The sequence below is a fragment of the Hetaerina americana genome, unplaced genomic scaffold (genome assembly GCF_022747635.1).
Source record: "Hetaerina americana unplaced genomic scaffold, ioHetAmer1.1.p SCAF_42, whole genome shotgun sequence".
NCBI classification, from domain to species: Eukaryota; Metazoa; Arthropoda; class Insecta; order Odonata; family Calopterygidae; genus Hetaerina; species Hetaerina americana.
Window position 1 is genome coordinate 54,311 of NW_027287008.1, and position 123,387 is coordinate 177,697.

General features: G+C 35.7%; 2 protein-coding genes across 16 annotated transcripts; one reads left to right on the forward strand and one right to left on the reverse strand.

Annotated features, from left to right (window-relative positions):
• Positions 1 to 32,110: 32,110 nt before the first annotated feature.
• Positions 32,111 to 108,379, reverse strand: l(1)G0196 (inositol hexakisphosphate and diphosphoinositol-pentakisphosphate kinase). Of its 15 annotated transcripts, XM_071591116.1 has the most exons (29): positions 107,877 to 108,379; positions 91,753 to 92,016; positions 89,306 to 89,446; positions 88,238 to 88,328; positions 84,856 to 85,010; positions 83,475 to 83,576; positions 80,877 to 81,070; positions 78,631 to 78,825; positions 76,577 to 76,663; positions 76,306 to 76,494; positions 75,957 to 76,054; positions 73,736 to 73,885; positions 70,902 to 71,136; positions 69,670 to 69,878; positions 68,877 to 69,106; positions 67,411 to 67,547; positions 66,552 to 66,666; positions 65,773 to 65,900; positions 64,727 to 64,844; positions 62,336 to 62,362; positions 51,073 to 51,294; positions 50,261 to 50,304; positions 49,766 to 49,883; positions 46,471 to 46,576; positions 37,963 to 40,050; positions 37,088 to 37,417; positions 36,894 to 36,915; positions 33,939 to 33,970; positions 33,489 to 33,556 (listed from the first exon to the last, which is right to left on the reverse strand). In XM_071591116.1, the coding sequence occupies exons 1-28, from the start codon at positions 107,988 to 107,990 to the stop codon at positions 33,967 to 33,969; spliced, it is 5,913 nt and encodes a 1,970-aa protein (XP_071447217.1). In that variant the 5' UTR covers positions 107,991 to 108,379; the 3' UTR covers positions 33,489 to 33,556; positions 33,939 to 33,966. The 15 variants fall into 15 exon arrangements, with proteins under 15 accessions (XP_071447220.1, XP_071447219.1, XP_071447215.1 ...); XM_071591119.1 differs by lacking the exons at positions 33,939 to 33,970; positions 36,894 to 36,915 and adding an exon at positions 42,164 to 42,205 and having other exon boundaries at positions 32,111 to 33,556; positions 37,963 to 38,283; XM_071591118.1 differs by lacking the exons at positions 33,939 to 33,970; positions 36,894 to 36,915 and adding an exon at positions 42,164 to 42,208 and having other exon boundaries at positions 32,111 to 33,556; positions 37,963 to 38,283.
• Positions 108,380 to 109,480: 1,101 nt separating this feature from the next.
• Positions 109,481 to 120,476, forward strand: trsn (translin). The gene is made up of 5 exons (XM_071591128.1): positions 109,481 to 110,232; positions 110,319 to 110,412; positions 110,482 to 110,694; positions 110,785 to 110,864; positions 119,796 to 120,476. The coding sequence occupies exons 1-5, from the start codon at positions 110,158 to 110,160 to the stop codon at positions 120,072 to 120,074; spliced, it is 741 nt and encodes a 246-aa protein (XP_071447229.1). The 5' UTR covers positions 109,481 to 110,157; the 3' UTR covers positions 120,075 to 120,476.
• Positions 120,477 to 123,387: the final 2,911 nt, after the last annotated feature.

Sequence of the window (123,387 nt, forward strand, 5' to 3'; positions counted from 1 at the left end):
ATATATATATATATATATATATATATAGGAGGAGAGAATCCGCCGCCGGGAGTCCTCGCTTGTACATTCCAGAAATAAGCCGGGATTGTGGAATGCGGACCCGTGAAAAAATATGAGAGTTGATTCGCTCAAAGCAAGAAGAAAGTAATGATTTCAGAGCACATCAATCGAGCTAAAATACATTATTTCCCATTATTACCAATGAAAATACCAACATTAAACAGCCTGAAAATAAACAATGAGAGTATGACACATTCATCATATCACAAGGGATATTTTCAATGGCAAAACACTTGATGGATCCACAATGGCTTTTGAATGGATTCGTAGGGAAACGATCCCAGAATGCTATTGTGTTTTACGAAGGTTTCGTAAATTCATACGAGAACAATGCTAATGGAGTTTCCAAAGGAGTCAAGTGAATATGCGAAAAAAATGCGCCCCGACATTGCGAACTGGCATTCTTGTAAGTACGTATTTCAAAATAAGAGAAAACAGTGCATGAGTTGGTACCATTTAGAACCGACTTCAAAGTTCACTTGAAATTCCAAAGCATTTCATCAAGGGGAAAAGGGTTTTACATTGCAATAAATGCTTCCATTTCATCTACTGATGTGGATTGGACGCATATTATACAGATTTCAAGTCATTATATGATTCAAGAAATTAATATAAGCCATATGAACCGCGATAGTCGTAGATGTTACTTGCACACCGAATTATAAACCACTGCCACTATTCCCTTAATAAATATTGCTCATAAAAAATAATATCGAGTAACTTGGACCTTAATGTCGATATTAACTTTTTCACATGCACAGAGAGCGTGAACCTGAAGCGGGGTGCAACCACACGGCCATTAACTCGAGCCATGTAGTCTTCCTTGCGCCGTCGCATTTGAGTTGCAATCTGGATTTCCCCCTTTCCACTTCCGACATACACTGAATGCGACTGGCTTAGTTGGCAATTTAACCTCGTTTAATTTAATCGGTAGGTAGCTCACTAAGCCTGAAACCAAACCCCAAGCTGCGTTAGAGATTTGGATGTGCATGTACGCAAGTGTAGTATTACTAAGTAGTAGCTAGATGCGAATGAAACTAATGCCTGGTGAGTTACGTGCCTTCTAGGGAATCAGGGCGATGTAAAGGGATACGAAGGCTTTTAGGGAAACCAGGAAGGTTGGAGAGCAACCCTCCGTCAGCACTGGCATAATCTTAACCAAATATACAACCTGGCAGACGGGAGAAAACGAGGAAAATAACTGGAGGAATACCCACCCTTACACCAAAGGAAAAAAATCTTTCCGGTACCAGGAGGTTGGGTCTTGTTATACGACGTCCTCTGTACACTAAATATATAATCCTCTGCCAAAAATGAAGCCAATATTATTAACTAGATGGTAAATAAAAAACTTCCATAATGCACTTATTATGACTGAAAATATTGTTCACTAGCACCATTAACCAAACGATGAAGATGAAGATACAATGAAATCACATCTTAGGAACCATGATTTTAGTATCCGAAATCGAAATATATTTTCAATGGAAGATATATGCTTTTCACAACCCAAGTATTAACACATTACAAACTAGCTTTACCGAACTCAATATGCACGAGCTCGAATGAGATTTCATTTGATACCATAACGTTTTGGAAGTCAGCTTCCAATGAATTCTTTCTAAGATTGTAAGTATTATTTTACAATTCGGTTTCCGACAAATTTCTGATGACAAGAAAATCACATCGTCTGAATTCAAGTTGGGATCATCCAAAGGCAACAACCTGGGTTTGAACCTGAAAGATTTCGATCACCAGTGGAACGACCAACCCGCTAGGCTACCATGCCACCTCCTTTCCAATCAGTGCCGCCCAAAAATTTTAATTTCGCCTTGAAATTCCAGTCAGTAAGTTGTCGAATCGTCGATCGATTTCCCGAAAAGGCGCGATCGGACCTATAAAAAAGGATATGAACACACCGAAATGAGTTGACTCTAATCCATGACCTCGGGCGAACGTCAGTGAAGGATAAATTCGTGTTTTGAAGTTTAAGGGAAGTGAACCCTTCCGGTGCTCCTGGGTGTGCCCGTGAGAGAAAACAAGTTTATCTGGCCTTGACTTTTACGAATGGGCAATGGTTATGCTAATCTTAACGAGCGGTATCAAAGGACTCTCGGTTTCTGGCCATTCATTCGAAGGAGGAGCCCGAGCATCTGAATCATATATGTCCGCTATTTCAACATACACACGCACATATATATCGGGTACGGCGCTTAAAACTTCCTTTTTTATAAAGCAAAACCCATTTAAAAAAGGAAGTTATGCTGTCGCATCCTGTGTGTAAATGTGTATCTCGTACATATATATCACTAAATCATTCTCACACTTCCGCTGAAAAGAGTAGAAGAACTTCGGAGGAAAAGAAGCGAGCGCCCTATTTTTTGCTTGCCTATACATTTAGTGTTTTAGGGCGATTGACCTGTCTTGTAGGTTATTGAAAAACTCTGTATCCCTGAACGCTTTTCATCCGAAAATCTGCCTTGTAAGCCGGACGGCAAATAAATTTCCACTTACCCTAAAATTTAAGAATCCCATGGAAACGGCCGAAGAGTATAAGACCATCCGCTGATAGACGGGAGACTTGACTTGTAGACGGAAGATGAAAACTTGAAAAGAGGAGGATAGGGGTAGCAAGTGGGTGAGCACGCGCGGGAGGAGGGCGATGGATATAAAAGGGCGACAGGCGGAAGGGACCTGGAAAAGCGTGGAGGAGCGACTCTGCAGTGGGCCCAGAGGGTGGGAAGGGTCAGGGAGTGTTCTCTCTCGGAGCAGGGGGAGGGTTGAAGCGCTGGGGGTACTGGAAGGAAGCTCGAAGAAGAAATGGGTGGGACAGAAGGGAAGAGGGCGAAGGTAACAAACGACGCGAAGGCTAGCCACGGCAATAAAGGAGATAAGGAACCAACCGGGAGTATGGGCGATAGAGACACTGACGTCAGGAGCTGTAGCTATAAAGATCAAACATAGGGTTGGCGAACCCTCCAAAGAAAACGGAGGGAAAGGGAATGAAGTACGGTAAAAATATTGAGAACTAAAACAAAAATAAGACGGCCCACATAAATCAAGAGCGATAGACATAATGGATCTTAGAATTCATAGACTGCGAAACTAGGAAAATATATACAATTATTTTATAATACAAAGTGAACAATGATTTCATTTATACCACACAACATCAGGACCGGATGGCAATCTTCAGGCAGGGTATTTTACAAGTTCTTTTCGTCCAAAAGTCATACCGAAATTGGATTTAATCTTTTAAAGCAAAATAATGCCACTCGTTTTTCAACAATAAAACTCGCTAATGAAATAAAGAAATGTCAAGCATAAATACAACAGTGAGACATTCGACGGTGTTAACGACTGTTTTTTTTTAAATTGAAGGACAGCCAAGACCTAATGCTGCCATTAGGGTACACATTGCTTTTACGCAAATCGGGTCCCGCGCACACTAAACTGTAAACACACAGCTTTATGAGATGATTCGAAAGAGTTATGTAAAAAAGTGAAGCGAAGAATAGACATTAAAATTAAACCTCGGCAAACGCACCATGGCGAACTCTGGAAATAATTTATGTGGGAATCACGGCATTATATATGTAATAGTTGAGAAAGGCATGACTCGGAAGGTGTCATGTGCTCCGGAGTTATTACCACCCCTATCCTTTTATAGTTAATACTCATGAAGAACGTGTCTATCTGCTTTCAAGAAGCGGTTGGTAACAAAGGTAATGAGAAGGTAAAACGACAGGGCAATATTCACAGGGATGAACAGTAAAAGTAACATAAGGGCAATTAGGGCAAATACCATAAAGAATGGAACGTGCTCAATCGATATAAGTACGAGAGAAAAAGCAAGGGAAAATGACTGTGATTGGAGGAAAAGGAATGAGCATCCGCAATGCCATCTAGACAAGCAAATGTGAACAATGTGTAATGCTTGCAACATAGAACTCTCTCCTCCGAAGTCGCCAGGCTAAGGCAAATAACGCATTTCGAAGTTTTTTCGAATTGAATAAACTCAGAAAAAAGATAATTTACCCCTTTTTATGTACATATTTTAAGGATTCCATGATCCACTCCTACATGCTATATCTTTATCTACTTCTTCATGTATTCTGAAGTACTTAATATTGCAGTTCAAGCCAAGTCAGTCAATTCAATTATATCACTTAAATCTCGTATTAAACTAAAGCTAGGATTCAGATTTAACAGATAACGACATTAAAACACAATTCAACAAAATGAAAACTGAAAATTTCAAATTATGGGGAGAGGTTTATGCACCAATGGTTTATTTAGTCTGTACGTACACATTTATATGAGTGAACAATATTCCGCCACAAAAGGTATCACATAATGATAGTATAATCATTAACCGTGCAAAGTTAACGGAAGTGAATGGGGAAAGGAATGCGATGTATGATTAATCGCTTCCAGATATTCCAATCATCAACCTATATTCTCATTAATCTTCAAAGAATGCATGGCGGAATGTTCTCGAGGATGATACTGCGGGGAGTCACGTGATCTTTCGGGCCGGCGAGAAGGGCGTACACCCCGACAAGAAAAGATCCCGAGCAGAGCGGACCTATTAAGGGAACAAGTCGAGCATCCCGGAATGAAATTTGGCATGATTTCAGACGAAGGCGAGCGTCCGAGCACGCTCACCCGTCCCACCAAATCGAAGACCACTCACTGCGACAACAGCCAAGGCTTGCGGAAATTTCTCTATTGAGGAACAAATTGGAAAATAGTGCAGTCCAGAGGATGAAGTTAATGAGCAACAAAAAACGGACGTTAAAAAGTTACAGGGGTGGATAATTTATTCAAGATACTAAAAATACTAAACGAAACACATAATCTAACAGTCTGATTCGCCACACGTCTCGATACCTAAAACACATCGGGAATGATATTATTTCATATTTTAAAGTCCCGTACTCTGCATTTCTTTGAAAACCTTCCGAAAATGTTCGGCATGCTGTTTTAACGACATTGCTAAGGGATTGCAATCCCTTCTCTAGGGCCAAAAAGTCTGCATTCATGGCTCAGTTTTCAGAAAGTGAATTTTTAAATGATAGAAATAATCGACTGAACGAAACTCGAAAATGGTCTCTGGCACATAACGCAACTAATTCTGAAATTATCTAATTTCGTATTGGCTGCAACGAGGAAGTGCATAAGTATGGTGAAAGGGGAGGTGATGGGATTGTCGGGAAAAATCCAAAGGAGGCAGGAAAGATGGAGCCAGAGCATTTTGATTGGCAATGGGATGTTGAAGGGATTGGATAGGAATGTTGGACGGTACGAAGGGGGAAAGGAAGGGGCTGAATCGAAGAGGGGCTTATAAGAGTTTAAATGCCAGGTTTTGTTTTGCTAGGAGAGGCAAGGGGATCATCGATTCACCATTGGGTAGCCTTGTGTCCGCACAAAACCTACCCCTAATCGGGATAATACCAATAATAATAATAATCGGCCGCAGGTTCCGTGGAATTCAAGCAAGTGAAAAACTAAACAAATGATCATAATACGGAATATTGCTTTTTAAAGAAGACTCCACTTGTAACTTGTGAAATTAAACATCCAAGGAAGGTAAAGTAGTATATTCAATCAACTGTGCCGCTTAGGATTTACCAAATAAATTGCTCATTCAGAAAAATCATTCAGCATTAATCTATGGGCTTGAAACCACACTGAAAGCCAATGCTCCTTCTCTCCTAAGGCCACTCTGAGAAAAACTGGAGATATTTTTCGCTCAGAGTATGAAAATTTTCAACAAGAGGCAACATTACGAACTCTAGCTCTAAACCACTAAATGAAACCTTTGTTGGGATACTAATAACATCCCAAATGAAGTTTCTCCGAGGATCTAAATTGCAAATAACAACTACAACAAGGCAAGTTAAGTCATACTGGTATGCTAAATGTTTTCACCCACTTTGAAAACTCCCCAGAAAGAGTAAGAGGTAGGGTCCTTATTAAAAGAATTACTAACTAAATCTCAATGTAAAATCCAGTGATGCGCTCAACAATAATTGCAATCCCTCCAATGATAGGTTTACTTAAAATGCATCATTCCCAAATCAAAATTATTTAGCTCACAGTCGACTTCCTTTCACTTGTCCTTTTCATACATCTCCAAAAATTTCCCCGGTATAGAAGTTTAATGGCACGGGTGACAATGGGCGCCTGGGCCATACTCCCGTGCCTAGACACCATCCAATCCGATTCTCCAATCTCTTTATGAAGGCCCTTAAGGTGTTTAAGCAGATTCACGACATACTATATTAGGCACTAATTATTAGTAGTCTTATTGATGCGCAAGTGGGAAATAAGACGTACGTCACTCCGATACTTCATATACACAGCAATATTTTCATTAATATCGACGCTCTACAAAGTAGGACACCGTTTAAAAAACTAGGAATGGAAGCAAAGATTTGTTAGGTTCTAATTCCCTTATTCTAATGTTCTAATTACATCTACAGTATCACACTTTGCCTTTCCCTTCCTAATAATCTTGCATTTTACGACAAAATTCTTTAATTTATTCTTTCCTCCTAGCATAAATATTTCTTTTTCTCCAACACCACTGTCGCTTTATTGGATTTTGTCCGTAACCTGCATAAAATTTATAATGCATTCTTCTCTCTTATTGCCCACCTTCCATTCCCTTCCTTCATCTCTGTCAAATCTTAATAATCATTTTTCCCCTAAGCCAGCGTATTCAATCGTTGCTCTATTGATTCCTTTTCAGATCTTGTACTTCCTTTAATTTTAAGATCAAAGAGGGCCACCACGTTAAGTCAAATTTGGGTGAAATAGATTTATCTCCGTTATCTGGTCGAACACAGGGAAGCTACGAAGTCATGCAAACACGCGAATCACACTCATGGTAGATCGGATCACCATTTCAAAATGGCCCCGAAGGTATTATTTCAAACTACACCGTGAATGCATTAACGGATTAATGGATTACATCCACACCGAAGTGTTCAAAAAATTAATTTCGTGCCTTGAAAAATGATCTACATATTTCAGGAAGAAGAATCATTTTTTCGGCAACCCCTAAATTTTAAACAATTTTAAAAATTGAAAAACACGGAGTAAGTTTTTGGGTACATTTCTTAATGCACTAACGAGAACAACAACAAATTTGTAAAATATTGAGTTACGATATAGGATTTTTCTTGGCGAAAGAAGGACGAGGATTGTTCAATGATTTCAATTACTAATAATTCTATAATTTTTGATAATTTGAAGTGATACGGACACTTATCCACACCACTTCATCGGACTAACAGGAAGGATAACGCTATCGATTCAGCTCCAGTCTCGTAAACGCGTGACTCACGGCAAGTGCAGTGTATTAAAAAAAACAAATGTCACATTTTGAAGTAAAAGAAAATTGAATGCGATCTTATCTTTAGTGAACCACTCCTCCGTGTACAAACATTTTATGGAATACATTGAGTCATGCGTCGAAAAGATAACTCTTGAAATTGCTCATACCTTCTCTTAAATTTGTGCGAGCTTAACCAAGGAATTCAGGTGCAATCTTTCAAGCCTTTAGATTAAACTGAAATGGAGTACACCATTTTAACAACTCCTCCTATAATGTAGGTGCCGAAGAAAAAAAGTAACCAGGAATCCATCCAATTTAAACATGGATACTGCTTCATTTGTCATAGAACGGAAATTACTCGAATCGCTTTCGTTGAGTCATCGCATTTTTCTAGCTGAAGGTAATTGGGTTCATTGACGCCATGATTTTGCTCACAACCTCCCGAACAAATTGGTTCCTATTTTGAGCATTCCACAACACTTTAATTTGAGCTTAAATGTTTTCCACCATTCGCTTTTCTTGCTTTGAACTAGGTGATGCAGAAGAAATTTCGCTTCAAATTGTTAATGTGCGCTATGAAGTGGAAGTGAGTTCTAAAATTAAACAAACATACATCGTGCATATGAAATGAGAGAGGCGATTTTGATTAAAGGCTAAGTTCAATCAGATCCCTGTTTTGAAGTTCAAAAGAAATAAAATGCAAGTAATACAAAATCAAATCGAGAATCAGAACTTAAATAAAGAGTTCATTTAAAGTGTAAAAACAACATGAAATAATCTAACTGAGGGCGACTCATCAATATTTCACTCTTTTATCGAGTTTTTAAATAACGACGTTTTGGACCAGCAGCAATGACGGATGCTCTGTAAAACACCTAGAAATGGAATGGCTTGAGACGTCACTTTGTGGAAGCGATCATATGGGAAGAGAAAATACTTTGTTCTTCAACATATATTTTATTATCTACGACGAACGCTTCGACTTACCAAGTCATCATCAGACGATTATGACTTTGTAAGTCACAACCCAGGTCGTGCATAATAAAATATATGTGGAAGAAAAAAGTATTTTCTTTTCCGACCTAGAAATGCCCATGTTTCCAACCTTTGCGCACATCTTTTCCCAGATATATCACAAATTTCCGGGTCCATATGCAAGGATTACGGATGATCATCTAGGACGCTCAATCTCTCAAAACTTCATTTCACGTCGTTATCTTCTCCTGTTTCAGAAAATATCATTTTCATTTGCAGACGAACAGAGAGAGAGAGAGAGAGACTGGGAAACCAAAGCCCAAAGGGTATTGCATGAAGTTGAAAAATGCCCGAAGCAAACAACACGGCCCTCGCATCATGATGAAATACTAAACAAGATTAACAATAAAAGTATTTCATTTAAATAACAACATATTTGTGAAAACAACTTTGATATTCAAACTGAACAAGGAAAAAGAATGAAAAAAATTCGTTCAATAGTCGGCGATCACGGGCAACGAAGTATGCTGCCATAAAAAGGCTAACTTGTTTTCTTATAACTGAGAGTAGCGAACTTTTTAAAAATTGCTCACGGGAGAAAGGGAACCTTGCTTAAATAAGCAATCTGTTACTAGGCCGGAGAAATAGAACTGTTTAGCAGATATTTCGATGCATGATAAAACATTAGATTTGACGAAGCCTTGCGAATGGCTCGGAGAAAGTGCTTCGGAAGACCCGACAGTTTTATAGAACGCAAATCACCCAGCTCTTCATTCCCACCTATATGGGAGCTATTAAAAGTCAGATCGCAATAGTCCTGGAAAATCTGGGGCAACACCATAAATAATAATGCGCTATATTTCCACATATTGGATAATTACGGAGTGTCAAGGGGGAGGCATTGACATTTAAAAAATTACATTCCACTACGTTCCGAGAAAATTATAGGATTGATATATATATTGCAAGTTCAAAAATCCATTATCGTGACAGAAGAAATTCACTGACGACTGCTTATACTAGTTCGTTGAACTAGTATAAGCGGTCGTCGGTGACCAGCCATTAATTTGAGCAGCAGTTATAATGTATTTGCTAACAGATAATTACTGAGCCAAATTAAAACAATTTAGACACGTCAAAATTAAGGAAGAGCTCGAAGTGGCATGGTAGTGGAAACGGAAATTAATCGTACCGAAGAACCATTGCATCAGTCGGAGATATTGTCTGACTAACCACTCTTTATTTGTACCCAAAGAATCACGTCCCAGGCAGCCTAAGGTAAAGGATGTGGAATCGGAAGGTTGTGAAAGAGGTGAAAATGGAAAATGAGTAGGTGGATGGGCAGTGAGAGTGAGACTTAAATGGAGGAGAGAAGAGGAACGAAGGATGGAAAATGAAATACGGCTGAGAGTGGGTGGGGGAGCGATAGGGGGAGAGGGGAAGGGGACGTCGACGCAAGAAACTGCGGAGAAGCAGTGAATGGGCAAGGCGAGGAGGGAGGGGGGCGGAGACGGCGGCGGCGGCAGGGTGGGGCTCGTCTGGTGGGCGAGGAGGGACATATGGGGAAGAAATATATAATAAGCGAGGAGGGAAAGCGATAAGTGCGACAGAGGTTAGGTTTTTGCCGTCGGCAGATGGAGGTGGCAAATGTTCCCTGCGAGAAAGACGAAACGGGCAGTGACACAAACTTATGCCTTGTCCTCGGCGACATGAATTCGTCGACGGTTTCTTCTGCGTTTTCATAGTTGTTTAAAAATGAAAAGTTTAGACTTCTGTTACATGAGAGAACTTCTACACGATTTCGCACGGAAGAATCACTTATTGAAACGAGATTCCGCGAGCGCACCAGATTAAATCGTCGTAAGGGTGATTTTTGATCAAACTTGACCGTTGCCACCAGGAAAATCGCCTAATTGCTACGTAATTCTTAAATAAAAATATTTAAAAAATGCATGTCGAAACCAATGTCTAATTCTAACTTTTGTAAAACCCCTCATACTGTAGATCAGTGACTCGGACTCAGATTTAAACCTCTTCCATCAATAATTCTATAAAAAAGACTTCCAAATATAGATCTTCAACCTCCGGCCACTAACCCTCTCATTAAGTTTCGCGACAGTGAATTTCCGTCAATGTCGAAGGGCTTATACTCGTATATTAGAATACATGCAGCTCTTACATTTTTTTCAAAAAGCGTGAAAACGAGAGTCGATGGAATGACCGAAGTCAGCAGCACATTGCCATTTATCCTTATTCTTGAACAAGTGGGTCACATTATCTGGACCTATTTTTGTGAGACCACTTGATCGAGAGTTACATCATTTTCGATATTGAAGATTTGGTAGAGGGAGAAACACAATTGGCATTACGGATGAAATTAATTGAGGTAGGAAATATTCAGAGATGTAGAACGCGTAGTTTGAATATGTAATGTGGATTCGTGGTGGGGTCAAGGATAGTTTAGCATTATTCACAGCGCAATGCGCAATGTCTTGGTCCATCGAAAAATTCCTCTAACCCAGTGGACTACTACTAATAAAATAATCTTTCTATAATCAATCTATATCTTTAGCACGTGTGCGACAATATGCAACAATTATTCACAACATCTAATCATAAACTACTCATGTAAAGAATGGAAAAGCTGTGGAACAATAATAAGGAAAAAATCAGATATTTTCCAAAGAAGAAGGCTAACTCTAGATCAATTAAGAACTTGACCGGTCAATAAACAACTCAAATCGTAGTTCACCTTTTTAGGTGGCCTCGGGATGTTCGGATCACAACAATATAACCACTACGGTAACTTTAAACAACAACTTTCAACATAACTTTTAACGAGTTCATTTAATCATGGGACATGATTCGCCCTTGCCAACAAGAGCGATCACCAGCATGAACGACAATTTACATGGCAACATATCTGCAATCGATATAAGGACAGGAATGTTTGATGAAGAGAAAAATAAAACGGATGTAGAACATATAAAGTTGATATTTTTATTACACTGTTTATCCACCCATATGCCAATTCTTATTAGTGCTTTCTTTCGAATAAAGCACAATCTTTAATTGAAACGACATGGTTGCCCATCTCCTCCAAAGTCGATAAGTCGAAATTATTGATATCCTCTCGATAAAATGTGCAGAATCACTTCCTTTAGCAAAAAGTAGCGAAATCATTTCTACTTGTGTATATAATGCCGGCGACTACGGTTGATTGCACCTCAAATCAAGGTTGCTGACGCCTCCCATGTCACCAACCTAGTATGCGCGCCCTGACGACCGACGTCCTGGAGAAGAAGCAACGACACCCAGAGTGGATAAGAAAGCTAGCACAGGTGCCACTACATCTTCACCAGAAAGCAGAGAACCTTCTCGGAGTTCGTCGTCTTAAAGCCTTGGGTGCCGAACATTCGTGCACTATTGATGTCCACGTCCTCAGGTTTCACATCCCACTCGCCCTTCACCCTCGGCACTATTCTCGAGATGAAACATTCACGTTGAGCCCCAGGTAAAGCAGCACGTTCTCTCCTTCTCGGACTTTTTTGAAGGTTTATCAATCAAAATAATTGCTATCCATCACAACACTGCGTCAATCATTTCCCCGAGCTAAGTGTTTTGCGCTTACATCCCAGAACGAGTTTTTCTACATTCAATACCATTAATGAATAACTAATCGTAGCACTTTTCCGCTTGATAATTTATCAAGCATTATCAAATGTATTAAGTTATCAAGTGGAAAAGTGCTACGATCAGTTATTCATTATGTTCGACTTCCACCACATCACGCCTGAAGACACTCAATACGTTCAATATTTAAGCTGAAATCTTGTGCATCAAAAGAAGAGGAACAGGACTTGGACATCCACAATGAAGAGGGATTTAGGGCGAAACAGCAAATGATTATAAATGCACACACTTGCTGTCCCAAAAAATTAAGATAACTCGTCAATCACTGTTCCCTTTCATAACGTTCTTAACCCTTCAAAGGACCAACACCAAGGTCAAAAGTATCGATTCCACTCCAGTTCGATCCCCTTCATTATTATTATATGTCGCTCTGGGGCTGCAAAAGTTCTAAAACTACTGAATCATGCCAAATGTGACGTATTCAAAAGCCATATTACGGAATTCAAATACAGTGAAGACGAACCTATCTTAAATGAACAACTCCTACCACATACATATTTACGTAGCAATAACGTGGAACCACGTCGAGAAGGAAGTTCCACATGTGCGCAAATTTCTTTGGTTTATCTTTCCACTGAAAATGGTGGTTGCGCCACCGAAAACTTTAATCATCCCTCTGGTGAGTTTCTTTTGTTCCAAAAATGTACTGGGAGGACAGAAACCTAATAGCAGACTTCGTAAAAAACAAAAGAACACGAAACAAACTATGATGCGATTGCTATCGAAAAACTCCTTATTCCGCGGCGATTTTAGGTAATATTACAGTAAGGATACAAATAAGCACAACTTCTTACGTATTGCTTCGAGAAAAACTAAGAAAATTTTGTTTTTAATAACGCCTATTCAATTTTACTTAGAGAGATTAAACTTGCCTGCATTGATGAGAGTCGTCACTCTCATCTATTCAAGCAAACATGTCAGTCAAATTCTCAGATACCGAGCACCAGGCAAGGGATACTTCAAAAAGCTTCCCAGGCTATTATTCCCGAGCTAAATACCGACTTATTTTCCAATATCATACGGTATGTTTTGCGATCTGAAGCATAAGACTATCTATTTGAATAATTGATGTTTCTATTCATTTCCATTCAATTTTGTAATTTTGTGATACATACTAATTTCATCTCACTCGCTCACTTGCGTAATTGGAGGCAGTGAATTTTATACATTTCATTTGGCCAAAATACAAATTCAGTCGATAATATCGAATTTCGCTTGAAGAATATGTACATTCGCCGAAAAATGTGTACATTTTATTGACCAAAATTTGAATTAAATTACGGAAAATGGTAAAATAGGCATGGAAAAATAATTATTTTCGAGGAAAATCGAAGACCTCATAAGAAAATACATTTTACAAGTTAAATATAAACAATATTATAACACTAAATCAACTCTGCTACATTTATACCTCTGTTAAAATGGTTCTCCATATTTTATCGAAAAAGATAATCTTATCACTCAGATTTTACGAAAAGCGGCCCCTTAGTGGGGAGAGTGATTTAGGATTGGTAAGATACAACCTACTCTCCAACAAAATGCTTAGAAAGACAATCATTTTTTTCCGATTTTCCACGGACGAAAATCAAAACCGTAAAAGAATAACTGCTTTAATAATACTTATAAGATGTATTCAGGCTTACGACATTTTTAATGTATTAACACTGAAAATAATTGAACATGGATATTATATTTTCTTAAAAATTCAAACCAACAAGTATATTTTCTGTTTATTATACGTTAAACGATATTACAGCACGAAAGAGTGAGCACCATGATAGATAAAGTAACTGTTTAATGATTACGATGCGCTAAGAAACAAAACTTGGGGAAAAAACATGTTCACTATCTACGTGAAAGATCTTCAAATAATTTTCGGCGGCCGCTACGCGAGCCTCATTTCCTCCCTAAAACCTTATTATTGTGTTGGCAAAAGGAGTGGAAAATATGTCGGGCCCCTTAGTAATAGATTTCGGGGAATTTCTTTATTTGAAGAAGATATTCTGCCCGCGGGAGAAATCTCAATCTTTTTCAAGGTTATTAAGCCTCAAAATGAACTCATTAAATTAGAATAGTACCGTGAGGCTTAATCATATTTGTATTCCAATAAATGCCAGACAGTTGCTTGATTACAGATCCCATAGCATTTTCTCAGGTTTCGGCTGTACCGAGATGATGGTGAGAACCACGGAGTAAGGCCTCAATAAGGAAATTTTCATTAAAATAAATATATTAACCTTTTAAAGGGCATTGAGTCGAAATAAAGTACGTAATTGACTTGAAGTTGAAGAAAAAAGATGCGTGCGAGAGTTAACAGAACTTTTGAAATGTTAACATATTTCGGAAGAATTCTAAAGGAATCCGAATCGGGGTTGTATACGCACCATCCCCCTAGTTTCCCATGCGAACGCTAACCTATCGATCAAACTAAAAGCTTGCAAGCCACCCTGAATGGTGACAACTACCTAACCACAACTGATTAAATACCCTCCTACTGCGAACCACGCGAACAATTTCCGCAATTAATGTGTCTCAAAGTAACTACCAACTACTGAAATGGGCTTATGCGACCTTAAGGCACATAAATGACGATTATCAATAAACTGTACATCATATTTGCAACAACCACTGATTTTGCTAATATACTAGTCAATGTTAAAATTCATTCATCCACTGCATTTCCATAGAAGTCACAAATTTCACCCTAAAAGCCGCAATTATTGGTCATCACGACAACGTAACCGAGTATCCCAGGATGTGCTGTTTAAAATAGAAAACCAAACTTCTCTCATTTGGCCGAAACCTCAGAGATTTCATACCGCGAAGGTGCCAATACGAATGACAAAATCATTGGAATGTAACGAAATGTCCTGCTTGTCTCGCCTAACTAGGTTTCAACGGGGGAAAGTGATTCCAAAGCAAGGCGCAAGTCGATGGTCGAAGCGAGGAAGCACAGACGCAACGAAAGTCCCCAGCATCGGGTCGGTCGAGGAAGCGTTGTGCACGGGAGAAAGGCACTGGGGAGGGGGGAGGCGGGGGAAAGAAGGGGTGCATTCGCGGGTGAACTTGGATTCTGGATAGAGATAGGGGGGGCTGCGAAGGGGAGGTGAGGGGAGAACAGCATCGGCGTCCGTAGGCGTGACGATTGTCACGCTTGGGTGCGGCGGGCGCCGGAAGATGCCCTCCACGCCTTGACGTCCCTCTCCTTCCTTCCTCGCCGCCGCGCCGTTCCCTCGAGAACGGCGATACGCTCTGACTCACACGAGGGTCCACCCCGCCCGCCCTCTCCCCCGCAATCACTCCCCCCCCCACTTCATACCTATCCGCCGCCAGGAGTGGGTCGTTTGGATTCACACCCATTTTCGGGACGAGGGAGGGATGCACCGCCGTCGTAACATAATGCCCACTTATGAACCGAAATTAGTCCGCCACCGGCGATACGGAACATAACCTCCGAATGAGGGAGGGGTTAGGGACGACATCAAAGCTATTCCCGAAATTCTAATTAAGTGCAACAGCTATTCTACCCACGTTGGCCATGGTAGGGCTGCCTTTGATTGTCCGCTTAACGTGAAGCATAGTTAACTCTATTCAAGTGATACGAGAAATATTTATTTACGATTGTTGATGACTCACTACGCCTTTTGAAAAATTCAGAGATAGAATGGAAATTAGTTTCACTGTAAGCATCTAGTATTCAGTTCGAATATTGTCTCAGAAATAGATATAAAGATTCACTTTTAAAAGAATCCAACACACAAAATCCCCTCGGAAGGAACAGTGTATCATAAATAAAAAACAGGAGTTCTTGAACATAAAATCAAAAGTAGAATCATACTCAAGGGAATGAGACGAAATTAGCAAAGTTTATAAGAGATGAGAAAACGCACGACATTGCACCCAAAGGTGAGGCTAATTAAGAGCCATTTGATCACAACCCTAAAACATTTCACGCACGACTCCAAGCAACAATTCATACTAATATGGAGAAAGTTTTATACTTCCGATTGGAACGTGAACGACACGAAAGATCACCTGGGCATCGCCAGAACCATCTCGGAGCACTGGGGCGAAAACTTCGGGACGCACCCACAACGGGGACCGGACGAGCACTTGCGGGAGGGTTACCCCCTTCAAAAAATCGTCGATTTATAAAAACTGTGGACGCCTCTGTTTTTCACGAATTAAAATAAGCCGCGCATCACTGACCTATGCAACCAGAGTTTCCGTAATATTTTCTTATGATAATGAGGCCGCCACAGGCGCATGTGGTCAAGTTTCCAAAATAATTAAGTAGGCTTAATCGCATTTTTATTGTCTTGGGAGCTACTTTTGATCACATAAAAAGTCAAAAATTGACGGGAAATACTGAGATATCTTCAGCATCGCACTGTTAAATGATGTCATTATAAGGACGCCACAGTGTGAATGTTTTTGCATAAGTTCTCCTAAAAAATTCCTTGCCATCACTGATTTTCCCATAAAAATACTGTCACCCCGACGCTTCGTTGTGGAAGGCCCTGCATTCCTCATGAGTCAACTTCCATCCCCGTGAATTTCGTGCTATTTTCAACAGCCCATATACCGTTCCCACTTGTATATCTATACCCGATTTCTCCACAAGAAACTGCTAGAGAAGTCCCCTCGGCGGTCTGTTCCTGTTTTGGCATACGCTGTAGCAGTTGTAGTCACATATTATTCCTTTTTTTAAAGAATTAGGACTTCTGGTGACAATACTTTCGATACCCTTTCCTAAAAAATAATGTGTTAACAAATGTATCACATAACAACTACTCTCGAGATAAGATAAGAGTTGAGAGAATAAGTATGGTGAGAACACTGACCATCCCCGTCACTCAAGTCTACCGTTCCTATTATGTATCAGTATTAGACCGAAATAATCTCTTCTAATTGGTCCCAAATCCGCTCTTGCCTGTCCCGCTTACTACACCATACTTTGACTGACGACTGGATCCCTCCTTTAAATTAAATACTAAAGCACAGTCTACCGTTCACCAGGGGACTTCAACGTTTAATTCCACTGCAGCAGAGGGCCCCGCATAGGTCGACAAGGTGAGCTAAGGAATCCTCTCGCTCAGCAACGCGAGTCGAGTGACAAGTAAACAAGGATTTGAGACACGTGCAAGAGTTTTTCCTCCTCGCCTGAATTGAAAAAATAAAACTTTCCTTCGTTGTATGAACCTTCCCTGACGTCTCCAATGTAAAAAAAAATTCGGTGCGTGTTCTCAAGAGATGAATTCCCCTTTTGAAGATAGCATTCCAAAAATTCAAAGGTGAAATGGGAAAAACACTTGCATCGCCATTCTCTGTTATCGTATAATTTCTTCTCAACGAATAAGTTCTAACACTAACAAATAAGTTTAGAAATCATGACCCATTTAAATCAAATTAAAAATATTCGCTATCCGATTATCTCGAAATCTGCCATCTGGTAAGTAAAATGCGGTGAAATGATTTATCGCTGGCTGAAACATAATTTTCTCCTGCAACGCTCTTTAATCCAAACTGTTTACAATACTCGAGAGAAGTTCTTTCTCCGCGTATTTGTCCCTTCAGGTCTTCCCTAAAATCACAATTAAGTTGACTTCTGTTTAGGCAGACCAAAACGGTAGCAGTCGACTTGATGATAAATATAAGCTTATGGCAAGCTTTTTCTCTCACATGGAATAAAACTCGACACCGTGAAGTGTTTTCATTTTAATCTTCGTTCGCAAATTAGATTAAATTAACTATATTCACAGATTCGGATTAAGATTCAGCTATTTTTATATCTAGCATTTACAAGAAGTGACTAATCCCGGGGAAAATACAAAACCCACACGCACGGCAGAATTGGACCCTGCCACTTTTGGGCGGAAAGGCCAGAGTGTTTGTTACCGCACAGACTACCGCAGTCACCTCAACCGCCATAAATACAGCTCGCGTCAGATTAAACACACAGGACATGGAGACAATTACACGCGGCTGCAAAACTCTACGTGGGCTACTCCGTCCCAGCTCTTCATGTTCGGTAGCTTCTCGCGAAAATTAAATCTAACTCGAAGCAAAATTCAATTGAACCCACGAATACAGACGTGTCACATTGAAAAAAAGAATGCTGTCAACGCTCAACGCGATACATCGATGCAATACGCACGTACACAATTCGTTTTGAAACCACTTGAATGAATAGCACGGGAAAATTAAAGACCATTATGGGTACCGCGGGTGTGCTTTTTGAAATTAGAGACTTTTGCAAACGTGCATATTTTTAACAAAATTATAACAATCTGGAATACTTCAAGTGACGCTTCATTTAAATTATCGCCGACAATACCAGATCCTTTACGTTCCGTAGCCCTTAAAAACTCATTAGCGATTTAATGAACATACTACAGAAAAACTTAAACCAAAGACATAGGCAAGTATTGGCTTAGTTGCCAATGGAAAAGTTGTTCCGGTGAGCTAGAGCTAGAGCTTTCATTATTGAATATTAATATGGATTGAACATTCTATAGTAATATATTTAGATAAATCTGTAACCACCGACGAGGGAGGGAAATGGTCGATTAGCTTCGTTTTCCTAGATCGCGGAAAACCTGCAAAATACGAACATCCATCATTGCACTGACAAATTAAGTGGTAGGGGTAGTCACGCAATCGCTTCTAATGGAGGGAGCGGGCAAAGGAATCATCCAATTAGCATGTAATGCGGCGGAAGAGGATTAGGAAGGTGTAAAAGCGACATCAAAACGGGAAACTCATCGGCGGCGTGTGCACTTGGAAAAACCTGTCCCAAGTGGCAAGAGTGTCCTGCATCGACAAAACAGCAATGTACGCTATCATAAAACTTGAACATTTGAATAACTTATTTCCTTGAATAGGAAAAATCACGCAAAAACGTAGCTGCCATTGAGAACCGGCGTTCGGGCCAGTAATGGACAAATAATTGTCTAATACTGACTGAAATCACTGCGCTTCGTCATTAACTTACTATACCGAGTCTTATATTAGGACAGTCTTAATCTTAACACTATTTTTTCGTAACCTGTACGCTTACGTAAACTATTTGAGTAAATGAATCAGCAGCATTTTGAATGATAAATTAGTAGACAAAAAGTAAATACATGGCAACAAGAAATATGCTTGACCTCAACGGCCGGATCAGAAAAACACCGCCACGCGGCTTTTCATGTTTTAAGAACACGAGGCTCAAATCCTTCCTTCGAAAACATGCTATTCAATTCGCACGGTGCACCGTTCCTAACAATGCGTGCCCTAGACGTATGCGCCGTGACGAAACGCCTCACCACCGCCAACGTTTTTGGATCGGGGACGACAATTTCATCGTCAACGGCATGGCGTGCATGCAGCGAAAACAATGGGAATAGCAGGCAGTCTAGGCAAGACTATTCAGCGACCGCCAACGTTAAGTAGCATCTACCAAGATATAGGTAGGCTAATAATTTCTCGCTAACGTCACTACAGCTACTGCTAAAGTGGCTTCTCTACTGGGACCTCTTCCATTCCGCGGGCTGTAAAGTTATTAAAACCGATACCAATTGTATACAACCTACCAGAATAAATATTTTCATAAAAACCGTTTACTCATCACCGAAAATAAGCATGATATTTTCTCACTGTGTTTATCATTGAGTCCTAATAATTAATTTACGTTAAGTCTTGAGTAAATGGTATCAACGATAAAAAATGAGCCAGTAAAAAATGATTTCGATTAAATACCGCTATCAAATTATATGTATTATTTTAATTCGAAATTTTTGCAGACAATTTCGAAAAATGAAACGATCAAGGAGATTATAAAGGCAATCCACAACCCATTCAATATTCAATAAAAGAGCCAAATAAAATGTCTAATGATGAAAAAGTCGTTTTCTGTCCACCTACTTCTTACAATTAGTACGTCAGCATATGAAACCCCTTCTATACTTACCTTTTTTTGGGTTACAATTCCTTGTTATTAGAGAAAATAATTATGATGCTCGTCCAACTCAGTTCAAGGGATTATATATTACTATCCCTGATTCTACGCAATTTTTAGATGCTACAATTCTCCGGTTTTCATGCACAAGCAACATCCTAGCCTGCAATATACAAGCAACTTGATTTTTCGGACGAGCACCTATCCTAAAATCAAAAATTACACTGAAGGTATTTCGAAGTAAAAAAAAGAAATTTCACTCTGATTTTATACTTTAATTTACCATGCGATATCTGCCAGAGCGATGCACTCTTTTACAAAAAGTTTTAACAAAACTTAAGACCATTAGACAAAACCACTTTTCTCCCATTCCTTCGATGAACGGGGTTGAGAGGCTGGGATGAATCCGGTGAAGAAACCGCCCAGTTTCACCGAGGGTGGTTTATTCGCCCGGATTAAAACGAATAAATATAATCAGGGCAAATAAAACCAGAAGTGAACCGAAAACATTTATTCAATAAATCTGGAATCTCATTTTTTTAAATTAGCCTCACAGTTAAATCGAACTGGAATCGCCGATGAAACGAAAAATAATTTTAAAAACGACTAGTGCAATAGGGCATTCGATTGCTCAATATTTTGTATGTAACAGTACTAGTGGCGTCGCCAAGATTCATGTCATCTAAAATCTACTTTAAGGGTCGTTCACGCAGGAGTACAACCACCCACTATAATATATTGAATAAGCGATAGAAGAAGGAGGAAAGACTTGTTCACTAAATCGAAAGCATACAACATTTTTTGGTTTTAGCGTATGGCGTCCTCTTTTTCAGTTGACTTGAAAATGAAAGATAGGTAAATTTGTGGGATTTCATATCAACATCATTACATCATGTACCATGTAGAAACGTACCAAATACTCCAAGTTTTAAGTTTTTACAATTAAATTGAGTAGTCAACAGATTGAAATATGGAAGCTGTGTTTGCTTCTTATCGCAAATCCAATTCATTAATACACATTTTTCCAAACCATCTCTGGATGAATCCTAAGATTGGATTCCTATTCCGAATGCGACGAACATTGTAACTCAACAAAGATTAAAGCGTATATGATATTTATTTCTAAATTTAAAAAAAGCATTTGAATAAAAATACTGGCCGCAATTGCATTCTCGATTAGCATAAAAAAACATTGAAGACGTCATTCCTAACGCCGGCTGTCGGCATTAGCCTTCCCTTGACGAAAGACGCCAAGGGGTCCACAGTTTAACGATCCATCAGACAGACGGCATCTGTGAACGATTTTGTATATCAACGTCCTGCAATCGAGGTAAATATAATAAGCAAGCGAAATAGGTCCAGCCATTTTTTTAATTTTTCTGATTGACAATACACTTTTATTATTCTTGACGGGTCTCGGCTAGTGCACAAAATATTTATCCACTGATGCTCAAATCAAAACAACGGTGAAGGGCCGGCCACCAAACGTTTCCGGCCCTCTAACGACGAAACAAGAGTTCGGCGCCTGCCCCTGGCGATCACTCCGTCTGAATTGTCCGGCTCACGCCCCTCCGCACTCTGGCGTCCCCCTTTCAGTTATGTCGCCGCAGTCGGACCAACGCAATGCGGGAAGCACACACACGCCCCCGGCTCACATGTATCACAATACCAATGGGCACATTATTACTCCTGCAACTGATATTTTAAACACATTATGTCACCTTTTCCCCCTATTCAATAGGCATGTGACCAAAAATTGTCTGCAAGGTTGGAAAACTGTATGTTGAACAATAAACAGATTAATAATGGAAATAAAAAAACTAAAATAGAGAAACCACTTCACTTGCTTTTTGTCATAAAAGTTGTACTTGGTATTCAGCTATTCTGCCATTAGTTTTATTGAAATATTAGCGAGGGATATGAATGGACAAGTAATCTTCAGAAACCAGCATCAAACAAATAAACCAATGCTGCAGATTTTAAGATCAATTTTTTTTTTCAAAGTTAAAAAAATGCGATCATTCCTACAATCATATAAGAGAAATATTCACTAGGGGTACAGGAAAAATCTATAAAAGACTCGAAATCATCAACTGGAGCTCAACCTCTTCCTATTCAACAAACTATGAAGTTTTCAATAGAGTTTTTACATAACAATCGGCATACATACCGATCAACTGCATAAATCGCTGTCCCACTCAATAAATTTATAAATGTAGCCTCAGAGTAATGGGTTCGGCTTCGAGCTGTGACAATATACGAAGGATGGGTGGCAAGCCATGTAACTTGCACTCGGTCGTTCCAGTCTAAAATAACAGTACGACTAACAAGTATGCTGTAGCTGTACTAACTACGATAAGGCGTTCATAAAAAACCATCTGAAACACAAAGGTGAACTAATCCGACAATAGATCTCCAAATAATTTGGGTGTGGCAACAGTTGTCATATAATCACTGTTTCTACGAGGTCAAATGCATTAAAAATACATAAAAATCGTTTTTTAAGGTAATTCATCTTCAGGAAGGAAACAAAGCGATTTTTTTTTAACTTTGGGCAACCCGAACAAAGAAACCCACCAGCAATCTTAGATTATACTATTCGTGGCTATCAGCTATGCCTATCACGAAGAGTTACAGCCCTGTGATGTTGCTATATTCGCACTGAACTTTTAACTTTGTAAGTGAAACTAACTGACAACAAAAAAGATTCTGAAAGAAGGGGGAGGATACAAACAAGGTACTTCATCTTACGGAGAAATGAACGCCAACAGTCCGTCAAAATATTATGCATGTGTGTGTGTATATATATATATGTATGTGTGTATATATATATTAACTAATGATTTGTAGCTTTAACTTAAAGGCGGATGTAAATAATTATTTTACCATATGCAGATCCCGACGGCAAAAAATATTTTTCCTTAAGCGGTTGAATCAATTACGATTTTTAGTTAAGAAAATACTGTAACAAATAAAAATCACCCTTCGTTTCGGGACAAAGACAAGAATGATATATCGGGAAAACACTCACCTTAATGATAAAACCTCCACACTTAACATTCTTCTAAGAAGGGTTATATCCGCAAGATCACTGCCCCTGAAAAAATAAGTTATACTCCACTAACTGACATTTAAAGAATTAATTACAAATAAAATCATTTTATTTTGCGTCCTTGAATCGAAAAACTTGACAAATGTTTCAGAAACATATTATATTACTGCGCCTTAACCAAGATTTCGAAGCGGAGGAGAAAAATATAAGAAGATACCAATACAATGAAACAAATATTTTTTATCATACTCTTTTCCTGGTCACTCTCCGCCACTGCCTGTTTTTTGACAATTGCTCTGCATTATAAAACAGTAGTAAGCAATAACATTTTTTTTCAACTACTTGCACCTAGACAAAGACTTCAGCCTCAATACCCTTCCACCTAATAGCTGCATTCCTTCAAACATAATGCCGAAGTACAAATAACTATGGCATTACCAAAAATATTATACTATGGATGACTTAGGCACTTTCGAGGGTCTTACCCCAACTATTTTTAATCAAAAGATACCCACAGTATGTTCACTCAAATTCGGATTTTTACCCGAGAAGAAGTGACCCACTACGGAACCGAAGTTAATGAAATCCGTCAGTGGTTAGCTATTTGGTAGTGAGATAAGCGATTTTAATCATTTGATCACTAGAAATGTCCCTAATGAGGTTAACAGCGTCAAACGCGAAAGGCGGGTTTTAAATGGAATTTTGAAGAAGCACTTTCGTAAAAACTAAGATATCTTGTAAATAATCAAGACTTACGATAATTATACTTTATGCGTTATATGTATAGGCTCTCGAGATTTTTGCACCAACTGGTATGAGAGCGCCCAGCAAGTAAATAGAGTATTCTAATCACCCGAAGTGAAACATCTTCTCAATTTTGGATTGCAATTGAAAACAGACATTATCCCGACTATTTTGCATTGAAAAACAGTTCTTTTTTCCACAGTTGTCGTAATACCAAAGGAATAATCGTCTGCTTTACAGTAGAGCAAAAAGATAGCATCAGTACATTTAAGACAACGTATCTTATTTCTGTAAATCTATGGCTTTCGATCTTGTCGAACACTTAAGCAAAACGTTACAAGCCTCATAGTTATGAATGAGAAGCACGTTTTTCTATTTGGTGTACAAACAGAGAACATGAAAACAATTCAGTGAATCACTCACCAACAATTGAGCTTCTTAATCGATGCAAGGTCCGAGGCACGAGATCGAGCGATCACCATTTCTTCCGTTAACCTAGCCATTTTGCAAACGATTAACTACAATATGCAAATATAATATTGATGCACGAAGCAACAGATGGAAGCCTAGACTGAGGCTTCGCACAACCATTCAATTTCGAGGTACATGCCAAACTAACCGGTTGCCACTTCGTACGCTAGGGAGCAGCACTGAAGTTATTATGTGCATGGGAAATTTGCGCATGCGCATATCTTATAACCGCTCATTTAAACGAGAAAATAAGTGACATGTCAATAGATGCCATTAAGGGAGTTTATGTATAAAGTTACACAATATGGCGAAGAATGCCATTTACAAAAATTATTTTAATAAATAATTGCGAAATGAATGTCTGATGGACACAAAAATTATTTTAACTAATAGCCAAACTTCGTGGTGATGAATTAAATATTATACAAAGCTCAGTAATACAACACTTCCATTCTACGGCCAATTGCCCTTGGCGTACAAGTTCCCATCTGCACTAAATGAAGTAAAATGTTGACGTTTTAACCAATCCCAACAATTGTGAACAAATTCCTTTCAACAATTAAAAATTTAGTGAAAACCATCCTGAAGGAATAGTGGTTCAGATTATTAAAATCTTAGAATAACGGCAGGCGCAATAACATTATTCTTTGGTTTAAGCTTAGCTAAACTCTTCATTTGATCAAACTGTATTCTAAGCAACATAGCAATATCACTACTAAATCCTTTTATGCACATGTTATGCACCACCTAGCAAATATACTTGTACAGCCTATTTAAAATCTAAAAAATGTCTTGAAGCTTAATGGCTTTCAGCCATTTACATTAAACATGAAAATTATTATCAACAAAATGAGATGGGTAAAATAGGAGAGCAAACACTAGAGCTGGTAAAAAAGTTTATGTATCTTGGAAGTGTTTTGGACAAACACCGTCAAAGTGGTAGGGACGTAATGAGAAAACTGTGCTGGGAAAAGAGCCTTTCACAAGGGGGGAGTTGGTGACAGGGACTTTGGGTAAGGATGCTAAGAAAAGACTCATCAACACATTGATACACAGCATAGTTATATACGGAACAGAAACGTGGTCAGTGAAGCAGGATGATAGAAGTGGATTGGAGGCTTTTGAAATGTGGGTGTGGAGAAGAATGGAGGTGCAATGGACCGAAAGGAAAACAAGGGAGGAAGTACTAGGTATGGTGGGCTAAAAGAGGTTTGTTGGTAGAAATCCTAAGGAGGCAGGAAAAATATATGAATGGCATATTAATTGGTAGTGGGATATTAAAGACTGTAATTAAGAGGAGAATGTTGGGCAAATGAGGAAAGGGCAGGCAGGATGTTGGATGGGATAAAGGAAATACACAAAGATGAAGAGGGACTTGATGTAAAGTAGGTTGCTGGATTGTGTTTTGCAAGGAGTCACAAAATATTTATTTATTTGGTAGTTGTGTCCATTGAAAACCTACCTGAACCGGTAGATAACTTAATAAATGGAAATCAAAAATGTGACAGGCAGCAATTTATATTTTGAATGTTTTTTTGTTATTTCACCCATTAAAGTTTTGACAACTAGAAGACAATTATACTCCTTACAACCCTTGAAAATGAAAAATCACTTTTACATTATATAACACAGGAATCACTACTCGTAAAAACTCTCCACTCTGGTGTTTCAATGGCTGCTCAACTGAAATAGTTCCCCGTAGCCTTCAAATTGAAATAAGCCCTGCCTTGTTAAATTTATACCAATGTATTTGATCTTTGTAAAAGAAGCTAATCAGCTATGTTGTAGCTCAGCATAGATTTCAAATGGCAAAGCAACATCCTGGCCTTGAAATTAAATCTAGAGCCAGGCAATAGGGAATGATGTGAAAATGAGATTTAATATTTCATTAATATAGGAAAAATATTAAATGTTACCCAGATTCATAATTTCAAAACAGTAGTACCATAGTTTCAATCACTGGAATGCATACTTTCACTGATTGATTATCTCAGAACTGAATAACAAAGAAGGTCCCACAAAATGATATTTGCACACAAAATTGACAAATGCTTTTCTGAATATACCATAGGAAAGAAATGGAAATAGTTTGTGGAATAGCTTTAGAATTTTCATCTTGATTTTACTTTTCCATACTTAGTACTAGGCATTAATTCATGCGCAACTCACTGACTCTTTCATATGCTCAGCTTCCCTATACAATTTTTTTCTCATTATTTTTCAAAGCATAGAAAGAAGGTAGTTCAAAGTTTTATATCAATTATGTAAAGGACTTAGTTTAATATTCCACATCCAATTTATCTGGGAATGGTTATGGGACAGACAATAATATGTGGTCATTGTGGTGATCATTATATGTTCTTTTCTTATAAATAGTATTCTAATCCTCAAGAGAGTTGAAATATCTGACTTACTTGAGAAACAAAATCAATGATACTTTGTAAAGATATCACAATCAAAACTACTTAAGGGTTTATAGAACAATGTTGCATTTTTCCAAGGCCCTCCAACAAATGAAAATACTGTCTTAACTAGATATATCCATTTCAAGACAACAAAATGACTGCTCCATAGGTATGAAACAATTCAAATACATAGTTAACTGTTTTTCAGACAGTTTATGAATACAAAATGTCAATGCATAAGGAAATATACAGGTAGGTAAGTAATTATTCAAAGAAGCCAAAATAAATATGCCAAAATGTCACAAGTATTTCTGGAAAGATTTACACACAAAAGAGATTGATATATTGAGTATATTTTGATGCATGATAAAACAAATACCACTCATGATTATAATACAGCATAGGAAATTCAATAATTTGTTCAGTAATATAATATCAGGTCTGTATTTGAAACAAAAGAAATCTGCACTGAAATATTTGTACTCCTTCCTTAGGAATCATTTCAACTTTTGCTGCATGTACTGAGTGGGCAAGAAGCAGGGCAAGAAATGGCAAGTGCAATATGCTCTGTGTATCTTGAACTCAAAAAGTATTTTTAATCTAGATATCAATTTCATGAGCTTGTTTTAAAGTACACTTACATCCAAAGTTGGGGAACCATCGACTACAACCTTGAAGGGCTTGTGTGTTCCAATGACCCCTAGAGCTGTGCTGGTGGAAGCAATGCTAATTGCTCCTGGTAGGGTCACCCATGGGTTGAAGGTTAGGAGCCAGATGAAAAGTAGTCCACGCAGCATCTGTTCCTCAGTGAGGAGACTGCAAAGGCGTCTGACCCAAGTGGGGCTGCCATTGAGTGATTGTGTCACGTTAAAAACACTATTGAGGAAGGCAATGTAAAACCACCGCGATTATCATTCCCAAAAATTAATGATGGTCACCATAGAGAATATGAGTCCTGAGACCAAATTAAAATAAAACAGTTTCTGGTGTCACTTGGTGGACAATCTTCATATTGATATTAAACCACTTGGCTTTTCTACGTGGGAAAAATTTTTATTTACTACCTAGATTTCATTACGGCATAACATCACGAGGTAAAAATACAAGTCAAACACAGCATTTATATCTCTGGACGGAGGGGAAGAGGAGGGAGGGAGGAAAGCAAGAATTGGTTGAGGTATGAAGAGGGGGCGAATACCCTTTGCTGGTATAGATATGTAGATGATGTTTCTTGCATCTGGATGGGTTCTGACAGACAATTAGAGTTTTTTGAATTTCCTCAATTCCAGAGATAAATATATTAAATTTACCAAGGAATAAGAAGCAGATGGATCCCTCAACTTTCAAGACTTAACTTTTACAATTAAAAACAATAGGTTTGATTTTTCCATTTTCAGGAAGAAGTGTTACACAGACGAAGTCATTCACCATAATTCTAGGCCATACTTCTCGCAAAAATTATCGGCCTTCCATGCCATGTTACACAGAGCATGTTCTATCCCCATGTCAAAAGCGAACACTCTTAAGTAACTCAGCATATTAAAATGGATTGCAGTGAACAATGGGTATAGGGAAGTGTTAATTGATAAACTTTAAAACAAGAAACTATCCTGTTTAGTCAAGTTAGCCTTGTATAGTTCTCCCACATCTACAGAAAACCAGCCAGTGGCAGAGATTCCCTTTTCTTGGCCACTTGTAATTAAAAGTGCAAAGAATCCTCAAAAAAGAAAATGTGGGACCGGCCTTCTACAATAAAACAAAATCAAGCAATCTGTTGTGTCACACGAAGGACCAAGTTAAACCCATACACAAGAGTGGGGTGCACAAACTTCGCTGAAAGACTGCTACCGGATATACATATGCCAGACGGGAGGGAGATTTGAGATGAGAATAAAGGAGCACCGAGTATGCATTAGAAACAACATCTCCACGTCACTCTTTGCCAAAAAAAATTTTTTTATTGATGGCTATCCTTGCCAATGACTTCTCATGCAGCAATTAGACGTATATTAAATTTAGATAAAATGGCAATAACTTCATTATTGTGGATAGCTCCAAGCGAAAAAAGAAAATTTTTAGCTTTTTCATTGTAGTCTAAAATACCAATGCCATAAATTGCTGAGGATTTAAGAGATCACTGCATACTATTTCATGGTTTTGTACAATACAGCAACTCAACGTGAAAGGCAGTGTTCCCAGATGTTGTAAGGAGCTTGCCCTCTCCTGCCGTGTACACTAGATGTGAATGTTCGACTTCCCAAAAATTTTACTTACCTTTATTAAAATTTCCAATTTCTGCTTCATTTTCAAAATCTTACTATTTTATTTCAGCCCTTTAAAAATGTATACACGTGTATCAGTATGAATGAATCTGAAATCTTGTCTTAAGAGGCTTTAGGTTAAGCATAGATGGAGGCTTTTGAGATGTGGGTGAGACAAATTATTAGGAAAATAAGCTGGGTAGAGTGAAAGACAAAATACAAAGTTTTAAATGAACAAAAGAAAATTAGACAAATAGACAACAAACCTCTATAATGTGACCTTGTTACGCTCTGTCATCAACCGGTAATTGGAATAGCGCTACGCCATCAAATTTTGCGTGAAACTAGGCAAAACAGAAAAGAGACTCATGACATGCTCAAGGCAGTTAATGGTGATAACACCATGGGTAGATCGGGTGTTTATGAGTGGTACAAGTTGTTTTGGGAGGGTAGACAAGATGTTGAAGATGCTAAACATCCAGGATTACCTTCAACCTCAATAATTGACAAATCCTGCAAGAGTGAAGGTTTTGTTGGACAAGGATTGCAGAGTAAGTGTTCGCATGGTTTCTAATGAACTTGGATTGCCTGAAAGTGATGTACATCCACTTGGGACTGAAAATATGGGCATGAGAAAGGTGTGTGCGAAGTTGGTGACCCAAGTACTCTTGGATGAACAAAAGGAAACTTGCATGCGGATCTGCCATGAGCTTCTCAACCGTACCTCAGCTACCCTGCCACCCTTACGTTGCCCCAACAGACTTCTACCTCTTCCCCTACCTAAAATCCATGCTGAAAGAAAATCACCACGACTCTGTGGAAACATTACAACAGGTGGTGATGAGGGAGCTTTGCAGCATTCCAGGAGCCACCTTCCAGAAGGTGAACAAGGCACGGATAACCGGCTGGCAGTGGTGCTACTTCAAAGACTTTTGAGTGAATGTACTAATTCTTGCAATAATTTTTTTTAAATTTACTCAGTCCTACTAATAGGGACATATCTTGTATGGCTTAAAACTCAACACATTAGAAAAATATAAATTAAACAAATCAATAAACATAATAAAAATATGAAGCTGACAATTAAGAATAAAAATTTAAGAATAAGTGAGAGATTTCATGTTATTTATGGGTTCAGAAATATAAAATCAAGTTTCTTACTGAATTAATTTACATGAATGAGGCTGTCTGGTCTGGACAGTATGAAAATCAAGTAAATTCAAAATGATGAAAAATGGGGTACATGCATTCGAGGTTTTCCTGCATTATATGCTAACTTCACTCTTTCTTCTGCCCAATTCTTTAGATCCATAATATGTGTCCCCCACCGTTAGTTACTAAATCTCTTAAAATGGGACCTGTTCTAGTGGGAGACTAGTATTCTATGGCCTAAATCAGATCCATAGTTTCAAATAGTTTCAGAGGATACTAATTAATATTCTCTATAGATGTACAGTTATTGGAATCATATTGCAATAATTACAGAGGTATGAAACTAATCAACATTTTAAAGCTTGGCAATCCATCCCTGAAACAAACATTGCCAAACCACATTTTGGAGACTAGCGGTCAAAATACCATTCTTGATTTAGTAAAAATCATTAATGAAATTATTACAGTGAGATGTCATGAATAATTACTCATGCTTACATTAGATTTTTTTTAAAGCAATAACAGTAGCAGGAAAAAACTTACATAAGTTTTTCTCAAATTTATCATCGACCAGGTTAGGAATGTCAATCCCTTCCATTGAATACAGTCACTTCATAATTATTTGGAACTTATTACTGGTAAATATTTTCCTAAACCAAGGGATACAGAGAGATTAGTTGACCAAAGTCAGAACTATTGATTCCTTGAAAAAATCACGAGGACTCATTACTGGCTAAATCTGAACAAACTGGTGAGAGAATGAAAAGAATAAATTTTAAAAATCACAAGTATTTTAATTAAAACATGGTAAGATAAAAAATAATTCCTTAAAGTTTTACCATGAAAAAGTAAATGGAAAAATGTAACAAAAAAATTCATGTTCATCTCCTTCGCTCACAGGAAAGATAAGTATGTACTTTGCTCCAAAACGTTCTGTTAAAAACCAGTAACATTAATTGCCTCTGACTTTAAATTCCAAAGCCTGAACTTAATTTCAAATCTAGCTCTCTGTGGTGAGCTATCGTAAGATGCAAGCTAGATATGCTTGGGGCAATAACATCAATTGTCTACCAACAAGTAAAAATGTGTTTACATCACACTGCAAATATGAAACCCAGCACAGAAACTTAATTTTTGAATGAATTAGTTAGTATTACATTAATATTAAGATTGAATGTGATTATAATTCTGGGTCAGCATGAATTACTTAACCTATGTGAGACTTGAACCGTAATTTCTAGAAAGGATGAAAGTGGCATTGATGAATTCTTCACAAGACCTTTGCAAGTAACATTATATTGTTTTAGCCAACCACCAAATGCAACTATATATCATCCAATTTGTTGATATTCTTGGCAAAAGTAGCAAATAATTATGTCCTGTTACATGGCAATGAAAGGGTTAAGTAAGAGTTATCTTTAAATTCATATCTGAAATTAATTCCAAACAATTAAAGTTGCTCTTTTAAAAATAGCAACAATAAATTTTAATTTTGATTTAAAAGCATGGCAAAATATATAAAAATAAATTAAAAGTTGAACTCCAAAATACTTCTCATGCTCTAACACTTTCTATTGCAATGTGGGACACAAAAAAAAATTTCATTGTTACTTCCTAAAAAATAACAAAAAAATAATTACATACATATATCTTCGGATGAAATAAAAACAATTTATCACTATTTACATAGCAAACTACTGAGTTAAATAAATACTCTTTTACAGCATTTTAATGAGGGAAGGACTAAAATCAACTATTGCAACAAGAAAAAGGTATGCATTACAAGGGACAAACAGGGCTAGGAAATCTTTTAGCTTTTGCTGAAAAAATTCAGAAAAATTTAAGCAAAAAATCGATTTGATTAATTTTAAATGTTTCTATTCTTACTATCCCAGCAAATTCTCTAATAAATATTTTAAAACGTAGAAAGATTAAAATTTAGCATTTAACTCTCACATCACTTCAAATTTTCAGGAGACCAGAGTAATTTCTTACTGGGAAATAAAACAATTTTATGTTTTATAAAAATTCATGAGCCATTTTAATGCATACATATAATACTGTACAGATGACATTCCAATTATTACACAGTAATATTTTTCCATCACAGTCAGCTAAGACACATATATTGAGCCCATCACTGGAGCTGATTCACTATGCCATTTGATTAGGTCGGTAAAATAATCGCTCATCTTCTTATTCAATTTTGAAAAACCAAGAGCAGAAATAATTTCATCGAGAGAATGGTCAAAATTCTTAAAATTATTGTTTTAAAGACAGTTACTGGGTTGCAGGATGACCATCAGTCAGTTAAGAGGATATAATTGACTACTTTAACAGAAAACAAAAGAACACATGATAGAAGTTAATATCACATTGCACACCTTGTATCACATGGCAATAGCTACTATTGGTTGGCAAAGAATTTCACTGATTCTTCAACACAAACATCATCAAACTCAGATTTTCAAGTTCAAGTCGAGTTCCCTACCACCAAAATTCTCTCCTGGTCATAAAATACAATTCTTGTTAGGAAATAAGGTAATTCAACTAATCCTTCCCAGTTACATCACCATTGCTACTGAGTTGATTCTTCTTTGCCATTATTATTGGATGGTGAAATTCCTGATAGAACATCCTCTTGAGAGAGTATAGCCTCACTGACTTCCTCCACAACAGTTATATCCAAATCTTCAGCCTCTTCTGCTTCCCCAAAGTCCTCATCCTCTAATAATAATTCAGCTGGACCTGATGGAGGCGTGGATGACCCTTCCGGAGAAATGAGTTCACTGTCACCGCCTGCATCAAGCAAAATCCCTGCACTACCCAGATCTTGGCCATCTATTTCCATGGAAAACCTGCTTGAGAAGGGAGCTCTGGTTGCAACCCCAGCTGCTGGAGCAGTGCCAGTATCTGCTGAACTATGCTTAATTGATGAATGGCAGGATGTATGTGAAGAAGAATAAGTGGTAGTTGTTTGAGATGGAGAAGCAGCACCTTGCTGATAAACTGGTTTACTTGAGGAAACACATCCAGCCACATAAGAAGGGGTACTAGGGGTAGTTGTAGAAGAGTGATATGCAGATGGAGTGTAAGCACTAAAATTGCTCCCACTAATGATTAACGAAGATATAGATGTCTCCAGGGTTGGGGTAGTAGAGAGTGATCGTGGATACATTACCCTTTCAGAATTTCCTGTACTAGAAGATCCTAAACCAGATGATGAAGCTAATCCAGAGCCAGCCTGCTGAGTCAGTGGCTGAGTCTCCACCAAAGGCTGTTGTGGTATGTACTCGGGAGATGGCCGCCTACCATGGGTAGATGATGAGGTAGCACTACTTCTTGCTGATGCAGAGAAAAGGTAAAGGTCAAGGGATGACGAGGAGGAACATCCATTGGGAGAAGAAGGACCTGAACTGCTTGATACAAAAGATGGGGGACCACTCCAACCAATGCCTTAGCAATTCAAGTAAATGGGAGTAGGGAGGGGAAGGTTTAGGAATAAAAATAATTTTAGTTTTAGAGAGTTGCGTGTTACCTCAATATTACTCATATACACTAATTTGATAATTATAAGTCATAACTGAATCACTAATGAATTAAAAGTTAAAACAAACAATATGAAAAGTATGATACAGCTACATGACATGTAGAGAAGATTACTTTAGTTAAAACAGTCAAAATCTTAACTATATTCATTGCCATTACAAGTATTTTAATGCAATACATTTTATGTAGTCTGTTTACATTATGGTTTCCATATCATATAATGGGACTATTTTCACCAAATTTACCCTTTAAAATTGAAAAACAGAAGAATTAATAGCAGTTATGTTACCTTAGCTCATTGAAGCTCCCTTCTCATGTCACCTTAAGGAACATGCAGGATATTCATGCAATAATAATTGTAGTATTAGGTTAACAGTTGAAAAAAAGGGGAACAATGAGTAAAAGCTAAAAAAATCTATTTCAAGCAGGCATGAAATTATTACCAAATATAGATTTCCACACAAAGATTACAGAATAATTTAATTATTGCATGTTTTTAGCCAGTTAAAAAAAAAAACTACATTACATGTACTAATGGCGACCATATTGATGGTTAGAAGCAACTTTCTACTGCAACTATAGGATTAGTTTATTTTTGTTTGAATTTGGAAAAGGTTTTCAGGAACAATTTTAATGTTTTCTTGCTTGGGATTTCTAGGAGGAACTTTGGTTTGGTTTAAGTCTACTATCAGTAATGTTTTTTTTAAAGAATATGTGCATTTAAGTGAAATCTAGGAAGTAGATCATTGAAATTTAGGCTATCACAAGTTCAAATTCATGCAATAGTTCCCTGGATAATTTAAATACATGCAATGTCCATCACATAAATTACACAAGCTCAATTTGTAGGCATAATGTGAAAGTAAAAGTTGGAAGTGGATTTTGATAATAACATATAATAATATGTTAGTTCTAATCACCATTTCACAATTCCCTTAAATTTGATGTTGATTTCATTAAGATAAATTGATTTAATACATGAAAAATTGCAGAATTTTGATTTAACAGCAAAAGATTGGTATAGAGAACTTAGTTATTAGCCCCTGGAAGTTACTTGCCATCTCATTTCACAATAACCATTAAATATGAAGGCATATGCTGAAGTTCATTTGCACGAAGTCCCCTAGTGTTTCTTGAAATTTTCACAATCACCTTTAAACTAAAGAGGATCCCAAGTTACATTGATCCTTGGTTACATGGATCACCAGTGAGTTACAATTATTAAACTTTTATGCTGTAGTATGACCTTCCCAAGCAGGGCCCACCATTACTCAGTAGATTGGGTACTGCTAGCCAATTACAATTACCAGTAAGACTGACTCCTTAGTAAGTTATTATTTAAATTCATTTTTCACAGATTTATCACTGTACTATTTAAAATGAACACCAGACTTAAGGAAACTGTAATAAATGGACTTGAAATGGGCAAGATATTGGAAATTAATGCTAAAGAAAATTATTGTTTATAATTATTTCATATGGCACAAAAGAATAGAGACATGAACAACTGATGGGGCTGAGGACCGATATTAGAAAGGTTAATTTGCTATAACAGAAAATGACACCAAGGGTCCCAAAATCCCAAATGCATTCTCGATCAATAAGGTGGTGGAATACTTTCACATGATAGAGGAAAAACTAGCAGGTTTTGAGGCAAAGGACCCAAATTCTAAAAGTTTTATGAAGGTATTCGTGACAGCCAAATAAGCAATTTTAGGCTATTAAATAATTTCCATTAAGGAAAAAGGTTATTGTACAAATGTCTCTGAATGAATACATTCACATACGTAATATAGAAACTAGTGTTATGCCAGTGTCTCCAGCAGAATCAAAAAAATATTTAAATGCACTATCTGCTTATGAATCAGCTTTTTCTTATGTATTTATTATTCAGAAAGTACAATGCTTTGAATGAGTTAATTTTTATTTCTTCATTTTACTGCTCGAGTTCTACCTTTGCTTGCCTTAATTATCAAATGAAGAGACGAGGCACTATTAATACAATGTTTTCCTTCCTGTTGATGAAAACTGACTTTAAAAAGTCCCGTGAAATGCTCAGGTGATATACAGTTAATACTAAAAGTAGATTTTATATGTTTATTGAGTTTATTTATTTTCCATGTTTTATTGAATAATACTGATAAGTAGGGGTGATGTTTTTGGATTCCAGGTGACTGTTGCGTTACCATGCAGCACAAAACAGTATATCTAAGTTGATATATGATTATAGCCTAAGAGCGCTACCACTACTTCTAGCACACTGATGCAATGGGTCGGCAGCATTTGCTGAAGGATGAAGGGTCCAATTGATAACAAGGATTACAAACAGGATAATGGAATTGGAGATTTACATGGAGGGCAGCTTATCAGAGAAGGCATATGACATTTCAATGCTCTAATTAGTAGATTACTTGTGCTATTATTACTGTGCACTCACACTGCAGACGTTAAAGATGACCTAAAATTAGATATTTTCAAATTCCAGGAATTGAAGTGCAAAATAATTGCTAATAATGGACATGGTACTTGTTTTTCCAGGTGAATATAAATAAGTACCTTCAAAAATATGAGACTGTTTCTAAATCAAATTGATTCCTAGACTAATAGTTATGTTACACGGAATGGTCAAAGAGTCTATGTGCTTTGTATGAAGACCAATATAGAGTATGACCCAACTAAATGGAGATTTCCATAAGAACAAGAAGAAGTGAAATATTATTTAGCAGCATTTCCATTTACTTTTCCTTATTTCAGCAGCAAAAATTATAAGCTTTCTGCAATCATGGGTTTTATCTCTTATCCATGGTTTCTCAGTTTATTATCTGATTTATGACCACAAGAATTCATTGATCACTATCCTCTCAAAACTAAGTTGCGATGGGTACCATCAAATGTACATATATTTTTGAATATTTTATTGCCAATAGATATTCTAATGAATTTCCTTGATGCTCAAGACTGATGGATACAGTTTAAATATTTTTTTTTACATTTTCACTCCTTTTCAAGTATATAACAATTATATAAAATTAAATATTTACTAAAGTGAAACTTCTAACCACTTAATGAAATCTTTGGACCTATCAATATTATCCTAACTATGAACAACTTAGCTTCAAAGAATTTAACACTGTAACTTCTACTTAAGAATCAGTGACATTTAAAACTAACAAGATCAGAGAGTTTGCTTGCTTGGTTTTCATATTGTTAGTTATTAACAAATTCTGTGATGGGTTCCACTCACTTGAACATGGATAGCCTCAATGCTTTCACCAAAAGAAAGAAAAAACAAAAGTTTACACATAAAGAAATAAAATTTATGGTAACAGGGCAATATTAGTAAACTTGAAGAAGGAAATAAGACTTCAATTTTTGCCACAAAAATCAACCAATGAGCATGCAGATCAAATTATTACCCAAGAATCAAAATGCACTCACTGTTGCTGGGTGATTGTAGACGAAGAGGTGGAGGATGACCTCCAGGAAGGATTTCTCGAGATTCCTTCGAATGATGTCCCCCAGATGATGCAGTTGATGATGTCTGTGAGGAAGACATTGAAGTGGATGTGCCTTGTGTCGAAGGGGTGCCATGCGTTCCGGGTGGGCCAGGGGGTGGGGGATCATGAGGAGGGGAGGAGAGGGGTGTTGTGCGGCATAGGGGAGCCATTGTCATTGCCTGCAGGAATGCATCCAACTGGCGCAGGGACAGAGCATTGTGCAAAGTTTCCAGGGGCCTTATTGGAGGTACACCTCCACAACCTTCTATTGCTGAAACAGTAATGTCAATAAGGAATTAATTTCAATATATTGCACAAGTTCAAAAAAATGTATGCATTATCAGTTAATGACACTGGAATGGGTTTTTGGTTATCACAAACTGTATTTTCCCCTCATTTGCATTTGTTTTGTCAAACTTAGCTATTAGTATGTTATGATGATTTTCATGTAACTCACAAAGCATTATCCATTGTTAACATAAGTCTGAATCAATACTTGTGCAGTTATTGTTACAATTTGATTAATTTCTTAATCATATCAACTTGATTTTCAGATAAATATATAATCAAAACATACATAACACCCTTCTTATTATTTATTAAACTGTTTAAAAACACCAAATAGTAAAAAATAAATATGCAACTAAATATACTAAAAACCACTTTAAAATGAACATTTCACCTTAGTATTGTATCAAGGGGCCATTTAAATGAACTACCTCCTAAGTGCAGGGTTGACCTTGACAATAGCGTTTGTCCAATGCATGCTTTGAAGTGCCAAGGGTGGGCAGAGTGAAACTGCCAATTTCAACTTACCAGAAACAGACCCACCAACATTTGGGATCATATCACTGAGATTAGGTGCACTGGATGAGCCACTTATCACTGCAGTGCTGAAAAGTCTGCCAGCTCCTCCAGCTCCAGGCGCTCCAAAAGCAGTTCCGCGGAAGTGGTGGTGAAGGAATTGAAAGGCGCCGCCCACCCCCCCAAGGGGCAGGAGGCGAAAGTAGCTCAACTGCCCAGACACACTGTGGCGGTGGTGGTGGTGGTGGTGATGGTGGTGTTTGGAATGGGAGGCCTCTCCAGGGGTTGCCGTGGACGATGAGGACGGGAGCTGCCGGGAGGAGGATGTGGGACCTGCTCCCATGGGGGGCACGATGGGTGCATCAGGTGAGGAATTATCAGGGCAGGAGGGTGGAACAGACCCAGGGTCCAGGGCCACCTCTCCTTTTCTCCCTACTTCCCCCTCCTTCCCAGATACCTTGAAGGGACTTTCCTCCCCGTCACTGGCATCATCTGGGGAGGCTGGGGAAGCAGGGGATGAATGGTAATGGAGAGGAGGAAGGTTCAAGGTGAGCCAATGCTTGTGGGCAAGTTGGTGGCCTCCATAGTAGGATCGATTCAGGGGATCAAATAGGAATAGAACTTGGCAACGGCAACAAATAGGGTGTAAACGGCAATCAGATATAGGGATGTGTGAGGAGAGACGACGGGCAGGGCTATAGCATGGATTAACAAATGAACTCAAATTTGACATAACTGTTGATGAGAGACCATGAGCAGGGGGCATCTTCATGCTTGTTACTGGCTTTGTTTTAGGATTGGTGACATCATTGGAAGAAGAAACAACAGGAGAAGAGACAGAATCCGATAGATCTTCTGAGCCCACATCCAAATATTTATCTTCTGATAGAGGGAGGCTACCAAGACGTGGAATGGCCATCTCTGATGACAGATCTAAATCTTCTGATGATTGTGGACACTTGGAGGTTTGTGTAATTGATACATCTCCTTCACCTTCCCTTGAACAGCCTAAATTTAAGGCAGACTGAGGAATTTGACTTTCTTCACCAGTATGAAAACCAGAAAGAAAGTCCTCATTAGATGAAAGAGATTTGGGTGGAAATAGAGTTGATGATGAGAGAGGTGAGCTATGAAGCACAGTAAAAGGCACAAGATTAGTTTTCAAAACTGAATGGCAAGTACTGCTTCCACTATTTATGCTGGCTCTTGAACCAGACTGTGAGGAGACATTCCCACTGTCTAAAATATCAGGTTTGTGTTTTCCACTGATGGAGCTAGGTCTTGTGGGTAAGTTAACCACTTGCATTTCACAGTTAACATCACTGGAAAAGGATTGATTAAGAGTACAATCACTAGGTTTCACATTGGAATTAGGTGACTCATTTGATGGGCTATTGCTGAAACTGAAATTCAAAATTGGTTGGAAAAGACTTAAGAAATTCTTTGGTTTGCCACATGATGAATTTGATTTTCTATCATCATCTGAATGAAATGGAGGAGGACCTTTAGAGCATGAAAGTTGTTCGGAATCAACACTGTTAATATTTTTCAATAATTTGGAATTATTACTGCATATCGATGGAGCTTTTGACTCCTGTAGGTGTTCGTTGGGAATCTGACTTAAATACTGGATACCGGCACTCAAGTTCTCTTCCTGGCAAGAATGACCACCATTTGTGCTCTCGACTAGCCTTCCTTTGACGGCAGAATCACAAGACATTGAATTATAAGAAAGAGGGGGGACTCTGTGGGCCACAGGAAGTGAAGCATTTGCTGAAGATATTGAACCAGGGGATGGAGCATCTGGAAAGACTGGTGGTGGTACTAGACCATCAGTGCATTTGCTGGGAGGAGAAGATGCCAATGAAGAAGTGGTTAAGCAAAAACAGGAACAACAGCACTTATGGTAACAGCCACAACAGCAATTCCCATACAAATAAGAAGGGCACTGATGCTCAGGTGGAGAGACACTATTTGGTTTGGAGTATGAAAGAGGTGGGCAGCAGAGATATGATGTCATTGGAGAACTTTCGGTAGGAGAAGTTCCTACTGAAGGGAAGGTAAAGGGAGTAGACTGGGTTTGCAGGGGGGATTCAGAATCTAGAAGCCATCACCGACAAAATTATTATGCGACATTTTAAGGTTCAATAAAAGTGGGATTTGCTCAGGGTCACACATGGAATTGATTGGCGCCCATCAAAATTTTTAATCATAAAAGTTTCATGTAGAAATGTTGGAATTTTATAAATTCAAAGGAAGTCATCAAGAACATATTAGTGAGAATAGCATGTGGATATGCAAGTTATCAATAAAAATTATAATGTGATTTCATTAAGAATGCAAAAAAATCAACAAGAAAAAAATTTTTTAATTATTAACGGTGATTAATATAAAAATAAATCCATTCATAAGCCAAAAGAATGGATGTTAAAAATAATATGTATAAAAACATTTAAAACAATAGGGCATTAGTAGGAAGAGATTTTGTTATATAAGGATAGGTGGATTTATAGCAAACAAATTCCAACAAGATGTGTTGACCAAGAGAAAGAGAGAGTACAAAGGTCAATGGTTTGGATTGATGGAGGAGGGAGAAAAGGAAAAGAAAAGATAGCAGATGACAGATATGAGTTGTGCAATAAGAAGCTAGGAAGAAAACAAAATTAAGAATGGAGCTAATAATGAGAAAAATTAAGAACTGGAAACTAGGTTGAGATGAAAGTATGGATATGACAATACCTTTACCATAATTTGACAATAAATTTTGAAAAACTTTCTTTCGATAATAAACACAGCTTCATCTTTTAGTTTAAGAGATAGCATATCATTGCAAGGAGAACAAAATTCATTTACATACAATTAATGATTTCTAGTCAACAGAATTAAAACAATCTTAACATGGAAGTTATATACTTTACTGATTACTTAACATATAAAAGTGAGAAGTTATTTTGTTGCCACACAGTTATTTGAATCAATCATGCATACATTATATGATAAAACGTGATTGGTGTTAAAAATGAACACAAAATTAAGATAAATATTGAAAATTTTAACAAGATGCACTAGCTAGGTGAATATAAATATAAGGGCATTGTCAATCCAAAACTTTGGGTAAAGAACAAAACTATGTTAGATAAATGTTACAAAATTTGAAATGCTGTATGAGAATGTAATATGTAGAGAAATAGTTTATAAATTCAGGAAAAAGGGACAAATATGTAGAAAGAATATATTTTAAGGAAAAATATGATGAGAAAAAATACAAAACTTCATAAGACCAGCAAGCCATGAATAACAGCACAAAGGAGCTGAAAATTGGTTTTTCAGGTATTAGGGAAAGAGGATTTCCAGTAGCAAGGAGAAAATAAGTCTCAGGGAAGCCTGAAAATCAACGCTAGCCACCAATGTGACCAACCAATTGGACCACCAAGGTCACGGGATGTCTGGACAGATAAGCTACCTTGTTAATCCATTATCAATTGCTTCAAACTCATAGCAATCCATTCCAAGAGGTAGGCTTCAGTTTAGGTGGTAAATATCAAACAACATTTTAGAAAATAAAACTCATGCAAGCATAATCAACCCGAATCATCCTGAATAATAACTTATAATCGCTTTTCAATAGGAATGTCTCCAAAACATTAAATTTAGTAATTTGTACTACAAAAATTTAATTAGACAACTTTGTAAATCAGGGGATTTATAGTGAGATAACTTTTTTAAATATAACATCATAAATTGAGATAAATTTTGGGCCAAGTAATTTCTCAATTTAGTTCAACCCAAAAGAATTAGTTGGAGAGATAATCAGATTGATTCAAATATTTTAAATTGTCAAACATTTATGCATATTATAACATACAAAATTACCACTATCAACTTCAATTGACCATTTTAACTTAAATTTTTTGTTTGCAGCCACAGAGAGAATGTTTGTAAAACATACAAAATAGATTTTTGAACAATCATAAAACAACCATGATTTTTACATCTAAGCACTCATGGTAGTTTTGAAAAAAGAGATCTGCATGAACTTTCACGGAAATAATTACGCCACTTGAGGAAATTTCTACAATAATCGAATGCCATGCATATGAGCCACAACGTTCTACAGAATAATTTTATAAAAATCACCAAGAAAAAAGTGGCTAATAAATCAGTGTGCACTTAAATACAATAAATTTGTTACAGAAATAGGTCATGCACATACCGTCACTGTTAACAGCTTCCAGACTTTGACACTGCAATTCAGCTACTGATTATACAAGAGATGAGAAGACAAATAGATGCATTAACTACTAGAATTGTATCTTTCATGCTTGAATAATGTTAAATTATAATTTTTGACATCAATTTTTTTTCAATTTTAGCCCTTCAAACTAACCTGTATTATAATGCATTGGAACTTAACTCTCAACTCAAAGACAAATATGTTACATTAAAAACAACCAAATGTTGCGTTCACATTATATGTATGAAGGACAAAATTGTAAAGTAGCAAGGTCCTGAAATGATTATGCTTCAGAAAGTAACATTTGGTACATCAACTTCACCACAATCAACTACTTTCTGGTGACAATTGTTAAACTAAGAATAAGCTATTCGGTGGAACAATCTTCAGAAAATACTGTTGTTTGGAAAAATAGCACAAGCAGCAGTATGTTGAATTTATCAATTATTTAAAGAAAAAAATATTTTCATTTATGTCAGCTATTCATTTCAGAACACATGGAACTAATAGCACTAAGAAGAAATAAAACCTTGAGTTTAAGGTAGTTTAAGCCATTGATGGCAGGGTTAAGATTCTACAAAATACTCGTAAAGCAAACTGAGATTAAATCAATCAAGCACAATTTACACACTGTAAACATACATTCTGTTCCTAATTCTAAAAGGTAACAATGCAGGCCTTCACTTAAATATGCACTGGTGAGTAAATACACATATCTTTTTAAATCAAACAATCTTGCATTGTGGAAATTAAGCTTTTCTTATTCTATAGCATGTTTAACTAATGATTCTGTAGAGTACCCTGAGTGAGTCTTGCAAAAATACCAATAAATACCTAACCCACACCCAAAAGAGCTTACCCAATCAAAACTGAAAATCCAAATTATAAGATAAAATATGAAGTCTTTTACTTAGTCACTGGGAAAAGCTCCTTCAGATGCAATTGTCATTTCCATGACATGGCAAGCTGCAAGGTGCTGGTGCCCAGTAGGAGTGCAGCATATATGAGTTAAGTTATAGGTACTTGTGTTTTGCATCCCATGAAAAACAAGTGTTCATCAGAAATAGGCAAAAAGTGGCGAAGCAGACTTTGGTTTCAGAGAAAATTTAAATTCTTGAACAGGTGAACAGAAATATATACTTAAGTTTGGCGGAACTTGTGCAATGATTTTACATTCCTGAAACAACGCTAAAAAAGAGTGCTGGTCATGAAAATATTGCAGGTGAATTCAGCAATATCACGAAGAAAAAGTGTGTTCATAATGTGAAATTTCCTCAAATTCAAGTGCCAACTTATAAGGCTGAATGTCAAAATGAAGCTCCTGACGAAAATGTAAAAACTTGACTAATAATAAAAAAAACAAGGCCAATTTTTTCATTACTGATGCCCCATAAAAATCAAAACTAATCCAAGTTTTTATCTGAAAGATTGTAAGTGATATTGATTACAATAGTTACAAAAGGGTATGGACCATCTGAAATTCTCATACTTTTAAAGTAAACTTTACTTTCACTCAAACTTTCCACTAAGTAGAGAAAACTTATGAAGATGAAAGGGTATCTATTTTAGTATTTATCATACAAATGCCTATGAAATTTATTCATAACTAAAATGCACTGTGCATTTTTAAACTATGTTTGATGTGTGTGGTTACATGTCAAGTTATATGATGATGTTGACACTATCATTAACGTATTAACCATGCTCCATCATAAAATATTAGCCATGAACTAATAGGTAATAAGCAATTATCTTTATGTATCACATACTGAGCATGATAGCTAAATCATAATCACATTTTAATGAAATAGAAAGGTTGAAAAATGACAATTACAGTCAACAACAGTCACTGAGGTTGTACAACCAGATATTGAAAGAGTATAGGATAATTATTGAGTTAGAGCATGCCATGGATGCCAAAATTCTATCTTAGTTTATATAAGATCTGGAAGACCAATGATACTCCAAAAAACCCCAACATCAGATTAAATTATTTGCATTCTGCAGAGACAATTATAAACCAAGCATAAGAACGTTACTTAATGGTTTTAATATTTCTCCCGATCAAGATCTATCCTTTTTTCCAGGATTATTTTTAGGTATTGGATGAACACAAAACATGATAATAAAAAATAATAAAAGGACATGTATTCAGAGCCATATGAGAAGCAACCAAACTTTCTGATTCCACCATGTAAGAAAAATGGCACTAGAAAGTGCTCTATACTTCTTATATCAGGAAGGAGTAACACTAAGTCATCCCATAGACCATGTCCTAAACCAGACACAATGCACGTTTCTGTGGAATAGCAGCTGGCACTTAGCCACTTGATATTTTAAAAAAAAACAGGGGTTTTCTTTTATTTTTCAAGTTTCCATGTGTATACGCATCACTGTCAAGGCCAGTATCCTTTAGTCTTGGCAACAGAGAAAGTCCATGTCATGCAGCCCTATACAGTTTTGGTATACTAAAACAACTAAATGTAATGATCCAAGGAAATGTCTTATTTTACACACGAAAACATAAGTAATGTCATTCTTCTAATGATTTTTTCTGTTTATGGATCATATATTCAAGAATGACTTTTAAGTTGATTATTTCTAGGCATTTTGAGGCGGTAACATTGCAGATTCATCCCATTGACGTCCACTTCCACACTACTTATCAAGATCAAAGTAAAGAAATAGACTTAGTACGTAGAACAGATTTCCATGGACAATCTAGTAGGTGTGAATATGTTTTAAGTGATGTAAGTGAAGTGAGTAACATTTTGAAAATAAATTGTATTTAACAATCCAATCGAGCTATTTGGTAGGCTCACTTCTATTCAAGATGGCACTAGCATTGGCAAAACTCTTTCGAGAGGAAATGAAGATGGTGTGAACTGTTGGCTGTTAATATGTAAGGTGTCAATCCTATAGCCAATACTGAACATTTAAGAAAAATTCTATACAGACTATTTTGGTCAACTAGGTGACCTTCAATTGGAGTGGAAGAGTTGACCAAAATATCAACATTGAATTTTTCTTAAATATTCGATATTGGAGATAGGATTGACACCTTACATAATTATCTTCTCGGAGGGTCTCTAGAAAGCTGATTATATATTACGATATACAGGAAAAGCAAATCAATAAAGAAATCAATTAATGACATCAATGCTATCTAAATTATTTGATCATAATTCAATTTTCCTGCAATTTCCATGACAATAAGTATATTGATGGTGTGGAAACTTTCTCCCTCTCCATCATGAGAAAATAGGCTACCACTATTTTTAACACTTTTATTCACATTACATGAATAATAGTAAAATGTTACCGCCAATTTGCAAAGATTTCAAAAATGCATACATAATTTATATGCAATTTTGCATTAAATATATTACTATTGTTATTTTGTTTCTAAATATTTCATTGATTGGCATTTAAAATTTACTATTTAACCTTGTTAAGATAAATTCTTCACTGGAATTTTTCATCATGGCACCTTCTCCCAATAAATACCTTTCTACTAATCATATACACAAATTGAATGAAATCTTGAAGAATGACAGTAGTATGGGCATGCTCTATTTTGTGGAAATTAAACACATTGAAAAATAATAAAATTGTAATTTTTTCAGTGAATTATCGCATACAGCATGTTTTAATGCCAATGAATCATCTTCAGGCAGATAATATAACTACAATAACTATGTACTCGATGAGGATTCCTTGGAATTGTAATGTGTTGCATGCCATAAATTTATGCGAAAAATTAAAATTTTATTATTTTGCAACAAATTGAAAAATAAATGATTGCCCATTGAATTGAATACCTAAATTATCCTTCTCACATGGAAAATCTACCTTGAAATAACCTCAGTTCACATTTCACAATATTCTAGCTGGAGATTAAACTGCTGAAGGAATAGGTGAGCCCAGCCAGATAAGGATTTAATCCTCCACGGAGCAATCATTTACGAAAAATTTCTGTTACAGTGTACAACAGTCAATGAAATTAATCATGTATCATCCAAATATGTAATTAGAGACTTTTGAAGTTCATTCAATGCAGATATAGCAAGAGGACTCTCATTCAGAAGTAACTTGTTAGAAGGATTAAGAATTAATTGGGGATTAGATCACAAGTTAGATATAAATTAGTTTACACCAATCTCTTAAAGCCAATATTCATGCAACAACACAAACATTCAATTAAATTACACTATGCACTATGAATTATAATAACGTTTGTCATCCAGTTTGAATGTAAAAACGTTTGTCATCCAGCAGTAAGATACCTTTGGAATGCGAACTTGTTGATTCTCGTGCATGCTCAAAGCTTCTAGATCTCATCTCTGAATCTGGACTAAGGGGGTTCACACTTCGTGGTAGGCTACCCTGGCTCTGCAATTAGATGGCATTGAATAGTTGACAAAGAGGAAAAAAATAATATTAAAATATTTAATCTGAAGATTTTCATAAGATGGAACAAAGAGTAAATGAATTATCCAGAGCCGAATTAAACATCAAAACAAGGTAAGTTGTTTGGAAGATGCAGCAGAAAACGACATTTATAATTTTCTATTTAAAGGAGCAGATACAAAATTGCACGAAAACCTACACACTTCATTAAAGAAAAACGTAAGTACTGTGATTGGTAAAAAACATATTTTCCATTTTTTCTAGTTCTTCAATAAACTTTTCATTCTATCATAATTTTTCATAGATGCCTTCCAATTTTTTTTCTTCTCTATCCTTCCTCTAAACTTTTACCCTCCCACTATTCTTCCCCTAAATGATAAGTTTACGAGACTAGTTCCTAGATATTACATAAATGCCAGGTTTTTTGTACAACAAGCTATAAATAAGCTGAACACTGTACTCTTATAGCAAGGTTATCTCCAAATAAATAGCACTATTAATTGTTTTTTTTTGGGTTCAATTGGAGTTGATTTCTCTTCTCTATAAGAACCATAACTGAATTTTATAAAAGCTATCCACAAAAATAGTAAGGCAAGTAAGTTAAATAATAGCAAGTAAGAGTGAATGGAACCTCAAGTGACTGATTTGACACAAATCATGGTGTATAATGCAAGGATGGGCAATGTCACCATGGTTGTTCAAAGATCTCATGGCTGTGTGAGATGGACACTTGGTAAAGACAGATAAATGTTAATATTTCCATCCTTCCATAAGATGATGATCCATGATTTCCGGCTGAGGTTCAGGGGATCTATAGGGAGCCCTGGCAGATATAGTGAGGCAACACAGGGAATGAAATTAAAAATGAAAGGTAAATGCATCCAAAATCTAAATTGGGGTAAATGCATTTAAAATGAAAGCAGTTGTCATTCTCATAAGGAGAATGGGAAGAATGATTACATAGTGAGTATAAATTGTGAAGTAATTGAATTGCTGAATTCTTTTATCAGGGCAGAATATTTGTGAAAGTTGGTGGAAGAGATGAACAGACCAAAAGGCATGCAGATCCAAGCAGAGAAGTTGTTGAAATTATGTGGAGTACATATAAAACAATTAATGCTTGTCAAAGACAGCAAAAATGACAGGGTATTTAAAACTGTATACCTTCCCACATTGTGCTATGGAAGTAAAACTTGGTTATGCCAAGATGAAGCATACCACTAAATAAATGTGACTGGTTCCAAGAAATTGCAGGAGATGCCCGCAACAGTAACTTCTAATGGAGTCATCCACTAATGTGCATTATAATGCAACAATTTCAAAGTGTAAAAATCATTTATCATGGCGGTCAAGGAAAATGATTTAGTTATATTGAAACTGTAAAACTTGACTGTGGTGTGCATGGGATACTTAAGACAAGGCATTTATGGTAAATATAGGAGAGAGAGGACGAACAATGAGTGAGTAATGACAGGATGTAGATTGGATGCACTGGAAATAGGTATGAGAGAGCTTCACTTTCATAGTTTGGCTAAACAAGAGAAAAGAATCACTGAAAATATATTTGAGAATAGATAAATGATTTGAGATGAATATGTTGAGCAAGAAACCCATACCTTAATGCGATTGAAGAGATTCTTAAGACAAGGAATATTACAGAAGAGCAAATTATTAATGTGACCAAGATAAACAGCATACAATGACAGGGAAAATCTGGAAGAAATTAGTACAAGGGAGAGAATCTCCAAAGGCAAATGATTTTTACACTGAAATGTTGCATTGTAATGCACATTTAGCAGATGACCCCATTAAATGTTAATGTCATGGTATCTCCTGCAGTTTCTAGGAATTTCTCCTGAAATAACTAAGAAGCAGGCTTTTTTAACTTCGTCTATCCCACAAATGAAGTGTGAAAGGTATTAGTGTATTAGAAGTCAAGGGGAAATCCTCTCAATTTCTCTTTCCTCATTAAATTTTGAATAGTGACCTAAATATTCCTCTGCTTTCAGCTCATTACTCAGTAGATTTTTATGCATAAAAAGACAAGATTCTAAGGCTGCCACATAACTTGTTTTGATTGACAGAATCTTCCAGCTCAGTTAGGCATCTTGCAATGACCAGTAGTCATTCTGTTTTATCCATGTTATATGTATATTTAAGTTGTAGAGAGAAATTAAACTACAAGAAATTTGAATCCTTAAGAAAGATGATACTTGTATTACTCAAGAATTTAGACACAAAATACAGCTAAGAAATACTGTCTATGAAATCCAAGGAGTTATGATTTGGCAAGAAACTTCTTGATTCTAATCCTAGGGAGGTTGATTGTTCCAAATTTTTATCTCGGATGGCATTACTTTCTACACAATTTTCATGATTAACAGAGTGGTGAACCTATCAGTTTTGCACATGAGTCAAAATTTCATCGTACTATGTTGTCTTACACTAAAGAGCCCATATGCATTATTATCCCATCTTCCACCCAGATCATGAAATTTTCTTCCCTTCATACATTGATCAATTTTTGTACTGAGTATTGTGGTTCAAATTATCCTATCCAGCTCTGAATTAAATTCCCTACTGAATAGAAAATTTAGTCCGAAATCCTGAGTAATATTTTTTTAGAAATAATTTTTTTACGTAGTTCATTAGGTCTTGAATTCAGGATCAATAAAGCATAAATCATAGGCTGCAATCACAGTTGATACCTCTCTTTAGCACATTTGACAACGCTCAATACATTTTCAATTTCTGCTTCACAAAAAATTAGCCAATTTTATATCTTCTAATATCTCCTTAGGCCTTCAATGGGAACTAGTACAAAGTAATCATCCAACAATTAATTCATCAAAACTTTTTCACATTAAATAAAATATATTTACAGCCATTCCATTTTTGCTTACCTATCCAAAGTCATTTTCCACATATTTTCAAATTATTTTCCCTTAGGATCTTTACAGACACCTGCATTCCCAGAATATATTAGCATGTGAGATGAAAAACATTATTGATGTATCACAAAGAACTATATTAATTTGAGCGGGTATACGTGGAGAGGCAACTATTTTATCAATTGCTATCAATGCAAAGGCTGATTAACAGTGGTGAATTTCAAGTTATATGCAGCACAGATATTAAATGACATTAATATATACAAAACTGATATATTACCGGTCTGCCAAGGTGATATGAGAGACGAGGAGCATCACCATCCACATTATCTATAGGGTCACAGGAAGCCCGGGCAGCTTTAATTTCCGAATCATAATCTCTAAGGGAAAGTGATGATCTGAAAAGAAGTTTTAAAGGGTTAGTAGATAAGATGCAATAGAGCACCAACACCTGATTAATTGATGGGTAGATGAGTGAACCCATTCATCCAACAAAAAGACATTGTCTCCTTCTAATGAATATATGAAGACAATGTTCATATAATAGATATAGTCTTTACAATAGTTCTCTTCTCATCCTCCAAAAACCTTACTTTTTCACCATCATTACTACAATAGCACTGATCTATTTGAACTACAAGAATGCTATATTAAAATATGTATACATTTACTTTTAAAATTAATTTAATCAAGCCTTAAATTTAGAATATATCTCACTTGAGGATTAAGCCATAAACAATGCACTAAAAATAAATGGTCTTGAAACACTTCTTACCTAATAGGAATTGGTTCAGAGGCTGCACGCAAATCATTTGAGAACTGTAAATAAAGGAAAGAAAATGTAAAAACTACAATTTAAATCCAGGACAAACATTTCAGGGTAATAAAAATTGTAATATTGAAGATTATCATTACTTTTTTTAGAAAATTACCAACTTTTCCATAACTATCTATGCTAATAATTAGATTAAGAATGTTCTCCCCAAGTGGTACCTGGAGACTTAAGCTTTGCTTGGAAAAGGGGGTTAGAGTGTTGCATTTCTGCAGCACTCTACATTTCTGAGTTTTGTAGATCTGTATAAATTTGTATATTTCCTATGAGTGAAATAATAAATCATCTAGATGTCATCATCAACGTTGAAACAAAGATGATGATCAGTTTTGCATCTGAGTAAGAAACTTTGAGAATTCTTTTTCTTCTCTAACCATTTAAAAATAACCACCAAATAATGACAAAAAATAGTTAATTCATTTGCCGAACAAAAACGAAATGCAGTGATTAATTCAAAACTTTTTTACACATCTTCAATCATTTTTCCAAAAATTGAGCTAAACCACTTTCTCACAAATGAGAACAGCAGATTCACCACATTTCATCAAAATCCATAGGCTCATTTTCAAAACAGCATTTGCTAGAATTGCTTGCTTAATAGTGTAGGATAAATACATCATGGGAGAGTTTAAACGACAATGATAATGTGATTAAAAGGCGATGACATAAAGAATGTAATTTCAGTTAAAAAAGGTGTACTTACATTACTCCATTAGTATCATAGAGTTTAATTTTTACAAATCATCCTTAATCACCTGTGCATTATCAACTTCTTCTGCAACCTCTTCCGGATTCTCTTCCTCTACAGCAGGTTCACTGACTTGCAATTCTTCTTCCAGTGTAAGATCTTCCTCTTCATCTTCTGCCTTCTTATTTTCGGCTGTTTCCACCTCTTTCTCCTTCATTTCTGTTTTCACGGTGGATGCCTCTTCATCTTCCTCTTCCTCATCAGCAAACTCCATTGAGCTGAGCTTTTGCTGTAGCAGAAAATCAAAGTTATACATTTTTTGAGAAAATTTGAGCCAGTCCAAAAAACTAGAGAGGGCTCCCCAAGCCAAAAAGTCTAAAATCAAATAAAGGAAACAAAATAAAAGCTCAAAATCAAGGAGAGCAGGCAATACCATGCACGTTAACAATGCATTAAAAATGTTGACACAGTAAAAATTCAGAAAAGGATATTGAAAATTCAAAGTAATATGAAAAGGGATGTACCTAATTATTTATAGAGTTAAAGAGCATTGATTGCAATTTTTACCATTCAGGAAAGATAGAATAAGATAATATACCATCTTAAATTGGTGCTCAGTTGAGTATGATCATTTGGTTTATAAAAAAACAAAACAGTGGTGATAGTAGAACTAAATGAGTTGCTTAATTAAACGCCACTTTCATGACAAAAGAGATCTTGCATAGACCATATTTATCTAATTCAAAATTCATCTTTTTCTCAGGATTTTCAGGAAATAAAAAGGAATATTTAGCTCATACCTCTCTCATCTCATTCTCTTCGTAATGCTCAAAAGCTTCACTACCATAAAAAAGTATGCATTTTTTTACTTTTTTCTTTAACGAAAATATGAAAACCTAAAAAAATTATGCAGCTCACAGTGAAAACAAAAACATGATACAATATTTTTTCAATCACTAGAGACAACTGTAATTCATTCTCAAGACATTTATTAATTTGCGGTAGTTTGAAAGCTCTCTGAAAGTTGATGTGTCATGCAATTCCCTGATTTGGTGAGAAAAAATAAAGAAGCAACAATTAAATCTGGTGTAGGAAAAAAATGATTAAGAGCAGCATAATAAAGCATGCTAGAACAAATGATATATTATGAGGCCAATTCTAGTCCTAACAACAAGCAAAAACAAGTAGTTTCAATTGCAGAAACTGAAATAATGTGTAGCCCACACTCATGCATTCTCCAAAATATGTTCTTAATGAATGAAATAAAAATGAAATGTAATCTGATACACTATTTGAACATAAGAAACCATCTGCATAAAAACCAGTAGATACATCTTTAAAGTGCAGCATGTGCATAATTTTCATTCATTTCAATGTTTTTATTAAATATCAAGGAAAAAGAGGGTTCTGGAGTGGAATAAAGGAGGAGTAAAAGGCAGAAAAGTAGAATCAAAGCTAACAGACATCAGGTTAGAGAGAAGATTTCACTCTTCAACACTGGGTTAGAAAATTTCACTTAATTCAAAATTTGTTGCATAATTATTTTTAATTGTAGTTTTAGTTAATTTTTAAACAAAACATAATTTAAAGAATGGATATTTTTCATAAAAATATATTTTTGCGGAAATGTTTTAAAACAGCTGTCATTCTTATTGTTCCTGTATTAAGTAGTTAGAAAAAACAATGTTATAACCAGGTTACTTAACAATTAAGTCTTTAATAATTCACTTAAAAGCCATAGATAGTTATAGGATCGCATGCAACTTGAAGACAAATTGGTGGACATAACTGATACCCAATAAGGAAATGCAATACAAGCACAAAATAAGCAATTTTATATTTATGACGAGGAACATAGAATGGACTTGAGTAAAATCAAAATGCATTTGGCTACTTCAATATATGTACTAAATGCTTTTCAAAGGTGGACTGGTGATATGAATAAACTGCTATCTTGTAAAAGTAGTTATTAGGGAAGGTGACTGACAGCAAAGATTATTTATGCTGGAAGGGATAGGAGGGTAATATGGTAATGGTAGGATATTCAGTGAATGGATAAAGATTGGAGAGAATTGGGAAGTCGACATTAGCCTACTCTTAATGAAAGGTGCCAAGGGGCCCACTATTAAACATCCCATCCAATGGTGGCACATTCATAATGCTCTCCACATAGCACCTTGAGCAGGGATCGTAATATCACTGAAACATCTAGCCACCACCAGGATTTGAACCCAGGCCCACGGGGTGGGAAGCTGATACCTCAGCCATTGCACCGTCTCGATCCTTGATCTGCTTTCTTGCCTATATCAATGTCTTCCAATAATGATCACTCATGAAATCTAGGTTAGTGGACAAATTCAAAATATGAATGAATATCTCCATATAATTGAAAGTTTCCAAAATGTAGTGCTTTGGTACCTATTGAGCTGATTCAGGTATACGTATGGAATTGATTTTGCGGGGTCATACCCATACACCCATGACAACTCCAGCACAGGACCTGCTTGACACTAACAACACTGTTCCTGAGTTCTGAACGTGATAACTGACATGACACTGTATAACCTAACAAAATTAATTCATTCATTAGTCTTGAGAGAAATTGAAAAATGATGACCAGGTATGACAGCACCTCACTCTGGTGGTCAGCAGGCAGAGACTGGCTCACTCAAAGCGGGAGAAAAAATGTACTCTCTACTCCAGCATCACTACTGTGCGCTGGTAAACTCAAGGTTAGATACTTTTTCAACAGACCTCGTACATGCATATTCCATTCAACCAGCATAAAATATAAACATTTAAATATAAAAATCGAGATATTAGAATTAAATATGAGTCTTTAGTGCAACAACCAAAAAAACAGCATTTCTACTGAATCTGTGATCTGAGCAAATCTCCAAATTAGGTCTACCTTTTTTATTCTGCAAGAAATGCACTGGTACCAACAACTAACTAATTTAATTTACTTACTAAGTTTCTAACTGTAATTAGAAACTGTGGAAAGATGACATTTTCAATGTTAAAAAATATCATGAGCACAGAAATATGAAATTAGGATGTTCATGATAAATGAAAAGAGGTTAGACATAAGTGATCAAGTACCTAATTATAATTTTTTTCTGAGATTTCAAAATGTGAATTACCATCTAGACATAAGATAAACTATTCTGGGGGACTTTCTTAATCACCCAAGTAAATATGCTAGCCCTGGCAAATTGTTGATTTTGAAGATGCTAATAATGACAGATATGAGATCAAAAATCTAAAGACTCAACCTTTAAAAAATTCCTTTCTGTTGATTCTGTTGAAATTTCAAAATTGTTTGTTAACTGAGTGACTAGTTTTTATGAATAAGTGACATCATCAAGGGCTGAAATTGAAAAGCAGGGAAATGATTGTGCAAATGTAATACATTATATTTAAAAATGAGAGCAGGAGGAAAGAGAGGCACTGGAAGAGACACTATGCATATAGTATATTCATGGTGGCAAGATTGCAGGAATACACATGCAGGTATTACTCATCACTCTACATCAAGTCAATGCCAATTTGTACGCTTGATAGAAATTTTCAAGTCTTTTCAAAGGACTTGTAAAGTGGTCAGTTCTTTTGGGATTCGGACCTCATGAATCTTATGATAATGAAGCATAGTAGCTGAAAAAGTTGTCTGCACTACAATATTTCAGAGCATAAAAATCACACCGTGATTCAGGTTCAATTCCCAGTCAATACGAATGATTTTTACACTCTGAAATTGTTGCATTGTAATGCACATTCAGCAGAAGAATATATTAAAAGTTACTGTTGTGGTATCTCCTGCAGTTTCTTGAAATGTGAAAAAGTGGTAATTCCTAGTGTAAACACTGGGCTTCACATTATGAGCTGGTCTCATCTCATACTCCCTAGCTCACATTTTGACCATTTTGATTTTTCAGATGCATAAACTATTTTTTTTGGAAGGTGGACATGATAGAAACTGAGAGAAGAAATCTCCTGCTACTAAAAATATTTCATGTATTTCATTTCAAGAACTTAACTGATGATTTGGAATAGCCCCATGAGATTAAAACTTTAATAATAAAACTATCACCAAATTAAAAAGCCTACACTTAAATTGTACCATGCACGGCATATCAAGCACAAATACATCTCTCCACATCTAAATACCGAGTTGACTTCGCAAATATTAGAAAGCTATATCTTTCAATGAACACTATTCCATTTTAAATTAAAGCAAGACAAAGTATATGGTTGATTGACGATTTAAGTCACAAAAAAAAAGAATTTTTTGAAAGAATTTTATCCCTGAGTTCACTTAAAAGTGTGATGGAATAAACAATTTGAAAAAAATTACTACTCTGGGATCAAGTTTGTCATGCAAGGAATAACAATGCCCATTATACACCACTTCAAATAGCAACAACTAAAAATTAAAGTATTGCAAGTTAAAATATATATAAGTTCTAAAAGATAACTTGCACACTCAATACAGAAAACTCAAAGAGGATATACTCTAAAATCACAATTAGCAAACTTCAGACGAACAGATGAAGGGTCACAAGGGAAAGACTTTCATCATTTGGCACTTACAAATCTGCATATGTCAAAGTTACATTCAATGATGATTAACATCACCAAAACAGAATTAAAAAGCGAAAGAAATTTTCTCAAATCAAGACACTTCTACTAATCCATAAGCAAGTATGCAGTATATTAATACAGTAAAAACTCATCCCTAAACTCATATTTAGGAAGTAAATTCTTACAAAGTTAAATTATACCAAAAATGTATATGATGCTAAAAAATAAAAAACATAAGTAATGATACCCACTGGATGAAAAATATCTGATGAAAACAAGCAAACAAACAGTGGCTATCATACATTACTTAACCTGTTTCACCTTCAGAGGATTCTTTATGATTGCAACCAGATCCTTGAGAAGTTTAACAACCTCTTCCCCTCATTCATTGAAATAGCACTGGTATAGGATTATTACTACTGAGAACAAGAAATACAAGAGTGAAAAGAGTTTCTGGTTTTGTTAGCAATTTCATTGCTTCTCAATGCCGCTAAAATCTTGCTTACTGTGCAACCAGTAAATATGTTAGTACTACACATTCACAAAGGGTGATAAAAAATTCTACCATGACTTTTCAATATCTATAACTCAATGATTTTCACAAATTTATTGTTGAGGATTAGTGCCTCATTCAGCAGCATCATTCTTTTGAGAACATGCAGGGTGGCCACTTTGAAGTTTGAATCGGGAAAATAAAATGCCATGTGAGAAAGACTGTTAGAATTCTGTAATGAGAAAAACAAGAGTATTGACAAACAAACTCTTCAAGAAACATCACAAAAGAAGGTACATAATGAAGATGCCAGGGGAGAAGGAAATATGCTTAATTGACAGCATCCTTGCCAGAACAAGATGCAAGAACCAAGTTACCAATGTAAAAGCTATACTGGAGTATTTATAAATAGGGATTGCAACCTGTTGGCCATGGACAGCCGAATGTGATACAAGGAGATGAAGACAGTTCCATAGGAATTCAGATGGAACTTAAAGATACTGGAAGAAAATCAATCAAAAGAAAGGTTCTCCATGACCATGTGCATATCCAAGAAATGAAACTAAGGCAACCCTTTAAAAGAAGTTATAGAGCCAAGTCACATGAGAGTGAAAGAAGGCCAAGGAAGGGTGGATAGAAAACTGGTGCCAGGAAATAAATGGTGGCATGAGGGAAACAGCAAAATGGCCTATTAATTGGTGAAGAGGCAATTCGGAGAAAAAAACAAAATACCATAATGTACAAGATGCTAATAGAAAGATAGGAGGATGATAGGATGATGGAGAGATGACAACATTCGGAAGAGATGGAAGGAGTACTTGGAAATACTCAACCAAGTACTCACGTTAGCTCACTAGAAGGTGACTTCATTAATGAAGAAATCATGACAGATGAAGATGAATATTGGCCTGGAAATATATAACTGAATTTGACAGAGCTGTGACAAACCTGAGGAACAATAAAATATCAGGAGTTGATAAAAAAACAGAAAAACATAAAAGGCATTCAGGGTAAAAGTAAAGGATACCAGCCTTTCAGTCTACACCATCCATACCATTGTAACAGAGAATCTTGCGATAATGAAAGTGTGCACAAAGCTAGTGCTGAAAGTCTTGAGCGAGGAAGAAAAACTGTCGTGGGTGGAAGTTTTGCAAGTAATTTTGGACTGCATCCAGGAAGATGAAGATTTTCTCGACAATGTTATTATCTCAAAGGATAGCTCAAAAGGAGCTCAAAGGATATCTGTTCGACTCCACCGAGGCTGTTCAAGTGGCGACGACATTAGCTCTCAACAGTATTCTAGAAACAGACTTCCGGTGGGCTTTTGATGAGTGGCAGACATGCCGAACTAAGTGCATTGATGCAGGAGGAATGTATTTTGTAGATTATTAAGTAATTGTAATGATAACTGCAACAAGTTATGATTTTTGGAACCAGTCCCGATACTTTTTGTACGAACTCTCTTTGTCAGCGGCAGAGGCATGATAGCTTTTTTCTTATTAGAAATCATTTTGTAACACAAAACTGCTTCATTGATTTCCACAGATACCTTCATAAATCTTTTAGAATTTGGGTCCTGTGCCTCAAAACCTGCCAGTTTTTCCTCAATCATGTAAAAGCATTCCAACATCTGTTAGACCATGATCCTTATGGGGTTTTTGGACCCTTGGCCTCATGTTCTGTTTTGGGATTTTCACCTTTCTAACATCGGTCATCAACTCCATCATAATTAATCATCAAAATAACTCAACAAAATCATAGAGAACTTCTCAATATTCTACACTCAATGGAGAATCTAAATGGGATATTGAAAAAACAGCTGAATTAATATCTCACCTCTAGGCCACTGAAAAGTTTATCAAATTACTATCAATGACATGAAATATGATTGTCCAGACAGAAGTCAAGATCTTCCTTGAAGTGAAAGCACTAAATTATGATTCATGTGATTACAATGTCTTATGTTTCTATTTCCATCATATGACAACAATGCTAAGCAGAGAAAGATTCAAATAACTTAAAAACATTTCTTTAATTTCTGAATACAAGAACCTCTTGAGATAAAAATTAAGACACCAACACTCAACATGCAATGATATAAATAAAATTACCAAAAACTTGGCAACAAAATACAATAAAAAGAATGCAACTAGGTCAGATTTCCATAAATAAATATGAAATTAATGTTTAACATTTACAGTATTTATATGGTCATCTTGGTTTAAGTTATCAGTGGCTGAGGTTACAGCTTAAGTACTAAGAATTTATTTAATATTCCAAAACATATGTTTAAAAGTTTATCCTAGAAGGCACACATATATAGATTAAAAGTGAAGTTTGCATGATTTTGTAATTAAAAATGCAACTTCACTAATTTTATCCTTTTATTCACTGTGATAATTAAAAAAATATGGTACCATCTGATTATAGCCTTTTTGATATGTTCTGCCATGTATATGTATATGTTTACAGACACAACACAGAGGGGAATTTAAGCAAACTGCTTTTATGGAAAATCATTTCCAAAGGTCTGTAACCAGCCAATGATGCACTGAGAATTGGGGAAAGGTGCAATTTATGTTATGTTGATACATATTCAATAGTTGGCAGGCACACCAACCCCTCTGATAAAGGTAAAACCATCACAAAACAAGCATCTCCCAGTCGCTCAATGTCAATACGATGAAAATTTTCAAATTTACAAATTTTCGGTACATCAATGACTGCATACCAACTTAAGGGAAAAATTGAACTAACTTGGTAGGGCACATACTTTGATAATGAATATTTATGAATTGGAAAATACAAACTTATGAATGGATCAATTTCAAGTGAATTAGATTAGTATCTGGATTGATGAAAGTTAACCCAGGGTTTTCTTGGCAAGTATTTTTATACCAGGAGAACAGGCAGATGGAAAATAATAAATTTTTATGGGCAGGATGGCTAATAAAATAAAAGCACTGTGCATGCCGTCCAAAAATTCAAGTGATTCTCCATTGCCTTGTGGTCTATTTGTGCGCAGCTCAAATGGCCCTTAATCAATTCCCAATCACATAATTACACTAGTTAATTATTAATACTAGGTAATTAAATTTCACCTTTTTCATTAAGGAAAGCCTATCAGTTTAGGACACCAAATGAAGCATTTTTTTCTGGACAAGTAATTGAACAAAAAAACAGCAAATATGCATGCTTTCCCTCCGACCACAGGCTATCTAAAGGAATTGCTAGAACATTTCTATTTTTTTAACTGCAACCGTAATTAACTATAGTGACCAATAAATGCTACATTTTTACATTATAGTTTAAATAAATGCTATAGTTTTATAATAATTTTCAGTTTATAAGAATTTCAAAAACTTAGGAGGATGTTGATTTTGGGTTTATGCAAGCTATGTAATAACTCAATTTTATGCAGTCTAACTTGCTTAAGGCTATATCATTCAAAAGATTAGTTTCTATTTTGATATTTAAAGTTTAAAAAAATGAATGTCCAACTTTATACATGCATACACGTGTAGCTTTATTTACTAATTTTCGCTGAAAATTAAAACTAACTTTAGCTTAGAATGATCTGGTACTTTCCCGGCGAATAATGTTTTCCAAGATTATTCGGGTCTCCCACCGGGTCCACGTTCGTAGGTTTGCCGACGTTTCGATGGCCGAGTCGTCCATCGTCTTCAGGGCATGTCGTTACTCAGGTAATTGGCCGCCTTATATAGTTTGGTCAGGAGGTCAGGTCACGTCTGATTGGTCGGATGCTTTCCGCCTCTTGTTTTCCTTGATGTTCCTCAAAATGGGTTTCCACGCGTTACCGAGGGAGTATCCGCTGTCTCGGTTAATGGATTTGTTTTCGAGCCGGATCGCTATTGCTTCCTTAGTCAATCTTTCCCAAAATTTCTCTTCTCGGCACAGGATCCTTGTCTCCTCCCACCGAATGCTATGGTCGGAGATGATGCTGTGCTCTGCAATGGCCGGCTTCTCAGGTTGGCACAGTCTGAGATGTCTCCGGTGTTCTTTTAACCTTGTAGCAATGACCTTGTAACATTGCTACAAGGTTAAAAGAACACCGGAGACATCTCAGACTGTGCCAACCTGAGAAGTCGGCCATTGCAGAGCACAGCATCATCTCCGACCATAGCATTCGGTGGGAGGAGACAAGGATCCTGTGCCGAGAAGAGAAATTTTGGGAAAGATTGACTAAGGAAGCAATAGCGATCCGGCTCGAAAACAAATCCATTAACCGAGACAGCGGATACTCCCTCGGTAACGCGTGGAAACCCATTTTGAGGAACATCAAGGAAAACAAGAGGCGGAAAGCGTCCGACCAATCAGACGTGACCTGACCTCCTGACCAAACTATATAAGGCGGCCAAATACCTGAGTAACGACATGCCCTGAAGACAATGGACGACTCGGCCATCGAAACGTCGGCAAACCTACGAATGTGGACCCGGTGGGAGACCCGAATAATCTTGGATAACTTTAGCTTGTTTTCTTGTCATAGGCTTTTAATTTAATTAAGAATTTCATTCTGTATCTAACTTTAAAAAGCACACTGTGACTTATACTTTAAAGGTTTATGATACATATTCTTGATTCAACAGGCATAGAGATGAGCTTCAACTTGACAGTTCAATCATGTGTTTTCGTGCATATGTATTGGTGCAACAAAAACAATGGTCAATTCCAGAAATTATTAAGCATTATTTGTTGCTGATCACACTCAGCTTGAAATTGGCATTATGAGACCTACAGGATCCACTGGCACAGAAACAGTTGACAGAATTTACATCTATGCCTATTGCATGTGTTCATCAGCTGGATTTTGAAATTTAGAAATGCTGCAGGTTGCCTGTAGCTCATCTAACTGTAAAAGCAGGTTGATATTAACCCACACAAATAATAAAAAGAACTGGCAGCACATGAAGTAAGCTAGAATTTAAGGTTGACTTTTGATTTTTTTTAATTACCTAATATTGGTGCAAAAAGGGTTTACTCTTCCAATGTAGAAAAATTAAATACAGGAATAAATCAATTTGTAATAATTTACACTAATATTTCATACGCCACAAAACAAGGACTAAATAAAAGACAAATGGAAACAGTAAAGAAGCAAGTTGTGAGATTTCAATAAAAGTGAGAAGCTTATTCTGAAGAATGTTAAAAAGCTTAATAAGAAGAAAAACATGGGAAAGCATGGGAATAATTTGGATTTGTGTTACAATTGTAGGGTTAAGCAGAGACACAAGAAATTCAAAGGCACACTTCTAGAGACATTAGTGATTATCAATATTAATAGTGTGCAAGCTATACTTAGAAGTCAAGGAAAACAGTAAATATTGATTATTTTTTTTGATTTCACAAAGCCAGTTGAAGGAGAGTTGCCCCTGGAAAATCAGGAACCAACTTCCATATAAAATTCCACTATGGTACTTAAACATCTATAGGTGAATCTTACAATATGCATAGCAACTAATAAGCAATTGGGAGGGAGCTGCCTAACCCAAAACTGACTCACTATAAGTGATGAGCTTGAGATTCAACATTTTTGAATGGCGTTTTGAATTCAAAAAAAGTAGAGCAGATCAATCAACTTAATAAATGGCAGGAGGGACATAACTGTATATTCAAGATTGCTTGATTATTAGCTGTTAAGTCTCAAAAAAACTTTATATACTGACTGTATTTCAAATGTTCCTGAAGGACCACCATCATATTGTCACAATAAAACTTGGCCCACTGATATCAGAGGAATTTAGTCACCTTGTTTAGTTAAGCACTCACTGTCACTCATCACAACAGCTAGGCAAATCCTTAATATGCATTTTGAATTTTAAGTACTTTTTGTTATTTAATTAATTTTTAATATCATTATCAATTCATGGAACTATAACAGAAAATATTATGACTATTTTAATGTAAAACTTTAATGGGAGGTACATTAAAAAAAATCCAATCCAAGCGGTATTGGTTTTCATTTAGCTATACAAATTAACAATGGAAGGTGAAAAGGGAACTCACTTGTTCACAAAGCATGTTATTAAAAATAATTAAGCCATTAACTTTATAACCCAAAAGCATAACCATTCAAGGAAATTGTTATTTAAGGATAGCTACAAGGCACTTGTGCAAAACCCATGCCCAAGGATTTGTTATATTACGCCCCCAACCAATTCTCTACAAACTAACTCTAATTTGACTATATAACTGTAGACATATATAGCTTGTGAGTAGTAACATAAGTAATTACCTTGCACAGATATTCACTCCAGAAAGCCTGTTAACATACAAAACTTTCAATTTTAAACGGACAGCAGGATAATTACATTAGTATAATTACTGCTCATTATCCCATCTACTTGAGACAAGTAAATACATTGATGCATACAATAACCTATATCCTAGTCAGCAATATATCGTAATCACTATAATTACAAGGCAAACTGCAGAGCTGGAAGTTTAAATCATGTACCTAGCAGCAAAGCCCCTTGATTAAGCCATCCATAACAGTAGCTTAGATTACATATTTAGTACCTATATATCAGATAAAGATAAATGCAAACACATCATTGGGCAGTTTAGAATAAACACTGACCAAGTTGCAACAAAAACTATGAGAAGTAATTTGAAATGAAAGGATTCCAACTGTCTATTTTTGTACTTATTGCATAAATGCAATTGTTTGGAATTTTTAGAATGCCTGAGAGGAGCAAACCAAGAAAACTACAAACTTTGGTATTCTTACCAAAAGGTTTATATTCCTATAGGCAATAAGATATAATAAAGGACCAAACTCCAACGTAAATGATGATCGTTTCATTGACCAAAATTTAATGTTTTGCATCTTCCATTACTTACTGACTCTAGTAATAAACAACTATGTTATCATACAACCAATAGATCACACATCTACTATTGGTATTCCCAGACTCTTGGAGATTCTGGAATTTTTGGGGATGCAGGTATCCTTTAAATTCATCTAATTCATTTCAGGGAATCATCATGAAAAATTCCTAACTTTTACATATCCAAAATCCCAAAAATCTTCAGGAAATTCAAATTTAAACAATTTAAAGAAAAACTAATGAGTACAAATACCATCTCTGGGAATTATTTGATGGTGTATGATGAACACATTGAAAATATTGTGTTTACCAAAACTGATAGTAAGTTTTGATATCTTGGATTATAACATTAGTTTCTCCTGTGTCCTTTCATTTATAACATGCTTTCCATTAAAGTTTCATGCATGAGCATGTAAGTCCCATACACTCATTTAACGGGAACAACTTCCCAAGTGAAAAAATCACTACAGCATAAACTCAAATGGTTAACTATAACCAGAAGCTTATTAATTAATTTTACCCTGATCCACACTTAACTGAATAACCTAATACATTTTAATCAAATTGCTACATGACATTATCAACATTAATGCTATGACATATATTTCTAAATTGATGTTGAATTCATGAGATTAATAAAAGTGAGCCCTTTAAAGTAGCTGCAATTTGAAAATAATTTATAAAAATTAAGACTTTACAGAGACTTTTAACACCGTCACAGCACTATGAGGTGAGAACCTCAATTAAGGCTAGATTGAAGTCCTAAACAATCATTTCAATGCCAGTCTACCTCCCTGCTATAAAAGAGACAGCTCTTTAGGTAAAAAACAGATTATGGAGTTCTTATGTGTCATTGAAATAATAATTTACTCTGTAATTTTTCTTAATAAAAATATGCTTTTGATGCGTTAATTTACTCAACGGGTACAATAACACTGAATCTACACTGACACCACTATAGTGAATTCAAATCTAATTTCATTTGAAAATTAATCTGATGTTGCCCTGAGTCAATTCAGGTTTTCTGTATCCCTGAATTACAAAGATTGAAGTCACACATACTTGAAGACGCACTTATCTATGGATACTGTATAACTCGTAGGTTTAACTGCCTAGCAAATTATATGCAAATTTTTCAGTTATTTCATTTCCACATTTACAAGGAAATATCATCCCTTGAGATATTAAAATCTCTTCCATATTGCCTTATCCTACACTTTTGTCTATTAAATGAACTAGGTTTAAATATGTTATCACAGCATTAATTAGAAATCTTATGCATTTCCAACTACAATCAATAATATTATGATATTTTGGGCCATGCAGTTAGCTTCTTTTATAGCTATGCAAAAAAACACCTTTCAGTAATTCTAAAAAAATTTTAATACCCTATAGAAAATATTCAAAATATAGGTTTTGGATTTCCCAAATATAATATATGTAATCCGAATATTCAAGCATCACAGCACTGAGAAAGCCTTCAGCATATATTAACAGAACAACTTACCCGATCAAATCAAAATTCAGTGTTGTGCCATGCATGATTTTAACAGATATTTTGGCATACGTTTCAAATGATATTTAGAAAAAATACTGATGACAGCTCAAGCTTGTTAATTTAGATCCTTGTATTTAATACTTATTATCAATAAAGAAGCCCCTCATACATGTAAACTTCTGTCATTTGTAAGACTAAACTAGAGAATCGTCCACATAATAAATTATAATTAATGATGGAGCCTACTGACTCTTGGTTTGGGAATTTGAACTGAGCAACTTCAGTAAAATGTACTTACCATGTTCTTGGACCCTACAGAGTCGTTCCGACTGTGAGGCCGAAATCCTGGTCCAGGAGGAAGATTTTTTTGAACACAGCAATTTACACCAGGACTAAAATGAAGCTCTACATGGAATCTTGAAAGTAATACAAAATACCAATAATTATTAAAACGAAGACATTATGTACTCAAATAACATGATATAGGGAACAATGGAGGAATTATACTCTGATCCTAGACGAGTGCTCTTGATATTCTACCATTTATAGCAAGGTCTCATCAGGTAAAATAAATAAAATTGTGGGAATTATAGTTGTGATAATACTTCCATTTCTTGCAAATAATGCTTCCCTTGATTTAAAGTTTCCAGTGATTTGCACTTTTTCCTTTTCTCCCCCAAAAATGTGTAAAAGAGGGTTTCCAATAAAGCTTGAAGAAATTAATTATTAATGCACATAGAACGTTACCGAAGGTCCTGCATTTTTTGTAGACTTGCCTCAGGAATTTTCTTCCAAAGGTAGTTTAATTGGACTAGAACTGTATTTAGACAATAAAGTGTAAAAGCCAAGACAAAAAAATTTACTGAATGAATAACAAACAGAGTAGCTAGAAAAATGCATATCTATGTGATAGGTATTTTTTGCAGTTTTTGAGAATTTACTTAATAATCGGGCATTAGGAGAACAAATGTTGACAATAACACCACTAACTGTCATGCACTTGCACCATAATGACAAAAAAACAATAAGATGTAATTTGAGGACTTCATATACTTTTAACCAGTGAAATCACATTTTATTTAGAAATAGGTAAACATGATGTAAATTTTTATAATTTTTGTGTTTACTTGTGTATTTCCATAGTATTTAAAATATTACAAGGTAAAATATAACTTTTCAATATATTCTAAAGCTAAAAGATTTGTATGGTTGAAAACGATGATTCATTTTAATACTAATATCAATTAAATGAGATTCAACATAAATAACATGACCACTTTCATTTGCTTAATGCTCATAAGCTAAGAATATAATTTCACTGCAATGAGAAAACTCTTTCATTACCTTTCTTCGGATGATGGATCTTTAGTTGGATCTTCATACAGCATAACAACAATCTGAGACATGTAATTCAGCTCTGATACCATGCTCACATATTCCATTGCTCGATGCCACTGCTCATCTTTAAGCTCCTGTATCAAAGAGATATTTGTACTAATAGAAATGCAGTTAGAATAAAATTTAAATGATAATCATGGAAATTAAATTAATGATACTTCCATATTTATTTAAAAGTTTCCAAATTTGAAGTCCAGTAAATGATTTTAATTAACATATACAGATTTTCCAAAGCGACCTTGTAATGTTTTCCCAAATTTTACTTGAACTGACTGTTTAGAATTGCTACAATTCTTGATTTGTATTGCCATAGACTTTTCCCAATTTTCTAGATGGTAAATTCAGCAAAGGCAACTTTAGATTCAACATTAATGAACTACAGCTTTAAAATTAGGAAATTAATAAGTCAGTACAAATTGAAGATTTCATGGCAAAAATTTCGGCATTTCAAATTACAGGCATACATTTCCATGACTTCCAGTATTTCCATATCCTCCAAAACCAGAGCATCTCTAACTAGATTTGTCTACCCAAAACAACAATGGGGAGGAGTTTTGAAAAACATCCACTGCCCTACCTTTCATCATATTAAAATATTTTTGAAATAATAAAAGACAAATAATTGTGAATAATATTTAATCAGCTATTACAAGTATCTTAATTAATAAATGTGCTGGAATGACTCCAGTAAAACACTTCCTAAGACAGTTAACTAAAATACTTACATTTATTAACCCACCATATCTTAAAACAGTCAACAAGGAATGAACATGGCTTTCACTAGTAAAGTATAGCCTCGTCCTGACATGGCGTCCAGGGCTTGAAACTCCATGGGAGTACCTTTAACAGAAATGTATAAAAATAATAAGCAAACAAGCACATCCTCAGTTAAAAGCCTGTAACATGATTATGGCACAGGACATTGATTTCATTTCTTACACATATTACTGCTAAACTGGCATGTATTAGCTTTCAATACTTCAGTCACAGAGCATGAATTTCTAGATATTAAAAGTCTAAATCCCTTTTAAACTTCTTTTCAAGAGTGATCAACCATAAGGCTGTTCTTTGCTAGGACTACTTAATCGGCAATAAATAATCTTGTAAGGACTGTATTTATCAAATTTAATGATGGCCATCAGCTGCTTAAGTGCACTTCTTATTTTTGAGTCCTTAAATATAGCTTTAAACACTTATAATTTGATTTTAATTAACAATGGAAGCATATTCTATGAAAAATTTACAACAATAGGTCACACGTTAAAGTTGCACAAAAACAAATCTAGAATCTACATATTAAATTTGTTGAATCTCAAATCCCAAAATCACATTCACATTTAATTTAAACTGTGCATTCCTATTTTATCAATTGAGAGCTTCAATTAAAAAAAATTCAAAGATATTTTTTACAATGTTTTAAATTCAGGTTGCGATATTTTCTTGTAGCTCTTTGGCAACATAAAATCAATCTGCACAACTACAATTCTATGAAGTTAATTAATAATTCAAATGAATCTAAAATTCATACATTCAATGGAATTTCATGAAATATTGACCATATCAGAGCCCCTAAAAATAACATACCTTGGATTCAACCTATTTACAGTCTCTTCCCCAGACTCCTCAATGTTTCGCTGCAAATCAGCACGGATTTTCTTTAGAAGAGGTGTGCAAATACCTTGTCCAATGGTCAGCTTTTCTAATTTAGTCAGTCCATATTCCTGCATTTTAAATGTGCATTATTACTAATTACTATTGTCAATGGAGTAGGGGTAACTTTCTAGCACAAGTCATGCAAAAAATTACATCTTGGCCAATGGGTGCAGCATAGGGAGTAAATACTGACTAAGGAATTATCTAATGAGAGGCTAGTAGTAATGATGTGCTTCATTAGCCATTGTTTCCCTATCTATGGTCTAGGTTCAATGAGCAATTATCAGAACAGGTGAAATATAAGCTTAACAAATCATGAGAAATCACTTCCACTGCAGAAAATTTTTTTAAGAAATGACACCCGCACATGTACATTACATTTATCTCCTCTTAGTCTAAATACATTGAGCTATATTTTTGTTTTTAAAAAAATCCAAGAGGGTAATAATTGATATTACAATATGTATTGCATGCAACCAAAATCACTCGTAAGTCATAAAAGTGTTTGATAAATGATTATTAATAGCTTCCCCGTGGATAATCTTTAACTTACCATGCAAAATATCCTAATCCATGACCATAATATCCTAAACATCATAGGAATTAGCTAATAGGTGATTAAGAAATCAATATCGGTAATGACTAGCACTTCAAATAATTACAGATTTTTGGGGACAATAAACCAAGATGCCATTGTAACGCCCACAGTTTTCAATGAATGAGAATTTAAAACCAGCAGTTAGGCTCATTGAATAGAGAACCTTGCAAATAAAGACTATCATAATTAAACAGGGATCAAGGATGCTGCAGATATGGGAAACCAAAACCCTGGGAAACCATAACCAGCACAGGGAAAGGAACTGGCCCCCCTACCCTGATGTGTGAATTTTACAAGCCTTGGGTTTACTACTGGGCTTACTACTGGGTGAACTACACCATCATCTACCAAACTGACCTTCGGGTTGATTACTGTTTATGGTTTTTTATATGGCTGCAGATCAATTGGGGATTTAAATCAAATTGCGAATCATTTTACTAAACTCTTTTTCAACTGAGGTGAATAATAAATTCCCCGTGAGTATCATGAATTACTTTCTTGATTAAAATTGAAAATCTGAACATTTAATATTACGATACCACTCACTCATTTTTTTTACTTGTGCTTGCAGGTTTAATAAAAAAATATCTCAATTTTATTTTTCAAAATTAGGAGTCTAGATGTACTATTTTCCTGTGGATTGAGCAACCAAAATACTTATGTGGCCAGCAATACAATGAAAATATGAAGCCTAAAATACAGAAATTAATCTAATTTAAAAAATACTAAATAAGCAATATGCTGATGGAAAATGGGGTTTCCAACTCTATAAACTAATGATGGTAATTCAATGTCTTACCTGAGGAATAACAATATCAGCTAAATATTTTGCATTGACATAAAGTTCTTCTGCCTGATCAAACTGCAATGTGTGCTGATTATGCTGCAAATCATACTTGATGCAGTCATATATATCTGGTATTTTTGATATGTCATACGTATTAGCATTTTTTGTGCAGAAGTCCTTCTCAATTTTTCCCCATCGCCTCCCCATAAGCTCCCATGTTTCACCATGGTAGAGTATTGCATCTGCAACATAAAAATATCATTGCAGTGTTTCTAAAGTCACAAACATTTAACATAAGTCGTCATCAATAAATTAGGACCTTGCAATCAGAAATAGAATCGGTAAATATGTACAGGTATGTGTGGGTGTAAATATGTACAGACATTTGTATGCGCTTCAAGAAAGTATTTTGAAACTAAGTCAATTTTTAGATGCTGCAAACAAAATTTGTTTACAGCAATTAGACTTAAGTATGATGAAGAAAGCCAAACAAAAAAAAGGGAAGATGGAGTTTATAGAATACAGTTCATACAGCAACTTTTTGTGTTATGTTGCTTAGCAGATACTCGAACAAACTTCAAGTTCAGACAATATCAATATGATACCTTTTCTATTGGGTGTAAACCAGAATGTCATCTGTTGACAGAAAAATCAGTTCCACATGCCAAAATTATTAATTTGAATTAATAGGAAACAAGTAAGCGCAGATTACAAAACTGAACACTATTTTCAAGAAATATTTTAGCATACTAACACACATTATTTTAGAATTAGAAATCAAAATACGATTTCAAAATCCTCTCACCTTTAGTCTTGGGATCATCCCTTTTCGTGTGAACAATATCCACAAGACAACGGATAAGGGAATGAACTCTCTTACAGCATTGGACAGGATTTTTTACAAAATCCAAGGCTGCTGAAATGCTGAGAGCACCACAGGGATTGATCTTTGCTCTGTCATCAGCAGTGAATTCTCTGTCCTGCTGCATTAGCTCATGGAGTCTGGCTTTGGCCCTGTAGATAATAATAAGGTTGCATTTCATATAAGAGAGAGATATCAGGAATACAAAGATAGACATAAATAACAGAGGTAGGGCTAGAGATAAACATTGAGAAGTAGATAATGGACACTGTCAGTGCAAGGATCTATGAGGTAATGAAAAGATTGGCAGGGGACAGAAAGGTATGGAGAGTCGCTGGAAAACAATCCTAGGATTTATAACCCATGCATGTTGATGAAGTGATGCCTTTATGTCTCTTTATCATTGAATCACAAAAATGATCAATCACTGAACCACTTCAGCCATTGAAAACTGCCCAAAAGTATTGTGGAATGGCATAAAAACTGACAGCAATTATGGGGGATGTAGGGGAGAACATGGCCGTGGTAAGTCTTAGCTCATTTAGCTTCTCTACCCCTCATTCCGAAGGTGGGTGCCCAAACACTCCATTGGTTCCTCATCCAAGGGCAATATAAACCCCAGACCCCCATTCCTTGGAGTGATAAGGCTAAATATGTGGTCTCATGAGGAAAAGTAGCTGAGTTACTAGGGAAAACTACTGCAGGACTGAGTGGCCACCTGATGGGGGCATTAGGCAGCCATTCACACTACACCTTCACATATTCTCACTAACCACAACCAACCTTTCTTTACTTTCTTCCTTCCTTCCCAGATAGAAAATTGCCAGCAGGAGGTTCATTACAACCAAAACTGTACATTCAATTTACTTAATTAATATAGCTTGTTCACAGTCTTCGGAGTCTTGAATCTGCATTTTTCCATGCCTCAAGTTAAGTCAATTTGCATTCACAACACATCAAACTTATGGTACTTAGCATCGTAATAGTTAATGGCAAGTTCTGATGAAAATGAACCTAGCCAATCAGCCAATGCATGGAAAATTCTCAACGTATTGGGTGCACGATATATTGTCATAAAGTCAAAGAAATGAGAGATATCATGCAGGTGTTTCAGGTGTTTAATTAGCTTTTAAGGTAACAATAATAATTGAGTAATTAGGATATGAGAAACTTACATGTTCTGGTACTTGCTTGAGTCACAGTCATTATCTAGCAGGCCATTGGTATTTGCACTTTTGACCATTTGTACTAAAATAGGTGTCAGCTCTCCTTCAAGAGCCAGCAGACCCTTTGCAAAAGCAGCTGCAGTCATCTGCACACGCCCTTCATCCGAAGCATAAATCTTCAGGTCATGCCGGAACGTTGAGTGGAGTCTTAGGAGACCAAGTCCCTGAGTGCCTGCATATTCCCCTGAGTGGCCAGCAGAGGGATTTGGGTTGAGGGTGACAGGATGATAGAGAGGACAATTGGAAAATAGGAATCAGATCAAAATGGCAAGGATGGGAAAAACAGCAGAAGGAATGCATATCATGATTAAATGCTTGATAATAGTATAACAGTAAGAAGACAATATTACTGACAAAGCAAATACACTAGCATAAAGATAGCTTTTATGAAAAATGACAACCAACTTTAATAAACATACACGAAGTTTCTTCCAAATATTATGTTCTTATATTACAACTTTAACTATGTAATAGGAACTAAAAAATGGGTAAAATACAGCATATTATCAAAACAGCATTGAGTAGGTACCCATGACTATAAAATATGAAATTTCAATGTGTATGTGTACTATTGTGCAAAATGTCAGGAAATTAAACAATGTATGTATATATGTATACAATCACACCAAATTAACCATTTCCCTAGTGGTAGTTTTTTTATCCTTAGGTATGGGGAACCCTAATGTTTTGACTTATGGTGCCTTCTCCCTTTAGTATTTCCTCCAAACTTAAGTCATTGCTGTTATATGATTTGTAACAATTTCACCCATCACTTCTGGCAACCTTGTGCTTAGCATAATAAAAATCATTAGAAAGAATGGACCAGCCCATTAGATATTCCTTTAATACATTTATAATGAATAAAGAACTGCACTGATACGATCATGACTTATGCACTAATTGAAGAAGGGGAGAAGGAAACCATACACATCCTATAAAAATTCCAACATTCATGAAGTGTTCAATTTCAAAGACTACACACAGTGACATTAGGGAAGTGGTTAAAAGAAGATCAAGTACAAAAGACATAAATATTACAAAAGAGAGTGAAAAAGAGCATGTTTAGTAATTTTAATGAATCCCATAAAGAGAGCTTTTTTCATCATTGAAATTTGATAAGTATTTCATGGTTTTTCTACTCCCACTGTCATTGTCATTACTTACATTATTTAAAGATATTTTACAAGTATCTGCTTATTTGGGATAAATCAACTGAATAACACAAAAATCCAAATTTTATTCAAATTTAAAATGCAAGACCTCTGCATTTACTGCATATGTATATTGCTTTAGTTGATACACACTAAAAATATGCATAAAATATCTGAATATATAAACAAAAATATCTTTGAGAGCATATGATGATCTAATCTTTGATGTGGTATATTTACACTTTAGTGCCTAAAAACTATACTGATTCACCCAATAAGAATGCCACAAATTGGAAGTGAATTCATGTGAAAACTTGTGTACATAGCTTAACTGGATATATTCTATTTAGAGTTACAAATAGAGTTTTGCATTAAAAACCATTATTTATAAACATGCTCCCTAGGTGCTATTTATTTATTAATTTCCAAGTTTATGTATTCTAACCAGTAGGCAAAATATAAAATACTCCTAATGTTAATGACTAGTTTCTAGGGAAATGCAGAAAAATTTAACTAACTGATTGCTGCACACTTTGTTTACTCCTCATTCAACCTTATTTTAACTGAATCGTGAGCAAAGTCCAACAAAAATTTAACCATTCACAGTCAAAAAAAGTAATAATTTTTCAGTGAAGCATTAAATTACTTTTTAATGTGATAAAGAAAAGTGAGCATAAAAACCCAAAGTTAAAGCACATCTCTAATGCAAATTGACCCATTAGAATGTTGTCATCAGCATATGATACTATTTGGCCGTCGATTGTTATGGGACCCCCCACCATAGCAGAAATGAAGAGAAATGCAGGATTCCATTACTACCAGTCCAGCTGCCTCCAGGAAAAGGTGGTTGTGCTGCCGAAGCCATGCAGGTAGATGAGTTCAAGTAAGTAGCCTATTTTTAAGGAACATTCTAAGAAATTCATGTTATTTTTTTCTAATGGAGCAAGAGTAAAAATCTCACAGTGGCACACTGAGCCAATGACAGAAAATGTATCATTATCAAAGTAGCCCTTCATGATTAACAAATAATTCCAATCACCAAAATTATTTACAAACCAAGAACTAATTCTTGGTGACATGTACATTAAAAGATAAAAAAACAACTTTAAATGAATTTTGAAACTTAAAAAGCACCAGAGATACAACATTACTTTTACATAAGTCATAACTATTGTGCACCACTGAAGAGGAACACAATCATAGGTAACTTACTTTGGGTCAACTGTTTCCTATAACAGAAATGTCTAAACATAAAACACTCAAAATGTAACATAATAGAAAGCAAGAAGCACACATTGAAACAGGAAAAGTGACTATTAATTTACATTAGATTTCTACTGCATCGCACAACTTAGAAAAATCAAGGCAATCAAACAAAAATCAAATAGAAACATAACATTCTATAAGTAGACGGCAATAAGCCAACTATGACAACTACTCAGAACTTAACTTAATTTTTAACTTAGAGAAAGCCTATAGTATGCTTAGTGAACGTAGGGCTACTGGCAGCAAAGACTCTATGGTTGAATTCATGTAAAGCACCAACAGAATATAATAAAATCAAATGGTAAACATTCTCCAAAAATAATAAAACCCGAGAATGAAATAAAAAAATTGGATTTGACTACGAACCAGTGAGGAGGCCACTAATCTCTCTACCTTGGCCACCTGGATACATGCATCGGAAGATGCGACCCAGTTCCTCAGCTTGAACCCGACCAGCTGGAGTAAGCTCACCACCCCACTTAAGAATCAGGACCAACGAGGGCTCTTTGGGGACATCTGGCAATTCCCGGAGGAAAGGGTGGTTGGGAGGGAGAAGAAATTGGTAAAAAGGAAGTGTGACCAAGGAAGTAAAACAAGAAAAAGACATAAGTGATTTATACACTCATTAAAAAAAATAACATGACATCAAATAACTACAAATAAATTGAAATGAATTAGAAGAATTATAGAATTATCATTTACCATTGCATTAAAATTGAGATGATTCAACTAACATTTGTAATCAAAGTACTCACATAAGTTTCACTACAAAAATTAAGGTTTACTTTAATCTCAGAAAAACAAAAATCACATATTTCACACAATGCTAATTTTATTTGATAATTTCAAATAGCAAACTTAATGATTTTCCAGGGAAATATGCATAATGCTATCCTTTCCCTTGATTTACGAAAATGAGATTTCAATGGTAATAATAATAATTTATTTATTTGCCAGGAGATTTGTTGCATATTCACACACACAAATATAGGATACGTCAGATATAAACTTCACAATTTAAGAAAACATACATATATACATATACCATCACCTACCAAACCGACCTTCGGGTTGATTACTGTGTTTATGGTTATATATATATATATATATATATATATATATATATATATATATATATATATATATACACATATATACACACACACACACATATATATATATATATTTTTTTTTTAAACAAAATATATCTGAATTATATAATTTTTAAAATAACCTGCAGTAACATTGTGTTTTGTTGGCAGAGGCAAAGAAATGTACCGTTCTACCATTGTACAGTCTGTCTAAAACCAACCTTGAATGGTAGAGATTTATTAACTAATTAATAAATGTGTTTCAACAATGTAATTATCAAGTATTATCTTATAGCCATCCAAATTCATTTTTATTAAAACCACACATAGATTATTAGGTAAAAAATATAAGGAACACATCTTTTTATGCACACACTGTGCCTAACAACAATAGTAAAACCTCATTATTTTGAACCTACTAGACAAAATAATTATGGCTTAATTCTATTAGCGGTTCTTACAAGTGACATCATTAATAATAGATTTTTTTAGGTACATATGCTAATTTCAAACTTATACACATATGAACAGTGAAACCTTGCATTCATGTGCCCCAAATCAGGATACTCCTTGAATTTAAACGATTTTTTTAAACATTCAGTAACCTCTCCATATATATAAATGCCATCAAAACCTCAACTTTATGTTCTAAAATCTATAATTTGCATTGCAATCTCACTACCCCACATAAATAATGGGCCAATTTTTTTTCTCGCATTTCATTATAACTAAGTTTTTATGCATTTGTGAATTTTGTTAATTGGTTTATTAAAACTAGTTTCTACAAGAAATTTGTATGATAATGAAATTTTAAGTAGCCATTATATCAGTTGTCTACTGGTGCAGTAATATAAACTGCAAAAAACAATATGATTTTGTATTTTCAGCAATAGCAACTTATAAAAGCCCTTAAATAAAATGATGACTATCAGCTGACCTCAGTTGCCAGCTATTTCATTTTTATATTCATTAGTATTGCTTTAAAAGGGTCTAAAGAAAATAAAACTCTATTCACTATTAAGCTGCAGGTGGAAATTCAGCAAGAAGTATAAATGAATAGGAACCTTTCTATTATCAAAGTATTATTTTAAATTAAAGGCTAGGCCTTTTCTATTGACATTCATTGAATCTGATTTAATAGAAAAATTGTATATATTATTTTTTTTGTAATTTCCGCAACATATTTCAATTACAAGACAAAAATATACTTTAAAGACCTACCCCTCCTGAAAACTTAATTTTAAAAAACCATGAACTTATATATTTATTCACAGGCCCCTTTAAAATCATAAATTTGCAGTTTCAATGCCATATAAAAACTCTCTTTAATTCTGAAATAACAAGGTTTTACTACGTCCATTCAAAAATTCACACTAGAGTGGCATGCATCTAAAGTTAATATGACTAACAATTGTGCTAGTTATATATAATAGTTAATAACTTGCAAACATAAGAGTAATAAAATATTACTAAGAGAAAATAACAAAGACTCGTACTAGAACCTTTACCATCATCGCTGCTTGACCCTCTAGGACGACCTCTGGGCTGATATTTCATTTGGACCTTACGATTTATGCCAGAAAAGTGGCCATACCTAACGAAAAAATATGCAATGTTATCATAAATTGAATTGCTTTCATTATTTAGTACAGGATTCTTTTTTTCACTGAACATGTTTAAATTTTTTTCAACTGGTCTCACATTATGAGGAAAACGATAATTCATGGCAAGCCAGTAATAATTTTTAAATATTATTTTCACCTAACAACAAAATAAATTGCAAAAATATAATACTGTTGTTGCATAGTACAGATATAAATATAGGCGACATTCTCCAAAGCTTACATTTCTAAAACACTTTTCAACTGCTCCAATTTTCCTTTCTTCTCCTCTATTTCTGGATCAGCAGCTCTATGCTGGATTTCATTGAGTAATGATCTTGCGATGTCTAAAATTTCTTGTAACTGTTTAGGGCGCTTTAATTTAACATGTCCATCTTTGTAACCATCATATTTCTCAAAAATTTCAAAAAACCTGAAAAAAATAATAACCACAGGGAAATAAGTTTCATATAACACATAGCAGATTTGATTATATTGAAAAATATTATGCATACTTTGGATGTCTGACTTCAACTTTCATTTTCTGCTTGGGTGTTCTATCACCATGCCTTATAACTGCCACAACACAGCGTAATTCCATCCTGTAAGTAAATAAAAATTACATATAAACTAATGAAATTTCCAATATGAAATAAATTTTAATACAAGCATTGAATCACTGAATTTTTGGTCCTCTTTTTTAGTGCATTCTCACCCACAGTTGGGCTCTCTGCAACATCTAAGCAATAAGGCATTTTATCCATCTGTTTATTTCTCTTTAATTTATTTATTGCACAGATTTATTCCTGTTTAATCCAAACCAAACAAACTTGTGAACTCCATTTTCTGAAACCTGATTAATAAAATTACACTAACTTACCACACCAAAGTAATAAAAAAAATTCCAAATAAATCATAAATGTATAAAATGTAGTGTGTTTAGTCACATCTAACGAAGTAAGCCTTATTGGGCTAATTGGAAGGTTTCCCCTATGTTAATACATACATTGTAACTCTCCCATTAAACTCTGTGATTACAGGTACTCACCGTTGAGTAGCATGAGAGTGTCATAAAGGCATAGAAAATGGTTGGATTTAATTCAAAATTTGATAATATCAAAATAAATAAAGAAGCGAAGCATTGCATCAAAATTTCAAATAATAACTTCATGGGATCTTAAGAGATAAAATCATCATAATTTCACTTGAACTTGAAGCAGTGAAATGCACATCAGAACATGGAAACAAGAAATTGTCTCTGCATTCGTACCAGATCTACAAAAGCCCAAAAACTGCCACTTGAATACAAAAGAAAGGTTATAGGGCAACAAATCATGATGTCACATGAATGAGAAAAATGAAAAGGTCATCAATTTCTAGCATCTGTGATCAGTTGAAAAAGTCCTGACAGAAAGTTAAAAATGAGACTCATGGTATTTTTTAAAAATGTGAAATTGGCAATGCACCAGATGGATGTAAAGATAACATTGTGCATGAGGAAAGTGACAACCCCAGCGAAAATAAGCATGGAAATGGTTTAGCAGCAATAATAAATTTCTGGGATTCTAAGATGAGTAAGCAATGAAGTAGCGGCTATTTCTTTCATGTAACAACTCCATTTTCTTCATAATAAATGTTGACATTAAAATACGTGAATTCTTTTCTGTTTGATCCAAGTAAATTTTCATAAATTCTAACCTGAAAAAAATAGTGCATCTTAGGCACCAGTGCCTTATGGGGCAGAAAATGTGATATTTACTAGACATTTTTGAAGCTGAAAAATCGATTTTTTGGAAAAAACATTTTTTCATGCACAGGTGGCGGAACATATTCGACACAGAATTGACATTTCAATGCAGTCACTGTAATTAGGAGTAACAATTAAACCCATTCTTTATCTGGCCATTATATCATTCACAAATGTATATTATGATTTATGCCGAAAGATAAGCAGATGCTTGGTACATTGTAAACAGCTGCTGCCAAATTCAATAGCCTTGGATTATTTCTTTATAAGTGCATTATTATTTTGGCAAACTGACACTGTGAAATTTGATGATTTCAAATTATTTCTTTTAGAGTTAACTTTGAAAGTGCATCATTTCCTTTTTTCAAATTTAGTGTTTACTATGATATGTTCCCGGTTACCGGTACCAGGTTATGGACCAGACGGTTAAAAGAAGACTATGTTGAAAAATAAAAATAAATTTGAAGAAAAAATGTCTTGTTTACTCGTTTGGTCAAAAAGTTTCAGACTACCCACATCGGGGACATAGAAGTAGCGTACATGTAACTGGAATTCATAAATTACACAATTATATTGGCATGTGAATCAGGAGAAATAGCAAAGAGACATAATTTGAGGCTTCTAATGTAGAGTAACCAATCCATGAGCTTCTTAAGAGGAAGCATTATTGTATTGTGAACCAATTGCAATGTGAACCCAGAGCTATGCAGGGACCCATTGTACCTAAATTACAGCATAGAACTGCAAATAAAAACATTTTAATTCCTTAGCTGAGAAGGAATCTTTGTACACTTAGATTATTTTTCAAAGCAAAATACTTACATTTTCCCAAATGTGGTAGGAACAATAGGTGGATCATCCAACTGGAAAGGCACTGACCATGGAATATGCAGAGTTGGTGCCAATTCACGAAGAATCATGTTGCCTAATATTTTGGCACAATCATCATAATATTTGTTGGAGTTCTTCACAAAACTGAATCCATTGACATCACACACAAATGACTTCCCATTAGCCCTGCAAGACATTTGAAGGACATGAGATTGGTAGACAAATTAATCAAAATCTATTGATGACCAGATGGTGGTGTAATTAAGTAGTCAAAATATCTACAAAAAATAAATTCAATTTAAGCATCTATACTACTTAAATTTAACATTTATAGTGTGACACAATCAAACTATAAGACCATTTATCTGTATGTTAAGGAAATTGAAACGAAGGAGGAATTTCCCAAAAATAGCTCACTGTACAGTGCCAATGAAATGACAATTCAAACTATTCTGGGTTGGCTTGTCATTTTATATCTAAATTCACATTATTTTTAAATGAAGTTCTTATTTAAATACACAAAAAATTTATTCTGTGAATATATATAGTTATATTCACCATTATTATTTCAATACATTCAATTTATTCAGGGTTTGGAGAAGCACAAATACTGAATCAAAGCTAAGCATTAAATTCAATTTAACTATTTCACTTAGAACTACATTTTATATATCCAAATATATGCAGGAGAACAACATGACAGGAACAAATCATCAGAAAGATTATATTGTTTCCTAGATAAAAAAACAGTGGACTGATAACTATAGGTTGTGTTAAGCTCAGTATAAAACAAAAAAGATCGTAAATATCTCTCTTTGCAAAGCAATACAACAACGTAAACAATTAAGGTGAACATAATTATGGTACCAAAAAAGATTTTAATATGCTGCACTGCCCTAGGAGCATAGCAACCTAAAATTACATTATTTACATGCAATAATATAAAAGGATAAAAATTATTTTTATAATAAAGCTGCTCAACCCATGGACATAGAATGACTGTACAAAAAAATATATTATTTAAATTACTATGGATATAGGCATTGAAGGAGTTTCACCTGCAGTGTTACTTGGTTCTAACTTGTGAAAGAAGATTTATGGGGATTTTATATAAATATAAGCAAGCAATAACCTCTTAAAGCATATGTACATAAGTTTATTCCTTTTTTTGAAGTTCTGACATCTGGTGAACCCCCCTCTGGGATCTTGAAAAGCCATCCCCGGCTCACCATTAAGGGGTCCTAAGGGCTGAGTCACTATAGACAAAATGACTAACATGCCCAAGGTGAGCCTTGTATCCATGACCTTTATGCCAATAAGGAGTTACCTACCTGACTACTCCAGCTGGCAAACATTTTTACTTAGTATGCATGCCAGGTGGTCCAATCGCCTGACAAAATATATACTGATTTTCCTAATTTACCCTTGCACCAAAAAATATTTACGAAACACCTAGTAGACAGACGAGACTCCAACTGCTAGATCAACATGTTTACTAATTATTGGGACTAGCTTTCATTACTAATATGAGCAAATGAGATATATAATATCTCAAATACCTTTGAGACACATGGAACAATCTTAATGATCGTCAGCAAAATTTATTGCTATGCAAAAAAAAATGAACTACTTGTCAAATGTGATTGATAATATAATAGAAAATTGTAACAACATAATTTGAGTGATTATCTATTTTAACTTGTAGTGATAATAAGGGGTTTTCGGTTACATTTAAGGGGCAATTGTTAATTTTTATGATAACAAAGTGTTGAATAAATCATAATTAAAAGATCCACAACGTACCCTGCTAGTTGCCAAACAGGAATATGAAATTATGTCCTAAGGTAATAATTATTTTGACAGAAAATAGAAATTGTCAGTTATTCCTTATGATTATATGTAGTACTTATCATGAAAAGACAAAATAAGGAGGAATATACTTTCAGAAATATTTCTATTCCATTTTATCTTACTTGCTACGAAATAAACCTGCACTGCCATGCATAATTTTACTTTGGTAGTCAACTATATGAGGTAAAGCAACAAAATGCTTGAAACGTTCAAGGGTTGAGCAGCATATCAATTGACTTCACAAAAGGACCAAAGTGAAAACAGATGACTACAAATTTTACTGCATGCATGAAAAGCAGGTCATACTTGCGCCATGATGACCAATCCACCAACCAAACAGTTGACAGTATGTTGAGAAGAGAATAATTAGTTTAATTGGGGTTTACCACCTGAGCAGGTCAAATCCACAGACAGTCTGCTTGAACGCAAGGCAGACTTTCCGAGAGATGAGCTTCTCTGCATTGCTAAGTATAACTGGATACCGGATTTCCTTTCCTTCACTATCTCTTTCCACTTTACCATCCAAAGCAGGGGACTTACGGGCCTCTGCATGGGCATAATCTGGACCAACAGTGTAAACCTGCAATGTAAGAATACCAATAATCAGATGTTCTGCAAAATTCAACAAAATTACCATTTTATGCATGTTGATAGCCATCACCAATCAAAATGCTCTGCATCCTTTGGATTTCTCCCAACAATCCCCTCTCCTCCCCCAACAAACCTAGCACTTCCTCATTTGTTTTCCTTTCTGTCCATTCCATATTTTCTGTCCTTCTCAACACCCAGATCTCAAAAGTCTCCATCTATGCTTATCATCTTGCTTCAATGACTATGATTCCATTTACAACCAGAATCTGTATCAAACTTTTTGACAAACCATTTCATAACACCCTTACTCGACATTCCAGTCATCAATTCCTTCCTCCTCGTGAAAGCTACTTCACTTAATGATATTATTTTTCTTATCCCACTACTTCAACTATTTTGTTCCAAGGTACTACTTCCAAGACAGGTCAACTGTTCCACCTGCTCTTGTTTATGAACTCCCATGGCAGAACTAGTGCTTCTCCCTTGCTGAACCCCAATTTATTATCCCTTAAGTTACCATTTGCCCTCATCTCCATTCTCTTCCTCATGATCCTGAGTGCCCCCTCGTCATGCAATATCTAACCTAGTTCTGCAGTCATCACACACACTTTTTTGGAATCAGAAAAAATACATAAGACAAAATATTCTGGCCAAATTCATTCCCCATAAATGCTCTGAATAAATCCATACATACCCAGTCTTCGTTGTTAAATAGTTTGTCCGGTATGTTATCAATCCCCATGGTCTTATTTATTTTGATTCCCTTAATGCCCTTTCTACCTAGCCATCAAGTATGTCTGGATCTAGACTATCCCTATCCATGCCATATTCTCTTTCTATGCCTTAGCTTGCTGGCCTAAAGTTTTTACCATATAGATCTTTCTTTCTCTCTTAAATTTTTCCTGCTTCAATTAATAATTTTCCTTAATGATCTTCAATACTGTCCACAGATTTATTTTTCTTCCCGAGGGCTTACATTTTCCCCGAGAGAACAACAATTTCATCCTTCCTTGAAAATTTTCCATGTCCTCACACTGAATATTCCACCATACTTTTTACATCTCATTACTTTCCAATCTCAGTTTTTCAGTCTACTACTTCTACTTTACTCCACCTAATTCTGTGTTAATATCCTTCCATTTCCGTCTCTTGTCTATCTCCCTAATCATTTCATATGTAACCCATGTTTTCCTCTCCATTTCCCTACTTACTATTCCTATGGGTTTAATTGCAGCTTTCGATATACCCATTTCTTGATAATCCCATTTTTCTTCTATTGTGTCTGTCTCTCTGTTCTCACTTCAATATACAACATGGCAGATTGCCATAATGCATTAGCAAGTGGTGCCTTTAAATTACTGACCAACACATCATAAAGAATCATCAAGCTATCATTTTTGTGATATGAGTGATAATATATCCCACTGTAAATGTACTGGTCTGAATGATATACGCCTTAAAGTGCTAAATCACAGTTTTATAAATTGAAAGTATTTTGCATGATAACTATGGAAGTTTAGGATTGAGAAAATGGTATTCAATTGTTCCCGACTCAACTTTGTGGAAGTTTATGTTCATTAAATGAAGAACACAATGTATATTTCCACTGCTCTTTATTTACGTACCTGTACAACTAGTTTCAATGCTTAAGCATTGAAACTAGTTGTATGTAAATAAATAACAGTGGAAATATACATTGCGTTCTTCATTTAATTGAGAAAATGGAGTCTGTTACCAAAACTCTGACAGCTTAGTTTAAGACTCGTAGGAGGGTTGCCTGAAAAGTTTCGGACCTCAAAATGAAGATGACAGCACTCTTTAGCAAAATTTGGGGTATTGAATACCCACACGCAACACCAAGGTGAACATTTTTTAAATCTATTATTTATGCGCAATTTCTAATCCAATTCCTTAAAATGTATTATTAGCAATTTTATATGCTTTGTAAGAGGTAATTAACTGTGAACCATGGCGAACTAAAAGGGCACCATGGGTACCCATATTTAATGAGTTTCTATTTTTAGGTTTTAGTGATAATTTGATAATAATGAGAAACCGAAAAAATAATTGAATATCACAAATTGTGAAATTATTCTTTTTTTTCCATACCTAAAACACAGGAAAATATTGGCAACACACACACAATACACAAAACCAAAATATGTACATACCAGAAAACTGAGTATCACAGCCCAAAAAAGTTTACATGGTAATTCAATTCACAAACCAGACTAACTCATGAATTGGCATCTTGAACAAAATTCATTTGCAAATTAACAACTCCCTTCTAACAATTTAAGATATATGTATGGAAAATTAATGGTGAGTATGGATAATAATAATGGGAACATAAATAAAAAATAAATTGAGGGAGCAAAAATGATACACCTTACCTTAACATCTGTTCCATCTGTTGGCATGAAGTCTTCGTATATGAAAGATCCAGTCTTTCTAACACGAGATTCAGGGGAGTACACACTGCTACGACTGCCAATCTGCACAAGGGATAAAGGGAGTCAGGGAGTATGATAATAAGAAAACAATCTACACCAAAAAAGATATTTTAGCAAAAGAACATCACAAAAATGGATCAATCCACATAAATTTCAAATAAAAAATTTCCAAAATTAATCATTTTTTGGCATAATTTATCTTTTTTAATAATGTAGCTCATTAAATTAATTAAAATCATAACGTTTAAATGAATATACTTAGTAACTTCCACACAATTTTTATTCGTACAAATAAAAATTGTACGAATATGTATTGTACGAACTACATAAAAGTACGAATAAAAATTGTGTGGAAGTTACAAAGTACATTCATTTAAACGAACATGAACCTCCACAAAGTTGAGCCCGAGACCATAGAATTCATAAAATCATAACCTTCACACCATAGGTGAAATTATGACAACCATGTTTATGCTACTCTGAAACCATCAAGTTAACTGCACATGCTAAGCATCAAGACCAAAAAACACTGCACTAGTTTAATTTCTTCATTTTGATCTCAATGCATTCAAAATAGTATTTAATTCAATGCTTGGAGCTGTTAAATTAAAAGTCAGCATGTTTTGTGGTTTTAGCAAGAGAAATCAAAATATACAAGAACGTACAATGTTATTTAAATCCATGACCTAATTCCAAGACTTAAAAGCATGATTTTTATTCCAAAATCTTGCACTGAGACATTGGACATCATCACTTTAAGGCTATGTATGTCCGAATACTTTATCTCCATAATTGGATAATTAAGTAGCATGGTATACAAAGTAAGATAGATGATTGGACTTAAAGTGTCCAAAATAAGAGAGATACAACAACTCATGGGAGAAGAAACACTATGACTAAATGTAGATGGTATGGATATTCAGATGGTGGGCGGATTAGGCATTCCACAATTTTGAACAACAACACCTTTTGACGGAAGCCTGCACTATGTTTTCTAGATTTTTTACAGTATTATAATATCATATTCACCCACTTTGTAAATTTTAATTGAAATTAATCAAACCAGTACTCAGATTTAATAAATTAAATCTGTACTTTAACTGTTAGTGCAAGATTAATAATTTTTGATGGACATATGACACTGCTTTAACTGTCTAAATATGAAATCATATGAACTTTTAAAATTTTATTTTGGAGCCAAATATATTTGGTCATTTGCATTATGAAATAAATGAGTTTTTACAGTAACAGAAAAAGATCCAAAGAAAAGTCTATCACACTTCTTTGAGAGGACCGTGAGAGAAAAGATCGATGAACTTACTTTCCTGAAGAGGCGCTGACTGCCACCACCAGCAGATGTTGGATAGTAAATGTAGATGTTATGGTCTTCTGCAGAAACAGGTTTCTCAACAAATGGCTTGTTGAAAACCACTCCGTTTACTTCCACATGATCTTCAGATTCAACCAGCTCATGATCTAGAAGGTCAAATAAGAAAGTATGCACATTATTCTCACATGTAACCATCTTCCATCAAAACACCTTCAAAAAAAAGGGATTAACAACAATTAATAATTGAAATTTCATTTTTAGCGAACCCCCACATGTTTCAATGTCAGTTGTGCATAAAAATAATGCCTCATAATACCATTGCTGCTCAATCAATCATACTTTTGCCTATCCTCCCATTTATACTTTTGAAAATATATAATTCCAACATATTTCCTTTATATGAGTGATGATTTCCCTGTTCTCTAGGGATATAAACTATTTCTTTACCATGAATGGAACATTTATTCATGATCTTACTCTCTGCTGATATTTGAATCCTATATTAAATAATATTCTCTGACAAAGCATTCCCCTAGCCATATTTTGATTCAAGTATTACAGGGTGCGGCACTTAAATTCGGAAAAATTTCAATTTGAATTTCCCACCATATCATAGTTCCACTGGAGGTTGCGATTGGTGGTCTTGAAAGCTATAGGCATCTAGTAAACGGGCATAACCTCAAAATGGCCTAGATGTTACATATAATGGCGAAGCACAATCGAAGAGCTGCTTTTATCAAAAGTGTTTGTGCTAGGCATTATACTTTGAAATAGCTCAATTCTTCTGGAACCCCAGGTCAACTGTTTACGATATTGTGGCTAAGTATAATACTTCAGAAAAGCGTGGGGAAGGTTTCGCTAACCCGAGGAGGAAATCTCATTTGAGGAAACGCGTGCTCGTCCTGATTTAAGCCCTGCACCCTGAATATTCAAAGAATTAGGATATGCTGAGAACTTTAACAGAATCATCTGCTAACATGAAACGTAAAAGAGGAATTTCACAGAGTAAAAATCATTTTTTTTACCAAGATTTGGACCTATAATCCTCAATGTCCAGCCAAGAATTTGCCAAAGAATAAAATACCTTTGTGATTAAGTGCTGGCTCTAACCTCATAGGCTTAGCCTCTCTTAGCAGCCAAACACCCCTAACAAACACTTTTACTCAGAGCGGAATGAAATTTCCATGAGGGCCAATGCAATTCCTGCCTGGCCCCATATTCAATGGTCACCCTGTCCCCGGGCAGTGACCAAGACTAACAGCCTCTTCAATGGCTTCCTCCTATCTAGTGTGCAAAACATGATTAAAGAAAATATGTGACTTTGCATTTATCATACACATTGGAATCTTCTGGTCTAAAATTTTTTCTACACAGTATTGTTTCAGATCAACAAGAAACTTACTTCAATGCATACAGTTAGGAACAAGGTCAGAATGTAAGAACCAAGTTTCCCATTAAGCATGCTGTTGTGATGGTTTTTGGGATGGTCTGTCTAAAATTTAGTAATTGAATGTTTTTCAGGATCATGAGTAATGAGGATGAAGATTCAGAGGAAGCATACGGCGATTTGGAAATTTTCCCTTCTCATGATATTATTAATCCTTTTTTGTGTAACTATTTTATCAGGGAAAAAATTTTGCTGATGCGAAAAAATGTGAGGACTTTTTTCTTTCAACTGAAAGACATAATGTAGGAAGAAATAATGCTTCATAAGTGTCGAGGTCTCGAGTGGGCTACAATGCAAACATTTCTGAAGAAACATTGCTAGGTACAGAGTACTGACTGAAAATTGCATTCATTATCATTTGCATCCATTGTTATACTCATGTATTTCAAAAAGTTCTCGGAATCACCACCAGGTGTCAGTGCTAGCACAACAAGTTTCCTGCATAATAATAGGAAATTATTTATGAGCAAACACATAATGCGTCAGTTCTCTGAGAAGAGATCTGTGGTGCGGATGCCTCTCTGTTGTTGTTACCGTCAAGTGATTTTTGAAGATGGAAAAAATTGAGAATCGAGCAGTGATTAAATACTTCGTGAAGAAAGGTATGAAAGCAAAGGAAATTCAAGTCAACTTTCACAATACTATGGGAGAGACTGCTCCTACATTTCAACTGTTGCTAAGTGGACAAACAAGGTTAAGTTGGGTTGGGACAGCTGGACGATAATGCGCACAGTGGTCGGCCAAAATGTGCCACTACCCCAGAAATAATTGCTTAAGTTTATAAAATGGTCGCTGAGGAACGCTGACAAAGTGCGAGAAATCACTAAAGCTATGGGGATGTCATCTGAATGGGCATATCACATTTAAAAAGTAGATTTGTACGCTACAAAATTATCTGCTAGATGGATGATGCGACTCTTGATGCAAGATCACAAACAAATCGGAATGGAAATTTCCCAATAATGTTTGACCCGTTTCAATAGCAACCAACAAGATTTTCTGCATCAGTTTGTGATCACAGATGAAACTTTGGTCCACTACTACTACCCAGAGACAAAACAGCAGTCAAAGAAGTGGAAATATATTGATTCACCACCAACAAAGAAAGCAAAGGTAGTACAGTCCGCTGGAAAGGAGATGCTTCAATTTTCTGGGATACGAATGGGATTCTATTGATAGATTATCTCATCACCGGTCAAACAATTACTGGAAAATACTACGGAAACCTCCTGGACCAACTACAGCAAAGATATAGAAAAAAGGCCAGGTTTGGCAAGGATGAGAGTCATTTTTTATCAAGACAATGCACGCCCACTCAAGTGTTGTTGCCATGGCAAAAATACAATTCATATCTTAGTTCACTAAGATATGAATTGTATTGTTACCATACCCACCTTATTCACCTGATTTGGCTCCATCAGACTCCTATCTCTTCCCCAAGCTCAAAATTTACCTCGGTGAATCTATATTCTCTTCATATAAAGAACTAACAGCCGAAGTATACAGGTATTTATTTTGCAGGCCTGAAGGAATCTAATTTTCGAGTTGGGATCAAGACATTGGAATATCGCTGGACCAAGTGCATTTGTGTATTGGGAGATAACATTGAAAAATAAAGAAGTTGCACAAAGGTGTCATTTATTTCTATTCCATTGCAAGAACTTTACAAATCACCCTCATACCTGTTCATACTTAACTTATCAATTGTGGTTGATTTTAAATGACAAATACAAAATTCTACATTTTCCTGTTTCAGATATGTAGTAATGAGCTCTAATTGTATTTTCAATATATCTGTTCAATTACCCATGTCTACAGTCTACCCCTCTTAGTGACCATTTTTTTAAGTAACCATTGATGGTCATTATAAAATGGTTTTACTGAATCACTGATGCATTTGATATATTAGTGATGATGAAATCTTACGCTTTGGATCAGGAGAATCTCGGTCCAGGACTGCATATCGAGGTATCTCAATGCCTTCCTTTTCTAAAATCGAGTACACTTTTCTTCTATCCTGAAAATAAATTCATAAAAATAATTTATTTTCACTTATTAATAATGAAAAATAAATGTAAATTAGTATCAATAAGCCCTACATCACTTTCCGTCATTCTCAGACATAATTTGAGAGGGACAAAGTTATAAAGAATAATTTATGGGAAAATATTTTTTGCTTCCCACTAAGTAAGCAAAATTTGATTATGTGAAACTTATATTTGCTTCCACGTGCTTTACTAGAGTATGTCAGCATCAATGTACAGTTATTCTGTCAAATCTCCTTCTGAATACCCTTAATTGGCCTTTCTCACAGTTTAGAGTGGTATGATGAAGTAAATACATTTAATTGACTATAAGATACATGAGAGAGTTTAGTCTTATATGCTATTGAAAATGTTAATTAATATCATACATAATCATAGTAGTCTAGCACTTATCCTGTTCTAAGCATCATGTTCAACTATCTAATGGAACTTTCTCCTCCATATCCACAAATTAATAAGTACTCACTAAGATATCTGTGGCGCTTCATGATGAGATCCAAATATTTTTCAATTATTTCCTGTACTGGTAGTTTAGTTGACAATAGTTTAAGCATGCCCCACTGAAATTTCTGCAGGAGATTGCACCAAAACTATCATCATCTGAAGACTACCAATGCCAGGGATAACCAAAAAACCAAAAGGGTCTCACTAGGCATGAATCAAATTTCCCTTTAAAGAACTTGCTCACCAGTAAGAACTGTAGTTTCCCGTCCATTTAAGATTAAACAAACCCAGAAAATGATATAACATCATGATCTCGATTATTGTACAACATGGCAGTAGGATGATCTTTTCAATCATATTTAATAATGGAACTAATAGAGACCTTGAAAAAATTTTAAGTGAAAGTAATTGTGCTTGAAATACTAAATTATACAGCAAGTTGTTTGTGGTAGCAGAGTGCAACCAGCTTTAAAAATCTGAATAATACCAACAAAAGCACACTTACCTGGATGTCATACTGCATATGAAGGTTATTAATTATGAATGGATGTCTCAGATTTGAATACTGTATGGCTTTGTCCAATGGAAACCCTTTTGAGTGGAATGAGATCAAACAATCACAGATGGGCCAATCTTCAACAGGCTCCTGTTCATGTTTATTGGGAATTTTTTATTTCAAGATTATAGGTAAGAGAGGAATGAAGGTAAATGAGATGTTGGCAAGGGTTGAGGTGAGAAAGGTATAAGAGAAAGAGAAAAAACCTCAAGAATAAACTCATTAAACACTATGAAATATAACAATTAATATTCTAATACATTAAAAATAGTCCAACCTCATGCATTGGCACTGCATTCGTGGAATGCAGATGCAAACTGACAAGGAGAATATGTACTTTAAAAATAAGGTAACATTTTTAAATAAGTATCATAAACAACATTTTCATAATCAAAACAGCACATCAAGTTTAATTGTACTGAAGCGGCATTGTTCTTTACTGAAAATGAATTATCTAGAAATCAAATTCTTAAAATTACATGTTGTAAATGCCAACACACAATGCTGATCCTTGAAATTGTAGACAACATTTCTAATTTTTTGCATTTAATAATTACTGCAATAGTGCCTTTGGATTGTAGATACGCAGCATCAAACTTTACAATAAATAATTATGTACCCCAACTCATTAATCACCTTTCTTACTACACTATTTTCATTTTTTAGGACTAATATTAGAAAGATACCCAGGGGTAAATTGAATTAGAAAGGAGGAGAATTAAAAGTTAAGGGCATATCTGTATGACAATCCCTAAAAAAAACAAACTGATAACTTGGATTAAGATTAAACTAATATACGCCAGATTTGCTCATTGACACATGAGTTTAATGTAACCTAGCAATCTAAATTTGACAGAACTTAGCAAAAGGGTTTAGAAAAGAACAACATATCTATTATGCAGTTATATTATTATGTGAAACTAGTATTTATATTTTATCATTACGATGCCATCTCATCTAATACTTTAAGATGAGCCAATCACTAACTTTAGCATCTACTTTTGTTATGCTATGATTTCAATGTCTATGTCATGGCAACACAAATGAAACCAATATTTTCATGTTACAATAACATACATCTACTAATTATTGTGTCATTCCTCTGATGAATTTGCATTTCGTCGTAAAAAGTCAAATCTTACAAATTTTCAAGGGGACTCTTTCTCTTGAAAGATTCAGTGTATATATTTGCACCAACAGTAAGATATTAGGCAGAGGATAACAGCAAAAACATTTTGAAAAAGTCAAATAAGTGGTTTATCAACTCAGCATACCTTCTATGTTAAAATACATTTATTATTTAAGTCAAATTGTTCAAAAATCGTAGGTTAACATGTAAACAGACTTTTTCACAGAATTCCCAGCCATAGAAAGAATTTACCATACATATATGAAACTAATTATTTTTAAATGATATGGCATTTAGATCAAATATAATTGTTTGTATTTTTCATAAAAAGTAAAAACATCAACTAGGCTAATAAATAGAAAAATATCATCCCATTCCAACTATAGTCAAATCCAAAGCTCATGGCACTGTGGTGCACAAGGAACTGAAGCGATTGGGCATGACATCTGTAGAAAGAAAGAATTAGGGGAGAGGATAAGAATCAGCACAGTTATCATCCAGAAAAACCCTTAAGTATCTTGAAAAGTCACATAACATTGATCCTCGTTGCAAACTCCCAACTTTACGTTCTCCTAAAATGCATGAGGCCAAGCAAATCTTTCAAGTTGACCATGGGGTCCCTTTCCCAGTATTAGTAGTTTTTTAGGGGAGGCCACTGACAGCTGTGATCATTTGCACCATTAGGGATGGAGAAAAAAGGATGAAGAGTAAGGAGAGCCCCAGCATCGGCATTAGCCTACTTTTAACAAAAGTCACCAAGGGGTCTGCAGCTTGACGTCCCATCTGAAGGACGGCGTACTCACTCAAAAGTGCTCTCCACAAAGCACCTCAAGTAGGGACCAGGATAACACTGAAAATTATCTTCTACCTCCAGGATTTGAACCCATGCCCTCTACGTGGGAAGCCAGTACGTTAGCCACTGCACCAACCTGATCCCCCTTTTCCAGGAAAAAATCAGCATGAAGTAGCTACCCCTTCACCCATTTTAGAAACTTGAAATTTTCCTTCCTAAACAAGCATTCAGCACCAGTGCAATGAGATTTGGATTTTGTTTACTGACATATCCATTTCAAATACTAATTATCAAAGCGAAATCAAACCATCATGCAGGTAACTGGCCTTGGTCACTAAAACCACTTGACTTGTAAGAAAAATAAATAAATGCAAAAACTGATTGATAAAAAAAAGTGGGCCAAAGAAAAATGCTACATGATGCAAGGACACTGGCATCTCCACGACGAGCCCAATATCAATATATGAATGAGACCTTTAGGATAACCTCCTCGGGGAAGACCACTATCTTGAGGTACTCAAACTCCTGCAAACGGGTGAGGATCTCATTCATCGGCTTGGACTGGGATTTCTTGGCCATGGCACACACTCCTACAACTACTTGCTTGGACACATCACTACCGCACCCACCACCGACTCCCTCATCCCCTCCCGAATCTTCTCCCTGGTCAACCCCCATTCCTCCCATCATTCCCCCTGTCCCACTGTCATCATCCTCCCCTCCATCTGTAAGATCCCCCTGTAACAATGAAACATCAAAAATTATAATTTTGATCAAACAGTAGTCAAATTTTAAAATTCCATAAAAATTTGTGCAAGACTGACACAAAGGTTTGAAACAAATAAGACAAATTTTCATTAAAATACAATGGCTCCAAAGCATGACCAAAATAAGAATAGCAGGCAGGCAAATATATTACTAAAATTTGTAAGAAAACTCATTTAATATTTACCATTAGCATACAAACATAATATGTACAGCAAGGCAATAAATATTTTGTACAATTGATTATAGTCACTTGCCATTGGCCTCAACCATTAGCTTTCCAAATGTATATACCTACTACAAAGAGGTAGCATATCATGTATCATTCAACAGACAGAGATGTTTAGTGAGTGAAAACACTGTTAGTTGTTAAATCAATTTACTCGCATTTCATCACAATGACTTTTCAGGGATAACTTTTTTTGAAAACTATTAACAGAACAGATAAGCAACAAATAACTTTAAAGTTTCCATAATTGATATAATCATTTTAAATTAATGGAATTGAGTGAACATTAATACTTGCAGCAATACATTCCAAATAAATTTTATATTAGCAAAGCGAAACATTGGGATTTTTGAATAGCAGTACGGTCTAATTTACAATATGAATGGAGTTTATCTAATAAGGATTGAAATTCATGTTTCTATATTTGTTATGCTAACAGATATACATACATGAATGTATTTTGTGGTAAAATGCAATTGTTGTGATGACACAAAACAGAGAAACAAAAGCACACAATTTTCTTGAAAATAAGAGGCATTACAAACACCTATATTGAGGGTGTTCCATCATAGGATTATCACAGCTTAACAAAGTGCTCTGGGTATCATCTTAAGGTAAGAAATTCTAATATGCATGGATCCTTTGTGCAACAGTTTACATGAAAATTTCACAGTGTTAGTATAAATTGGTTATTTAAGAAAAACCAAAGTAATCAACCTGAAGAATGGCTGACAGATAGGTGAAGCTCACCTAAGAGCATGAAAATTCACACATCTGGCTGAGGGGGCCAGTTCCATTCCATGTTCTACCAGTGGCTTTCCAAGAAGACCTGGTACCCGAAAAATCACCCAACCTTAGTGATTGAGGGTGCCCAGAGGCATCACCCTAAATCAAACCTAAGCCCTCTGGTTAGTAACACAATCTCACCTGCTGGACTCAAACGTTCATTTGCTTGGTAAATTATTTCATTAAATGTCATCACAATGCATATGCATGCAAGACTTATGAGATCCACACTTATCATAGGTGCATTTCACATTGTTTTACAGCTGAAAATTATTGACACTTCAATTTAGTCTGCAACAGTTATGGTGTGAATTTAGTTTCTATTTGGGTAGAGAACTAGTTTCCTAAACACAGCAAATGCATATTAATTGAAAAGCATTTTATAGAAAAATCAATGTGGAACAGACTCAGGTTTCTCAGGATTTTTCAAGTAAAAATGACCTTCAGAATTGATAGTTAAGCTATGGAGCTCCAATTGTGGGACATCCTTTGAACAAGAATTTTCAACATCCACTGGTCAAGAAAAGGTGCTCAATTTCAAGCAAGCAAAACTACATATAACATATTTCCATTCATTTTTAACACACATCCATCACATATCCAACACTAAGGATCAGGAACTCACCATGATTAAAAACAAAATCGGAATTCAAGATCACTGCAATATACTTGAACTGCGGAGGCAAACATAAAGTTCGTTCCAATCAAAAATAGAATTTGAAAATTCCAAACCATAAATAAATCAAAATTTTATTCAAACAAAAATAAGTTTTTGGCAAAATTACTAGGCATATTTAATGGCAAACTGTTTTATTCTTAAGGAATAAAATAATACCACAGAAAAATATCCTATCATTCCACCGCAAGATAAAACTGAAATCAATCTCCTGTGAAAGAACTTTTCAATAACAAATTTCACCAGAAGTACAAACAAAGGCGTGTCACATTTAAAATATTTCCCATGTTTTTCATACTCTTGTCAGTAATACAGTATAAATCAGTAGACCAATTCTTTCACAGGAAACCCAACCTGGAGTGAATATTTTACATTGTTTGGGTAGCCTAGAATTTTCAAATTGTAGAAAGTTTCTTATCCCATAATTTGAAGGAGAGGGTATAAGTATTAATTCTCAAATAACTCCAATTTTCGATGATAACATCCAAAAAGTTAGAATTTTAAAAATGGGTATAATTTGCAAGGATCTCTAAATTAGAAGGGAAATGCAAGTCAACATTGTTAGGAAATATGCTTCTTTTCCCAGCAATGTAATATTCAAAAATATTTTATTTGATCAAAAAGAGCTTTTAAAAGTATGCCCAAAGCAATTTCTCTCAATTAGCACTTGAGATTTTTTTTAACATAGGTAAAATTCCTTCACCATTAACATGTTCTACATTGACCAAATAAAATCATGTAAGGTAAAATAACCTAAATACCTTCTTTTAAGCGAGCAGTCATATCTGTTAATATCCATTTATCTGACCTGTAAACCATTTAACCTATTCAAAGCTTTAATTCATGAATAAATAAGTAGGTAGGACTGGAAAATTGAGAGAATTATTGTCTACCTAAAACATCCATGATTGAGCCGCAAGTTACAAAAACATTTTCACCTAGTAACATGCCATGCAATTAATTTATCAGAAATCATAGGTTAACATTCCTGAGCAGATTATCTTTTTGATTGCCTTTCAAGCAGTGGAAAAATGATTAATATTTCATCAAAAAGTTAATTTTCTGACATTTCCTAAGGTATTTTTTTCATCCCTAACAAGCATTCTCCAGAAAAAAAATGATTTTACTGTACTTCTTGCGTTTCACAAGATATTCAATAATTATCTTTTATTCATTTGAATACCACTGTAAGAATAATATTTAACATAAATGTCGAGATGGCAAACATCCACCTTATGCCCAACTTCTAATGTGAACAATGAAAGATCACTGTCAACGCATTCTATTGTAGTAATACTGTTGGGAACGCCGAGAGAAGAAAACATGGAATGTTTACTGAAGCTGTTACTCTCAAATAATTTTAGAATGAAAATTATCCCAAAAATAAAATCTTATTTTTATATTTCAGAATCATGATAAAACTAACTAACAGAAGAACTACAAATGAAGCCATTCTTAAAAACCATTATGTATCCAAAAGCTTTGGATACACAATTAGGAATGACCCAGCCTCAACATTGTAAATTACCTTCTTGTAACACATATTTAACTTTGTGAGAATTTAACAACATAAAGTTTTCACTTTTTAATAAAACTTTATTTTTTTTAAATACATACCCAGTACAAGCACTAGTTTTTAACCACAAGTAATTTTCTAAAAGAAACCACAACTTTGAATAAACCATAATAATATTTATTAGATTCAAAGATATTAGGATTAAAATAGGAGGGTAGCCTTTGCCCAGATATAAAACTATAAGAATCACCTGTTCTATACCTATTGTTATTACAAAGATCTAAACGCAAAGCTGGGAGAGAAGCAAATGGAATGAGATTAGAAAATATTGCCTGGAAAGAAGAAACAAATTAAGTATGTAATTTTGAGCAAAATTGTTGTAAAAAAATAGATTTAATTCTTAAATTCTTAACAAAGAATTAGTAACAATTAATTCAATAAGCAAACTTTAAGAGTGAAAAAAGTAACAAACTGTGATGCAAAAATGTTGACTCATTGAAAAGAATGGTAAAATAGGAAGACTAATTAAGGATAATCGATAGATATCATACAGTCCTAAAATTTAAAAAGATATTTTGAAGAAGAATCCATAAAATCAGTAACATCATCATCTGGCTTCTATTGATTACTGGGAAAATGACTAAAATTGTAAACAGGAAATGATAAAATAATGATAATGAGAATATGAAAATGGATGGTCAATTATTTACATACAAAATTAATATGAGAAATCGCAATGGCAATATACAAAAATTGAATATTTCTAAACAGGGAAATTTAGAAATATTTTATTACAAGCTGAAGGAACTGTCATGCAATAAATATGAAAAAATGACCCCACAACATATGATAGGAAATCCACCTATGGCAGTTACCAAACATTGGGGAAGTTGAAAGAATAGTCCTAGGAAAATTTATTTCAGACTATGTTGACACATCAAACATGATAGTATGCAGGATGTGGATGACTTCGGTTTGGGAAAAGTTGACAGCAAATATAAGACGTCACTGATCTTCCAAAGCTGTTTTGTGAGTTACTTAGCAAAAATAACCTTAAACAATGAAAAAAAATCCTGGTTTTTACTTCACCACCTCTAGTCTTCAGCCTATAGGCTGATCTGATGGGAAGTATACAGCAACATACCAGAGTCTACACCATTTGAAACTAACACATTTTGGAGCTAAGGGTGCTCAGGGAGGCTTGCCTGGGAATCAAACACGGGCCCTCCAATCCAATGCTCTACCCCTGAACTATCATGACCCTTAGAAATATAAATATATAAATTATACATGAAATATATTATACATGAAAGGAATACATTATTAGGCATGCACAGTCAACACAGGACGTTGACGGATGCGAAGAAGTAACACAGTGCCATATGGAAGAGATATTTACCAGTGAACTACTTGGAACATGTAAAATAGAAATACATGTGTTAATTTACTGGCAATTGAAAGAAATGCCAATTTATTGGAAGTTCCCAGTACAACTCATACAATGCATTTTCAAAAATATGAAAAATGTCTGTTAAACTTAGCTCATTGGATTTGGATTGGACGGAAGTTTTTTCTTTGAATTAAATTACACACAGTCTTAATACACAAGCTATCAAGTATAGTCAGTATTATGCATAAAAGATAGGTTTAAGAAATTAAATAATTATTGTACCTACATGAATTCTGAATAACAGATCTGAACACCTCAAAGTCAATTTTCACAATATTAAATGCTACAAATAGAAACAATATTTATGAACTTTCTCATTAAAATCATTATTCCATTCTGTTTAAGAGCCTGTTCGTCGAGTGCCATCGCTCTTTCAAATGTTATCCCAAACTATAAAAATTAATTACTGCTAACTTTTTAACAGAGAGATTAATAAGATACAAATATACACTTATAAAAAAGAAAAGACTTCTTCATGAATTCACCTAACTTAAGAAGTTTCCGAGGCTAACAATTGATTTCTCACACTCCCTTGAATTCTCTGGATACTAAATAAACTGCCAGGGATGATTTGCACCATATTTTCAAGAAGAAAATATGGTGCAAATTTACTGTGATGGCAAGTGAAGACTTGTCACGACAATATAATATACTGAGAAGGATACATTAGCATATCATTTTGAATTCAAAATTGATCCAAATCAATTAATTTACAGCAACAAACTAATTTTATTAACATAGGTAAAGAACAAAACTAAAATGACGATATTGTCTGAACAATTGAAGCATCAGGGAGCTACATGCACTAAGACTCATCTTCACAAAATCTTTCCACAATTTTCATTAAAGTGACTTATCTCAATTCAACTTCTTATTCAAATGGAAAAGATTCCTGCTACTGCTTTCAAGCAATTGTTACTAAGCATAAGTTGATTAGACACGCTTAGCTTTGTCACGCTGCCTTGACTTTTTATCAAAAGTCAAGGCAGCGTAAATAATAAGAACACTCCCCATTCCTCAGCAAAACATATTATCTGGAAGATGAATAAAATTGTATTCCCACAAAAATTTTAACATCTTTTTTGTGGCTGGATTGAGACTTTTAGTCCCATCTTCCATCTAAGATTACATCAAACACACACCTTATGTGAAGGAAAACTCATTTAGGTGGGAATCGAACCCACGATCTCCGAATTTGAAGGTGAAAGTGTTCCTCTGACACCACATACGTCATAATAAAATGGCTGCATAAATGAACTGGAGGTCTAAATCAGTTTTAAATGATGCAGTTTCTCACTCAAGGAAAGTTATGCAGAGGCAAAACACATAAACGCTGCATTCCAAGGGGTCATGCCCTGGAGAGGTACATAAGCCGCAGGTAAATAGCTAACGCGAGGGCTCCAATTGCAACACAGGGTATCCCTCCTTCCTTGAATATCCCATGTTTAACAGACAACCCACTTATTTCTTATAGGGGATCAGGATGGTGCAGTGGCTAATGTACTGGCTTCCAACCAAAATGGCCTGGGTTTGAATCCTGGGGCTGGCAGATATTATTCAGAGGTATCACAATCCCTACTTGAGGTGCTTTATGAAGAGCACTTTGAGTAAGTACGTCATCTGTCGCATGGGACTAAACTGAGGACCCCTTAGTACCTTTCATTAAGAGTAGGCTAATGCCTATAACATGTTTCTCTCCACCCTTCCTTTCCCATCTATCCCTAAGGTGTAAATTATCTTAGCTGCCGGTCCCCTCCCCTAAAACTACAACTACTAATCAATTTTGTAAAATTTACCCAACCATTTAAAATAAATGTGAGCTAAATAAAAATAACTGTGAGAATACTAATGTCTTAATTTTAAACATGAAAGCTATAGTTTCAGGGTAATTATGGGTGGACATCAACTTCTTCATTCAGAAAAGTATGGTTGAACAAAAAAAGCTTTGCACGTGACATTTCAGACAGAAAATTCAGTCATATAAGTCAATATCATTTCTTTATTATACTGCAATAGGTATCACAATGTATTTTACAACCCTTTAATCAAGGTTTTTATGCAAATAAAGAAAGTATTATTATAATATGTTCAGCTAATGTGTGGCTAGATTTTATTAACATATTCAGTACATGGATCTGTTTTAGATAAATGCTAATGAGATTAGGTACACCCTGGGTTGTCCATGACCAATGACTTTGAAGTGGGGAGAGACAAGGAATGGGAGGAGGGAAAGGTAAGGATTATCAAGGACTAGCAGTAATATTTAGGGGAGGCGACCGACAGCTGAGCTCATTTGCGCCATTAGGGATGGATAAGAAAGGATGAAGGGTGGAGAGAATCCCAGCTTTGGCATTAGCCTACTCTTTACGAAAGGCACCAAGGGGTTTACAAAGCACCTTATGTAGGGATCGAGATGCCACTGAAAAATATTCAACACCACCGGGCTTGGAACCCGGGCCCTCTAAGTGGGAAGCCAGTACGATAGCCACCGCAACATTTTGACCCTCGATTATAAAGGAATATGACAATGCTGCAGGGCCAGCTCGATGCTGCTAGTCCTTCCACCATATCCGAGTGGCACAAGATGATGGATGGAGAGTAGGGATGAGTGGAAATGGGAGGTAAAGATATTGTGGGCAGGACAAAAGGTACTTAAGGATTTATGACAGGAAATGAGAGATAGAAAAAAAGTAGTTTCAACACCAGTTTGATGGCAAAGTTTAGATTGTCAAGTGGCTGCACATTGGATTGTTGAGAGTAAGATGTGAAGAAATAGTGAGACAGGGGAGGGGATAGGGAGAGGATGATGCATGCTAAATTCTTGGGGATAATTGGAAGAGAGAGGAAGAAATGGGGCCCAGGCTTGAATTGAAACAGTATGATTGCAGAATGAAAATGTATTCATAGGGATCAAGAGGAATTATTAAGATATGTAAGTCTGTGAAAGATACAGAGTAACTGGTCTCTAGGTGACTGATGATGCTGGATTTTTCTATTCTATATTATTTAAAGAGAGCTAAATGCTCTTTGAATTTGAAGTTTTTGAAGCTTTGGAGTTGGCATTTAGTTTGTCCAGCATTTCCTTCATTACAAGGTCCGGGGCATTTAAATTGATAAAACCAGATATGTTAAGGATATTGGTACCGCTTTTTACATGGAAAGCAGATTTTAAAATTTTAATTAGCTCAAAATTGATCCGTTTTGAGGTTAAAAAATAGATGGAAATCCATTAGTTGAAGACAGACCAAGAGGAATTTTAGTTTTCCTCATACAAATCCTAATCTACCCCATCTCATATCACTGGCCATTGATGTACTGATTAATTTTATTGTCAGTAGAGTTCTAGAAATAGGCCTTCGTTTTACCAACCCCTTTCCTTTTATTTCTAGCGAGCCTTTTGTATTTTACCAATTTGGCACATTACTATGTCCAAATATATGATGTCCATATTGAATGAGTTCACAAATGGGTATTCAGAGTGTTAGCTTTAACGTGTTAATAGCTATCACCAAACATTCCGAAGATCATATGCTCCATTCAAATTTCAGAAGTAATACCACATAAAACCCTTAATTATTAAGTTCAAAGACCTGAAAATACTAAATAAATGAGTTAATTTAAATATATTCGATTTCAATCCATACTTTGCTAGTTAAATGGTCATATTTGTCCATTAAAATACTAAACACATGGATCTGGCAGATCTGTAACTTATTTTTTCCACAATGATTTGGAAGGGTGCCTTGTTCTTTAGTACTAAGCAAAAAAATAGAAACAAAGGATTTATTTGGGGTGATATGAATTGGCAAACTTGACTTGTGTCTACTGCCTCAAAACCATGAAATTTGCATAAGTAATGTTTTCAGCGCTGATATTGGTAATTCATTTTTTCCCACTAGCCTTGCTTCTGTTGAAGTGAGCAAAGTTAATCATTTTGCTTCTTCAGTTTCTGTGAGATTCTCTGTCATTATCACTCACTGAAGAAAACACAGTCCTGAGACAGCACTAGGTTAGCATATTTCCTTTAAGCTTCCCCAATGATATAACATGCATCTTCTTTTTGTCCAAGACAATAGGATACATTGCTTCTTGTTTTGATAATTGCATTTTTCCCAATCTGTGCATTTCTCTAATAATCATGGTTGTAGAAAATTGCATCAAAACTACAATAATTTAGTAAAAGAACAAGTTTCTAACAAAATATATATTTAACTGACACATTATATCATCAATACAATGAAAAACAAATAATAGCTAGCATTAAAATTTAAATTAATTAAGAGTTCATAAAAATTTAATCTCTCAGTCACTTGCACAGTAGCTAGGCAAGTTCTTTCATCATAACTTCAATATTTATACATAGTTTCACCACATACTGAAGGTGAGGTTTTGTTGACATGATAAAAGTTTTTGTATTAGGAGTTCATATTACGACATGATGTCCACTCTCAGTGTAAGACAACCCAAAAACCAAAATACAACTACCATGAGCACAGGATGTTCATATTATGGGCGGTATTAATTTTTCTTAATAGAATAAACAAGTTCCTCCTGCAGTTCTTCTGGCTGTAGGATATGTTTTAGCATTTATTGACAGGCACAAGAGTAGGGTTAGTGTCAAGCTTCAAATGAAAGTTATTGTAATGCCCCATCTTCCCCTCCTTGGGTGACTCCCCCACCTCTTCCCGCTAATACATCAAGAGGTTACCAATTCCAACTCATTGGCCCGATTTCCCACAAAGACCTGGACTCAAAACAGCATATTGACCTCGACCTTTCTTACATCTACCTAATACTGGCCAAATGGACAAGTTAGTTGGGGAATACAATGATTGAACTCAGATGGCAAGACAATATAATTGATACAAGTCTGACCATGAGCCCACTTTTCTCTCCTTAAGGAAGGAGCCCTCATACATTAGATCATCAGTGGCATTACACACCGAAAGCATAAATGAATATTCATAAGAGGACAAGAGAGCCAAGATTGACGTTGTGTATCTGTTTTAAGAATACCTGATATTCTTTCACACTGGCTATTGTATTTTTTATTGTGCCATGCATAAAAAAGTTATGCTTTAGGGACTTGAGGCATCACGTAAAAGACATGCCCTAAACATATCTTTTAGGAACCTATAAACATCATTATCATTGTAGTTCTCTTTTACAATAAATAAATAGTAGAAATGTAATGCCTTATTAATAGGAGTAAATACACAAAAATCAGCAATATGCAAACACTTAAAGGCCTTTAATGTCTCAGGGAAAACTTCAGAACTAACTACATGTTTACAAGTAAGGGGACCTGATTATGACTTCACATTAGACTTATTTTAATTTATTCATGCTCCTAAGTATTTAAAATCCTCCGCCTATGGCTCAAAGTTTTCAATTACGGGATATTATGATTTAAGTGGGATCAAAATAATGATGATTAATGGACATAAAAATAAATATCCTGACCAAATGAACAATGCGCAGCAGAACCTTCTGCAATTTGGAATTCATTTTAGTATAATCTACCACTCAATATGAAATTCAGGTTCAAGCCAAGGAATTTTCAATTTTGTAAGAGTAAAATAATGGCTTTTTTATGGTTAATAATGAAAGCAAGCAATGGCATTGTTCAGAAAATTATGTGAGTCCAGGCAGGATGGTTACTCAGTGAGGGCTCTCTATAAAAACAATTTCCTTTTACCCATCAAATTTTAATAAGCTGAAATGTTAATTCCATGCTAGGCAATGTCTAGCATATTTGTATCTAAGACAAGACGCATAAACAAAAAACATTAGGCATTTGTTGGTGACCTGGGCAGCATTTTTCATTATTTCCTTAGGGGGGCAACTATGCCGACCTTACTGAGTATCTCATTGATATGTCTTGATAATTTAGTTATCATGGTTTATGCAAGCTGGTGACAGCTGGTTAATCTTTCACATGAGTCTTCAAAGAGCACCAACAAGGTTAACTCTATGATAGTTTTAAGTTCTTAAGGTTACCTGCATGGAAGGCTATACTTTATACAGAACATCCCATTGCATTTGTGTTGTGGTTGAGAAATAAGCTAGGAAAAAATGAATCATTGATGCAACTGCTAAAAGATTACCCCTCAAATTTTTGTCAGGCCCATTGAATAACTCTGCGTCTTAGTTATCTTATCATTATTAATAAAATATCACACGCAGGATAACTTTTTAACATGTTCAATGCAGCAAATTAGCATGAAAGTTTCCAAGTCCCATCCCATCTCCACCACTCCTTTCCTCCCTTCAGAACTCAGTTAACTCTTTCACATTATTCCCTCGGGCATCTCAGGCAATGCAATTTAACAACTAAAATGCAAACGAAACACCCCCATCTGAACCATGACCCTCAAATCTTCACATTGATGACTGACTACTTTACCACCTGCAACCCTTATTATCAGCTTGCTCCCCAATATCCAAATGCACCTTCTAAGCTTTCTTAAATGACTGAATCATCAATGTCTCAATCATCACCTCTAACCCACCTCAGACATCCCATCAGAGCTTTAAACCATTGAAGCAGCAACCCCTTGGCTCCTAAGGTTCATATTTTGTTACGCCTGAACATGGCTGATTCCCTTCGATTCCACATCTTAACTCTCAGCCCTCAACCTCTTCCCCTTTCCTCTCACCCATCACTGATGCCTCCGTCTTTTTTTTTTCACAGAAGAATGTAGTTCGCGCCTCCAAAATATCCAAGCATAAAAATCTTGTCTTTAATGGGTGCTACGTTCCACCACCATGCTTGCGCTCATATATGACTAAATATCTTACATCACATTCAAAATATATTACATACATCATCAGGAGATCCCGCATTTCACCTCTACCAGCACTAAGCCAAACTCTACCCCCTGCACCAAGTTAGCCCACCAAAAGAACTTCAATTAAGTTCGAGGAAACTTAAAGCAGGATACTAGGTGTTGTATTAAATTAGACCATAACTAATTAATGGTTTCTGGCATAACTTTATGGAACCAATTCATTATAAATAAATGAAAGGACTAACTTTGTAGTTCCACACGAAAACGATTTATTCACACGACCCGGGTTTCGAAGTAAAACTTCATCATCAGGTGAGCTCTCTACATTTGCAGCCCTTCTTATATATACAGCCAGGGCGGGGGTGGGGTGGAGATAATCAGGAAGGTTTGGGAGGGGTAAAGTCAGGATTGGTTTGCGTGCCGGAGGGCTCTACAATGTAGACTTCTCCCTCCCGCTCCACATTCCACCAACATCGCGGAGGGGACGCCAAACTGCCCTCCCCTCCAGCACGCAAACCAATCCTGACTTTACCCCTCCCAAACCTTCCTGATTATCTCCACCCCACCCCCGCCCTGGCTGTATATATAAGAAGGGCTGCAAATGTAGAGAGCTCACCTGATGATGAAGTTTTACTTCGAAACCCGCGTCGTGTGAATAAATCGTTTTCGTGTGGAACTACAAAGTTAGACCATAACTATACCAAAATATAAGAGGATTCAATAGGAATGAAAGAGAGTCAAGAGAGAAAATGATGAAGGGTACATTGGGGAGGATTTAGGGCACACCACATTTCATTGGTCAGATGGGTGGCTGAAGGAGCAAATTTTTAAAGATATGGCAAGACTTCTAAACATTTAACAATTCTGCTCAAATTTCAAACTTTTCACCGTCGGTCTTGTGAAGAAAATTAGTAGGAAAGATTGAGTCTAATCAAACTTTAACTTTTGGGCTCATCTCAATGGATTATGAAATATTTGTATTATTATTATGAAAAGTGACAGGAATTGAATAGCATTTATCGGATGAGACAATCAACAGCCAGTGATATGTGCCAAATAATAAGTATTTAGCCCTTATCAAAGGCAGGTAAGAGAAAATACGAATCTGAAGGATTTCTATACACTCTTTCCCACTTTTTGAACGCTGCAAACCCATGGATTAACTAGGTTATATAGCTGGTAATGTATGCTTAACGTTAATGCAAGTGAATAGATGTAAAGAAGCATCTAAAATTTCAATATAACTATGATAACTGACATAATAATTTTTATTTTTACCCTCTCCTTAACTCATTCAAAGATGTATTTAATGTCTTAAGTTAATATATACTAAGAATGAATTAAATATTTTCAAGTATAAGTATATGAAATAAAGAAGTAAACACTGTGGTCATTCAGCATCAGAAGATATCATTAATCCAGAACTTGTTACTCTAGGGAATGTTAAATATGCTGATCTTTTCATCTTAGAAAAATATACACAATGGCAGGAGAATTTACAGAGGGCACCAGTGAGGCAGAGCAGAACCCTGGCATTTTAAGATCTTTCTGTCTACTTTTCCCATAGCTGTTCTTATTACAACTTGACACAAACAACTAAAATTGAAGCAGCAGTGTAAGTATCGTACTTGATAAATAATTATGCATTTAAATGTGAGATTATAAACAACATTATGTTAAAGTTGTGTTACTAGCTACACTGGAGTTCAACTTTTTAATAATATTGATAGCAATAATTGGGTTTAAAAGTTTATCGTTAATTATAGACTTACAAAAACTGGCATATTATATCCTTCTGCATGGCAACTACATTAGCTCAAGAAATACCAGTTCTTAATTTCTTTTCAGAGGTGATAAAGAAATGGACATGTGGTGGTGTATCATAATATACACTAGAGTTATTTATTTTTAATTTAAGGAAAACAAAAGTTTTGCTATAACAGAATACCAACAATGGTGACCTGAATAACATAAGTATGTATGTATTTACATTTTCATCCTTCTCTGATATAAGACCACGACAGGACAAATGTTTCTACCAACAGTAAAAGTTAATAGTAGTGCTTCTGCAGAAGGGTATACATAAAATTTTAATGAATACAACATATTACAGATATATTACCATTAATACCTAGGAACATTTTTAACTTATATTCAAGTATACACTTTTTCACACGAGTATCTTAAGATATATCATTATTCCCTGAATTTCATGAGTTAAAAAGTCTTCTAATATGCACATAAAGATGGCTTATGTATGCCATTTGAAATTGTCTGGTCCACAGTTGCCTCTGAATTTAGCATTATTACTTAGGTTAGAAATGAAAGCAAAAAAAAATATATCACAGATATACACAACTAAATGCTCATGTAATGGTAAAGAGAAATTTTATATCCACCTACACATTCCTCACAGATGTGGTAAGAGTGATGTATACAAGCTTGATTAATATCATCCTGCTCTTCATCTTCATTGTTTCCATTCCTTTCTTCACGCCTTGTCTTCATCAGACGCCACCATTCACGACACCATGCCCAAGGTTCCATTATTACAACTTTTTATCACTTTCTCAAGGAGTTTAGAGTTGCTACTCACATTAACTTGTAACTGCTTTTATTACTGACTGAATCCAAAACGTTTATCAATTTCAAAGATATCCACATGTGTCCTGGCATGTCAAAAATACACCCAAAAACAAATCACATCATTGAGAATACAAGTTAATACAAGGCCGGGGAACATTCTCAAATTACTTTATTAGAGCTCCGCCCCTTAAGTCATTCATCCATCAGCCTTTGAATGTTGCAGTTAGTCCCAAAAAGATTTTTTGAAATGGAGTCAAAAATAAAATAAGAGTTTCTATAAGAAGGCACACCCTAAAATTGATACGAATTATTGATGTCTCAGATTTGGATATTAAAGAAGACAAATGCTTGTAAAGAAAGTAGATGACTCACAACAGTCACTCATCTACTTCTTTCATAACATACGTTCCCATTTCGATATTGGAATTAATATTTTAACCAACTGAAACAAGGCATACAATCATGTTATATTTACATTCACTGCCTAGTAATAAATACAAATAATGAAATATATAATTTTTATAACCTACATAAAGCAAAGGATTAGAAACTTTGGCTGAAGTTATTTCAATGAAAGGGCCAAGAAAAGGCACCAAATATTATATTCGCAATTGTACAACATTTCGTTTAAATTAATGACATCTTAGCAGTTAGTATCAGGCTTTCTAACGTCTCATTCTGGCGGTCAAATATTTCTTTAAATGTAAACTCCCACCGCATATGATATATAGTCGTTTCACGCGTAGATACATAAGGAATAGTTTGGTCCACCAAGGACTAGCTTTTGAATGCCCAAAAATAGAAGTAATCCGTTAAAGCAATCATCCAGCAGAAATGTAATCATCAGAATAGAGAATAAAGCTAAATAATGAGTAGTTAGAAAATATATTCGCGCAGAATGAGATGCGACTATCTTAGAAAAGAAAACGTTACTAAAACGGGCGGGGCACACATTATAAACAAAATACTCTACCGGGTGGCACTGAGCAGTCGATAATGACGCATGCACTGCAATAGAATGAATTCCTTACGCCAAATACAACGCCTTTAACCTAAATATTGGGCATGGGGAGGAACTATCGCGGTTCGCCATTTCGTTATCACTCACAAAGAGCACAGCGAAAATCAAATGTGAAAATAACAAGTTCCTAAAAAGCCCAACTGATGTTCCAATGAACGGCTTATCATAATTTACGACGGTTATCCAGAGCTGATAAGAACATAAATGACCTCGCCGTCGTGTCAACAAGTGAACAGAGTCGAGCCTCCATACTAGGTAAGTCTGCGATAACGAGTTTCAGCGTGAAGAGCCATTAGTGGCATGATGATATATAGCAAGAGAAATCTGTCAACCCATCCGTGTCAAACTATGAATATTTTACAAAGACTAATAGAAACATGCAATTAGTATTCAACCGAACCACTTTCGTATTAACCATAAGCTTTTCACAAGAAAATCATTCCATTAACACATTGTATTTTGTTTAAAGGTTAACTTTCGCAAGCTACGAGTCACCCACATATATCATACAAAAACCAATTAGTACCATCATTTGCCAGTAAGGCTCAGCAATGCAGTCAGCATCACTAATGTAAACTTCCGGAATCTGAGGAAATTCAGCCATAGTTCCTAACAACAGCTTAGGATAGTACAAAAAAACTAATAAAACTGTAAAGAAATAGAAGTTACCACAGTATTTAAAATTTTATGTCGCACAAATTCCGATTGCAAATTCATACTTGATTAATTAAACAAAAAATATTCTATAAACACGAACAAGAAATACTTATCTACTCACTCTCGTTTTGGTGGTCCTCAACGATGGGCCACCATCACCATCGTCACCTACGTAAAATGAAGGTCGAGCCTTCTTAAGTCCTTGATAGCCATGCTCTAGCTCTGTATAGGACATCTTTCCAAAGGTAACGTTGCGTTTCGGCTTCAGGAGTCATCACACTCGACACTATCAACTTTCAGGTTATCAAAAATTGAAGATAATCACTACGCCTCCGCGCAGACTATCTCTACATTAACATCTCAATAAACCTACAAAGGCTATAAGAGGATTTGAAAGCCTATTTAAGTAAAACCAAAAACCCCTATGATATTGTAAATTTGACACACTCGAAGCACTGGTATCTTTCACCCTCGTATTTACTGAAAAATTAACCAGAAATGATATACAATACCGATTTCGCAAGCGTAGAATTTGATTAATGCTGGTATTCTGTTTTTTTAGCAATATGGAAAAGGCTTAAATCATTAACCTCGCCCGGGAATTTCTACGCAGGTACTTATTGATTAAATTCTAATGATTACCAAAATAACACTGAAGGCCGGAAGTGGTGCGCCCGCCGTTGGCCAAGAAAAGTAAAAACAATTGGCGGTGTAGCATAGGTCCGCGCGTTACGAGTAGGTAGGTGCGGTAGAATTTGATATGATGCCTTGAATCGGTGTAAACAACGTGATAACCGTGACGTGGTGTACTGGAAGGGCTGCGAGAATTTTAAGTGTATATATGTACTCTAAAGGATGTCGTATTCCAGGGGGTAGAACACTGAACCATTGACCGAAGGGCTTGGACTCGATTCCAGGAGACGCTTCTGCGAACCCTCAGCTGTATGATTTTCAGGTACCCAACCTTTCTGGAAAACTGTGGACATGGAAAGAAACTGGCCCCTGATTTGTAAATTTTACAAGCATTTCGGTTTAGTACTAGGTGAGCGCTACTCACATCTATCATACCAACCTTCGGGTGATTAATTTGGTAATACGTTACAAATGTATGCATGTAGTATATTGCAATAACTGCATTAATACATAATGGTCGAAAAGAATTAATTTTCTTGCTGCTTACTTACAATCACCAGTCATAATTTTAGTTTTGCAAAACTAAACTGACAAAACTAAACTGACAAAACTAACTACTGAACTGAGTACTTGTATGTACAGTAGTTTCTGATATTTTCCATATTAAATTATTCAAGGAAAACTAAGTTTATTCCTAGTGGAAAAACGGGCAGACAAACGCGCAAAAATGGCACCTTTCTAAGTATTAACCCAAAGGTTGTTTTGGTTGGAGCTTACCTAATATGAAAACTACCATTAGGCTATTATTACTAAGCCTTGTGAAAATCACATCAGGTTAGGGGCACAGTATGCTATACTGCGGTAATTTCTTTCCTTGGAGCGCCCATGGTTTCAGAGGAAGATGTGATACCCGACTAAATCACAGGTTGGCTAATCGCACTGCTTGGGTGAATCTTAGGGTGCCCAAGGACGTCATCCGGAAACGAGCCTGGGCCCTCCGGTCAGTAGGTCAGCGCTCTACCATGGACATTCTATAAGTATAAGGTAACAACTTTTTGCCATTTTCTTAAATTTTGCTTGAATCAAACTGTTTCTGGGATATATTGACAATTTCCAAACCTAAGGTTAGTTAACAGGTGATTATTATTCACAAAATATTGGTCCTAGATCTTTGTTAAACATATTGTTCAAATAATCTCAGCAGTATGAAGATTGAACATACCCTTGCCGCAGTCTTGTAAAGAGAAGTGTTGTTTCATCGGCACCTTCTGACAACATCACCGGACGACATGCAATTTAGTTATGACGGTATTGATACATTTCCTAAACCTCTTTTTGTTTCGCTAACAACACAAAAAATCGGTGGGATTTAAGGTGCCGGAGAAGTGTTAGAAATAATTTCCTTCTCATAAATAATGAAAGACAAGGAGTGTGTTCGATTATTACGCAGCCGGATAGAGTTTATTGCTTCAAAATGTATACAGCTTGATTCTCAATCTAAATATCATTTGAGGAATGATGAGATAGCTCCATGAAAATGCTTCATGTCAATGTAAATTTGTTTTAAGCCGAGCTTTTCTGTTTAACACAGACATATTCGCGCGATTCAACACCATTATATTCATACGTCATTTGTTATATCTATTTCGCTCCCACACCACCACTCAACGGACCCCGCTTTATCCTACTCCACCGCCAGAGGGTAACCACAGATATATTACTGTTGGCAAATTCGCAATTATTTGGTATTATTTTAGTTTCTTAGAAATATGGCCAACACTAATATTCCAGATATTTTTAGTGAATTTCAAGGATTTATGAGTAACGAGCAAGAGTCTCGTGAGGTATTAATATTTTTTTTAAGTAAACAATCTATATCAACTGTTGCCGCTTTCTGTAATTTAAAAATGGCATTTAACAATAATTTCAGAAAATACGCAACACTGTGAAAGATATTGAGCAGCAAGCGCGAGAGGTCCTGGCTATTCTTCAAAACATTCATCTGGAAACTGGAATCAGAGATAGTATGTTTACATTAATACGATAATCCCGATTTTGGGCTGGTATCATTCATGTTAGAAAATTTGTTTCAGTTCCGGAGAGCTGTGTGCAAGCGAGAAAAGGATTCGAAAATGCAAAGGCTAAGTACTCTGAGCTGAGCGAAATTATTCCTGACGGGCAGTTTTACCGGTATCACGAACATTGGCGTTTTGTTACTCAACGTTTAGTGTTCCTGATTTCGCTTACTATTTATCTGGAAACAGGACGGTTAGCCACAAGAGAAGAGGTTGCTCAGGTTTTAGGAAGTACGACTGAAGCTTAGAAATAATTTTTTGTTGTGTTAATTTCCTCCTTATTAAAATAATTGAAATAATACAATGTTTTCTGACCTTTAGTGAAAACTGATCGCAAGGATGGGTTTGTGCTTGATCTTGAAGATTATCTTGTTGGACTATTGCAGATGGCATCTGAGTTGGTGAGTAGCTCCAAGTATTTTTTTGGTCAAGGAGTTCTGTCGTCGAATAGTTTCAATTAAAACATATGTATGTATCTGGAGTAAACTAGAAAGTGCGATACTAATTTTATCACGTATCAGATTTACGAATAATGATATGACTATGATTGAAATATCTGTAGTTCATGTGACCTATTAAAGCAGTTACTTTATATCCATCTGCACAGAGCAAGTTCTGATCGAAAGGCCAGTTATGGTAAATATATGATTGCGTCAATCTCTGAATTACTATGGAAAATGCATGTGTGTGTGTGTATATGTATATATATATATATATATATATATATATATATATATATATATATATATATATATATTTATTTATTTATTTATATTTCAACCATAAACCCAGTAATCAACCTGAAGGTCGGTTTAGTAGGTGATGGTAGAGTTCACCCAGTGTTAAGCCCTATACGGCGTTTGAAATTCACATATCAGGGTAGGGGGGCCAGTTCCTTTCCCTGTGCCAGTTATGGTCTCCCGGTAGATCTGGTACCCGAAAAATCACTCTAGCTTTTATATATATATAATATATATATATATATATATATTATATATATTATATATATATAAATATATATATAAATATATATATAAATATAGTATATGCTTTCATAGACGTAACACGGAAGTGCCGAATAGTACAATACACAGTAACACATAATATAGAAACACAAAAAAAGAGAACACTCACACGTATTTTCTTGATATTTCGACGGAAACAATCCGTCTTCCTCTGAAGATGTAGAAGTAATCTATATATATATATATATATATATATATATATATATATATATATATATATATATATATATATATATATATATATATATATATATATATATATTTTTTTTTTTTTTTTAAGTAATCTACCGGTTAAGGTAGGTTTTTGGACGGACACAACTACCAAACAAATATTTTATTACTCCTAACAAAACACAAAATCAATCATCCTACTCTATATCAGGTCCCTCTTCATCTCTGAGTACTTCCTTCCTCCCTTCATCCCGTCCAACAACCCTATCCTGTTCCTTCCCTTTCCTCTTTTGCCCAACATTCTACCCTCTATCACAGTCTTCAACATCCCACTGCCGGTCAACACCCCCTTCATCCACTTTTCCTGCCTCCATAGGATTGCTCCCAACAAACCCCTCTCTTCGCCCACCATACCAAGTACTTCCTCATTTGTTTTCTTCTCTGTCCATTTCACCTTCTCCATTCTTCTCCACACCCACATTTCAAAAGCCTCCAATCTACGTCTATCCTCCTGCTTCAATGACCAAGTTTCCGCTCCGTACATAGCTACGCTCCATATCAAAGTTTTTACGAGTCTTTTCTTAACATCCTTACTCAAAGTCCCTGTCATCAACTCCCTCCTCCTTGTGAAAGCCTCTTTGCCTAGCGCAATTCTTCTCCTTACGTCCCTACTACTTTGACCGTGTTGGTCCAAAACACTACCGAGATACGTAAACTGTTCTACCTGCTCTAGCTTTTGCCCTCCTATTTTAATGTTAAGCTTGGCCTTTTTCTTTCTAGAAAATCGCATAACCTTTGTTTTATTAATATTGATTCTCATCCCATACCTGTCGCACTGAATTTCCAATTCACTAAGCAATGCTTGCAGCCCCTTGGCTGACTGACAAACTAAAGCTTGGTCATCAGCAAACCTAACTGATTTTACGAATTCCCCGCCCACTTTCATTCCTACCTCCAGTTCTTCCCATGCCTCTTTGATCATTTCTTCTGCGTACAGGTTGAACAGCAACGGTGATAATGGGCAACCCTGCCTTACACCCCTTCCTAACACTGCCCATCCTGACTCCCCGTTTCCCACCCTCACCTGAGCAGTCTGAGACATGTACAGGTTGCGGATTAGCCTCCTTTCCCTCCAATCTATTCCTATTTTCTGCAATATACTCATTAGTTTTTCCCAATTTACTCTATCAAACGCTTTTTCGAAATCTACGAAACAGGCAAATACCTCCTGGTTGTGTTCTATATTCCTCTCAATTAATAATCTCATTACTGCAATGGCATCACGCGTACCTCTCCCCTTCCTAAACCCAAACTGATCATCCCCTAAGTAATCATTTGCCCTACTCTCTATCCTTTTGTTTATGATCCTGAGAACAACCTTAGCTGCGTGGGATATCAAACTAATTGTCCTGTAGTCCTCACATGACGTGGCCTTTACCTTTTTCGGAATAGGAACTAAAACTGATCTCACAAAGTCTTCCGGCCAGATTCCCTCCTCATAAATACTACGGATCAGCCCATATAGCCTCTTCCTCCCACATTTTCCCAAGCATTTCAAAAGTTCCACGGGAATGTTATCTACCCCTACGGCCTTATTTAGTTTCATCTCCCTTAATGCCCTTTCTATCTCATTGTCTAGTATGCCTGGACCTAAGCTATCTTCCTCTACGTCATGTTCCTTTCCAATGTCTAACTTTGTTGGTCTAAGCTCTTTACTATACAGTTCTTCTACATATTCCTTCCATCTCTCTTGGATCTTTCCTGCGTCAACTATTACCTTACCGGCCTTATCTCTAACTGCTATCGTTGATCTCCCTTTCTTACTTCCCGATAAAGATTTAACTATGCTGTAAAGCGCACCGATTTCCCCCTTCCTCTGCAGACTTTCCATATCCTCGCACTGCGTCTTCCACCATGCTTCCTTTGCTTTATTTGTTGCCCGCCTCAATTTATTGTTCAATTCTTTGTACTTCATTTTGCCTAATTCTGTATTTATATTCTTCCATTTTCGCCGCTCATCCAGCTTTGTAATCATCTCATCCGTGATCCATGGTTTCCTAGTCCTTTTAGCGTTAACGGTTCCAATAGTGTCTTTTGCGGCTTTAGACAACCCTTTTTTGATCATTTCCCATTTTTCTTCAATAGTTATAAGCCCTTTATCATCCTCCATGATTCTCTCTACCGCCTGTTTGTATTCCTTCCTTTTCAACCCATTTAATGCTTCTACATTCCATTTTCTAACTCGCCGCCCCTGCCTTATCTTTTTGAAACGTACGCTACATTTCATAAGAACTAAATTGTGGTCTGAGTCCGCATCCGCTCCCGGGAAGCTGTGCGAATTTATCACACTGTTCCTAAACCTGTGTCTAACCAGGATATAATCTAGCTGATATCTTCCTGAGTCACCTGGCATTTTCCATGTATACCTGCGTCTTTTGTGGTGTCTAAACCAAGTGTTGGTGATGACTAACCCCTGTCTCCTGCAGAACTCAACTGCTTTCTCCCCGCGGTCATTCCTCGTGCCTAAACCGTAGTCGCCCACCTCATCACCATCTCTTCCTTCGCCTACCGTCGCATTCCAATCCCCCATCACTATCAAATGTTTCCCTGCAGGAACACACGCGATCATGTCCTCTAACTGATCGTATATCCTGTCGACCTCTTCTTCCTTATGGTTGCTCGGTGGCATGTATACCTGAATAATAACTAAGTTCGTCGGTTCTGCTTTTATCTCCACTAGTAGTATTCTATCCGTTACCTGCTCTATGTTGACTACGCTTCTTCCTACCTCTTCATTTAATACTATGGCAACCCCTCGTTGGCTCTCGTCCCCACCGCTGTATATTATTCTACACTTATCACTCCAGTAATCCCCGCTATCTTTCCATCTCACCTCGCATAGACCTAAAATATCTATATTTCCCCTTTCCATCTCTCGCTTAACATTCTCCAATTTCCCTGTCCTCATCATTGTCCTAACATTCCACGTTCCTATTCTAACTAATTTGGTTTTCTTCTCCTGCGTCTTCTGTCCTGCTGCTGCTGGTTTTCCCTTGCAAGGGTTTCGTGGGATGACGACCGCGGAAGCCTTGCCTCCCCCGCTGCCGGGCACGACACACGGCCGATTGGGCCGAGCCCCGTGGTTGCCAGGACTCAAAATATCTCTATTGTCCATCATATTTTTCTAGGGAATGATAATTGAGGTGGTTTCCCGTTGCCTTCCTCAATAGTGTTTTTAACGTGACACCATCACTTACTGGCCGCCCCACTGGGGTCAGACGCCATTGCAGCCGCCTCACTGAGGAACAGACGCTGCGTGGACTACCTTTCGTCTGGCTCCTAACCTTCGACCTATCTGGCATGGGTGACCCTACCAGGAGCAATTTTTATTACTCCCGCCAGTACAGCTCTAGGGGTCATCGGAACGCACAAGCCCTTCCACCACGTCAAGGTTGTAGTCCGGGGAGGGATATATATATATATATATATATATATATATATATATATATATATAAAACCAGCAGCAGCAGGACAGAAGACGCAGGAGAAGAAGACAAAATTAGTTAGAATAGGAACGTGGAATGTTAGGACAATGATGAGGACAGGGAAATTGGAGAATGTTAAGCGAGAGATGGAAAGGGGAAATATAGATATTTTAGGTCTATGCGAGGTGAGATGGAAAGATAGCGGGGATTACTGGAGTGATAAGTGTAGAATAATATACAGCGGTGGGGACGAGAGCCAACGAGGGGTTGCCATAGTATTAAATGAAGAGGTAGGAAGAAGCGTAGTCAACATAGAGCAGGTAATGGATAGAATACTACTAGTGGAGATAAAAGCAGAACCGACGAACTTAGTTATTATTCAGGTATACATGCCACCGAGCAACCATAAGGAAGAAGAGGTCGATAAGATATACGATCAGTTAGAGGACATGATCGCGTGTGTTCCTGCAGGGAAACATTTGATAGTGATGGGGGATTGGAATGCGACGGTAGGCGAAGGAAGAGATGGTGATGAGGTGGGCGACTACGGTTTAGGCACGAGGAATGACCGCGGGGAGAAAGCAGTTGAGTTCTGCAGGAGACAGGGGTTAGTCATCACCAACACTTGGTTTAGACACCACAAAAGACGCAGGTATACATGGAAAATGCCAGGTGACTCAGGAAGATATCAGCTAGATTATATCCTGGTTAGACACAGGTTTAGGTATAGTGTGATAAATTCCCACAGCTTTCCGGGAGCGGATGCGGACTCAGACCACAATTTAGTTGTTATGAAATGTAGCGTACGTTTCAAAAAGATAAGGCAGGGGCGGCGAGTTAGAAAATGGAATGTAGAAGCATTAAATGGGTTGAAAAGGAAGGAATACAAACAGGCGGTAGAGAAAATCATGGAGGATGGTAAAGGGCTTATTACTATCGAAGAAAAATGGGAAATGATCAAAAAAGGGTTGTCTAAAGCCGCAAAAGACACTATTGGAACCGTTAACGCTAAAAGGACTAGGAAACCATGGATCACGGATGAGATGATTACAAAGATGGATGAGCGGCGAAAATGGAAGAATATAAATACAGAATTAGGCAAAATGAAGTACAAAGAATTGAACAATAAATTGAGGCGGGCAACAAATAAGGCAAAAGACGCATGGTGGAAGACGCAGTGCGAGGATATGGAAAGTCTCCAGAGGAAGGGTGAAATCGGTGCGCTGTACAGCAAAGTTAAATCGTTATCGGGAAGTAAGAAAGGAAGAGCTATGCTAATAGTTAGAGATAAGGCGGGTAAGGTAATAGTTGACGCAGGAAAGATCCAAGAGAGATGGAAGGAGTATATAGAAGAACTGTATAGTAAAGAACTCAGACCAACACAGTTAGACATTGAAAAAGAAAATGACGTAGAGGAAGACAGCTTAGGTCCAGGCATACTAGACAATGAGATAGAAAGGGCATTAAGGGAGATGAAACTAAATAAGGCCGTGGGGGTAGATAACATTCCCGTGGAACTTTTAAAATGCTTAGGAAAATGTTGGAGGAAGAGGCTATATGGGCTGATCCGTAGCATTTATGAGGAGGGAATCTGGCCGGAAGACTTTGTGAGAGCAGTTTTAGTTCCGATTCCGAAAAAGGTAAATATATATATATATATATATATATATATATATATATATATATATATATTTATATATATATATATATATATACACACACACACACACACACACACACGAGGGTCATCCGGAAAGTAGTACCCGTTCGTGCCGCATGAAGTGCTGACGACGCGAGTAGCCGCTGGACGAGGTCAGATAGCTTCAGTGGCTTGTCTGCCTTCTCTGAGCCAAGTTGCGTGACGCTAGCATTGCCTGTGTTGTTTCTGTGATTGTTTACAATGTTTAAAAAAATTGAGAACGCCGCCAGTTGTGAAGTGAGGGCAGTGAGTGATTAAATTCCTCAATGCAAGAAACGTTCGCCCATGTGATATTCATCGCCAATTAAAGGAGGTGTATGGAGACAATGTAATGGACGAGTCGTCTGTTCGGCGGTGGTGTCGCAACTTCAACATGGGGAGGGGGAACACACACGACGATGAGCGTTCGGGGAGACCGTCTGTCATTACAGACCAACTGGTGAGCTCAGTTGACGAATTCGTGAGGAACGATCGGCGCGTCACAATTGATGACATCTGTGAGCAATTTCCCAATGTTTCTCGAACAATTGTTCATGAAATTGTTAAACACCATCTGCATTATGCAAAAATTTGTGCAAGATGGGTCCCTCGCAAGCTTACAGATGAGCACAAAACCAAGCGTATGGCTGCAGCACTGACGTTTTTGGGACGTTATTCTGATGAAGGAGACTCTTTCTTGACTCGCATAATTACTGGTGACGAAACATGGGTTTGTTATGCATCACCTGAGAGTAAACGACAGTCAATGGAGTGGCATCATGCTCATTCACCAAACAAACCAAAAAAATTCAAGACAGTTCTGTCCACCAGGAAACTCATGGCAACCATTTTCTGGGATCGACGAGGTGTATTGCTTATTGATTTTATGGCCCGTGGAGACACTATTAATGCCAATGCGTATTGTGAAACATTAAAGAAATTACGGCGGGCAATACAAAATCGGCGGCGAGGTCTATTGTCTACTGGTGTCATTCTCGTTCATGACAATGCCAGGCCTCATGCAGCTGGGATAACACAAAAACTTTTGCAGCAATTCAAATGGGAAACTTTCGACCATCCACCGTATAGCCCGGACTTGGCCCCTTCAGATTTTCATCTCTTTACAAAGCTTAAAGACTTTTTGGCAGGAAAAAGATTTGACAGCGATGAAGAACTTAAAGAAGGAGTGACCCTGTATCTCAATGAGCTGGCGGCGAAGGACTATGCAGCAGGAATACAGAAACTTGTCTCACGTTATGACAAATGCCTTAATTTGCTTGGAGATTATGTTGAGAAGTAGTTTAAAGTATCCTCTTTCAAATAAAATTTTTTATGTTTGTTAATATTTACTTTTGTGTCTTTATTTCACGAACGGGTACTACTTTCCGGATGACCCTCGTGTGTGTGTGTGTGTGTGTGTGTGTGTATATATATATATATATATATATATATATATATATATATATACTCAATTTGTTGCTCAGCGTGTCACTCTCCACCAATAGAGATCACGTAATCAAGCCTGGTACCATCAAGTGTACAAAATTTTCTTTCACATTGCCATAATTTCTCAATGGCTTGCATAATGCTAACAGTTAAAAGGCCACATATAACTCCCTGAGTTTGATTCTGAGTGGTGCCTATAGGCACCCTCAGCTTCGCCCAAGCTGTGTGATTTTCCTGGGATATCATAGATAGAACTGGGAAAGGAACTGCCCCCCGACTGTGATACACCCAGATACTGTTGGGCTCATATGAAACCAATATTTAGGTTGATAACTGTGGTTTTTTTCCTCATTGATTCAAGCAGACAATGAAGTATTACATTCTTTCTATTTTTGCTGCAACAAAAGTATAAAAGAAAAGTTTTAAATATGAATTATTAGTAACCTGAACCCAAACCTTCACCTTAACATTTCACTAAAGACCATATTCTCTGAAGCTGCTGCTTTTCCTTTTTATTAGCTTCTGTTGTCACCTCCTCATCATTTGACTTAAATATAAGCCCTGCATTTTTGGAAAAATCCCATAAAAGAATTAAATTAGAGTTATGCTTATGAATATTAAAATGTGAAATAGCTCTGATTTAGTGGTAGATTCATTCAATATTCTAAGGGAATAAATCTGCAGTGGTTAAGTTTTTTAAGAAACATAAGGTGGAGTCCTCGAAATGTGGTATCAATTACTTTTACTTTCTTAGTAAATGTAAGTAAATTGGTAGCTTTGGTAATATTGTGTCAAAAAACATTTGATAATTACTGTGTACATTTAACAAACCAACAGAAAGTTAAGATTAAGTGGATGTGAGGGAACCACTTACATTCGAATAACTCTGTATGGGTTTTAATGTTTCCCGTCTCCATAGCTCTAATATTGCGTAGTCATTTTTTTGCATGACATCTCATATAGGGAATCGTTTCATAGAAATCCAGCTCTTTTGAAGTAATTATATAATCTTAGTGCTTGTATTGAAAAATATCTTAAATGAGATCGATGATGGAAATGAACCCTTTAAATTTCATGCAATAAAAGGATCTTCTGTTGAATGTAATATGCAGTGGAAATGAGATTCCTGCTTTACTGATTACATTATTGTAAGCATACTGAGTTCATGCTAGCTCCTGAATTGGTATGGTATCTGGATAGGTGTACTACTACTTATTTTCTTCTGACTTGAAGGACCAATAGAAGGATTCTAATCAGTGACTCTCAACATCTTCTAGACAAAGGCAGAGTAAACATACTTCCTCAAGTCTTGCAACATTTCACTGGTTTACACATTTCAGAATTTTTGTAGTTCAAGTATCAGTGATTTTTGTTCTTTCCTTTGTAATAATTTTTTAGCAAAGAAGGTTGAGAGTCTTTGTCCCACCATCAATGCATTAATTATAATGAAAGTCTTGTATTGGCATTTTAAAAGCAGAAACTCATTTAAAAATCAATATCTTTTTCAATATTGCTGTATATTTTCAGGCCAGGTTTGCTGTAAACAGTGTAACAGCTGGAGATTACACTCGCCCAATCGCTATCTCAAAGTTTGTCACAGAACTGAATTCCGGCTTTCGTCTTCTGAATTTAAAAAATGACGGCCTTCGAAAACGCTTTGATGTACTAAAGTATGATGTGAAAAAAATAGAGGAAGTGGTGTATGATTTGTCTATTAGGGGTCTATGTCCAAAACCACCTGCAGTTGCTTCAGAGCCAGGTGAAATCGCAGCAGGAGGAAGCAAAGGTGACAATGAAAAAGTTTAATGTGATATTTCTGTACATCAGAAAGTGTCTGTAATTTTGTGGTTTGAATTGTGTCATAGTGATGTTTTTTTTCTCTGACAAAGGACTGAGTGTATTCTCAAGTGACCTGTCATATAAGTGTTTTTCTTTAATCATTTCCATCAGTAATTTTAGAAAAAATGACTTTAAAAGTGTCCATGGATTATGATGCATGTATTTTAAAAGCATTTAAATAAGTCAATAGACTTTTCGGAGAAATTCATGTCAAACCAGCAGTTTTTTAATAAAAAGCTTGTGTAACCCTGAACTTTTTATAAAATTTATGTATACTTACTTGCCAGGAAAAAATCAGGATTAAAGTGGATAGGGATATATTTGGAGTGAAGGACACACGAAGAATGATGGGAGAAAAAACATGAATTTTATTTTCATTAATTTCATTAAATGATGATGCCTATAATTTACTGTGAGATATTTTTTCTCAATTGAATCCTTTTGTCAATTTTTATTAATGACTGAAAGTTAGGCTTGAATTTTCACAATCTTGCCTGAGAATGAATGGTTTATTATTAATAGGTGATCAACAGATAAGGCAGGTTTTGAATTTATACAGATTGAGCAAAAATGTATCTTTCTTCTACTAGTACATGCTCCGATCTGTCCAACATGCTGATCCTACTCCTACCACTTCCTAATTTGCCTAACTTTCTCCCCTCTATCACAGTCTTCAATGTCCCCTCAACTATCAAAATGCTGTGCATCCTTCGGATTTCTTCCAACAATCCCAGCTCCTTCCACATCATGCCTAGCACTTCCTCTTTTGTTTTCCTTTCTGTCCAATCTTATTTTCTATCCTTCTCCGCACCTAAATCTCATAAGTCTCCTATCTATGCTTATCATCTTGCTTCAATAACCATATTTCTGAACTGTAAAAGCCCACACCCCATACCAATCTTTTACGAGCCATTTCTTAACATCACCTGTGTCACCAATTCCCTCTTCATTCAGTTCTACTTGACCTTATGCTCATGCCTCTCCTCTTCCTTAACCCAAATTAATCATAACTTAAGTGATCATTTGTCCTCTCCATCCCCTTATTAATGATCCTGAGCATCACCTTAGCTGTGGCCAAAATCAAACATTGTTCTGTGGTCCTCACAACAGTGGTCCATCCCTTTTTTGGAATAAGGACTAATGCATATGCATGCTAAGTATGCACCTCGGGTAGCAAAATTGCCCAGTATAATACAGGCCTGAACTGATTTTCTTGTTTCTCCTTTCACCAAAAGTATTTACAAAACACCTTGAACACAGACAAGACTCCATTTGCCAGTTTCAATATATTTTATAGTTATTGAGACTAGGGTTCAAGTTTGATTCCTAACATGATCAAATGATATATATATATATTTATATCTATCACAAATAAGTTTATGTAACTAGTAACAATTTTAATGATCTACAGAAAAATTTAATAATATGCATAAAAAAGTATCCCTACCAGTAGCAAATGAAATGACAGTCTGCAGCCAGACTTAACTACTTGTCAAAGGTGATCCATTAAATAAAAGATAATTGTAACAACATAATTTGGGTAATTAAAACTTTACTGTTGAATATAAGGGGTGATTGTTAATCATTATTGATAGAAACGTGTGGAATGAATCACCATTAAGGGATCCATAGCTGAACTGCCAAACAGGAATGTGAAATGATATCCTTGGGTAAAAGAAAGATATTCTAGGCATATATTTTCAGAAATATTTATATTCCATTTTTATAAGACTTACTTCTAAGTAAACCTGCACTGCCATGCATAATTTTACTTTGGTAGTCAGCTATGCTAGGCAAATCAACAAAATGCTTGAAACGTTCAAGGGTTGAGCAGCATATTAGTTCACTTCAGAAAAGGATTGAAGTGAAAACAGAAAACTCTTAATTTTACTGTATGCTTGAAAAGCAGGTCATACTTGTGCTATGATGAACAATCCACCTACCAAACTGTTGAGAAGAAATATAATATATGGATAATTATCACTCCAATAATCACCACTATCCTTCCACTCACTTCGCACATGCTTAAATATCGATATTACCTCTTCATCTACCAATTATTTTTGTCTCATTTCCCTGTCCTCAACATCATTCTAAGTGGTTAGGATTTAAGAACAGGCAACTTCTCTCAATTTTGCTTTACAAGGACTTAAGTGTGATTATGACTATGGAAGTCTTTCTCTCCTGCTGACAGTCCCAACATATTTTACCTTTCATTGTGAATATTGGTTGGAGAAAGAACCAAATATTCCATTAGCACCCAACTATTCACTTGAATAGTCAGGTGCTAATGATGAAAAATGGTGACATTGCTCTGATAGAAAATTTCATAGCATCAGGTCAGGAGACATTTCATTGCTTGTAAAAATTTTGGTTGACCTAACGCTAATGTCAAACAAACAAATAGGAATGTGAGCTCAAACAATTCAAATGCATGAGTTTCTATGAATGTGATGATTATCATGTCATTCTCCCTTTACTTCACATGAGAAACTAGAGAGGAAATGTGTAGTTATTATTTTGTATGACAAAAATTTCATATGCCATTTACCCACCCCATTGGCATTAGAGTACTATCTCTGCCCGCCACTGCAGAGGTTGAAGGTTTGATTTCCACCTATGGACTGGGCTCCTTCTGTCCTCACCATTCCTGATGCACCATCTCTCTTGCTGATTCAAAGTGGAAGAAAGAAAGGATGGCTAACTACCAGATCCAACACCCAGTGCTACGAGGAATTCTAGCTATGTATTTAAATATGCTATTTGTACATAGATCCTCTGCTAGTGCCCATCCAGTGAACCGCTAAAGAGTATTTAAATGACAAATATCCAATTTATGTCAATATGATTTTGACCATGAAATTAGAAGGGAAAAAGAAATATGTGCCTAAGTAGTTTTTATTTTTGCCTCCTCTAACTCAATGCCCTTTGCTGCCCTCCCATTTCATGTTGTCAGCTGACTCTTTGTTGAGCTGACATCATTTGCGCCAAGTGTACGTGTAGTGATAATTACTTGTGACTCCTGTAACTCAATGCTCAATTTTTACGCCCTACCATTGGTGTCCCCATGATGTCATCAAAACTTGGATGAATTGATCATTGGTCATATGTGACAGACTTAATAAGTAAATACTCACTTTGGTACAACAATTTAGCTTTGTTTTGAGTGTGAGGTTTTGTAATTTCATACAATTTTTAAGGTAAACTTGGATTCTAATAATGTTAACTTTATAACCTTCTATTAAACATGAAAGTTAGTCGATTTCAAGTTTAGGTATCT

Excerpts from the sequence above, each read along its gene's own strand:
- trsn (XM_071591128.1), top strand. The coding sequence starts at position 110,158 with ATGGCCAACACTAATATTCCAGATATTTTTAGTGAATTTCAAGGATTT. Across the intron at positions 110,413-110,481 it reads GGAAACTGGAATCAGAGATA|TTCCGGAGAGCTGTGTGCAA; the intron begins GTATGTTTACAT and ends AATTTGTTTCAG. Across the intron at positions 110,865-119,795 it reads TGCAGATGGCATCTGAGTTG|GCCAGGTTTGCTGTAAACAG; the intron begins GTGAGTAGCTCC and ends GTATATTTTCAG.